This window comes from Gymnoscopelus microlampas (assembly GCF_963454915.1).
Source record: "Gymnoscopelus microlampas genome assembly, chromosome: 16".
NCBI classification, from domain to species: domain Eukaryota; kingdom Metazoa; phylum Chordata; class Actinopteri; order Myctophiformes; family Myctophidae; genus Gymnoscopelus; species Gymnoscopelus microlampas.
Window position 1 is genome coordinate 11,339,324 of NC_139953.1, and position 111,657 is coordinate 11,450,980.

At 41.7% G+C, this 111,657-nt stretch overlaps 4 protein-coding genes across 4 annotated transcripts; 2 read left to right on the forward strand and 2 right to left on the reverse strand.

Moving 5' to 3' along the window:
* Positions 1-2,690: 2,690 nt before the first annotated feature.
* On the reverse strand, positions 2,691-64,886 carry cfap61 (cilia and flagella associated protein 61; the record flags this gene model as incomplete). The annotated part of the gene is made up of 25 exons (XM_084082055.1): positions 2,691-2,864; positions 4,320-4,416; positions 7,361-7,566; positions 7,779-7,867; positions 9,803-10,133; positions 11,224-11,537; positions 17,824-17,998; positions 19,598-19,760; positions 20,574-20,672; positions 27,684-27,811; positions 41,448-41,579; positions 44,562-44,765; positions 45,475-45,552; positions 47,513-47,639; positions 49,050-49,189; positions 51,654-51,693; positions 54,834-54,937; positions 55,715-55,786; positions 58,356-58,553; positions 60,623-60,755; positions 61,754-61,889; positions 62,509-62,576; positions 63,184-63,260; positions 63,601-63,751; positions 64,744-64,886. The coding sequence occupies 25 exons, from the start codon at positions 64,884-64,886 to the stop codon at positions 2,691-2,693; spliced, it is 3,579 nt and encodes a 1,192-aa protein (XP_083938181.1).
* On the forward strand, positions 29,908-30,918 carry LOC311063808 (E3 ubiquitin-protein ligase TRIM35-like; the record flags this gene model as incomplete). Its single annotated transcript, XM_084083416.1, has 1 exon — positions 29,908-30,918. The coding sequence occupies one exon, from the start codon at positions 29,908-29,910 to the stop codon at positions 30,916-30,918; it is 1,011 nt and encodes a 336-aa protein (XP_083939542.1).
* Positions 64,887-66,735: 1,849 nt separating the features above from the next.
* Positions 66,736-78,152, forward strand: crnkl1 (crooked neck pre-mRNA splicing factor 1). Its single transcript, XM_084081926.1, has 14 exons — positions 66,736-66,921; positions 69,071-69,223; positions 69,727-69,818; positions 70,054-70,212; positions 71,554-71,720; positions 72,587-72,765; positions 73,068-73,238; positions 73,762-73,953; positions 74,197-74,256; positions 74,446-74,526; positions 75,194-75,433; positions 75,531-75,632; positions 76,031-76,279; positions 77,002-78,152. The coding sequence occupies exons 1-14, from the start codon at positions 66,874-66,876 to the stop codon at positions 78,004-78,006; spliced, it is 2,898 nt and encodes a 965-aa protein (XP_083938052.1). The 5' UTR covers positions 66,736-66,873; the 3' UTR covers positions 78,007-78,152.
* A 20-nt stretch (positions 78,153-78,172) lies between these two features.
* Positions 78,173-83,202, reverse strand: naa20 (N-alpha-acetyltransferase 20, NatB catalytic subunit). The gene is made up of 6 exons (XM_084081927.1): positions 83,072-83,202; positions 81,844-81,868; positions 81,423-81,513; positions 80,811-80,946; positions 79,804-79,949; positions 78,173-78,539 (listed from the first exon to the last, which is right to left on the reverse strand). The coding sequence occupies exons 1-6, from the start codon at positions 83,122-83,124 to the stop codon at positions 78,454-78,456; spliced, it is 537 nt and encodes a 178-aa protein (XP_083938053.1). The 5' UTR covers positions 83,125-83,202; the 3' UTR covers positions 78,173-78,453.
* Between the last annotated feature and the right edge of the window lie 28,455 nt (positions 83,203-111,657).

The window sequence follows — 111,657 nt, forward strand, 5'->3', positions numbered from 1 at the left end:
AGCCTATATTTACAGCAAACATCCTGAAAAATCCGTTCATATAGTTTGTGTTGGATGTGACAGTTAACTGCGGACATATGAAACAGTCATTTTACGCATACATAATTAATACAAGAGAGCCCCCCCCTTTCCCCTCCCTGTTTAGCATTACAATGGTGGCGCTTGTGCAAGCTGTATACCCGCTTGTGATTGAAAAGGAAATTGCACGGTGAAAATACCCCTCCACCGCACGCGCACACACACACACACACACCCACCCACCCACCCACCCACCCACCCACCCACGCACGCACGCACGCACGCACGCACGCACGCACGCACGCACGCACGCACACACACACACACACACACACACACACACACACACACACACACACACACACACACACACACACACACACACACACACACACACACACACACACACACACACACACACACACACACACACACCTCCAGCAATCTGGCCTGGAGATACCGACGGCGCGTGCTGTGCGTAATCAGTGTGCTCTTTTGAATAGTGTTGCCATGTCCACTTATTATAAGCGACTAGTTTTCTGTAAAGTTGCTTGTAAATTATTGGTTAGTTGCGTTTTTTTGGGCTTGTTTCTAAAGTGTAGTTGCTTATTTAGGCTTTCTTCCAAAAGTGCTCATGTGGTCTAATTAAGTTGCTTATTTTGGGCTTGTTTTCCTAGACCTGGTTGCTTATTTCTCTCACAACATCTGGCAACGCTGGCTTTTTTGGACAAAAGCATCTCCAAAATGGGCCAAACTACGATTATCTTTCAGTTCAAAACAGTCGGACCAATAACAATAATACTAATAATTCCTGCGGGTCACCGTCAAAGGGATAAGAGTGTGTGTGCGTGTGTGTGTGTGTGTGCCTTTTTGTGCCTTCTTTTACCACTAGACACGAGACTGGAGATTCTATAATTCAGTCTAGTTTAGGGTGTCTAGCAATAACTGGCATCTGGGAGGAGCGACTGCGTTCAGTGTGTACAGGCATCGTGTGTGTGTGTGTGTGTGTGTGTGTGTGTGTGTGTGTAAAAAGCCAATATTGTAATTTCAACGCCACATGTTTGAGCCGGTAGTGGACCAATCAGACCACGTTGCTCTTATCCACATTGTTACACGGCCTGTGGAATGTGTCATACACGAGTGTCATTACACCTGCTTTCTGTGTCCAAAACAATAGGCCATATATTGTCTATAATCGATAAGGACTCACTAGAATGAAAAACGACTGTGATTCCAACGGTCGTGTTTATAATTTACAACCCCCCCCCCCCCCCCAAAGGGAGGAAAAGCCCTACGTTTTATTCCATGACCCATTCCAACCCCAACCCCCCCCCCCCCCGCCAGACACACACACACACACGCGCGCGTGCACTCTAGAGAAGTACAAGAATTCCATTCCATTCAACACCAACACATGGGTTGGCGACGCCGTCGTCCGGCGAAGTATAAATCAGGCGTGAGTGCTGCTAAGATTGTTTGTAGGCTACACGCCCAAAACAAGTGACTAGGCCACATGAGCACTTTTAAACCTATTTGAAAATAGCCGATCTACAAGCTTGTAGATCTGCTATTTAAAAAAAATATCTTGAAGATAGAAGAACACAAATCTTGTATGGGGGCCGGGGGTCCCTGGCCTGGCACAAAATATTTTCAGATGGGTGTCTGCACTCTGCAGACAAGACAAATGCATATAAATGTGGTGGTCCTTGACATGAAAATGTCTAAGAACCACTAGCTGGTTTAAACAACATTACAAGCCCAAAATAAGCAACTTCACTTTAGAAACAAGCCCCCAAAAACACTTGGGCTATATGCTATAAGTTTGCCCAAAGTGGCTTATAATAAGCCAACATGGCAACACTGGTGCGTGTGCGGTTATTTGTTGAGCGGAACGGCGTGTGCTGAGGGCAGGGGGGTAGTGGAGCCCTCATTAACATACAGCTGTAGAATAGAGCCTTCCTCCTCCGCCTATGTGGGCTCACAAATCCACTTTCATCTAAAGAGCTATAGGCCTGTCTTATTGGTCACGCTGCCAAGTCACTATTGTCAACGTGAACCCCCCCCCCCGCCCCCCCCCCCCCCCCACACACACACACACACACACATATAATAGTGTGTGTGTGTGTGTGTGTGTGTGTGTGTGTGTGTGTGTGTGTGTGTGTGTGTGTGTGTGTGTACACATACAACAATACAATGAGTTACAGTTGGCTGCATCATGGCAAAATTGAGTTGTGTCACGCGTCTGTGTAAAGCTTAAAATAGCGGGCGAAAACATGTCTGCTATTGTCCACAATTCTGCAATTCATTTTAAAAATAGAAATAAGGCAATTCCAAATGCATGGTGAGAGCATGGACTCTCTTTTTACTTCCTCTCTCTCTCTCAATTCAATGGGGCTTTAATGGCCCTCTCGCACACGCACACGCACACGCACACACACACACACACACACACACACACACACACACACACACACACACACACAGAATGACAATAAAAAAACATTTTTTAATGTTCACGTTGTTTACATCAAAGACACACAATTATGTTAACCGTTTACAGAACCCAGAATATAATATTGCAGCTCAAGGAGACTTCCCCACATATTTCTTTTGGTAGCAACATTCCATTGATGATGTGTGGAATTCAGCAGCAGGGTTAGTGTGTGCATCAGTCACAGCATCCCAGGCAGGGCATACATGGGCAGGTGGTTCCTATTGTACTGCAGATAGTTGAGGGTGCTGCTCCTCAGAGCTGCCAGACCCCCGCTTCTGTCAAAAAGCTGCAGGAACAGCTTGGGATTCCCCTCCACGCCCTGCGTTGTCATGGACCCTGCACCGCCACGGCCCTGAAGACACACATGTAGGGCTGCCACGATTACGACATTTTACAAGACGATTGTCACACAAATAATTGCGATTAACGATTTAATTGAGTTTTTTTGCACACTGGAATATATGAATAAAAATTACATTTCTGTTTGGCTTTGAAGTTGCACAGGGCAGATATGACAAATAACCTATTATATGCAAAGAAATGACTGACATTTAATAACTTCATACCTTCAAAAAGACATTAATAGTGGAAATAGCCAATCTACAAGCTATTTCCACTATTTTTGAAAATGTTTGAAAATATATGAAAATTAATTAAATTCAATTAAAAATAATTGAGATTATCCAAAAATAATTGCAATTATCTAAAGAAAAAACTATGATTATGTACTGACAGGCCTACACACATGAGGATTGAAGTGAACCAGATGTGTCATTTCATTAAAGCTAGAGGGTGGCAAAAAAAAGTGACCACTTATGCCTGATTTCAAAAACAGCAAAAAATAGCCGATATACAAGCTTAAAGATCGGCTATTTTTGCTCTCTTGTTTTTGCCTGTAATGACATGCCCAAAGTAGGGAGGCCAGTTTTAAAGGGATTAATGAATGTATGGTTGTAGAAAGAAAACAAGCTTCTATAAATGTTGATTCAAAATCAGATTCATCTGCAAAAAACATTGGAGGAAATATGAATAAAATACCTGAATTTTGAGGTTAAATGTGAAAGCTATAGGTTGTGGCAATTGCCATCCCCTGGAAGCCCAAATGACGGGTCCATTCAGGTTACTTAGCATGTAAACTATTAATAAATATAAATGTAGGTGTACGTATTGTACAATCTATCAGTAATATGAGTAATAAGACATGCATGCATTTACGCATGGCACAGTAACTGGCAAATCCAACTGAACGCCCTAAACCATATAATGTCCAGCACATCCATGTGTCATTGGACAAACATTTCCTCTATCAGGTTGTCATTGTCGGGTAGAAACCTCATATGTCCAAAACTGTTTTTACAGGATTCAAATTCAAAAGTATCAAAAGTAACAGATCTACAAGCTCGAAACGCGTCACTTGACGCTGTGTTTCGAGCTTGCAGATCTGGTAGGCTTCTTTTGATGCTTTTGTGTGACGCTGTAGTATGATCAAGTAGGACGTTCATTTATGAAAAAAACACAAAAAGTTAGAATATGGAGAGAAGAGGTTTCTGGCCAACAGCAACAATGCATGCTATCTCTATGAACTTATGATTGCCCAGCTGTGACACAAGGTTATCAACATGACATATAAATAAGTGTGGGACAATCCCAAATGAACCACTTTACCGACACTTATTTTGGGAAACATTTTCTAACATTTTCCCTCAGAGACCACTGTTTCTGAGGGACAAAGAAGGGACGTGACTCTTAAAAGACGTGACTCTGAAAAGAAACCACTGTTTCTGAGGGACAAAGATGAAAACCAAACCTGTGCTTTAGCAGATTCTATGATCTGCTTTATTTCCTGCTCAAAGTCAGTGAAGCGGTCGTGGTACAGAGCCATGCACCATGTCTCCCTGAAGAAGCTGCGGGGAAAATAAAACAAACAATCACACTAAAACGGATGGCTTGTCCAACAACATATGAGTTGTGTCATGCATGTATAATGTTAAAGATAGCCAACATGTATAAAGTTAAAGATAGCCAACATGTATAAAGTTAAAGATAGCCAACAAGTATAAAGTTAAAGATAGCCAACATGTATAATGTTAAAGATAGCCAACATGTATAATGTTAAAGATAGCCAACATGTATGTATACTGTTAAAGATAGCCAACATGTATGTATACTGTTAAAGATAGCCAACATGTATAATGTTAAAGATAGCCAACATGTATAAAGTTAAAGATAGCCAACATGTATAATGTTAAAGATAGCCAACATGTATAATGTTAAAGATAGCAAACATGTATAAAGTTAAAGATAGCCAACAGAAATGGCTGCTATTGTCCACAATTCTACAATTCGTTTAAAAATAGAATGAGGCAATTCAAAACACGTGGTGTGAACATGCTCTCTCTCTCTCTCTCTCTCTCTCTCTCTCTCTCTCTCTCTCTCTCAATGTTAAAATAGCCTGAAAATGTCTGCTATCGTCCACAATTCTACAATACATTTTAAACATAGAATTACGCAGAATTAGGCATTATTCCAACACATGGTGTGAGCAATGCCTGTAATAATAATAGTAATAATAATACATGCAAAGTTTCGATTTCGACCCCAGAATAATAACATTCATTAAAAAAAAATGTTTTTGAAACTTTGCATCTCCACCTGTGCCCCAACCCCCCCACCCCCACCCGAGCATGATGTAAAAGCAAAAACGGCTGTGCGAATGTGGCCACTGGCCGGTGACTTTTAAGAGTCACGTCCCTTCAGTGCCCTGACATGAGCCTTTAGAGAGGCATCGGACTTCAATAACTGTTAAGACAAGCACCCTTTTTTCCCGTACCACCGACCTCTGCAGGGTGGCTGCGGGAGGCCATTGTCGTTGTCCCCCCACCCCCCCCCCTTCCTGGCAGAAAAGACAGATTGGGGGGGGTGCTGCATAAACAGATTAGGGGCCCGGGAACAATGCGGGCCAGCTCCTGATGTCTGAGGGTCACTTGTGTCATCAGCGTTTTGGAAAGCCCAGAAGGAGGTCAACTCTGTCATTTCACAAAACACCTCCCCGAGAGAAGTCACACTAATACACAGACATCACGCAGACAGGGGGTTAAATCCACCCTTTCTCCTGGGTTTTAGTGCTCTCGTCTGTGCCGTTTGATACGTGAGGTTATCTGTCTGTCATCTCCTAGGACACTGCCACCAGCAGAACGTTGGTTGGCCTAAATGTTTTTTTTGGTTGTAGGTTTGTTGTGTTTTCTACTCAGCCGCTTTGAGAGATTATTTTTTATTATTCCAGCCATCACATTAAAGGAGTAGTTCACCCAAAAAAAAAACATGTTTTCTATCAATTACACACCCCATGAAGCCTTGGATTCATGGAGATTGTTTTGTTTTTGTTGCATTTCTAAGCCAATGATTTGATGACCGACGGAGTCTCCTGCTGAGTCTCCTTCTGACCGATGACCCGGCTTAATTGGCTCAGGAATGCAACACAAAAATCTCCATGTATTCAAGGCTTCATTGGGTGTGTAATTGATAAAAAATAAGTAATCTTTTGGGTGAACTACTCCTTTAAGTAGCAAAAATGCGATGGCTGTGGACGCTAATGGGTAAATTTGGTTCCATTTACACACACCCAAATAGCCAATCTACAAGCTCAGTGCGCTTGTAGTTTGGCTATTTTCACTATTTTGAATATAGGGCATAAGTGGTTAATTAATATTATATTAATTTTAGGACTGTCAAACGATTAAACTTTTAAATCAGATTAATCACAGAATAATAATTGATTAATCACAATTAGTCACCATTCATAACTATGCCCAAAATAAGTACATTTTCTCTGTATATGTTTGTGGGAACGGAATGCTGAAGGACTCTGGTCTCTCTTCCTCTCACCCGTTGTGTTACAGTATTGTGACTCGAGCCTCTGCCTACATAAACTGCGCAGCTTTTTCTGGCAAAGAAATAAAGTATGTTTTTTCCCCCCTATCCAGGTAGGGCCATACAGTATATGCACAGGTTCTCTGTCCATCTCGTTTGGATCATTGTTTGGATTTATCAGCCATCAGATAATAATAGAGCAATGACTAGTGTAGGGAGACACCAAATGTCTCAATTGGGTCTCGAGCTAAAAACTTTGAGAGCTCCATGTGCCTATGGAGCTCGAGGACGCCCTTCAAAGTAATAGGTGCGACAGAAAAGAACCGGGCGGGAGCAGCCACGTCCATTGAGTTCAACGGAGAAGTGGCGGCCATGTTACATTCAGTTCCACTTATTCCTGATTTGAATGAAAGCCTCCCCCTCCCTTCCGCGAACAGCGTGTTATCATCGCTTCGCAGTAGCCTCGCCCAGGCTTCTTTCGCTCTACATTAGAAGAGTTGGGAACGGTGGTCGTTGTCAGATTCTAATACAGCCCAAATACTGAATCTCAGCACCAGCCTCAGTGGCTTGCCTTGTTAATCACTGGACTCCCAACCCGCACCTCCCGGGATCGATTCCCGCTAAAGACATTTCCTTGTCCAACAACCGCGGACTACTTTTTTTCACTGATAAAGTATAGTTTTGGACCGCGACAGAGGGGCACAGTCTCAAGCGAACTTGAGCTCGAGAAGCACCACCGAGTGCGCTGAAGTGCGCGAGTTGCCGTGCTGAACGTTGCGAAGTTCGCTTGAGCCTACTCAGCCCCGTCCAAGTTATGTACCGATAGGTACAGAATTTGTAAATTATCCCCCCCCCCAGGCAATACCAGCGCTGAGCATTATTTTCCACCACGGAGTACTGTCCTCCTGGCCGCGCCCCCCCCCCCCCCGCTACTGCGAAGCGATAGGAAAACGCTGGTCGCCTCCCTCCCTGCCTTACCTGTACAGGTCGTGAACGAGGCCCTCGTCGTAGCGTGAGGACAGCTGGTTGAGCAGCCTCTGGTGTTTGCCGTACAGACACAGGTAATTGGAGACGGGGAGGGGCTTCAAGGACAGGCAGGTGAGGCCCTCCACGGTGTCGTAGCGGCTCAGACGCAGGTGGAAGTAGTTCCCCGTCTCCACGCGGCCCGTCACAATGTCTGTGCTCTGTGTGTGTGTGTGTATGTGTGTGTGTGGAGGGGGGGACAGGTCAAAGCAATGCTACTGCTGGAAAACTGAAAGCATGTTTGGATGAATTTTCACTCTTACATTTTTAGTAAGAGTCTGAGAGTGTTTAATTAACTCTGAGCATGTGTACAAATGTACAGTAAAGTGGTTACATTAAATGATATATACTGTATTTGATGATGGACACTTACCTGCTGAATAAAAGACGGGCCCACAGTTGGATCAGGAATGGAGGGCTTGGTAATGTGTAGGTAGTTGTAACCTCCAGGCAGTCTCCCACCTCGGGGCAGAATGAAACCGGCAACCATGTCAAATTATGCTTAACAATACGACAAAGTGGTAAGAGCATTAGCAAAGGAAATCACAGACTACGCTGCCAAATCCTCACAGGCATTGTTCATTTTGACAGCAAATTCTGATTTATTCTTAGTCTTAGTCTTTTGAATAACACACCATTATTATTTTTTTGTTTTAGTCCTATTTTAGTCATCTGAAATTGTTTAGTCTTAGTCGACTAAATATTCAAAATCTTAGTCTTTTAGTCTTAACACTGCTCACAGGGTCCTTTTTTCACATAGGGCTAAAACAACACTCAGGACTTAGCAGGGAACTGGAGTTAAAGTTAGAATAGACACACTTGGTAGCTATAGCTGATACCATATGACAAATGACAAATAACATGGAAGGAACACCAGAGAAACCGAGAAACCGGGTTATGGTTTAACTGAGAACTCAAGTGAACCGCTTGAATCTCTATTCTAGGGGGAACATTTGCCAAAATAGCAGATCTACAAGCTCAGTTGTGAGCTTTAACTGCGAAGTTAAACCATAACCAACCAACCAGTTAACAAAACGGTTAACTTGGTTTCTCAGTGAGAAAAAGGTTAACTTGGTTTCTCAGTGAGAAAAAGGTTAACTGAGAATCTCGCTCGCTTATTGATCTCGCTCTCAGCAAATTGCCCCTTGCAAAGAATTCACGGGGGCTGTTTGAAATTTCCAAAAAGAAAATGCCAGAAGGAGAATAGTTGCTCTTTTGTTTGGTGCTACTACAAGTGGAGTGGCCTTGGTCACTAGGTGAATACACTGGAACACAACAATCCATTGGTAAAGGCTTCAAATATGGTTTGGAGTATCCAGCCGAATGACCTACGTAGAGGAATGGCATTCCACTAATGCACAAGGTGAACCGTACAGCGCTGGTCATTCACGCAGATAATACGGTAACACTCCAGAATAGCCATGAAATAAAAGCAGAGAGAGGGACAGAACACTCAACATGCTTCGTCAAACCAGAGCATAAGGTTGTGGACAAACACAATAATGAATGTGAAGGCTTCATCTCTAATGCATAATGACAATTATATTCACATGCGTCAGAACAGAAGGCTGCTGAAGATGTGAAACTGCAAATAGTTGTTATATTATACAACTGTCCCATATTGTCACTGTCTGGCCGAAACCTTGCATGTCCCGAAACCGTTACTTTTCAGGACATGGGAAAAAGGAATCTGTGTTCCAATCGATCCAATGTAGTTATTTAGTCACAATCACTTGGTTACTTGTTTAACCCATTAAGACCTGGAGAGGCATCGGTGTCATTTTTAGATTTGAGCTAAAAAGCATTATTTTACACTTTGTCTATTCAAAAATATTTCTCAAAAATAGCAGATCTACAAGCTCATGTGCCGCGCTATGAGCTTGTAGATGAGCTTGTAGCTTGTAGCTGTGTGAGTGGCCCAGAGAAGAAATTTTCAATCGGCGACATTCCATTTTGCAGTCGTCGCAGTTTATATTAAACAGCGTTCAGCGTGGAGAAAAACAACACAGAGATAATGGCGGATTAGCGGAAGCTTTAGAGCGGCGGCGGATGGGAACGAAAATCTTCGATTGACATTCCTTTCCGTTTCCGGTGTGCTACAATGAAATGTGTCACTGCGAGAAAAAAGAAAAGAAAAAAAAAGACCACTTCGCGTAGATCTACGCGACTGGCACGCTGCGCAATTATTTAGGTTCGCGTAGAACTACGCGATTGGCACGCAATGTGTTAAGAAAATAAATAAAACATTAAATATGAAAGTACAAGGTTTCTGCCCAACAATGACTAAAATACAACTGTTTTATAATAAAATTGTGTAAGAAATGGGGAGGGAAAGAAACAGACAAAAAGCTTCCCTGGGTCTAGACTAATATCAGGAGAAAAAAAAAACAGAACCACCTTGTATCCTGGGCTGCGTGTACACAGGTATGAGGCGGTCCGAGTCCGGCGCCGTGTCGAGGACAGCGGGCTCCACGGTGGGGTCAAACAGGGCCAGCAGCGCGGCAGCGAGCTCGCAGCCCACTTCCCTGCTGCTGAAGCAGGAGTGGGTCGTGCCGTCGGCGCGGTAGCGGCGGGAGAACTTGGTGAGCGGCCCGGCGGCGTGCACGCTGGCGTCGTTGGTGTGAAACCCGGCGTCGATCACCAGCCGGCCGTCGAACACCAAGCGGGCGTCGCTGAGGCTCTTAAAGGCATCGAGGTCCACACCCCTGGAGGAGAGGTTGATGAACACCTGAAACGGAGGATGAAAGAATGTTGGATTTTTTTCTTCTGATTTTATTTTGTTTCGTTTTGTTTGTTTGTTCTTTTGGGGGGAAAATGAAAACATAAAATGAAAATAGAAAAAATACATTTTTCTTTTTTTTTATCCCACGATTTTGTAACCCTTTTTCACCCGTGCACTTTTTGGATCCTGGGCGCTACACTCCCCCCACAGCCTAGGGAGCCCAGGGCTGAGCTCATGCCTCCTTCAATGCATGAGAGTGACCTGACAGGGGGGAGTTTCCCCAGTAGGACGTAGCGCGTGGAAGGAACATGTTATTCCAACCAGTTCCTTTCCCCTCCAGGCGGTATAGCGACCAGGATTACTACATTTTTTGTGAGGGTATTAACTACCCTAGGAGACACGGGGAGAACATGCAAACTCCACAAAAATAAAATAAATGTCATTTGATTTAAAGCTGCACTATGTGACTTTCCTCTTCTACCCCGGATTTGAACCTGGTTTCCTGCACAAGTGCTGACATTTTTACCATTGAGCTAATAGAGCCTGCCTGCTTGCTTTAGGGGATAAATTGAATCTTGACCATCAGGTTCATTTAGTTGTAAATGAACTAGTGTGTTTATTTACATGGCTGTCATGTTGGATACAGCATCAAATCAAGCAGCGCAGGTTGATATGAGCAGGTGCTCTGAACCTTTGATTAGACAGCGGTCTGTTATTGAGCTCATCGGTCATTATCAAGAAATAACACACTGCTGAATTGAGCGATAGACCAATCAGAAGAGAAATATTGAATCATGCATCTTAAAAACCTGCCTGGGGTACACCCAAAAGCCAGAGTATAGACGTACATTTTTTTTAAAGTGAAATACCCCTTTAACCCATTAAAACCAGGAAAGCATCTGTGTCATTTTAGATTTTTGCGATGGCTTTTCAAAAATAGCAGATACACAAGCTCACAGCGCGTCACTTCTGCTATTTTAGAACATTTTGGAAAACTCTTGAAAGTGTGAGAACTACTGATTTAGGAGGCATTCGTGGAATCCGCCTCAGGTCTTATTAACACCACAATGCTATAGTTTTTTGACATTACACTTACGCCACATGTCAGATGGAGAGGCTGTCCGTCTGTGGTGAACGACACCGACGCCAGTGGCTCGGGGACTTCCTCTCCGCGGTTCATCAGCGCCAGCAGGCAGTCGCGGTGCACGCGGACGCCGGCCTTCTCCAGCGCTCGCGCCACGGCTCTCTCCACCACGGGGTCGGCGAAACAGCAGGTTGCGCTGTTTTTTCCCACCGCGGGGGAGGGAGGGAGGAGGACCAGGTGGATACGAGAGCCCTGGACCCCCAGGCCGAGCAAGGCCTCCACACAGGTATAGACGTCAATGGCGTTCCCGTAGACTATGGCGTTATCTGTTGGGTCACAACGAGGGGACAGTACAGTACAGTCAGTATCAGTGTGTTGGGTCACAACGAGGGGACAGTACAGTACAGTCAGTATCAGTGTTGGGCTGGCAGAATTTACGAGAGAAACAAGCGGCCCACGTCTATGAAAACAACCCCGAAGCGAAAGAAGCGACTGGGCTAAGTTTTACCACTTCACATCGGCTGTTTGAAAATAGAAGATCTACAAGTTCACAATGTGTTGCATAAGCGGCGCGTTGTGAGCTTGCAGATCGGCTAACGATATTGGTAAAAAAAAGGGGGGTTTTAGATGGGGTTTCACAGAGAAATACATATCAATCTAGGGGTCCTTGACATGAAAACAAAAACACATTAGGAAGCAAGCCCAAATAAGCAACTACACTTTAGAAACCACAACCCGCAAACACCAATATTTACAAGCGACAGAAAAACAAGCCCAAAGTAACTTATAATAAGCAAACATGGCAACGCTGGTCATTATCGTCGCTGTAAGGTGAAAACGTGTATGTCCAAAAGCATTGCTTTTCAGGAAATGGGGGGAAAGGAACCGGTGTTCCAAAGTAGTTATTATTAACTCACAGGTTCTTAGTTAATACTTTGCATTTTTATTCTGTAATTGTTCAGTTTTAACAACATTTTCATTGTGTTCAAATGTCGTTTTTTCTAAATGTGTTTTAATGCTCTGTCTTAATGTGTCGATGCATTATGTCACAGCACTTTGAATTGCCATGTTGCTGAAATGTGCTTTATAAAACAAAAATCTAATCACTTGCAGCCTATAATATATTATCATATTGTCTCTGTCGGGTGAAACAAAAAAAAAGTGACTTTTCACGATTCAAATTCAAAAACATCAAAAGTAGCAGATCTACAAGCTCAATACGTGTCGCTTCGCACCGTGTTTCCAGCTTGTGGAGCTGCTACTTTTGGTGCTTTTGTGTGTATGATCAAGTAGGGCATTAATTTACGAACACAAAAAGTTAAAATATGGAGAGAAGAGGTTTCTTCACAACAGCGACGATACAATGTAATCCATATTAAATCCATAAACAATGCTAAGAGACCCATGACCAAAGCACTCCCAATCTTTACAGTAGGTCTTCCCTGTAACCCTAGACCCCCAAACTCTGTATGGAAATGAGGAGTTAACCATTAAGCTGCTCAAAGTCGATGCATCCTTTAATGCAAAGTGGCCCCTTGAACCTTCAATGGCCCCCTGTCCTTCTAATGAATATACATACATGCATACATATATATACATATACATACATATACATACAGTGGAAGCAGCCTATTCTGAGGCTAATTGCCAGTGGCGTAAAGTAACTAAGTACATTTACACAAGTACTGCACTTAAGTACAATTTTGAGGTATTTCAAATTTTCTGTACTTTTACTTCTACTCCACTAAATCTTAGAGGCAAATATTGTACTTTTACTCCACTATAATTATTTGAAAACTTTTGTTACTAGTTACTTTTAATGTTTTTGATTATTATTACAAAACATACATTAACCACTTCAGCCCTATATACATTTAGAAGCTCACAATGCGTTGCCATGGGACACATTGTGAGCTTGTAGATCTGCTATTTTCAAAAGATTTTTTTTTCTCCTTCTCTTTATAATTTTTATCACACAATTTTGTAACCCTTATTTTTTTCACCCAGTGCCAATGCCTAAGCTTTAATCCTGGGCGCTACTCTCCCTCTGCCAGCCTGGGGAGAGCCCCGAACTGAGCTCATGCTTCCTTCAACGCATGAGGAACTAGCAGACTTCTATCACTTCTTCTTATCACCTGACAGGGGGGAGTTTCCCCGGTTGGACGTAGCACGTGGAAGGAACACGTTATTCCAACCAGTTGCTTTCCCCTCCATCAGGCGCCCCGGCTGACCAGGGGGAGGCAGTATAGAGAACAGGATTACTGCATGTTTTTTGTGAGGGTACCTACCCTAGGGGACACGGGGAGAACATGCAAACCCCACACAGAGAGGCCCTTTCGCCAACCCCAACTAGGGTATGGGCACTGATGACACGGAGGAAAGAAGAACACGCCCCCAGTGCCCACAGCGTCCCCGGCGGGAATCGAACCCAGGCTGTGAGGCGACATCGCTACCGACTGCGCCACCGTGCCCCCATATTTTCAAACGTTTTAATACTTTCACTTTTTGTACTTTAAGTATATTTTGATGCTAATACTCAGAGGTGGACAGGGTACTCGACCCCAGTACTTGAGTAAGAGTACAGATACTCCCTGGTTAAATTTACTCCACTACAAGTAAAAGTATCTCAGTCAAAATGTTACTCAAGTAAGAGTAAAAAAGTACTTGCTTCTAAATATACATAAGTAAGGAGGAACAGTCTTCTGACGGGAAACAGAGTCAGCCTTCCAACTAGGACCAGCTGTTAACAGAAAAAAGAAAATAATAATGCTGGGAAGTCACATTGTGACTGGAAGGGGTTCTGCACAAAAGTCAACATGTGACTTCTAGGCAGTGAGACTGTGTTGTCCAGTCTGATCTCTCATCACGCATGCATAGAGCTAAGTGTACTTTGTATGTTTGTTTCCAGGGGATCTGTTTTGGGCCCACTTCCCAGCATTGTTATTTTCTTTTTTCTGTTAACAGCTGGTCTGAGTTGGAAGGCTGACCCTGTTTCCCGTCGGAAGACTGTTCCTCCCGCTGTTCCTGACCCTAACCCTGAGGTGGCTTCTGCCCCATATGCTGTTGGTGTGTATTTTATAAGCACAAAGCAATATGTTCAGCAAAACTCAATTTGTCTTGTGCCAGAATAATGGGTATCAACACACTAGTTAACGTTGTAGCCTTTTTTTTAAAGGAGCCGGCGAACCTAAAAGTAACTTGTACTTTTTAGCCTTCCTAGAAATTTACTCGAGTAAAGGTAAAATAGTTGTCTTGGAAATTTACTCGAGTAAGAGTAATAAGTATCAAAGAAATCTAATACTCAAGGAAAGTACAGATCCTCAGAATTTGTACTTAAGTACAGTACTCACGTAAAGTTACTGTCCACCTCTGCCAATACTTTTGTACTTTTACTCAAGTAACATTTTGAACACAGGCCTTTTACTTGTAACAGAGTATTTTTTATATTGCGTCATTGCTACTTTTACTTAAGTAAAACATCTGAGTAGTTCTTCCACCACTGTTGAATTGGAAGGGCAAACAAGTAGGCCCTGAGTCAAATCTACATGCTATTGTGATGATCAGAATCAGAATCAGTTTTATTGTCACATCACAGGTTTACAAGGTAAAAAAGTGGGTGAAATTCGTTTTTTTTTTACATCATTACCATCGCAACGTTAATTTCCATAGAAAGAAGAGGGGGGGAGGGAGAAGAAGAAGGGGGGTAAGTGGGAAGGAGATCAGACAAGAGAACAGAAAGGCCAAACAAGTTATCTACATATTTACAAGAGTACCTGAGATAAGAAACAAGCTAAGGTGCCTGAGCATAGCAGCAATGTATGTATACTGTGCATGATATACTTATGGACGTTAAGGTGCTTAGAGAAAAAAAGAGAACAATAAAAGAAAAGACAAAAGTCAGTGCGTTATACATGGGATTATGATGATGATGATGATGATGATGATGATGATTTCAGAAAACTGTTAGGGTTTAGATGACATGTTTAGAATTGAATGGGTTGAAGTTTAACCCATTCAGCTCTGTCATTTTAGATTTCTTTGGCTATTCAGCAGATCTGCTATTTTTGAAAAATCGTGAAAATGTGAGGAAATCTTTGAATATATATTTATTAAAGTGAACATTTGTAACTCAAATCTTTGCTTCTGGGGGTCCCTGGAACAAAATATTGTACAAATGCTCGCTTTAAAAAAATATGTAATCAAAGATTTGCACACATTTTCCCGATTTTTCAAAAACAAGCTCTTAACGCGGCACCTGGTGCACTATGAGCTTGTATATCTGCTATTTTTGAATAGACAAAGTAATCTTAAAATGACAGAGATGCGTTCAGGGATTGAATGCGTTAAGTGATGCCCCATCGTTGTTGAATGAGTGGAGAGAGAGAGAGAGAGAGAGAGAGAGAGAGTGGTTGAGCGTGTCTCTGTCCATGGTGCTGAATGTGTGGACAGCTCCCCCGCTGCCAGGAACCTGAGCAAAGCCTTTTCATTGGTTCTGAACGGCAGCACTGAAGATCCACACAATCACAAACTATTCACTGACACAGTACAAACCCTCAGCATTCAATTAACCCATTAAGACCTGAGGCCGATTCTACAAAATGTCTTCTAAATCCTTCTTTGAAAGATGGGTTATTTGAAAAAACCTGTGTTGCTATATCAGTGGTGCTCCAACCTTTCCATGTCAAGGACCCCTTAAAATGATATGTATTTGGCCGCGGACCCCCATCTCAAAATGTGTTGTTCCAGGGACCCCCCCAGAAGCAAAGATTTGAGTTACAAATGTTCGCTTTAAAAATATATATATATTCAAAGATTTTCAGAAATGTTCACGATGTTTCAAAAATAGACGATCTACAAGCTCACAACGCCTCGGCGATTGTTTGCCTCTTTCTTAGGCAATGTGATCATTTTAACATTATGTATAGCATAGTTTGTTGGTTACTTCACCGGGCATGACACCAAGAGAGTATGGGACACACCTGGTCGCAGATAGAAAAGAACGCTAGTGACCGAGAACTTGGGGTGACACGGCCTTCTCAGCTGCCGCCGGTGCCGCGCTACGAGCTTGTAGATCTGCTATTTTTGAAAAATCGTGAAAATGTGTGCAAATCTTTGAATATATATATTTTTAAAGCGAACATTTTTAACTAAAATCTTTGCTTCTGGGGGGTCCCTGGAACAAAATATTTTGATGGGGGTCTGCGGCCAAATACATATAATTTTGGGGGTCCTTGACATGAAAAAGATTGAGCACCACTGATAATGAAACATACGTTTTTCAGAATACTGTTGAGATTTAGGAGACATGTAGAATTGGCTTCAGGTCTCAATGGGTTAAAACCACACTCAAAACCCACCGTTTCAGGCTGGCATTCCCTACCTAATTCTAATCCCCCCTTTTCTGCCTTTTCTATAGTTTTTAACTAGTTTTTCCCAAATAAAGTTGTTTTTATTTTGTTTCTCTCTTGTAAAGCGACTTTGAGAACTTGTTGAGAACTCGAGAAAAGCGCTATAGAAATTGCATGTCATATAGTCATATTTACATACTATATTATAGTTCCTTTTGTTAGCAGCCAGACTTTGAAATCATGGGTGAACAAAAATACTCGCCGTCTGAATCTACCTTCTCACAATTTGCATTTATTAATGGTTTCTTTCATGATTGCCACTCTCTCATTAGTATGTATAACGGGGCGTTGCTCTACACCGCTGCACCAGTCCTTCGGAGGAATAGATTAATTCTGCTTAATGACAAAGGGTGTTTCTTTATTCCTGTGCTACTCAGAAAACGATATGATCTGGGGGAGGCGGGCACTGATTTGCAGAAAAGAAAGATTTCTCAGCAACTAATTAGGAGCTAATTATACAAAGGCCCTTCAGCAGTGATTAGCTGAATAATAAAATAGTGGATTCATCTTTTGTGTGCGCCACGCGCGTGCATGCTTGTGTCTTAAGTAGGTAGGTGTGCATGCATACATCTTAGTGCACATACGCGCAAGTCTGTTGAGAAACGTGATAACGATAGCCACTTACTGGTTTGTGAAAAGTTAGTCACTTAAACAATGGTGTTCCTGTTTTGAGCATGTCATGCTAGGCGAAAATCTGTGAAAATGTGTCCAGAATTGCCGATCTACACGCTACAGAGAGAGAGGGGATGTGTGTGTGTGTGTGTGTGTGTGTGTGTGTGTGTGTGTGTGTGTGTGTGTGTGTGTGTGTGCGCGCGCCACTGGTTCCCAAACGTTTTAGCTCGAGACCCAGAAAATAGCTGATCTACAAGCTTACAACACGTCGCGATGCCAATTTTCACTAATTCTTAAACATTAGTTGTCTAATTTATGGAATTTCTAAGATTTTTCTTTATTGTATTTATTCATGACATTCTTTTCAAAAATCTTTGAATTAGTTATGAATTCATGAAAAATGTTGCATCGTTTTGGAAATATTTTTGAAATAATAATAATAAAAAACAAAATGTAGGAAAACCCAAAAAATAAAGGGATATATACTCGTGACCCCACACAAATGTGTCCGCCGCGCCCCACAAATGGGTCCCGACCCGGTGTTTGGGAACCAGTGCCCTATATTGTGAGTGTATTAATGATACACGCGTACCCTCCTGCTCCATGAAGTTGTTGCTCAGCCAGAGGTGAAGAGCGGTGCAGTCCTGGCGGTCATTGAGGGTGAACAGGTTGGACGGCACGTGGCCAGTGTCCCCACGCTGTGGTTGAGCCAGGAGCTGGCTGTTTGTGATTGGTCCGTTTAGGTCGACACCAGTGGGACAAGGAACCTAGAGGATGACATATCCTTAGTATATATATATATATATATATATATATATATATATATATATATATATATATATATATATATATATATATCTCGTCTCTGTCGGGTAGAAACCTCATATGTCCAGTGGTGGAAAGTAACTAAGTACATTTACTTAAGTACTATACTTAAGTACAATTTTGAGGTATTTGTACTTTACTTGAGTATTTCCAATTTCCAATTACTTTTACTTCTACTCCATTACATCTCAGAGGCAAATATTGTACTTTTACTCCACTACAATTATTTGACAACTTTAGTTACTAGTTACTTTGCAGATATAAGTTATTACATTATGGAACATACATTAACCACTTTAGCCCTGTTTTATTCACCTGTTTCTTGGCCGTGTGTTTTCCACTTCCTGTCGGATTTCATTGGATATTATTAGTCATCTGACCGGTTTAATTGGATTTCATTGGATCAAAAGTAGGGGTGTGCCGATACACTAATTTCACGAAACGATACGATACGATATTTGGCTCACAACTTCGATACGATTTCGATACGATACGCACTTTTTTTATTATGAAAATATATGGAGGAGAAAAAAAGAAAATGCAAACAAATAATTCTGTTTTTGCATTATTATATATTCAGACATGCAAACTTGTAGCTTTTCAGCTACAATAGCCGTTTTGAATCCAAATAGTATGACACCTGACCCGAAAAAAAAACATGTTGTCACTCTTTTCACTTCGGGGCCGTTTGCATGCCTGATTATTATGATTGTAAAAAAAAAAAACATTTATTTATTTCTTTTTCAAAAACGATATTTTTTTTTTCCAAAACGATACATATCGTCGCGAAAACGTATCGCGATATATCGCGGGACGATATATCGGCACACCCCTAATCAAAAGACAGGAAGTGGAACACAGTGAAAAGCCTAGGAAACAGGTGGATACCAAGGCTATATGAAAATAGACGATCTACAAGCTCACAACGCGTCGCACCGAATTTGTAGATCTGCTATTTTCAAACATATTAGTACTTTAACTTTTGGAACTTTAAGTACATTTTGATACCAATACTTTTGTACTTTTACTCAAGTAAATTTTGAATTCCGGACTTTTACTTGTAACAGAGTACTTCTACAATGCAGTATTGATACTTTTACTTAAGTAAACCATTTGAGTAATTTTTCCACCACTGCATATGTCCAGAACTGTTACTTTTTAGGATTCCATTTCAAAAGCATCAAAAGTAGCAGATCTACAAGCTCGAAACGCGACGCTTGTAGATCTGCTACTTTTGAACCTTTTGTGTGACTTTTGCATGAAGGATGGTCAAAAAAACACGAAAAGTTGTGGGCACGGTGGCGCATTCGGTAGCCCTGTCGCCCAACAGCTAGAAGGTGGGTCGGGACCCACTGTTTGGGTTGCGGACCAATTTTTATGGGTCGTGAGTAAAAAAAAAAAAATTGTTTCCTACATTACATTTTCTTTAATATATTGTTTCAAAAGTTTAAACAAAAAATTCCTTTTATTTTTCCTTTGATTTTCTCTATAATTTAGAGCAGCCAATTATTAATATATTTCGTTCTTCTTTTTTTCCGAACCTGATACTGCAGTCCCGTGCACAGGATGAGATGGTCATAGGGGAGCGTCCTGTCCCCGGACACGCGGACGTGTTTGTCCTCTCTGTCGATGGCCACCATGGTGCCGGTCACCACTCTGACCACACAGCACAGATGGACGCAGTCTCTGCTACTGTAGCCATGGCTGCATGCAACGCAATGAAGGAGAGAGAGAGAGCTGTTCAGCCAGGCACACTTCAACCAAGTTCCAAGAAAGTATACGCCGTAGAATAGAACAGTGGAACTTTTTTTGTGTCAAGGACCCCCCAAATTGATAGTTCTTTTTTTTTTAAATGTTCCAAACATTTTCGATATTAAAGACGGGTGCCGTGATTTTCATTGACCCCCCCCCTAAAACATAATCATCAGGTATTATGGTTATACTAGGAGGAAGATTTTTTTCAAAAAAGTGTACAGAAATTGTTAAAATTATGTTTTTATGTGGACACGCCTCCAGCTCATTATGTATACCTGGTTCTCACCTTAGCACCACCCACCTGTCCTAGTCCCTCCTCCTCCTCATGCCCACACCTGTTGTGTTATGATAATGAGGGGGAGGGTATATTTCTACCGTGTCATTAAAGTGCTGTTTTTCTATTGGCACGTTTGACCGTCAAGGTTTCAGCCTCCAGGAAGAAACTCAGAATAGTCAGAGAAGACATAAAACACCATAAAAACACCACCAGGGGGGCTTAATGAAGTTCTATCAACCTCAGAGACACATGAAAAACAGAAAAAGTGCAAAACCATGGCACCACCTCTTTAAAAAAAAAAAAAAGAAGAAATCTAAAAAAGCAGATGTACAAGCTTGCAGTGCGGCACTGTAGGGCGGAAACCTCATACGTACAAAATATGGAGATGAGAGGTTTCTGCCCGACAACAGCGATTTACAAAACAAGATAGAAGGTACAAGGAGATACGGGGGCGGGGTGGGGGGGGGTGTTACTGAATACAGCACCTTGTGGACAGAAAGCTGATGTCATCATTGTTGTGGTGCCGGTTGCCCGGGTAACCGTGGGTTGAGATGAGGGTGACATTGTTGAACCAGAGGTGAGGGCTATGTGGAGAAACACAACGGAATCAGTTATAGTTGCATGTCGGGGCAAGAAAGCTCGCATCTCCCTATTTAAAATGTCATTATTCAACTTTTCATGTAAAATGAATGCCCTACTTCGTCGCGCTACAGTGTGTCCCACACAAAAGTAGCTAATGGCCGATCTACAAGCAATGCAACGCGTTGTGAGTTTGTAGATCTGCAAAAAAAAAGAAAAGATGATATTGCTGTCAAATTAGTCTATGATGCTATCTATGAAATCTATGGAAAAGTTTACATTTACATTTCCTGAAAAGTAATGGTTTTTGGACATACGAGGTCTCCGTCCCGACAGAGATGTGATGCAACGCGAGTGGCTGTCCTCAGCATGCACTCTGATTGGCTCGGCCAGGGATGCACTCAAGCACTCTGTAAACCAGTGGGTCTCAAGCAGTGGTGGAAAAAGTACTCAAATTCTTTACTTAAGTAAAAGTGCCAATACTGCAATATAAAAATACTCTGTTACAAGTAAAAGTCCAGAATTAAAGATTTACTTGAGTAAAAGTACGAAAGTATTGGCATCAAAATGTACTTAAAGTACCAAAAGTAAAAGTACTAAATATTTGAAAATAGCCGATCTACAAGCTCACAACGCGTCGCGATGCGACGCGTTGTGAGCTTGTAGATCTGCTATTTTCAAATAGCCTAGGTTTAAAATAGGTTTAAAGTGGTTAATGTATGTTTCGTAATATCATAATTTATATCTGAAAAGTAACTAGTAACTAAAGTTTTCAAGTAATTGTAGTGGAGTAAAAGTACAATATTTGCCTCTGAGATGTAGTGGAGTAGATGTCAAAGTATTGGAAATTGGATATACTCAAGTAAAGTACAAATACCTCAAAATTGTACTTAAGTACAGTACTTAAGTAAATGTACTTAGTTACTTTCCACCACTGGTCTCAAGGACCCCCAAAATTGATAATGTATTAGGCCGCAGACCACCATCTGAAAGTGCTTTGTGCCAGGGACCCCCAGAAGCAAAGACCTTGTGGAAAACAATGTTCGCTTTAAAAAACATATATATTAAAAGATTTGCACACATTTTCAAGATTAAAAAAAAAAATCTACAAGCTCATAGCGCGGCATGAAGTGATGCGCTGTGAGCTTGTATATCTGCTATTTTGGAATAGCCAAAGTATAAAATAAAGTGGTTCAAATTATTGTGACGCTATTTTGCTGGGGACCCCCTGGTACCCCCTGGTACCACCACCCCCCACCCAAGAACCGCACTTTGAAAACCAAAGGTGTAAATGATTCTGGTCTGCCTCATTGCAATGCTACCGAGGAATGTGAACAGAACTGATGACGAATGAATGAAAAAAACAAAACAGGCCGTTTCTCATCTACACTCATGTCTTTTTATATTATATGGCACTCGCACATCATCTCTGTCGGGTGGAAAGCTCATATGTCCAAAACCGTTACCTTTCAAGATTCAAATTCAAAAGCATCAAAAGTAGCAGATCTACAAGCTCGAAAACGTGTAGACCTGCTACTTTAGACACTTGTGTGACGATTTAGTGTGATCAAGCAGGGCGTTCATTTACGAAAAAACACAGAAAGTTTAGATCTGGAAATAAGAGATTTCTGCCCGACCGCATCGATATATATGATAATCATTCTACTTCAGTGGCCATTGTGTATTTGGCAGCCTCGCCGTGTTTTTTTTGAAGGACGCATTCTGTATCATCTATTGTTTGGATGCTGTGGGCTTTGATCCTGGCTCTCTCCTTTACTATTATTAGTATTTTTTGTTGAGTGGCTACTGGATAAAAAGCAGACCAATGGTAGCGGGGAGAAAAAAGGCATATAAAGCAGTCCTGGTTTATGCCATGCTCTCTTTCCACATGTAAAATAAGTTCTGCTTCTCAATATCATTTAAATATATCTGTAAATAATTAGCTGTTTGTGTAGTAATAATAATAATTATTATTATTAATTACAATAATTTGTAATTAATAATAATTTCATTATAATAATTTGATTTGAATAAAGGCACAGTATAAACAATCTGACCTCAACTTAGTCAAACTTTCCTTTTTAATCCGTAGAACAAAAGGGGATTTGTAAACCACAGCATTGAGGCATTAAGGCCAATTCCTGGTCTGGACACTGGTAACCACCAGTCCCCCCCCCCCCCCCCCTCTGTTTGTGTTGCTATCAGGGAAGGACAGATGGACACAGTGACCCTGTAGTCTGACCACAAACACACACAACCGTGTGGTGTTTTATCTGTCTGCCCCGAACCCCCCACCCACCAACACTCACTAAAGTGCAGAGTATACACACACACACACACACACACACACACGCATGCACACAAACATATCGTTGCTGTTGGGCAGAAACCTCTTCATCTCCATATTTTAACTTTTTGTGTTTTTTCCGTAAATTAACGGCCTACTTCAGAGGTATTTAACTAGATTAATAGGCAGGTAGTAAAATGACTTGAAGTCGGGAGCCACAAGACCGTGACAACAGAAATGAACACAATGTTCAGGGTTAACCGTTTCACCGTTTGTTGTGTGATATAGGACACAACAACGCGACATATTATGTCCAATATGGTAACTTAGTAGGGCCTGCTTCATACTGCCAGTCCTTTATAGTGCACAGGCTTACATTTTGATATTACGGAAATAGGAAGTAGATACAGTATGCAGTGGTGGAAAGTAACTAAGTACATTTACTTAAGTACAATTTTGAGGTGTTTATACTCTACTTGAGTATTTCCAATTTCCAATACTTTTACTTCTACTCCACTACATCTCAGAGTTACTTTAATTACTAGTTAATCTCCAGATATAAATGATTACATTATAAAACATACATTAACCACTTTAGCCCTATTTTATACCTAGGCTATTTGACAATAGCAGATCTACAAGCTCACAACGTAGATCGGCTATTTTCAAACATTTTAGTACTTTTACTTTTGGTACTTTCAGTACATTTTGATACCAATACTTTTGTACTTTTACTCAAGTTTGAATTCCAGACTTTTACTTGTAACGGAGTACTTCTGCATTGCAGTATTGATACTCTTACTTAAGTAAAACATTTGAGTACCTTTTCCACCACTGACAGTATGTCAGAGTGTTCTGTTCACAGGTCATTGGCATGGAGGTGTCTTCGCGGTAAGAGCATTGGAGGCAGGCTGGCAAAATGAAGTGTTTAAGGTTTTCGTTTTGAGCACATCACACTCAAAAAGAAGCACCATCGATAATGAACAAAATACACAAGAATAATTTGGACATATGGTTTCCACCGGACAGAGACGAAATACACAGTACTGTATATCTGGCCTGTCTGGCCTACTTTCCTGCCTTAAATCTGCTTAAATAGCTTGCATTATGTGTGTGTGTGTGTGTGTGCGTGCGTGCGTGTGTCCGTCCAGTGGGTGGTAAGGTAGCCAGCAGTTTTGTGCAGGACAGATAAGGCGGCCCCTCCCCCTCCCCCTCCTACAAGAAGCTGACCCATCACTCACCCTTCTCAATGCGTTGCCACCATTAGCTTAGTTAGCGGCATGCTAACTGCCTCATTAGCCAACTCATTAGTGACAGCAAACACAAGATATCACCCATGCAGCAGGTCCCCCTGCAACGGTGCGTGTGCGTGTGTGTGTGTGTGTGTGTGAGAGAGTGCATGTGCTCTTGGAAGTGCACGTGACAGTGGAGTGGCTAATTAAAGCACTTGCTGCTGCTGAATGCCCCAGACCCCAGGCAGCTGTGTGTGCCTGCTGACGCGCGCACACACGTGCACATACACACCACCCTATCATCCTGTGTCCGCATGCCAACCCACCACACACACACACACACACACACACACACACACACACAGAGTGAGACGTGGTTGCCTAGCAGTTATCACTTCTCAGGCGAATCAGCTTGTCGCTCTGTCCTGCTTGTTGTTTGGTTGGAGCACTTTAATCTCAGAGACAGAGGCTGAACGCAAACAAACACACATCCAGCCTCCTGCCAGAGTCAAGTGATGACTAACCCTGGATTCCTGGAATAACAATTCATCGTAAAGAACGGATTCTATATCGTCGCTCTTGGGGCAGAAACCTCTCATCCTCATATTCTAACCTTTTGTGTTTTTATTCCCCCCAAAATTAACGCCCCACTCGATCAAACCACAGCGTCACACAAAAGCATCAAAAGCAGCAGATCTACAAGCTCGGAGCTTGGAGCTCGTCGTCGATCAGCTACGTTTGCTATTTTAGAATTTGAATCCTGAGAAGTAACAGTTTTGGACAGGTATCCCCACCCGACAGAGACGATATACTGTAGTAGGGGTCTTGAACATTTTTTCAGGCCAAGGACCCCTTTACCTGAGAGAAAGATGAAGCAGAAAAGCAGGGAACCCTATACTATATGTATTGTATCAAATTGTGTTGCAGATTAAACGTTTCCATAGATTTCGTAGTTAGCTTCATAGACTAATTTGACAGCACTATCATCAGTGTTGCGTAAATGAATGTTTCTTTTTTATTTTATTTTAAATCTAAATTTAGAGTAGGCAATTAATTCCTCCCCACACACATTTCTGTGTTGTCACCGCTGTATCCTACTGACTCACCTGCATTGAGGAGCCCCCACCAGGAGGACGTAGGGCCTCCGTCCTACTCCTCCCACCCAACACTCCCTGTTGTCAGGTAGGAATACATGCAGTGACACATATCACCGCCCCCGCCCGGCTTCCCTCCCCTGAACACGGGCGTTCGCGTAGACGCCCGACAAAGCCGGATGCACCACGGTGGATTTGAAACCTCCTTTTGTTTGCTTGTTTACACATAATAAACAAGTCATAAACAAGTCATGTTAATGTGTATTTGAAGACATTTAACCACTTAAACCCTCAATACTTGGCAAACTTGACCTTTGGCTGTGTCCATAGTCTGGACTTTTCCCCCCTCTACACCAAACATTTGCGTCGCAGCACGACACGTTGTGAGCTTGTAGATCGGCTATTCTTGGTGTAGCCCCCCAAAATACGGATGCTAGGGTTCAAGTGGTTAATACAAAAAAAACAATAATAATTCTACCACACAAAGATTTGGTGCCCCCCCCCCTGTATTAACTCTGAGGACCCCCTAGGTGCCCCAGATCCCCTGTTGAAGACCCATGTAATATAGAATGTCTGACCATTTAGACCTCATCACCAACCAGAGAGTCCCAGTTGTACCAGTCTGTTATCAAGGCAAACCGAACAAATATTGGAAACTTTTATGGACACAATTGTCCTATATCAAACAAATATTTTCATCGTGCAAGCCCACAGTCTTCCACCTAGACCATATTCCCCTGCACTGTGCGGTTATTGAAAGTATCATTTTAATATGTGTTTCCCCTATATGCATCAAGCAGTGGCGGGCCGCCACGCCTTAAATATGGCCGCCACAGTATGATTTTTTCAACAAAAAAAAATATGTTTTAATCATGGACATATCCGTGATTGGCAGGTAATGTGTTAAGTAAGAAGTGTGCGTACTTCCTCCACCACTGTCTTTTTTGTTATGTATGACAGTTTGTCTCTAATAAAAGTATATTTTCCTAAATCTGGAGACAATTCATATGTAAACTATACAGATATTTTCCTGCTCATTACTGTGCACATGTACTATGTCTTCGTGTTTTAGCACAAATATGTATTTTGAGAACCCAAATTTTTTCGCCGTGCGTGCTTCGTGCGCACGCCACGCATCCTCCCCCACGCCTTCAGCTTCTGGCTAGGGGAAACACTCGGTTCTCTTCATTTCTATTAGAAATCCTGGAATGCATACCCAATACCCATACTATATGCTACTTCTGATGTTTTTGTGTGACGCTGTAGTATGATCAAGTAGGGCGTTAAAAAAACAGATCTATTTTTATAATTTATAGTGTATTAGATTTTGATTGGTATCATTTTGGCTAATCGCATAAAGCATGATGTATTTTGCTCAGAAGGGACAGTTCTGTAACTGGCGATATAAGTCCTTGCTCCCTGGCCAACTCTTTCTCTGCCATGAAAGTTGTGACTACAGTATCATCCACGATGCCTCAGCACAGACAACCTTGGCAGACAACGAGGAGCCTTCGCCCCTATTCATGTTGATATGATGATATAATATTATTTTTGAGGGGTGGGGTTAATGAAAGCGATAAACGGTCTGTTATATTGGGGAACATTTTGTATTACCAGTAGAGAATACGTTTTTACCATGTACTGTCAACCTCGTCTGGTTCTCTGAATAGAGTGATTCATCCTTATACAGTACAACCATGGCTGTGTCGGTTTTATTTTGTCGTGAGTTTACTCATTACACAGGAAATTATTATATATCATTATTATAAAATGGATAGTGCCTCAAATACCTATCGTATCAGTTAGAATATCTTCACCTTGCTAAACTAATGGCCTAAGTCATTTTTTCAGAAAAAAAAAAAAAAAACTGATCCAAAACAAAACTGTATGATATTTCTTAATCATTTCACCCAAAACGTTTATAACAAATTATGACTATTAATATAAAAATAACACTGTCTGTCAGTTATGTAACATAAGAGATTTAAATAGGTTTAAATCGGATTAAACCTGACTTAGGCCAAATGATTTTGTCCTAAGTCAAAATCATTTGGCAATTCTTTTGGCCTAAGTCACAAAACCATGTGACTTAGGCCAACAAAATTGCCTATTTTGCCCCAAGTCACACTAGGGAGATAGGCCATTATACTAAAAGGGGAGGGAAAAGCATGATCCTTTTCAATTAGGAGATAGGCGATTTTACCAGAGGTGGCCAGTGTCATGTGGAGCTGACTTAGGCAGAAATATCATTTTCCTCAAAAGATGACTTAGGCCATTAGTCTAGCAAGGTGACGATATGGAGGTAAGAGGTTTCTGCCCCGACAATGACGAAATAGGACGAGAGCTGCGAGTGGGAGCTGCAGAAAGGAGTTGAGGAACGAACGGACGTTGAGATGCTCTCACCAGAACACGAGGGTCTCCAGGAAGCTCAGAGCCGTGTCGGACGCTCCCACCACCACCATCCTGGCGTTGATGGTCACCTTGGGCTCCATGCTGAGCTTTCTGCTCAGCAGGTTCAGAGCATATGGTGCCTGGCGAGGAGAGGAGAGGGTGGCATTATAAGTCAGATTCAATAGGCTCTATGCACAGCAGCCATATTGGAAAGAAATTGGGCCTCTTCTTACTTCCTTCACAGGTGTTACTAATGATACTAATGAAGGCTCTGTTCCGGGTGCTGATATTGTGCATTTTGGCTCACTAGCAACACTCCATTTTGGTTCCCAAATGGCCCCTTATGGTGGGTGTGTAACTCTGAGAGCGTACAAACGGAACCAAATGGACCCGTAAGGGTCCATTTGGTTCCGTTTGTACGCTCTCAGAGTTATGGGGGTCCTTGAAAATAAGACAAGCACTATGCCACACTAAATGGAACAGAGCCTTAATTAGTATGATTGGTAACACCTGTGAAGGAAGTAAGTGGCATTGTAAGTCAGATTCACCGCCATACCATTTACGTACATGAACGCACTCCTTGACCACACTACAGCGTCACACGAAAGCGTCAGAAATTAGCAGACCTACAAGGTCGAAACGCGTCGCTCCAGCTTGTGGATCTGCTACTTTTTGATGCTTTTGAATTCTAATCCTGAATAGTAACAGTTTTGGACATTTCCACTCGAACAGAGACAATATCGTCGCTGTCGGGTGGAATCCTTACACAATTACTATTACTATTCAGGCAAAAGTGGGAAAAAAATGAAAAAATAACCTGTATTCCAATGGATCCAATGTAGTCATTATCTAGTCACAAGCTATTATTAATACTTTTCATCCGTTAAATATTTTAAAAAATTGTCTCAGGCGGGGAGCATGATATTTAACATTGCACGTAATCCTACGGGCTGGGGCGGCACCTGTTGGGCGGGAGGAGTAGGACGGAGGCCCTACGTCCTCCTGGTGGGGGCTCCTCACTGGCAGGTGAGTCAGTAGGATACAACAGCAGTGATAACACAGAAATGTGTGTGTCACACACACACACACACACACACACACACACACACACACACACACACACACACACACAAAGCTCATAAACTGCTAGTGTAACAGAGTAGCTCAGTCTAAAGCTTGTATACTGCTACCATGAGCAGCAGTAACCAATGATGAACTTTGCTTTAATGTTCTGAATTAACCAGATCACATTGTTCTATTCTTGCTCTGAATAACTTATGTCTATGAATTAAATCTTTGATAAAATATGAATCCAAGATTTAAAAGTAGGGATGTCCGATATTATCGGCCTCCCGATATTATCGGCCGATATTAGCATAAAAATTGATATCGGGAAAATATCGGTATCGTTTTTTGAAGAAAAACATTTTTTTTTTTTTTTTTTTGCTTTATAAATAAGTTACAGGAGTTCTTACTGTATATGGTGTGTTTGATATGAAATTTGAGCTTACCCTAATCACAATAATCCGCGCATATATCGGTATCGGTTGATATCGGTATCGGTAATTAAGTGTTGGACAATATCGGTATATCGGTTATCGGTAAAAAAGCCAATATCGGACAACCCTATTTAAAAGCATTGAACCGTGAACCTGTCCAGAGCAATAATTTTTATCCCGCGATTTTTGTAACCCATTTTTTTTTCACCCGGTGCCAATTTCCTAAGTGATCCTGGGCGCTACACCAGCCCTACACCAGCGCTACACCAGTCCCCCACAGCCTGGGGAGGCCAGGGCCGAGCTCATGCTTCCTTCAGTGCATGAGAGCCAACTGGCCTTCTTGTCACCTGACAGGGGGGAGTTTCCCTGGTTGGACGTAGCGTGTGGAAGGAACACGTTATTCCAACCAGTTTCCTTCCCCTCCATCAAGCGCCCCGGCTGTCATGGGGGAGGCGGTATAGTGACCAGGATTACTACATGTTTTTGTGAGGGTATTAACTACCCTGGGAGACACGGGTAGAACATGCAAACTCCACACAGAGTAGGCCCTTTCGCAAACCCCACCAAGGGTATGGGCGCTGATGACGCGGAGGAGAAGACACACCCCCAGCACCCACAGCGTCCCCGGCGGGAATCGAACCCAGGACCTTCTTGCTGTGAGGCGACAGCGCTACCGACTGCGCCACCGTGCCCCCGGTGAGTCTTGCTATTTAAAGATACTTTGCAATCCAACGGAGATGGCAGAGAAACTTGCTCTGGTTGACAATTACCTGACTTGCAAGATCTGTTCGGACACTTTTACAGATCCTGTGACTCTAACCTGCAATCACAGCTTCTGTTGTGAATGTTTGAAAACCATCTGGGATCAAGCTAAAAACAAGAACTGTCCCACTTGCAAGAGAAAATATTCAAAGGATGACATTATTAACTTTACACTGAAGGAATTAGCTGACTCTTATGCTGGGAGACTGAAAACGGAGACCTCTGAGGCAGTGTTGAGTTGTGAACATCCAGAGGAGCATCAACTGTTCTGTGAGGAAGAACAGAGAGCTGTGTGTCGTATCTGTGACTCCTCTCACCACCCTAGTCACAAGCTGGTTCCTATAGAACAAGCAGTCAACAACCTGAAGGGCCAACTGAAGTCTGACCTCAGGACTTTAAAGGACAAGAAGAACAAATGCAAACGCATAAACACTAGATACAATGATGAAGTGGTTCTACACAACAAGAAGCAGCTGGAGGTCAGAGAGGAGCAGATCAGAGTAGAATTTAAAAAGCTCCACAAGATCCTGACAGAGGAAGAGGAGGCCAGACTGGCAGGTCTGAGGGAGGAAGAGGAGCAGAAGGAGAAGACTGTCAGCAGAGAGATGAAGAACATTCAGGAGCAGATCTCCTCTCTCTCAGACAGCATCTCTGCTGTAGAACAAGAGCTGCAAAAACACAGTGTGTCATTTCTCAGCAGTTATAAACACACTCAGACTAGCGCCAGAGTCCAGTGTACACTGTCAGATCCACAGCTGGACTCGGGAGCACTGATAGACGGGACTAAACACCTGCAAAACCTGAGCTTCACAGTCTGTGAGAAGATGAAGGAGATGGTCAAGTTCACTCGTGTCATTCTGGACCCAAACACAGCACACCCCAGGCTCTGTCTGTCTGAAGTAGAGTTATCAAATTCTACCCGAACCCGACCCAGCCGGACCCGACCCGACGTTTTCGGGCTGAGCCGGGCCTCAAAAGTATGCTAATTGGTCGGGCCGAGCCGAGCCTCAGGCTCCATGAAAAAAAAGGGGAAAAAAAGTTTTTATTTTTTAATTGTATTTATTTTTATAATATATTTTTGAATTCTGTTCTGTCTGAATGTGTATTTATCTATTATGAGGATGGCGCTGACAGCTCTGACTTACTGGCGTTAGCTTGCACTGTGCTGCTCACGCTCACTGAGCCAGCAGCAGAGTGAGAGAGAGTTAAAAAAAAGCGATTCTGTTCTGTTTACCACCGGAACGCTCGCCCCAAAACACACTCACCCCCATTCATTTCGCGGACAGAGGCCGCCGGATTAGACCCGGGCGAGTGTATTTGGGGACGAGCGTTCTTGTAATCCATTGCCGCATATGTAGCCATGGTTCACATTCATGTTTCAGGGGGGCTACTGCCTACCGCATGATGCATCCATATCAAGGGCCCTTTTAATACAAAAACCCACGGCAATTTCGGTCTACAGTACACCAGCCTTCAACAATAGTGTACATTCAGTGGTCAGGTTCGTTCAGAAATCAACTGAAGAACGCAGGAGCGAGTTTTCCATATATAGCAAGCCACGCGCGAGAATGTGCATACACGCAGTACACTACACATGTGACGTTGTCTGTCTCAATGTGTTTTTGTGAGTTAAGATAACTGACCCGTGTGCTCTATGCCGCGTGATAGTGATACGCAACTGTCTTCTACCAAGACCCGCCCCTCGCCACCCTTAGACACGCCCTACGCGCGTTTGATTGACGCGTCTTTGTTATGCTCTTTCGAAGCAGGGGGCGCGAAATCGCTCGGCAGTTGCTCCCTCTTGCTCACTTTTTTCTTCAAAAAAAAAGTAAGTAGGATTGCTTTTTATTGATAGATCTACTATTAGTGTGTGTGTGTGTGTGTGTGTGTGTGTGTGTGTGTGTGTGTGTGTGTGTGTGTGTGTGTGTGTGTGTGTGTGCCGTCGTGCTGTGTTAAGTTACACAAGTGGCAGAAACGGTGCTTTCTGATTTTCACAATACAATGTAATGCACCCGCGTTTAGTTCAGTATTACAATATTTTTCACCCAATGCGTGTAAACTTAAGCGATTAACAACAGTCTCGAGTCGGTCGCAGACAGTCAGGGGGGGGGGGGCAAAGACTCGGTCGAAAGAGGCAGATATATGCAGACGATGCATCGCATTGCACAGAGGTGCGTGAGCAAGACAAGGATTTAACTTCATTTAAATCAGCACAGTGTAAGCACAGTGTAAGTTAATGTCCGCTGCCGTCAGCGCCATCTTCATAATAGATAAATATACATTCAGAACAGAATAATAATATTAAAAAATATATATTTTTTAAATGTTTTTTTTATTTTTATTGAACGGTATTGTTTATTGTCGGTTAATCGTTTATGTCAAATTAAATGTAAAAGAGTCCTGTAAGTCCATATGGGCTGGGCTTCCTTGGAAGCATGACACTTAAAAAAAACAAATCATGTACAGCAATTGTTGATGCTTTAATCACTAATCAGATCTACTAACTCATTGCGTCGTGTTTTGAGCTTGTAGATCAGTTATTTTTGCTGTTCATCGTATGATGAAGTATATCGGGTTTAAGCTGTTAATGTGTAGTTAATGATAAAGGAGGGTCTTATTTTAATTACTATATATACTGTGACCCCTCTCAATCAGCAAAGTTATTAAGAGTAAAACATTGTTTTAAATCCTTTTATAGATGTAAATGTCATATATATCATCATTCTAGTGTAGATCATTGATGATATTTGTGTTGTAAATGACATATATTGCTACTTCTTACCTTTAATGATCTTATATTGACACTGAAACATGTCATTCATTTATCATTGTCATCATTAGTTCTCATTGGAACACTGGCTTTAGTGTGGAGACTTTTATTTGAAATAACGTTTTAATCATGTAAATATTGTATTCTATTCTTCTGTGCTGTGAATATATATACACTTGTGAGGTTACATTTTACACTCGTTACTTCATCATACTAGAGTGCTGCACAAAATAAGTGAAAATAGCAGATCTACAAGCTCTGCTATTTGTACTATTTCTGAAAAATGTCATTACATTTCCCTGAAAAGTAACGGTTTTGGTTTCCACCCCCAACAACGATGTGAATGTATTAAAATAATAAGTAAAATAATTGTTAAAGAATGATATTTTTTGGTTAAAACAAGAAATGATGACTGACATATTATACCAGCTGCATGCTTTCGTTCAGAGTATGGGGAAGTATCCCATTGGCTTAAAGGACAGCCAGTGATTGAAAACATGTCGCGAATATGTCGAGGATGACGAGAAGGTCAGTCTCTTCTTATACCAGCGTGCTTTGCAAGCAGCTGGTAAAAATGTTAAAAGGTTAAAGCCATAGAGTTCAAAATAGAGAGGGCACCCGAAATCCCCTCCCATCCACTTGCATTGAGTTGCTCACCCAGCTCATGAAGCGAATTCACCCCTTCTTCCGGGTTGGAAAGTGTGATGGGCGTAGGGGTGTGCCGATATATCGTCCCACGATATATCGCGATACGTTTTCGTGACGATATGTATCGTTTTGGGGAAAAAAAAATATCGTTTTGATTTTTATTTTATTTTTTACAATCATTATAATCAGGCATGCAAACAGCCCCGAGGTGAAAAGGGTGACAACATGTTTTTTTTTTTTTCGGGTCAGGTGTCACACTATTGCCCTATTTGGATTGAAAACGGCTATTGTAGCTGAAAAGCTACAAGTTTGCATGTGTGAATAATGCAAAAACAGAATCATTTGTTTGCATTTACTTTTTTCCTCCCCCATATATTTTCATAATAAAAAAAGTGCGTATCGTATCGATATCGTATCGATATCGTATCGATATCGTATCGTAGTTGTGAGCCAAATATCGTATCGTATCCTTTGGTGAAATTAGTGTATCGGCACACCACTAGGCGTAGCCTATTTGGGGCCACTGTGACACGTTCTGCGCCACAGAAGTGACGCGTTTTACGTCACAGAGGTGCGCGGCCCCGTGCGCAAGCTTGTGCGCAAGCTCGTGAGTCGAGCCCATTGGTCGAAACCGTTTTCGCTCGTGCATTGTGCGGTGGCCCCGTCCGTTTAAGCTGCAGTACCTACGAATGGCCAGCATGTCCATTTCGCTTCAATGCAACCACTGGGTTCTGGGGGCTTGGTTAAAGCTCTATATTCTGATAGTATTGCTATAGAGTATTTGTTTAACAGGAGTCTCTCTGTCTCTCCAGCTCTTTAATAAACACAAAACACAGAGAGTACCTCATTTATCAGCTTCATTTTTTTTTTTACTGTGATCCAGTTCCAATTTGTTCTGCTCATTTATATGTGTCATCACTTCCAATTGCACTTGTTTAATCTGTATCCTGTCTGAGTTCTCTATCCTGATTGGATACAATTGGTATCCTGACCTGAAAATGTATTTTCTGTTTAATAAAGAGGTGGAGACTCCTGTGTGGGGAGGAATTGATTGGCGCAACGGCTAAATTGGGGAGAAAAAGGGGGTACAAAATTATTGGCTACATTAAATACAAAATAATTTGAAAAAAGTAGTGAAAATAGCAGATCTACAAGCTTACTACGCCGAGGCGTTGTGAGCTTGTAGATCGGCTTTTTCACTATTTTAAATCGTTTTTTAGAATAATAATTAAAAAGGAACGGTTTTGGAAATGAAAGGTTTCCACCCGACAGCCACGATATTTATAATCATGTACACATTTGGATGAATTAGAATTTTTAAATTCCAGTTGAGTGACAATTGTCCGAAGAAAGCAACGCTGAACATTCTCGGAGGCACTTAGTCCAACGAAGTGAACGAGAAATCATGGCTTTTAGTCAGAAAAAAAGAAGAAGAAAAACCTTCACAGTAGATGAAATTAGAGCAGCATTTAAGTCCCAAATGTTAGGATGGCTCCAACAATTTGTGCAGAGAAATCTCAAAATGTCACACGACACAGAATGGAAAGGAATGGCAGGGAACACAGTGTTCTGCTATTCAAACGTTCCAGCAGAGCGCCATGGCCCACCGTACTGTAGGTGGAGAGCTGGCTGCGATCTCCGGCTGATAATTGGGCCCTTGATCATTCATAATTAGGTAGATTGGTCCCACAATTCTGACTGATGGAAAGCTGGGAGGGAGGGGGGGTATTCATAAAAGGTTTCCAAAGCAAGCCACGGTGCCTTGCAATTCCCAGAAACACTCACTCACTGAGTGTACAAATGGGAGAAAGAAACGTTCATTACAGCCACAGAACAGTTCATACTTTAGTTTTCATAAAAGATTGAATGTACAATGTTTTTGTATTACATTTTTGGGGCGTTTAGCTGATGTCTCGTGTCCCGTGGCTCACAGTGAGGGCAACGGCAGAATAAAGCCTGATTTATACTTAGTTGTGCTGAAAATAGCGACAATAACAAACTGGTAGAAGTGTTATTTTTTGGGCTGGGACGCTAGCGTGCAACTTAAGATCTTTCACCCCTCAGGCGGTGCGAAGAATAAACAATATGAAAAATTGCCAATGACTATTTCTCATCAAAACTACTCATGTGATGCGATGCCTCATTCATGCAGGTTGATGCGGTGAAAAAATCTAACTCGTTCTGAATAAAAAAGCAATCAGTGTGTTGCCATGTTCAGGTTTCTTGCCCAGCATTGGCCAAGTTTTACTCTCTTTCGCTCTTTCTATCCTGCCCTCTTTCCCTTCCCTCTCTCCCCCCTCTCTTTCCCTCATTCTATCCTTTTCCTATCCCTCTCTCGCTTAATATTTGCATTCTGTGTGGATGCACAAAGAAAAGGCTCCTGTGTGTAAGCACCTTAACCCATTAAGACCTGAGGCCGATTCTACAAATGCCTTCTAAACCAGAAGTTCTCAAACTTTTTCGTGCCAATTGGGACCCCCAAAAGTATTATGTATTTGGCCGAGGAACCCCCATCTGAAAAGGTTCCGTGCATTGCAGGGACCCACAGAAGAGATGATTTGTGTTAAAAAAAAAAAAAAGTATTAAAAAATGTCCAAACATTTTCAAAATGTTCCATAAATAACACATTTACAAGCTCGCAGCTGTGAGCTTGTAGATCTGCTATTTTTGAATAGCCAACATGTACATGGATGAAGTGGTTGAAATGATTCTGATACTGTATTATTAGCACATTTTGCTGGGGACCCCCTGAAACCCCCCTCCCCCCACTTTGAGAACCAATACCTTAAGTATAAATCAGGCTTAAGCTTCAAAGCTACCATTTAGTAGAAAGGCAGTCAGAAAGGTCAGAGGCTTTGTGTACAGACAAGCACTCTAGTGAACCCAGGACGACCATTGTAAAAGACAGAAATACCAGGGAAATGAAACTAGGGCACAATAAGGCATCTTTAACACACTGACTGACAGCACGACTAGGTTAGTTGTCTTGATTTTGGCCACAACGCTGCTTAAAACCGGGAAAGCATGTGTGCCATTTTAGATTTTAGCTGTATAAATATAAAGCAACACATACATTATTCAGAGAACTCTTAGGATTCAGAACAGTGGTTCTCAAAAAATAGCAGATCTACAAGCTTGCAGCGCGGCACGAAGAGACGCGCTGTGAGCGTGTAGATCTGCTATTTTTGAAAATTCCTGAAAGTGTTTGGAAAATGTTGCATTTCGTATACACTATACAATCTAAGCCGAATGATCTTTTTTGTTGGTTCGCCGTCCTGATTAGATAAACACCTGTTACTGAACAAACGCTCTATATAGCAATGATTACTATCATTTAGTTATTTAACGCGTATTTTAACCCCCCCAAAAAAACATCACTTACACCTAACTAAACGAACAAAGCGGAAATGTTGCACGTATATAGCGCGGAGGGCCAGGTGCAGCCGTGTCCTTATCAGCCACCGGGCCGAGATGCTTAACCTTTTTTTTTCTTCTTAAAACGTGACGGGCCGCAGTCCCCCCTGCGTAACGTGATCCCGTATTGACAGAGAGAGAGAGGAACAGGTGCTTTAAATGTGATTAAGCCGTCAGTGCTTGGAGCCGGAGGGAGGGCAGGGCCGACACAATGCTGCAGGCCTCCCTCTTATCTACACACATGTACGCCTGCTAATCACGGTTGCCGTGTTACTTAAACGGGGGGGGTGGGGGGTTACATTGGCTGCGGTGGAGCGGCCGTGCAGGTGGTGGTGCGCACGTTGCTGCCTGCCGGTTTGGACCCCTGGGTCTACACAGCGGTGTGTGTGTGTGTGTGTGTGTGTGTGTGTGTGTGTGTGTGTGAGCGCGCGCGTGACAAATATTTATTCAGAGGGAAACGCACCAGAACATCATGTTAAGATTCATGTCCTAACGACCGTGTACATGTTAAAATAGAATAGGGATTAAGAAACAAAAAAATTTAAAAACACTGAGGAATTTTACAGTCCGAATCCTGAGTCCTATATAGCAGGGGTTCACAAATCTTCTCTTCTTGGGGTCCCTGGCACACAACGTTTTCAAATGGGAGTCTGCGGCCAATTACATATCAATTTGGGGGTCCTTGACATGAAAACGTTTGACAACCACTGCTATATAGGGAGTCGAGACTCGGGTGCAGTGGTGGAAAAAAGTACTCAAATGTTTTACTTAAGTAAAAGTAGCAATACTGCAATGTAGAAGTACTCTTACACGTAAAAGTCCGGAATTCAAAATTCACTTGAGTAAAAGTACAAAACTATTGGCATCAAAATGCACTTAAAGTACCAAAAGTAAAAGTACTAAAATGTTTGAAAATAGTAGATCTACAAGCTCACAACGTGTCGCGATGCGACACGTTGTGAGCTTGTAGATCTGCTATTTTCAAATAGCCTATGTGTAAAATAGGGCTAAAGTGTTTAACGTATGTTTTATAATATAATAATCTATATCTGCAAAGTAACTAGTAACTAAATAATTGTAGTAGAGTAAAAGTACAATATTTGCCTCTGAGATGCAGTGGAGTAGAACATTGGAAATACTCCATTAAAGTAAAAGTACCTCAAAATTTGACTTAAGTAAATGTACTTAGTTACTTTACACCACTGCTCGGTGTACACACACACACACACACACACACACACACACACACCCCAAAAGGTGATCAATCCTCACTCACGGTGGTATAAATCAGGCCGAGAGGAGTGACTTAAGACAGAGTCAGCAGATGGGGCTTTTTAGTTTTTTGAAACCAAAAGACGACTGATTGCCGATGATGACACAATGGCTATGTTTCTGCAAGGGATCAAAGCTGTGACCTTTCAGTTATGGGAGGAGGGTCTCTCTAACCACCCCCCCCCCCCCCCCCCCCCCACACACACACACACACACACACACCAAGGCAACCCTAATTGTCTCCGGCGTCTTTTTCTGTTTTTGTTTTATCCTTAATGTAATTACGGAGAGCAAAGAGAGAAAAAAAAAGCTGCTCTGCATTGTCTCTGGGACGGGGTAATCATTTATCAAGACAGACAGGGGTGTTTGGGGGGGGGGGTGGGGGGGGGGCATTGGCACAAGAAAAGCCAGCTTATTAGCACCGCTGAGCCGGTCCAGGTGACAGTCACTCACCACAGATGCACCACCAGTGCTAGTGTGTGTGTGTGTGTGTGTGTGTGTGTGTGTGTGTGTGTGTGTGTGTGTGTGTGTGTGTGTGTGTGTGACTATACTTGCGAGGACCAAATGTCCCCACATTAAGTAGAATGTGAGAAACAGACGTCGTGGGGACAACCGTTTCCTGGTCCTCACAAGGAGGGTGGTTGGTTAATGGTTGAAAACATATTTCCAGAGATACGTTTGTTATTAGCAAATGACTCAGGTTGTGTTTATACACGCTCAGGATGTGACGTTTAGAGGTTAGTTTTAGGGATTGGAATTAGAGTTAAGCATGGTTTATATACTTTGTTGCGTGCCAGTGTTGTGCGTGTTGTGAGCTTTGTAGATCTGCATTTTTTCGGCTTTAGGCCCAATATATATATATCATTATTATTAATAAAATCATTGTCCTAAAATGCTGATGTCCTCACAAGTATAGTAACCGGTGTCTGTGCGCGCACGCGAGCGTGCGCATGTGCGTGGGTATCAGTAAGGGAGTTTAGCTCTGACGCCCTGTTGGCAGAATACAAAGTGATAACACTATGCATGTTTCATAGAGAGTCTCAAATCTAACAGAATGCATTATGTTGGGGAATGGTGCAAAAACTACGCGTAAAATAATTCTAATTAAACTGAGAGAGGAGGAGGGGGGGGGGGGGGGGGGGGGGGTTCTGTGTGGAGTTCTTTTCAAGGAGACCCCCCCCGCCCCCCTCCCAACATCAAGCAGACACAGTTGGCCCGGTGACAACTCTTACTCCCTATTGTAACAAGTAAAGCTGTGAGCTATCATTGAATCGACATGTAGTACTTGTTATTTGATTTTCCCACAACATGCAGTACAGAGTATCTGTCCATCTCTTCATACCATACATGGCTAAAGCCTGCTAGTTAGAGTACAGCACATACATTAAACCTTTTCATGTCAAGGACCACCACATTGATAGATGATGACAGACCTCCATCTGAAAACATTTTGTGCTAGAGACCCCCAGAAGCAAAGGTTTTGAGTTAAAAAATGTTCTATTGACTTTAAAAAATATATATTCAAAGATATGTTCACACAAATGTTCACAATTATTGAGCTTGTACATCTGCTATTTTTGAATACCCACGTATGGTTAAAGTGGTTAAAATGATTGTAACGCTATATTATTTTTCCTGTGCCCCCCCAAGGACCCCCACTTTGAGAACCGGTGGAATACAGTATGACCTGCTCTATATGTTCAAACCTGAACAAACACCTGCTGCTGCCCAGCTCTACAACAGAGCCACATGAAGCAGTGTACAAACGCAACCAAATGGACCCGGCAAGCGATTTCCAAACTCGTCCCTTCTGTACAGTAGCTCCCTCTAGAGGCAAATCAATCCCCACATACTTGTGTTAAATGAGTTATTGACTTAAATGAACACTCAGTATTGTACTATAGTTATGAACCCCTCTGCCCTGTATTCTTCCATCCTTCATTCAAGAACACCTGCCTCGTCTGAGCTCATCAGCTCAGCCTCCTTCACTCCTTCCCTCCCTAACTCCTTCCTTAATAGGCTCTATGCACAGCAGCCATGTTGGACAGAAATTGGGCCACTTCCTTGCTTCCTTCACAGGTGTTACCAATGACACTAATGAAGGCTCTGTTCCATTTAGTGTAGCACGGTGGTTCTCAAACTTTTTTAATTTCAAGGACCCCCCATAACTCTGAGAGTATACAAATGGAACCAAATGGACCCGGGAGGGTCCATTTGGTTCCATTTGCACACTCTCAGAGTTACACCCTCTCAAGGGACCATGAGGGTCCCTGGACCACACTTTGAGACCCACTAGCGTTTCTAGTGAGCCAACATGCACAATATCAGCACCCTGACTCTGTTTGACCAGAATGGAACAGAGCCTTCATTAGTATCATTGGTAACAACCTGTGAAGGAAGTAAGAAGAGGCACAATTTTTCTCCAAAATGGCTGCTGTGCATAGAGCCTATTGTCACTCCCTCTCGCTCCCTCCCTAACTCCTTCCTTGTCACTCTCCCTTGCCCCGTCCTTGTCACTCCCCTCTCATTCAGGAGGAGAGCTGCTTCAATCTTCACCGCAGGGCCTCCTCCAACCCCAGCTGCTCTGACCCTTCCTCGTCTCACTCACCTCCTCCTCCTAACCCCCCATCCATCCCTTCCTTCCTTCAACCTACCCCTCTCCTTTCTGTTTTGAAGTCAGTCTCTCTCTCTCTCTCTCTCTCTCTGAGAGCTTGTAGATCGTTTTTTTTTTCCGCTGCGCAACATGCTTCCATTGAAGACATGCTGGCTTCTATGGCGTTGGTTCTCAAAGTGGGGTCCGGGGACCCCCAGGGGTACTTGAGGGGGTTCCAGGGGGTACCCAGCTAAATGATGGACAGGAACCAAATGGACCCTTATGGTTCTGTAACTCTGAGAGTGTACAAATGGAACCAAATGGACCCGTTAGGGTCCATTTGGTTCCATTTGTACACTCTCAGAGTTAAAAATATGAATTGGGGTCCCAGAGGTATAAATGCCATTAAATGGGGGTCCGTAGCCTAATGCATGTTAAACTGGGGGTCCTTGAAATGAAAATGGTTGAGAATCACTGCTAGAGAGCCATAAAAACCTTCTCTTATTCGGGTCCCTGGCTTATCTTTTCAAATGGGGGTCCGTGGGGTAATAAGCGTCTATTTGGGGGTCCTTGACATGAAAAAGTTTGAAAACCACTGTTCTATGGAATCCAAATGACTGAAATCAGTTGTGGCGACTGAAAACTTGAATCCATGCCTCTCTCTCTCTCCCTCTCTCCCCCCATCTCTCTCTCTCTCTCTCTCTCCCCCCATCTCTCTCTCTCTGTCTCTTAGCTGCAGGCTTTTGTTCATTAGCATTCTGTGGCACGCGGCTGGTCTCCTGTGGTCCAGCTGCTGCTGCTGTTACTACTAGCCCCACCTGCTCCTCCCGGGTGACCTGGCCGGACGGGGCGTTGACACCCAGCTCTTCCAGCGGGTAGGCGATCTGGCGGCGAGGGCGCGCCGGCACCATGCAGCTCAGGACGCATGGCGCGGGGTTGACGCAGGAATTCTATTAGGGAGGACAGAAACCAGACAGGCAGAGACCGGAAGAAAAAGGAATGTTATGTTATGAAGCATGAGCTCAGTTCGGGGCTCTCCCCAGGCTGGCAGAGGGAGAGTAGCGCCCGGGATTACAAGCTTAGGCATTGGCACTGGGTGAAAAATAGGGTTACAAAAAAATAAACATGTAGTGTTGTCGTTAGTAGGAATGAACACAGAAGCACCCGGGGAGGAAGTGGACAAAGAAAGGGGAGGAAATAAATATTCTTTTCCCCCTTTTTTTTTTAACCGATTGTGTTAAAAGTAACGGTAGTATTTTCTGGCCCCTTGTGGATGGGGGAATTGGTTTCACAGCTTCATCCAGCTGAAGGCTGCTCAGATGGCCATGATGAGCGCACGTAGGGTTAAGTGTCTTGCTCCGGGACACTTTGACATGTATACTGGGGAAAAGCCCCGGGGATCGAACCCCCGAATCTTGAGGAACGGGCACGGCGTTTGGCAGTCCAGTCCACACACACTATAGGCTAGAATGGAACACAAACTCGCAGCGCAGGCACACGCACTTGTGTAGAATGTGTAAAAGTGAGCCGTTAGCGTTACACTCTCACTAGGACTATACAGTGTGTGGAAGTGGAGGGTTTGGAAGGAAAAGACCTTCACAGCCCTGATGTGATAATTAGCTCCGCTGAAGAGACTGAATAATTCCACCGTGCCCATTCATGGACGTGCATTTATTGCCAGAGACTGGAGAATCCCACTAGGTTCACTCTTGGCCAACGCAGCCCGCCAAAAAAAGCTCCATCCTCCATCCCAGTGGTGGAAGAAGTATTTTACTTAAGTAAAAGTATCAATCTTTGCAATGTAGAAATACTGACAAGTCTGGAATTCAAAATGTACTTGAGTGAAAGGACAAAAGCGTTTGTATCAAAATGTACTTAAAGCACCAACAGTGGAAAGTACTCGTTATGCAGAATGTCCCATTTCACAAGTTTCCAAATGTATAAAAAATCTTCTGAAAATAGCCGATCTACAAGCTCACAATGCGTCGCATCGCGACGCATTGTGAGCTTGTAGATCGGCTATTTTCAAATGGCCGAAATGCATATAGGGCTGAAGTGTGTGTTTTGTAATACTAATCAAAATCGACAGTTTTCAAATAATTGTAGTGAAGTAAAAGTACAATATTAGCCTCTGAGATGTAGCAAAGTAAGTAAAAGTACAGAAAACAGGAAATATTCCAGTAAAGAAAAAAAAAAGAAAAGAAAAAATTGTACTCAAGTACAGTACTTGAGTAAATGTACTTAGTCACGTTACACCACTGCTTCCATCCTCCTCCGTCTTGGTCTTTTCCTTTGGCTCTAGCCCCCCGCCCCCCCCCCCCCTGACATTATCCTATTTGCACCTCGTCGTCCCAGCCAATCTGGTGTTTGTTTGCGAGAGGTAATTAGCAGAGGAAGTGGAGGGCCTCTCTCACACACACTGGGGGGAAATGTCTTTTATCCCTTTGAGACCGGGAACGCATCTGTGTCATTTTTTAAAATACTTTATTATTTACTTTATTATTATTATTATAAAAAAAAAAATTATATATATATATTTTTTTTTTATTATTATTTTTTTAATATATATTTTTTAAATTATTATTATTTATACTTCATTATTTACTATATTTAATGTTATACATTGGCTATTAAAAAATAGCAGATCTACAAGCTCATACCGCGCTATGAGCGCGCTGCTATTTATTTATTTGTAATCGTAAAAAAATCTTTGAATGTATATGTTTTAAAGCAAACAATTGTAACTCCAATCTTTGCTTCTGGGGGATTCTACAAATGTCTTCTAAATCCTACAGTTTAAAAAAAAGAAAAACGTATGTTTATATATCAGTGGTTCTCAAACTTGTTCATGTCAAGGACCCCCCAAATACATTATATGTATTTGGCCCGCGGACCCCCGATATTTTGTAATAGGGAATCCCAGAAGCAAAGATTTGAGTCAATATATATACATATATATATATATATATATTCAAATATTTGCACATTTAAAAAAATAAAAAAATAGCAGATCTACAAGCTCATAGCCCAAAGAAATCTAAAAATGACACACAGGTGCGTTCCCGGTCTTAATGGGTTATTAGGGGATGGAGAGGTGGAGCTGGCAGTGATGGCGCCACCTGCTGCCCCTGACCACCAGGGAGAGCAGAGAGGAGAGAGAGCAGAGCAACGCTGTAAATAAAAGATGGCAGCCTTATTGACCACTTTCACCCCCTGATGATGATGATGTGCCTCTTTTGGACCCTTGTGTCGTTATGGGCGGAAATCTTCTGAAATCGTCCGAATTATCTTTTTCGGAAATTGTGTGTTTTCGATTCCAGCAAAAAGGCTTGAATCGTATCGTTGCTGTCGGGCAGAAACCTCCCATCTCCATATTCATACTTGTTGTGCTTTTTCGTAAATGAACGCCCTACTTGATCATAGGCCTACTATACAGTGTCACACAAAAGTAGCAAAAGCAGCAGGTCTCGAAACGCGTCTCGAAGCGGCTATTTTTCTTTTTGAATCGGGAAAGTAGCAGTTTTGGTGCTCGGTTTCCACCCGACAGAGACGATATCAAAGTGCCCTCGGGCAAGACAATGAACACCTGCCTGCATTCGTACAAGGGCTGGACAAATTAACTGAAAATACGTAAAAACTGACATTTAGAACCTCTAACCCACTTAATCTCGCTCATGTAGGTCAACACATTTAGGGCGAGAACCCCTATTTGTGACTATACCTTTCAAGACGGGGACCCTCTTTTTTTCTTTTTTTTTAAAAACATTTTTGAATAAATATTTGAAGTTTTTCAGAAAACTTAGGTCAGGATTTAGAAGGCGTTTTTAGAATCGGCCTCAGGTCTAAATGGGTTAATCGAATGACCGAAGAAACGGGGTATTTCTTCATGCACATTCAAGTCATTCTAAAACGGGCAGGGGTTTGTGGCCCACCTGTCTGTGGCGAGGCGGGTAGACGCGGTAGTAGAGGCAGGTTTTGCGCGCCAGCCTCAGGGCCTCTTTCAGGAAGTGCTTGGCGTGGCGCTGGAAGACGGGAAGGAGGACGAAGTGCCACATGCGCGCGTGGTCCTCGTGGCGGTGCTGGCTGAAGTAGATGAAGTTCTCCACGTTGTAGTGGGAGCGAATGTACTCCACGTCCTGAGGGAGGAGGATACGATAACACAGGTGTTACCAATGATACTAATGACTAATACTAATATCTAATACTAATATCGTGCATGTTGGCTCACTAGAAACACTCCATTTTGGTGCCCAAATGCCCCCTTATGGTGGGTGTGTAACACTGAGAGTGTACAAATGGAACCAAATGGACCCTTACGGGCCCATTTGGTTCCATTTGTACACTCTCAGAGGCATGGGGGTCCTTGAAAATAAGACAACCACTATGCCACACTAAATGGAACAGAGCCTTAATTAGTATCATTGGTAACACCGGTGGGATGGAACGTTTGTCCCGTTAACGCCCATTCAAACCGGCGGGAACTCGTGTCATTTTAAGATTTCTTTGGCTATTCCAAAAATAGCAGATCTACAAGCTCATGGCGCGGCACCGAGTGCCGTGCCATGAGCTTGTAGATCTGATATTTTAGAAAAATCGTGAAATAATGCCTGCAAATCTTTGAATATATAAAAATTTTTTAAGCGAACATTTGTAAAACATTTTGTTCCAGAGAGCCCCAGAAGCAAAGATTTGAGTTACACATGTTCACTTTCAAAATATATATATATTCAATGTTCAAATGTTCAAGACTTTAAAAAAAAATAGTAGATCTACAAGCTCTATTTTTGTATAGCCAAAATAATAATGAATAATAATGAATTAATAAATATTTGGTCCGCACTTTACCTCTTCATTTCGGATGATTAAAACCCCCAAAATCTGGCTCTGCACTTCAGCAATAAAAGCTTGCACCGGAGTCCCATCCTGTGAAACAAGGAAACCAAAAAAGGAGAGAAGATTAAGATTATAATAGATGTGGTGGACAAAGTACACTACAGTTCTTGCGTTATGTATATGTAAGTATAGCACCCAAGTAAATGTACTCCAATAAGGTTACTGTCCACCACTGATTAGATGTGCCTAATTGATGGCATGGTGGTTAGGACTCTTCCACCATGTCCACTTAAACCCCAGCATCCGTATTGTGGGGAAAGCTTTCCCCACAATAACAGAAAAGACACTATTAGAAAGCCCTGAGGGACTCCGCTCAACCATATGCTAAGTGGTTATTTACCCCTTCTGACTCAGGCCTGAGTCCTCGCATGCCTTTCATTCAACCTTTCTTTTTCAATCTCACTCTCATTCAAATAAAAATGATGGCGGTTTATTTTATCATTATCAATTTTACACAAGCATTATAGATGACTGGGACATGATGACAGCCTCAAACACGGCGTTCAGGTCCAAAGCCGTGGATGGATACACAAGGAAACGGTTCCATTCTCGTTGGGGAGACGTAATTATGTGTCTTGGAACGGGCCGCATGGCGACAGCTGGGACGTCTGTCAGAATGAGAAAATCTGTTGAATCTGAATTTGCGCCGATCTGTTTGGTTTGGCAACGCGACACCCTGTGATGATGTCCCCCTCCACCCCCCCCCCCCCCCCCTTCTCCCTCTCCCCCCCCCGCTAATCCAAAACAATCATGGAAATAATAGCTTAAATTAATTCATTGATAATAACACAAACCGCCGTGTGATGTTAAGAATTAAAGAGGTGTCGAGTTGTTTTGTCTTTGTGAAAATAAGCAACCGATTCTCTGTCTGGTTACAATGAAAAGCAGCCTTTTAGTGATTGGTTTCAGTGAGAATAAAAAGAATAAAACATATGAAAAAAGATAATATATGATATTTATGTTCACATTTCTTTCAGCAGGGTGGGAAAAAGGTCAAGCTAGGGTGATCAACCACTTTGGGAGGAGGGGGGGGGAGGGGTTACATGAGGCATTGGGGCGGGGCTAACCGTGTAACCAAAAGGACCTGTAAAGGTCCATTTGGTTACATTTGTACACGTTCAGAGTTAAATGGAAGGATTTTTAACAGTGTAGAACCGTGGTTCTCAAAGTGGGGTCCGGGGACCCCTATAGGGGTCCTTGGGGCGGTTCCAGGGGGTCCCCAGCGAAGGTAGTTTATAGCAGCACGATTATTTTAACCACTTGATCCCTTTTGTATGTTGGTTATTCACAAATAGCAGATCTACAAGCTCACACATCTGCTATTTTTTAATTAAAAATAATCTTGAAAGTATTGGAACATTTTTGAATAATTCTAACACAAATCTTCTCTTCTGGGGGTCCCTGGCACAAAACCTTTTCAGATGGGGGTCCGCGCAGCCAACTACTGGAGTAGAAGAGACAGTGTGTGTGTGTGCGTGTGTGTGTGTGTGTGTGTGTGTGTGTGTGTGTGTGTGTGTGTGTGTGTGTGTGTTTGTATTACTATACTTGCGAGGAAGTATAGTAGAATTTGAAGAAATATACATTGTGAGGACCGTTTTCCTGGTCCTCACAAGACAAATGGTTGTTTTATAGTTAAAAAAAACATTTTTAGAGATACGTTTACAATTAGAAAAACATTCAGGTTAGGATTAAACATTTAGAGGTTAGCTTTAGGGATTGGATTTAGAGTTAAACATGATTTTATACTTAGTTGTGCGCCAGTGTCATGCACCGAAAAACAGCCGATCTATAAGCCCACAACGCGTCGCAGCGCGACGCGTTGTGGGCTTGTAGATCTGCTGTTTTTCGGCTTTAGCCTTACAGTTAAAAATATATATATATCTTTTAAATGGCATTCATAAAATTGCTGTCCTAAAGTGTTGATGTCCTCACAAGTATAGTAATACAAACGTGTGTTTGTGTGTGTGTGTGCGTGTCATGGTGGACTGACCGGGTCTCTCCTGGCGTGACAGAACACATCCAGGTCCTCCAGCAGAGACTCATGCACACTGAGCCGCTCCACCATGGCACAGACAGCAGGCCTGTCTGCGCTCAACGCTGGCCTCACCTCCACACACCTGCAGACAGGGGGCGCAGCAACAACAACAACATAAACACAGCAGCGCTACAGGGTTTGTGTCTTTTTAAACGTAAGTGGGAAGCAGTGGTGGGAAAAGTACTCAATTGTTTTATTTAAGTAAAAGTATCAATACTGCAATTCAGAAGTACTCCGTTACAAGTAAAAGTCCGGAATTCAAAATGTACTTGAGTAAAAGTACAAAAGTATTGGTATCAAAATGTACTTAAAGTACCAAAAGTAAAAGTACTAAAATATTTGAAAATAGCAGATCTACAAGCTCAAGCTCTGTAGATCGGCTACTTTCAAATAGCCTAGGTATACAACAGGGCTGAAGTGGTTAATGTATGTTTCATAATATAATAATTTATATCTGAAAAGTAACAAGTAACTAAAGTTTTCAAATAATTGTAGTGGAGTAAAAGTACAATATTTGTCTCTGAAATGTAGTGGAGTAGAAGTAAAAGTATTGGAAATTGGATATACTCAAGTAAAGTACAAATACCTCAAAATGTTACTTAAGTACAGTACTTAAGTAAATGTACTTAGTTACTTTCCACCACTGGTGGGAAGATACCCTGAGCGTACTTAAAGCGGCACTATGTAACTTCATTTTTAATGAATAAAATGTGATTTTGTCCAATCTGTATGGTAGAGTATGTTAATACGATATATAACTTAATTGGGGTGGTTGTATTTAGTCTCCCTGCTCTTCTATTGAGACATTTAGATCGTGTCAAAGGTCACGTCTCACCCAGACACAGGACCTGACGAAAAGAAAGACTCAATTTATCCCCTGAGCAAGCAGGCAGGCTCCATTAGCTCAATGGTAAACATTTCAGCACTTGTCCGGGGTAGAAGAGGAATGCTACGTAGTGCGGCTTTAAGTTAAAGTAAGAGTCCTGAGTTCCCGCTGGGATTGTGTGTGTGTGTGTGTGTGTGTGTGTGTGTGTGTGTGTGTGTGTGTGTGTGTGTGTGTGTGTGTGTGTGTGTGTGTGTATAATGGTACTGTATGTCCTTATGAGACAACACTAGGTCCAAAAATAATAATAATAATAATAATAATAATAAAACAAAAACGGAATCAAATTATACCCATTTAGTGCATTTTTTTCTTTTCTTTCTCTAAACAAAATGTCACAGAACGGACTCATCTACTTTCTGTGTGTGTGTGTGTGTGTGTGGGGGGGGGGGGGGGGGGGGGGGCTACATGCAATCTATCTTGCCATAATGATGAAGTACAGTATACGATAATTAATTCCTAACAAACAGCTTGACTTTGAACTTGAGTTCAGATCAATTGTCAAATTAAAGAGAGCTTAGGATACTGAGGATGATTGTTTTTCATTGTAGATATGCATTGTGGTGTGTGTGTGGTGGAGGAGGAGGTGGAGGAGGAGGGCGCTCTCACTTCAGCAGCGCAGCGCGGTGGAAGACGTAGAGCTCCTGGGACAGGGTGCTGGCGGGGCGCGGCGCCACCCGCACAAAGTTCTGTATGAGGGGGAACTCGTGGGCCAGCGTCGTTAGCGTGAGCACGCAGTAGTCCCTGTCCTGAGAAGACAAGCAAGTCATTAAAGGGTCTACACCATGAATTTTAACTTTTTCTTCATTTTTGTGTGTTTTTGGTCTCCCCCACCTCTGTTCCGTTCCAAAAAATACCCGACTTCGAGCATGCAGGCTTTCATAGGCTATCTGTGTTTTTTATGTAAATTGGTCTGAAAACAGTCCGTCAGATTTGTTTCCCCTGCCTACGTCACGTCAGGGAACAATTCCTCCCATTTTTCAGTTCCAACCAAAAACAAAAAAAAAATCTTTAAATTTTTATTTTTTTTTCTTAATTTTTTTCATTTTTTTTTTTTTACTTTTTCCACACAGAACCAGGAGATAACATGCATACAAACTGGCTCAATAGCGCCCCGTGCCAAACAGGACAAAGTGGTATTGCAGGTGAAAGTGCTTTATAAGCCAGAGAGAAGTTAGTTGGAATGAGTATATCTGAGGCTTGATTTAGGCTCAAACCTTTTGAAAAACGTTTGAGGGACATAAACAATATGATATTAAATATTATCATTATTTAATATAATTTAATTTAATTCATGGTGTAGACCCTTTAATATCAACCCATTCAATCCAGGAACACATCTACAAATGTCTTCTAAATCCTAACAGTTTTCTGAAAACCCTTTGTTGCTATAATAATACCAGTGGTTCCTCAAACTTTTTCATGTCAAGGACCCCCAAAATGATATGTATTTGGTCACGGAGCCCAATCTGGAAACATGTTGTTCCAGGGACCCCCTCCCCCCAGAAGCAAAGATTTGAGTTACAAATGTTCGCTTGAAAAACAGTATATATTCAAAGATTTGCAGACATTTTCACGATTTTTCAAAAATAGCCAAAGCATGAAATAATGGCTATAGCTTAAATCTAAAATGACAGATATGGCATAATGCAAGGAAACCTTGGCAGCAGTAATAATAAAGAAATAAAGTGTAGTCTGACAGTCAGTTTATTCAAATTATTTTGAAGCGCTGTCCTACTGTAAATCAAATTAGTTGAAGCATACCGTCGCATATCGTCGCGCAGAAACCTCGACTATCTCCATATTTCAACATTTTGTGTTTTTATCCTAAGACCTGAGGCAATTCTTATTTTTTATGTTTTTTTGGGGGGGTTTATGACCTCAATTACACCCAAAAAAACTGAACTTTGAACATTCAGTGGATTTTTTCAGGCAAAGATTTATTTTTTCATTGCAGTTGAAAAGGCTTTAGAAATGTGAGAGAAAAACACCTGCAATGGCTCACTAGAGTGGAATTTTCAACTTTTTATACACGTTTGAAGGACCATGACAAAGACTTTTAATGTGTCGTAATACTGAATGTCATGAAACCTTTAAAGATATTTTAAAATGTATTTTCGTGAACAGAAATGACGACCAGATGACAGCTTCCATCCAGGGCTTTCGGGGAGCGTAGTTACAGACTCTATATACAGTAGCAATCAAAGATTTTGGAATAGGTTGGTCTGGCCGGAGAGAGACTTAAGGGAAGAGTGAATCCAGTGTGCGAAGTCTGTACTGTGTGGGTAAAAAAAAATATCTATTTTATTAATGTGTGTGAAAAACTAAATAAAATAAGATACAGATTCAACAAACACAGACAATTCGCTTGGAATTGCATTATCTTCGGAATTGCTTTTAACAAACCACCAGTCTGAGAGTGAAGCATGATATAACTCACAATGTAAATGTATGTATATGTCATTTAATGTGGCATACTGTACATGCAGAGGGGAGGATCGGTCTGGAGAACAAAGGAGGGGCCGGTCAGGGGACAGGAATGTGTTCATATGTACGTGTAATAGGCTCTATGCACAGCAGCCATATTATCCCTTCCTTCACAGGTGTTACTAATGATATTAATGAAGGCTCTGTTCCATTTAGTCTAGCACAGTGGTTTCCACGACCCCCATAACTCTGAGAGTGTACAAATGGAACCAAATGGACCCGTAACCCGTAAGGGGCCATTTGGAAGCCCATGAGGGTCCCTGGACCCCAACTTTAGACACACTGGTCTAGCAGAGTGTTTCCAGTGAGTCAACATGCACAATATCAGCACCCTGACTCTGTTTGACCAGAATGGAACAGAGCCTTCATTAGTATCATTGGCAACACCTGTGAATGTCTTCACAATATGGCTGCTGTGAATAGAGCCTATTATTAACCCCACAAGTCTGCACTTGTCTCAGGGAACCATTTAACTATCTTGAATTTGCCCCCCCACCCCCAGCACTCATGCTGCCGTGAGGCTTTTGTTTTGCCCATGACCCCTCGAATGGACCCATAGGGGCCCAAATGGACCCTAGGGCCTAGACCATTGGTTCTCAAAGTGGGGTCCGGGGACACCTAGGGGGTCCTTGGAGGGGTACCAGCGGGTCCCCAGCAAAATGTGTCATGAGTCAAATGAGCACACATGATTTCTTACAGTGACTGTGTACACAATGCGATACTTACGGGGAAAAGTGTGAATATGTGCGGGAGGAAGTCCACCGATCTGGAAGAGACAAATGGGGGAAAACGGAGGAGGATAATGAGGATCATTTACCTTCGGAGTCGTGCACCAAAAAAAAACAAAAAACAGCCGATCTACAAGCTAACAAACCTTCCCGTCGGCCTCTCGTCGTTTAGCTTTTAGATCGGCTTTTTTTTCTCCGCCGCGCCACACCGCCGTGCGATGGCGCGTAAAAAAAAAACCCCAAAGGCTTAACCCATTAAGACCGGGAACGCATCTGCATCATTTTTAGATTTTTTTTTATTTTTTATCTTTGAATATATATGTTTTAAACTAAGCGAACGTTTTTAACAAAAATATTTTGAGATGGGGGTCCGCAGCCAAATACATATAATTTTGGGGGTCCTTGACATGAAAAAAGTTTGAGAACCACTGATTATAGCAACACAATGTTTTTCAAAAAACTGAAGACATTTTGTAGAATCCCCAGAAGCAAAGATTTGAGTTAAACATTTTCGCTTGTGCACACCTTTTCACAAGTTTTTCAAAAAAATAGCCAAAGAAATCTAAAAATGACACAGATGCATACCCGGTCGTTATGGGTTAAGTGAAAACATGCGTGCGTGCCAGTGTGGGCAGAGAGAGAGGCAGGAGTCCAACATGGGAGAGATCAGAGCCAACCTGCCCTCCTCTCTCGGCAAAACGCTGTCCAACTCCTCGGGCTTCGACTCGCTGTCACTTTAAGCACCGCGCTCATTAATTATATGCTCATTCTCGGCGGGGAGCGTCTGAATTCCATATTCTCTAACAGCTGGGGAGTAGGGGGGACTGTGAGAGGAGCCCGGAGGGGGGCGGGGGGCCAAATAACAGTCACTATTCTTTCTCCTTTTTTTTTTCGGGGGGGGGGGGGGGGTGACATACGACAGGAGGAAACACTGGATGGCTGCCACCACCACCGCTGGCACTGACTGTACAAGGATGTCCCCGAAATTAGGGAAAAAAGTGAAAAGCAACTGTGTTATTATAGCGGCGTTGTAACACAGACTGTAACGCACTTTTTGGTAATTTGACTTCACTTGACTGTGCAATTAACAACTCCGGAAAATGGCTGCCAACAGCGCTCTACGTAGACGTGTCCAAAAATGCACAAAAGAAAGTCAGTCGCCCACTTTCAACCTGGTGTCCCCTATTCTGGGCATGTCTTTGGCCTAACTCATTAAAAGGGAACATTTTCTGATCTACAAGCTCACAATACCTTGCATCACTATGTGTTGCGTGAGCTTGTAGATCAGCCATTTTCAAACAGTTCCTAACAGTTTTCTGAAAACCCTATGTTGCTGTGATAATATCAGTGGTTCTCGAACTTTTTCATGTCCCCCATCTCAAAATATTTTGTTCCAGGGACCCCCCCAGAAGCAAAGATTTGAGTTACAAATATGTGCACACATTTTCATGGTTTTTCAAAAATAGCAGATCTACAAGCTCATAGCGTGGCACTCGGTGCCGCCTGACATTACCTGACATTTCAAATCTATGAAATGGAAGGGATTCAGCATAACCTACTTTCCTTTTAAAACAGAGGCAGAATTTGTTTTTGCATGTTGGTGCCATCTGTCGTTCTAGAATAGCAGGTAATGGTATATGGCCTTTTTTCAAATGGTGAATCTCTCATTTTGGAACACACATCTCTTCAAAGACACTACACATGCAAATCAGCTATAAGTGATGCAAATTCGCCACAAAGGAATTAATTATACACCGCAAATTTAAATAGCGAGCCACTTTACTATGAATGGATGCTTCCAAGTGTGAAAATGCACTGGTTTATCTGTTTTGTCCCCCCAACCTTTCTTTTTACTAACTCCAACTCATTTTGTGATATAACCTTAACCACTATCCCTCTATACTTAGTATAACAGGCCAGGGGTTGCACTGTACTTGGTGCGCTCTTTCTCCCTCCATCTAAAACAGGGGTGGGCAAACAATGATATTGTAGAGGGCCACTATATATCCACACTCACTCCAGAGGGCCGCATTGCATATACTGTCGGACACACAGACTCTCGTATTTTAACTATTTTTTTTGTAAATTAATGCCATACTTCCCCATTCTATGTCACACAAAAGTAGCGAAAATAGCCGATCTACAAGCTCAAAACGCGTTGCGGTGCGACACGTTTTGAGCTTGTAGATCTGCTATTTTTAAATTGGAATCCTGATATTTTTTTGCCATTTATTTAATTGGAATCCTGAAAAGTAAAAATTGTATTTAATTTCAAATGCATTTAGTTATACTTATGTTAACTTTATGAACTTAAATACAAATACATTGGACATAAAAAAGACGATATAATTGTAATACTAGTCATTAAGCTACTAATATAGACTGAAGTAATTAAAGTGGGTCATGTTTGCATGTTTGGAATTGTAACAGCTGAAATCAATAATATATCAGTAATCCGATATCAACCTGCGGGCCGCATTAAGTGAAGGTGGGGGCCGCATGTGGCCCCGGGCCACCAGTTGCCCATGTATGATCTAAAATGTATATTAAAGTTGTAAACCACTTTTGCAAGATTAAAAAAAAAATGCTATTGTCAAGACATTTTAGAGAAATGACATGCCCGGCTATAGGGAGGCCAGCCAGGGTTAACAGGGTTAATCATGTACAACTAACTTCCCCCAAAGACTAGATGTACCTTTTAACCACTTAAAAGCCCATATGGTTGAACCGAAATCCCTCAGGGCTCTATGCTAGTGTATTTTCTGTTTTCTGTTATTGTGGGGAAGGCTTCTGCTGAAAATAGCCGATCAACAAGCTCACAGCGCGTCGCTGTTGTGAGCTTGTCGATCTGCTATTTTCTGCTCGAGTTTAACTGGTTAAAGGGATAGTTCACGCCGATAATCACTTTTTTCTATCGATTCTTTCGATCATGGAGACTTGAATTCTTGGATATTTTTTTGTTATTGTCACATTCCTAAGCCAACAATTTGATGACCAGCGGACCGGTATAGGCATCGGTTCCGGTAGGAGATACAAAGGAGCCTCTTTGTGTCTCCCACCGGAACCACTGCCTACCGGTCATCAAATTATTGGCCTAGGAATGCAACAGAATCAAAAAGAACTATCCCTTTAATCTCATTTCTTTCATGCATGTTATGTGACCTCGTGGTGACCTTACCGCATTTCGTAGTTCTTGTCGATGACAAACAGGCGAACGCAGAAGGCGTCGGGTTGGTTTTTTGGGCTGCCGCTCCATCCACTGGCACCATGCGTGTTCTCTCGCTGAAACGAGGGCAGTGTTATTAATTACTGCACTGAAGCCAACTGAAAGATGAAGCTCGGTGCTTCCCTGCAAAGACCAGACCGCCAACTGCTTTTTTTCTGTGTGTCTGAAATGTCAAGGTCATCTGAGATGAACTCCCCAAATCATTTCTCTCTATAAACTAACTCAACCGCTCGTGCACGTCTTGCTGCTGATCTTTAGGGCTTTGTACGACACAGCGGGAGATGTGGAGAGAGCATTGGTTCTCAAAGTGGGGGCCCCGGCGGGGGTCCTTGGGGGGTAGGGGGAGGGGGGTGTTCCTGGGGGTCCCCCAGAAGAAGTAGTTAACCCATTAAGACCGGAGGCGATTCTTAAAAAAGTTTTTTGAAAAAGAAAAAAAAAAACGGAAAAAAATGTTTTCAAGATTTTTCAAAAAGTAGCAGATCTACAAGCTCATAGCGCGGAGCTTGTATATCTGCTATTTTTGAATAGCCAAAGAAATCTAAAGTGACACAGATGCGTTCCGGGTCTTAATGGGTTTTAATGTGGATTCACATTGATTTTATCCACTTTATCCATTTATATGTTGGCTATGTTTGAATGTTTGAAAAATACCGAAAATGTTTGGGAACTTTTCAATAATGACGAAACGAAACATAAATCTTGTCTTCTGGGGTCCCTGGCACAAAACATTTTCAGATGGGGGTCCGCGGACACATTCATATCAATTCAGTGGTCCTTGACGTGAAAAAGTTTGAGAATCACTGATTCTGTAGAGAAAACCGAGGATGTTTTACCTCAGCTGTCTCACTTGGTGGTGAGACATGGACCTCGTCTTGCTCTGAGGAGTTTTCAACTTGTTCTGCCTCCTGATGCAATAAAAAGAAAAAACATAGCAGTTGAAGACTTAGTTGACCCATTCAATCCGGGAAACGCATCTCTCATTCTAGATTTATTTGGCTATTCAAAACAAAAATGTAAATCATGAAAATGTGTGCAAATATTTGATTTTTTTTTTTTTTTAAGTAGACATCTGTAACTCAAATCTTTGCATGGGCGTCCCTGGAACTAAATATTTTACAAATGTTCGCTTTAAAATATATATATATTCCAAGATTGCAAAGAAAATGCTTTTTTTTTGCAGATCTACAAGCTCATAGCACGGCACTCGGTGCCACGCTATGAGCTTGTATATCTGCTATTTTTGAATAGCCAAAGAAATCTTAAAATGACACAAATTATGCTTTCCCGGTCTTAAAGGGTTAAAAAGAAAAGGAAAAAAAATCACCTTGTAAGTTTATTCTGTCTTGTCTTTTCATAAGGAACAAATGCCTGATTTTAACAAATATGACTGGCAATTGCATATCACAAAATAAATGTCACGTCGCACTATGCAGGTTGTCTGTGATTTCCTGCTTCTGATTGGTCACTTTGAGGAGCCTGCTCAGATGCATCCCCTCGCATCAAGGATTCTTCAGTTAGTTCTTCCTCTTTATCTGATAGCTTATAACAAAATAAAATCAATAGTTAATTGAGGACTTGATTTCCAAAACTATTTTAGAAAAATTATTACTTGAAAATCATAGGTCAATAATGTAATATTATTATTAATAATAATAATAATAATAATAATAATAATAATAATAATAATAATAATATTGTTGCTGTAGGACAGAAACCTTTTATCTCCATATTCTAACTTTCTGTGTTTAAAAAAAAATACACCCTATACTGGCCTACTTGATCATACTACAGTGTCATACAAAAGCATCAGAAATAGCATATCCGCAAGCTCGAAGCACGTTTTTAGCTTGTAGATCTGCTACTTTTGCTATTTTTGCATTTGAATCCTGAAAAGTAACAGTTCTGGACATACAGTGTGAGGTTTCCACCAACAGAGAAGCCCGTCTCCTTCTTGTCCTGCACTGATGAGTTTTCTTACTTTGTGTATGCTGGCGACCCCAGGTGGCAGTAAGAGGTAACTGTGTGTGCTGATCACACCACTGGTAGAACCAGACGCCCAGAAGCTCATTGAGGTGAATGGACAGCATTCAGTGGCTGATCGTTTATGTTCATGTCTTTACATGATTTAGATTGATAAAAACACATATTTACATACAAATCTAGCATTTGGAGACTAGGTATCACTTTTGACAAATAATGAACAGTGCATGCAAAAGGACTTCAATTGGCTCTTTTCACAGCAGCCATATTATCACTTCCTACACAGGTGTTACCAATGATACTAATGAAGACTCTGTTCCATTTGTAGCACAGTGGTTTCTACGACCCCCATAACTCTGAGAGTGTACAAATGGAACCAAATGGACCCTTACGGGTCCATTTGGTTCCATTTGTACACTCTCAGAGTTACACACCTGTAAGGGGCCATTTGGAAGCCCATGAGGATCCCTGGACCCCAACTGTAGACCCACTGGTGTAACAGAGTGTTTCCAGTGACCCTGACTGTTTGACCAGAATGGAACAGAGCCTTCATTAGTATCATTGGTAACACCTGTGAATGTCTTCATAATATGGCTGCTGTGAACAGAGCCTATTGTAGTCCTTCGTAAATCACATTTACGTTTCACAGTCATATTAGGTGACAGTTATGTCTAAGATATGCTTATATTACTGCAGTGGTAGAAAGCAACTAAGTACATTCACTTAAGTACTGTACTTAAGTCCAATTTTGAGGTAATTGTACTTTACTTGAGTATTTCCAATTTCCAATACTTTTACTTCTACTCCACTACTGTACATCTCAAGAGGCAAATATTGTTTGCCTCTGAGATGTTTTTTTTTTCACTCCACTCCTCTTCTCCCCCCCCCCCCTCTTCTTCTTTCTATGGAAATTAACGTTGCAATGGTAATGATGTACAAAAACAAATTTCACCCACTTTTTTACCTTGTAAACCTGTGATGTGACAATAACCCTGATTCTGATTTTATACATAGGGCATACTTTTGTACTTTTACTCAAGTCAATTCTGAATTCTGGACTTTCACTTAACAGAGTATTTCTATATTGCAGTATTGGTACTTTTACTTAAAAGGTAGGGTAAGTGATTTACTTTGGCTTCATATTCTGATTCTGATACTCATTGCTATAGAGTGTTTGTTCAGTAAAAGGAGTCTCCATGTCTCTCCAGCTCTTTATTAAACAGAAAATGCATTTTCAGTGCTCTCTCCTGATTGGCTTAAAGTTTGTCACCTGAAAATGTACTATATTCTGTTTACTAAAGAGCTGGAGAGACCCCTGTGACCGAACAAACGCTCTGTAGCAATGATTACTATCAGAATATAGTACTTTAACCTTTTCAACAAAAGAAAAAAAGAAAAAAAACCAAAAAATATCACTTACCCTACCTTTTAAGTAAAGAATTTGAGTACTTTTTCCACCACTGTCGTTAGTTGTGGTAAATGTTCTTTTTAGACCTTCTCTGCTGGGTCCCGTGGAGGAGCAGAGACGTGGGTATCTGTGCAGATGCCACCATCAGACCGCTCGGCCTGAGGAGCGTGTTGTGGCTGCTGCTTGTACAGGCCGTCAAACATGCCGAGTTCAAAGCTCTCGTTCAGCAGCTCCAGGTCAACGTCACCGCTGACACTGATGAAGCCAACAGCAATCCCACCGCTCTGTGAAGACAGCGTTTATTTACACAAACATACAGTGGTGTAAAGTAACTAAGTACATTTACTCAAGTACTGTACTTAAGTACACTTTTGAGGTACTTTTACTTTACTGGAGTATTTCCAATTGTCTATACTTTTACTTCTACTCCACTACATCTCAGAGGCAAATATTGTACTTTTACTCCACTACAATTATTTGAAAAGCGAGTGCCGCGCTGTGAACTTGTACAAATTCTCACGATTAAAAAAAATAAAATAGCAGATCTACAAGTCTGAACATTTTTTAACTCAAATCTTTGCTTCTGGGGGGGTCCCTGGAACAACATATATTGAGATGGGGGTCCGCGGCCAAATACATATCATTTTGGGGGTCCTTGACATGGAAAAAGATTGAGAACCACTGATATAGAAACATATTTCTTTTCAGATAACGTTTTTTTGTTGTTTAGAGGACATTTTTAGAATGGGCTACAGGTCTTAATGGGTTAAAAAGTATGTTTCTTTGGCTAATAGGTCAAATAATCAAGCTCAGATCAAACTTTACTCAGGAAACACAAGACAAATCTAACGCACCCGGCCTACACTAGGTAAAACATATATATATACAAATTATTACTGGTATTATTCTTCAGAGAAAGTGGACTAAACCAATAACAAGGCCCTCTGGGGGTAAATGTTGTCGCGCCGTTTGTTTTCCTGAGCGGTGGACATCATTTCAGTACAAAAAGGCTTCAAAACGCCACAGATGTCTGGACACAATATGTTCAGTGAGAGCATGTCTTGGCCCACGCAGCAGCTCCCATCTACCATATGCTGCACATGAACACATGTCGGCTTCACTTGCAGTAAGGGGGGGGGGTTGTCTGTCATCTCTCAGGTCCTGAGGGAATGTGCCACAGCGGGAGCATTTCTGACAGCCAGGCGAAAGCATCTGCAAGTGCCACTATTAACGTTTTTTTGGGGGGGGATTTTTTTTTCACATTGCACCTAGAAATGACCATGACTGGAAAAAATGAGGGAATTTTATCACTAAGAACGGAATCGAATTAATTGATATAACAGTGCTTGCCATGGTGGACCGACCGCCCTAACACAATGGCCCCATGAAAATATCATTTGTAAATGATACAAAATGTCTAGAAATAATCATGTATACTTGGATTCTGTAAAGGAGGAATTAACCACATTAACCACTTGTAACCAGTTTTTATCTTGTCTATATTTTTCGGTTTTTATCTATTCAATTTGTATTTCATGACATCCAGTATTATTATTTTCATTATTATTATCTGTTGTTATATTGTTGTATTTATAGCACATGCAGTCTTTGTCCCACCTGTCTGTCCCACCTAATATTTTGCCGTTTGTACCCGTGTCTCGAGTAAGTGACAAATAAACCACTCTTCATTCTCTTGACTCTAACCCTGGCAGCCCTATTTTGGGGATATCTTCTCTAATTCTCACCCCAGTTTCACAATGCATTAGGCCAGAGGTCTTCAACAGGGGGTCCGGGACCCCTAGGGGGTCCTCAGATTTACTACAGGGGGTCCGCCAAATCTTTGTGTGATTTTTACATTAACCACTTCAACCAAGCATCCCCATTCTGAGGAGAACTTTAGCCAAAAATAGCAGATCTACAAGCACACAACGCCTCGCGCTGCAAGGCGTTGTGCGCTTGTAGATCTGCTATTTTCGGCAAAGTGGTTCGGTATGGGGGTTAAAAGAGTGAAAGTACAGAAAGTACAGAGTGAAAGGTCAGGTTTACTAAGAGCATGGTTAAATGTCTGGAAATACACATTAACATGAATCCAACATGATAGTGCTGTGAAACAAGTCTATGAAGCTGCCTATGAAATCTACGAAAATACAAAATATGTTATACAATATATAATGGGGGTCCCTGCTTTCTCTCTCTCTCTCAGCCAAGGGGTCCTTGGCCTGAAAACGTTGAAGACTAGTCTCTGGGACTAGTCTCTGGGATCAATCTGCATTGTGTTAATTTAAACACTGACAAATGTAACAAAACACACCTGCAAGGGTCCACGTTTAATAACCAGTGCTTTGAAACCGACCTCACAAACGGCCGCTTGGTTGACGTGGTCCTGGCTCTCGATGAGCTCAGCCAGGTAGAAGGGACCCCAGGACGCTGAGAGCTCCTTGCTCTGCTCTGTGAATATGTGTGTGAGGTCGTCGTGGTCTTCCACCCTGCAAAATGAAACGATACGCCATGAACGCCGTGTGAAGTTGAAGCAGATCCCACAATTGCGCTTTTCGCAAGACGCACAGTTGTTTGTCCATCAATGAGAGTGTACAAATGCAACCAAATGGACCCGTAAAAGGTACATTTTTACTCTCTCAGAGTTGTATTGTTTTTTTTTTATATTTTCGGGGCCTTCTACATTTATTTAGAAAGTACAGTGGAGACTGACAGGAAACAAGGAGAGAGCCGGGGAGTGACACACAGCAAAGGTCTGCCTGGCTCGGGAAACAAACCGGGGACTCGCTGTCCGACAGTGTTGATTTCGTCGACTAAAACTTTGACGAAAAATGCTCGTCGACTACCTTTTTTCACTGACGAAAACTAAATAGGAACTAAATGAAAACTAGGCTACGATGACTAAAACTAAGACTAAATATTTTGTCAATTTCGTCAACAAATAAAAACTAGACAAAACAGTTAGTGAGGGAACTAGTGGAGAAGAGATCCAGCAGAACTAAAAGACAAGTCATTTTATGTTTGGTTGCGCTCGGGCGTTGTGCTCTGAAAACAGCCGATCTACAAGCTCACAACGCGTCGCAGCGCGACGCGTGGTGAGCTTGTAGATCTGCCATTTCCAGCATGCAACCAAGTGTAAAATCAGCCATTACGACGCCATCAAGACACCGCCAACATACATTTTAGTCGACTAAATCAACTGTATATTTAGTCGACTAAATCTAGACAAAAACTAAAACCTTCCAGATGACTAAAATATGACTAAAACTAAATGGAATTGTATTCAAAAGACTATGACTAAAACTAAATCAAAATTTGCTGTCAAAATCAACCCTGCTGTCCGATGTCCGAGTGGTAAAACATTGGCACTTGCACAAAAACTGATCTCACCCACTGTTTTACACCTGTAAACCTGTGCTGTGACAATAAAAGTGATGCTGATTCTAAAACATTGGTGCGGACATAAAAGAGGTACGTGTGTGAGGACCTGGCTCTGCGGACATGGAGCGCGGGACAGTGAGAGTGTCTGTGGCAGACGAAGGCAAGGCACTGAGGGCCGGGGGCGGGGGCGGGGTCACAGAGACGACGCTTCATCGGCTCAAACACCTCATCCAGCGCAGGCTCTGCAAAACAACAGGCGTCAGCGCAGAGACTCACATAACTCAACAGCAACTCGATAAATGGAGTGTTTGACGGTAAGCTGTAAGAATGCTGAGTGTTCATTTAACTCTGAGAGTGTACAAATGGCATGCAACTCTGAGAGTGTACAAATGGTATCCTGGCCAGCTCAGGACACCAATTTTATCCAATCAGGAGAGAGAACCCATTTATCACCTTCAACTTTTATACTTCCAGTTTCACGTGTTAACCCATTAAGACCTGGAACGCATCTGTGTCACTTTAGATTTCTTTGGCTATTCAAAAATAGCAGATCTACAAGCTCATAGCGCGGCACTCGGTGCCGCGCTATGAGCTTGTAGATCTGCTATTTTTGAAAAGTCTTGAAAAAAAAAGTTTTTTTTTCAAGAACTGTTAGGATTTAGAAATGTTTAAAGAATCGCCTCAGGTCTTAATTTAATACAGTATCCTGCATGAGTTGCCTCTCCTTATTGGATGAAATCGGTGCAATCCCGACCTGAAAATCTTGAGTTTAGTAAAATGTCAGAGAGACAGGGAGACCCCTGTCTCTCTGACAAACACTCTGGATTTTACAGTGTACACGGAAATATTATTATTTCTCACCTAAGCGGCTGATGTTTGGGCTGACCAGACAGATGTATTGCAGCTCTGTGATGACATTGAAAACAGCCCTGTGAAGACATGAATGAAGCACGCTTATTCATATATATCGACAAGGATCAGTATTCTATGATTATCAATTCCAGCATTGCATCATATGATGACAATGAATAGCGAATCCCAGCTCAGTATGTTTTATAGAAACCAGTGGTGGAAAGTAACAACTAACAAGTACTTAATACAATTTTGAGGCATTTTTACATTACTGGAGTATTCGAATTTTCAATACTTTTACTTTTGGTCGGGAACGGGACTCGAACCCGCAATGCAATGTCATTGCTACATTAGAGCCAGCGGTTCGGGCCCAAATACTTTTACTTTTTACTCCCCTACAATTATTTGTAAAGTCTAGTTACTAGTTACTTTGTAGATTTTTATTATCATTACAAAACATACATTAACCACGTCACCCCTATATATATACTTTTTTCAAAAGATTTGTATACATTTTGAAAACTGAAGAAATGCCAATACTTTTGCACTTCTACTCAAGTAAACTTTTACTTGAAACAGAGTGTTTCTACATTGCAGAATTGATACTTTTACTTTAGTCAAAAAAAAGTAGTACTTTTTCCACCACTGATTGAAACCATGATATTCTCTATAATCTCTCCCTACCTTACGATCTCCTTTACACTTGCTGTGGCGAAGCTTGACTGAGCCACAAAAAGGTGGAGGAACAGCGTGTTCAATGTCTGTGCGGTGGAGAGAAAAGAAAAGCCGTCAGTTCAACTTCAACTCAACTGGGTGAAATTGATTGTCGTACAATCATAGTATGTTATATCAAGAGTGTCAAAAAATACAAAATTATTCAATATGTTTCAATTCAAACACAAGATTTTTCAAAAAAATGTTCAAAAATAGCAGACGTACAAGCACAAAGGGCCGCACTGTGAGCTTGTATATCTGCAATTTTTGAACAGCCAACGCTAAAATCTAAAACGACAAAGTACTGAAACGTGTAGAAAATTCCTACTACTTTTTTTTATTTTTTAGTAAAAAAAAGTTATTGAATTAAACATCAGTGATACAGACGGTGCATTTTTCAGTGCTGAAGTTCCGGTGTAGAAAAGGCTCCCACAGAGCTTGGTCCACGACGCCTCCAACTGGACAGTCAAAGAAGGCAGCGTGGGCCAGAACCTCGTTCTCTGCATTGGCCAAGGTCACTGCCAGGTTAGCTCGCTCTCTGTTTGATTTAGAGAGAGAGAGAGAGTGAGTGAGAGAGTGAGTGAGTGAGAGAGTGGGTGAGTGAGTGAGTGAGAGGGGGAGAGAGGGGGGGAGAGAGAGAGAGAGAGTATATTGTTTATTGTTTAGAGCAGTGGTTTTCAACCCTTTTCATATCAAGGTCCATTTTTTATTGGGCATTTGAGCCACGGACCACCATTTGATGAGCTTTTAGACTCTCAGACCCAAGACTTTGAATATTTCGTTATCGTTGGATACGATTTTGTCCACAATTCCATGCTGTGTTGATGTGGTGCCATAGAGGAGAGATAACAGGCCACCATTGGATCAAAATAACAATTCTTCTACATTCTCTAATTGTGTAGACTTCTTGTAAATTAAGTAAAGCAGATGTTTAACAATAATTTAACTCTTGGGAGCGTAAAATGAAACCAAATGGACCCGTAAGGGTCCATTTGGTTTCATTTTACGCTCTCAAGAGTTAAAGATCTATAAGGGTCCATTTGGTTACCAACTCTCCAAGATTTAGCTGGGGACCACCTGGAAAGTGTAAAACCCTACTCACTTTCAAAACTGCCCTAAAGATACACCTTCAGGAGGCTGCAATTCGTCTTAACCTACCCCCTCCCCTCCCCTTTTCTTTCTTCGTTTGTACATATTTTTCACTCTTCATACCAGTAACCTGTAAGCTGATTGTATGACGTTCTGTATAGTAGTGTGTATATCTGTCTGTCTCTTATATGTCATCATGATTTGTGTGCATGGGGATCTCATCTTAAACAAGCTCAGTGCTTTTATGAGTCTTCCAGTTTAGTAGACCTTGTATTGTGAATGTGTACTTCCATGTACTGTTGTTCTCATGTCTTACTAAATAAAGTACATCAATCAATCAATCACACACACACACACACACACACACACACACACACACACACACACACACACACACACACACACACACACACACACGAGTTGTGATGGTAGGCTACTCACAGAAGATGGATGACATTGACCCTCCCAAACACTGCCACAGTTGAAGGGTTGATGAGGTCATGGATCTGTTGAGCGTCACACGATTCTGTGCGTCTCACAGTCACGGTTTCAACCGTTCCACAGGCTGAAGTTATGGTGGTCATCTTCCTGTTAAGAGTTACACACACACACACAACTATATCACACACTCATTCCCCATGCAGTATAGGGTTATGTAGTGAGGGCTAAACATATTATATATTACAAATAGGCCTACAAATAGGCCTATGCAAAAATAAACAAACAATTCTAAACCAACACATTTGATTTGATGTAATATTGTTCAGCCAAGATGGACAGCCAATTTGAGTTGCAACTTGCATCATTAGTGTGCTGATGCAGTAATGCTGCAGTTTTACATCACTACGTCATTTAGCAACTTTAGCAACAAGCAACAACACATCGACCTGCCCATACCTAACCTCGCATCACCAGTCTTTCCACCTCGGAGGAAAAGCCCATACCAACTTCCACTGATAATCTGTTGACAACCAGTGTTGCCATGTTGGCTTACTATAAGCGACTTTGGGCTTCTTTTTCTGTAAAGTTATTTTAAAAATTGGTAGTTGTGGGTTGCGTTTTTTTTGGGCTTGGAAGTGTACTTGCTTATTAGGCTTGCTTTTTTTTTTTAAACCAGTGGTTTTATCTTGTGGCTTAATAGTTGCTTCTTTTGGGTTTGTTTTCCTAGACCTGGTTGCTTATTTCTCTCACAACATATGGCAACACTGCCGAAAGAATTGTTCCAAAAAAAAAATGCTTGTAGATCACAGAAAGAGTTGCGTGCGTCACTCCCATTGTAAGAATGGAATGCAGAAGTTCTCTTTCTATGAGGAAGTTCCAATGTTTGGAACTACAGGAAATAAGGAGGCAACCCGCTTTGCGGCGAGACCAGAGCGTGACGAAACTCTCTCTATATATAATGCTGGTAGATCAGCTCTTTCTTGACGACAAACGACAATGTTATTGTAGTAGCCCGCCTATTAAATTAATTAAATTAACTTACCCTCCTGCTCCAACTTTGTCACAAAACCATGTTTTTTCCTTATTTCAGTGTCGTCTCTATATAAGTGTAGTGACGTCCAGTATGCAAATCAATATCTCCTTAAGTGATTTCTCCTATCAACCCTCTTTTAGTTACCTGTAGTACTGAGTGTGATCAACATCCATGACGGGGATGTGATGCTGTAACCATGGTAACCACGACGACAACGCGCGTCAGGGGTCAAGGGTAGCGTTGCCAGATTGTGCGAGAGAAGTAAGCAACATCGTTTGTGAAAACAAGCCCAAAATAAGTGACCTATTAGGCCAAGAGCACTATTTGAAAATAGCAGATCTACAAGCTCACCACGCGTCACAATGCAACACGTTGTGAGCTTGTAGATCTGCTATTTCAAATAAAAAAGTTTCACAAATGTTATTATAGCCTTAAGGAGTCTCTGGCACAACATATTTTCAGATAAGGAGCCGCGAACAAATACATGTGAATTTGGGGGTCCTTGAAATGAAAGCAACATTAGACAGCAAGCCCAAATCAGCAACTACACTTTACATCGGCTATTTGAAAACAGTTGATCTACAAGCTTACAATTCGTTGCATCGCAACGCTTTGTGAGCATGTAAGATTGTCTATTTTCAAATCAATATTGGGAAAAAGAAGTGGAATATTTTGAATATTTTTTCAAACATTTAAAAAAAGAACATGAATCTTTTATGTATGGGTGTCCCTCCCTGGCACAAAATAGGGGTCTACGGACAAATACAAATTAATCTGGGGGTCCTTGACATGAAAAAAAAAAAACATTAGGAAACAAGCCCGCAACTCGAAACTAACCAATCTTTACAAGCAACTTTATAGAAAAACAAGCCCAGAAGTCCCTTATAATAAGCGGACATGGCAACACAGGTCAAGGGGCGGTACCCAACAGTTCGCAAAGCTTCCTGGGAAACTGTCATGGCGGCGTCCGGTCTGTTGTGAACGAGACACAACTTTCGCCGAGGAGTTTATTATTATTCCGTCGTTTATTATATCTTTGCCTTTTTAAGGTCAAACTCTTTCTGTAGGTTTTTGACAGTATATAATAAAAAAACAAAATGGCGTCCACGGCGGCGGGCAAACAGAGGATACCGAAGGTGGCGAAGGTAAGAGAATCAATAAAAACCCCACTCACACTGATGCTAGCCCAGGTTAGCATGTGAAGCTAACAGAACGTTGCTGAGGTGTTTGAGCGACACGAGTCTTCTTTACGTTTAGCTTGTTTGAGGCTTTAACGTGACGTGTGTCTGAAAACACGTTTTGAATGACACTAAAAAACACCGATACCTTGTCATTAGTTTGCTAACATGAAATTTGCAACCGCAATTTAACCATTTCAAAATGGGCCACACTTTAGCGCCAGAAGACATTTTGAATCAGTGATTCTCAAACTTTTTCATGTCTTGTCAAGGACCCCCAAATTGACACTTATTAGCCCGCGGACCCCCTTTTGAAAATATAAGCCAGGGACCCCCACAAGAGAAGATTTTTACGGCTCTAGCAGTGATTCTCAACCATTTTAATTTCAAGGACCCACAGTTTGACATGCATTAGGGCTACGGACCCCCATTTAATGGCATTTCTATCTCTGGGACCCCAATTCATATTGTAAAATCTATGTTAATGTAACTCTGAGAGTGTACAAATGGAACCAAATGGACCCTAACGGGTCCATTTGGTTCCATTTGTACACTCTCAGAGTTACAGACCCATAAGGGTCCATTTGGTTTCTATCCATCATTTAGTTGGGGAACCCCCTCAAGTACCCCTGGGGGGTCCCCGGACCCCCACTTTGAGAACCAATGTTTAGAAGATACAGGTCAGGAAGAGTTGCGACCTGAAGTCATGTAAACCAGTGGTGGGAAAAGTACTCAATTTTTTTACCTAAATAATAGTATTGCAATGTGGAAACAAGTTTTACAAGTAAATGTCTGGTAATCCAAATTTACTTGAGTAAAAGTACGAAAGTATTTGCATCAAAATATACTTAAAGTATCAAAAATAAAAGTACTCATTATGCAGTGAAGTTATCATAATTATGTCTAAAATACATTAAAAAAAATATATTTTGATAATGGCAGATGTGATGCATTGTGAGCTTGCAGATCGGCTTTTTTCAAATAGCTAAAGCTTAAATGGGGCTGAAGTGGTTAATTTATGTTTTGTAATCACAATGTGCAAAGTAACTAGTAACTAAAGTTTTCAAATTATTGTTGTGGAGGAAAAGTACAATTAAAATGTTTACTTAGATACAGTACATGTAGTTAGTTACTTTACACCACTGATACATTATTTGAACATGCACGGTACATCATTATCAGACATAAATGTACCCTTCAACTTCATGTTTATGTATGCCCATACTGACTGGCTATCCTCAGGTTTTGTAGCAATTATAAAAATGTTATGCATTAAATGTTCAAGCAGGTTCATATCATGTAGTTAACATTACTTCAGACCATTTCTTTATTTGTTTGACCTTTTGGAATAATAAATAGCCAATTTAACATTGAGGCGCCCACAATTTTTAGGTGCCCAGTCTACCCACTCTTCCAGTTAGCTTTCACTATGGCAGTAAATTCCATTTCATACCCGCCAGAGTTTTTGAACCCAGGTCTCCTTCCCTCCCGGCGTGGAAGATCAAACTTAACTTCTACTGCGCTTACAAGATGGGAATATTGCATGTATGAGCTTCAGGCAGTACTGCTAACTAGGATGACACTGCAGATGTACTAGTTATATACTATGAAGATACTCTACCATTAAAATATTTTATCTTTCATTAACCCATTAAGACCTGAGGCCGATTCTACAAATGCCTTCTAGATCAGTAGTTCTCACACAAAAATGTAAAAAAAAATAGCCGATGTACAAGCTCACAGTGACGCGCTGTGAGCTTGTATATCTGTTATTTTTTTAACCCATTAAGACCTTGAACGCATCTGTGTCACTTTAGATTTCTTTGGCTATTAAAAAATAGCAGATATACAAGCTTGTAGATCTGCTATTTTTGAAAAATCTTGAATTTCTTTTTTTTTTCTTTTTTTCAAAAAACTGTTAGGATTTAGATTTTTTTTTAAAGAATCGCCTCAGGTCTTAATGGGTTAATAGCAAACGCCAAAATGTAAAATGACAGATGCTTTCCCGGATTGAATGGGTTAAAATAAGTTCCAGGTTTCAGCTTTAGCATGAACAGTAGTAACATCACTGTTGGAGTAATAATAATGTTGTTGTGTGTTTGCACTTTTCTCTCAGGTGAAGAACAAGGCGCCTGCCGAGGTTCAGATCACGGCTGAGCAGCTGCTCAGGGAGGCCAAAGAGAGAGAACTAGAACTTCTGCCTCCTCCGCCGAAGCAGAAGATCACCGACGAGGAAGAGCTGAATGATTACAAGCTGAAGAAGAGGAAGGTCAGTGACCGTACGGCCGATAACGTCCATCGGGAGTGGCTATAGCATGCACTGTGTCAATGGATAAAGAGATATCCCAATAGGCTCTATGCACAGCAGCCATATTGGAAAGACATTGGGCCTCTTCTTACTTCCTTCACAGGTGTTACCAATGATATTAATGAAGGCTCTGTTCCATTCTGGTCAGGGTGCTGATATTGTGCATGTTGGCTCACTAGAAACACTCCATTTTGGTTCCCAAATGGCCCCTTATGGTGGGTGTGTACTGAGAGTGTACAAATGGAACCAAATGGACCCGTAAGGGTCCATTTTGTTCCATTTGTACACTCTCAGAGTTATGGGGGTCCTTGAAAATAAGAACCACTATGCCACACTAAATGGAACAGAGCCTTAATTAGTATCATTGGTAACACCTGTGAAGGAAGTAAGGAAGGGGCCCAATTCATTCCCAATATGGCTGCTGTGCATAAAGCCTATTGATCAAACTGCTGATTGTTTTTCAGGGATTTGAGGACAATATAAGAAAGAATCGTACTGTCATCAGCAACTGGATCAAGTACGCACAATGGGAGGAAAGTCTGAAAGAGATCCAGAGGTATTGTTGGTTACTTTATCACAATTACACTTGTAAGAGGTTTAAGCCACACTAACCCTGGCATATGCCAGTGTCATGCGGCAGAGAAAAAAAAAGCAGTTCGTCACAGTTTGTCACGTCTCGGCACGTTGTGAACTTGTAGATTTCCCCTTTTTATCGGCAGGCTTAATGAATGAAGTGCACATGGATCTGCTGGAAGGTTTTGCTTTAATGAATCAAATGTGTTTCGTTCCAGAGCGCGCTCTATTTACGAGCGTGCGCTGGACGTGGACCACCGCAACATCACACTGTGGCTGAAGTACGCCGAGATGGAGATGAAGAGCCGGCAGGTGAACCACGCCCGCAACATCTGGGACAGAGCCATCACCATCCTGCCACGTGTCAACTCCTTCTGGTACTCATTACTCACTTTACTACTGACTGAATAGTAGGGACACTGGGGATGGGTCAGACTAATCGAATAATCGTTTTTTTGGAGGATAAAAATCGATTATCAAAAAATTGGATCCATTAATCGGATATTCGTTCTTAATAGCAGTAGAATAATCGACTTTGATTTTGGTCAGTCATGCACATCCCTACTGACAAACTGGTGCTGTGGCGACTGGCAAGCTCAAAGTAAGGCTATGTTTGCTCTTCATAGACGCCTTAACAGACGACGTCACACTGATACGAAACAGTATGCGTGCGCAGGTCGGCAGCAAAAGAACCCCACCGCTCATAAGATGCAATGTAAAAGTGGTCACAGTCTCACGTGTAAAAATGCACCCCATCAAACTTTCAGAAGCTGATTTTCTCCCAGTGTGGAGGAAGAATGCTTAGGATTTTTACTATGATCTCTCGCTCTTGAAATATATAATCCTTGGTTTCTGTTGTGTGTAAACAATAATTACAATTCAAAGCAGTTGTCCTCAAAACTCCACCTCCAGTGGCTGTCATAAGAACGGAGGGAGCGCTCTATGATCATGGCACCAGAACCTGCTTGGCTCGCGCAGCTGCAGCCCGTCAAGACTAATTTACGCTCCGTCCCGCGAAGGTGTCGTGCGCAGAGAACGGCAGAGAATAGCAGATCTCCAAGCTCACAGCGGTCGCATCCGTGACGCGGTTGTGAGCTTGTATGTCAGCCGTTCTCGGTGCGCAATACCGTTGCGCGATGAAGTATATATTTGTCGCCAGGGCGCACCCCACTAGCCTACACACAGAGGAGGTTGAATGAACTGAAACAAGCTCACCCCAAAACAGCAGGTTTGGGGATCTGTTGGGAATTGATTACATGAAACAGTCACCTGTGCGTCCAGTCTCAATGTTTGTAAACAAATAATTGGTCTATAAGCCTAAAGTCGTTTGTATATACAGCATACTTTGGACTCTTATCTAGGGATCTACAAAGTTGACCAAAATCTAATTTGAATTTTCAACTGCTCTGGCAAAGACTATTCGAATATTCCCCCAGCTCAGTGAGAAGTCTAAAATGGTTAGAACTGTAACACGCACTGCATGCCGATGAACCTTGTCTAAAGGAGTGCTAGGAGATGATATAGAGCAGTTCTCAAAATGTGGTCCAGGGACCCCCAGGGTTCCTTTAGGGGTTTCCAAATGGACCCTTACAGGTTTGTAACCCTGAGAGTTACTGTAAAAAAAACTAAAACGTTTGAGAACCACTGACATAGAGGGTAGAAGATATTTTTTGCTAGAGACCACTTGTGTTAACCTTGACCCTCGCCTCCCCCCACAGGTACAAGTACAGTTACATGGAGGAGATGTTGGGGAACATCGCAGGCTGCAGGCAGGTGTTTGAGCGCTGGATGGAATGGGAGCCGGAGGAGCAGGCCTGGCACTCCTACATTAACTTTGAGCTCCGATACAAGGAAGTGGACAAGGCCCGCACCATCTATGAGAGATATATCCTTTTATAAAGTGCTTTGCTTTCACTGTGTTGGTCTTTTTGCAGGGTCACAATCTTTGTTTAACCCATTAAGGGCCTGAGGTTCCGATTCTACAAAATCAGTTGTTCTCAGTAGTTTCATGTCAAGGACCCCCAAAATGATATGTATTTGGCCACAGACCCCAGATCTGAAAATATTTTGTTCCCCCAGAAGCAAAGATTTGAGTTTTAATGTTTGCTTTAAAACATATATTCAAAGATTTGCCAAAATGTTCATGATTTAAAAAAAAATAGCAGATCTACAAGCTCATAGCGCGGCACTCGGTGCCACGCTGTGAGCTTGTATATCTGCTATTCTTGAATAGCCAAAGTATAAAATAATGGTTTATGTGATTACACAGATGCGTTAAATTGAGTTGGGAGTAAATTAAATTGAGTCGTAAGCCACATGTCTTTGCTGTCGGGCAGAAACATCTCCATATTCTAACTTTTTTTTATGTTTTCTTTCTCGTAAATTAACGCCCTACTTGATCATACTGCAGCGTCGCACAAAAACATCAAAAGTAGCAGATCCACATGAGCTTGTAGATCTGCTACTTTTGAATTTGAATCCTGAAAAGTTTTGGACATATGAGGTTTCCACCCGACAAACGATATTCAATTACAAATGTACACCCCGCCACTGAACATGTTGCATTATTTTTCCACATCCTTTAGCTTCATTACATGGTACAGTGAATATTGACAATAAAGAACAGGGTAGGAAAAGGGGACGACTTAGAACGCAGACCATGTGCCGTTTTGGAAGGACTGGAATTACCAAGTAACAAGCAAGCATGCATGACATCTTAATCCACATAAAAGTTCCTTGACTCCAGTGCACTTGTGATTGTCCATCCTCAAGTGAAGAACTGGATCAAATATGCTCGTTTTGAGGATAAACATGGCTACATCGCTCATGGCAGGAAGGTGTTTGAGAGAGCTGTGGAGTTCTTTGGCGAGGAATACGTGGATGAGAACCTCTTTGTGGCTTTTGCCAGGTTTGAAGAGACGCAGAAAGAGGTTTGAAAAGTTTAAATGTTAAAGGCAACATTTACCTTGATTTAGCACGTATTTCCACAATAATTGAAATATGACGTGAACAAGATACTTTAGTTTGATGGGGATGTAAGCGTGGCAGAATTATTTGTTGACTAGCCCATTATTTGTAGTTACTTCAGTCAGAATGGTCTAAAGATAATGGAGTAAAAGTAGAAATGGTCTCTTGGGATGAAGTTGAAATTAAATATGTGTTCTCTCTGATAAGGAAACCAGAACTCTTCGGTTTTGTTTTACACAATGTTGAATGTGTTTTTTTGTCTTAGTTTGAGCGCGTGCGGGTCATCTACAAATACGCTCTGGACAGGATCCCCAAACAGCAGGCCCAGGAGCTGTTCAAGAACTACACCGTGTTTGAGAAGAAGTTTGGAGACAGGAGGGGCATAGAAGATGTCATCGTCAGCAAGAGAAGGTTTCAGTACGAGGAAGAAGTCAAGGTACAATACATTTACTGAATCTTAACCCATTTAGACCTGAGGCCGATACTACAAATACCTTCTAAAGCGGTAGTTTACAGTTTAGGCATTTAGCAGACGCTCTTAATCCAGAGCGATTTACAGTAAGCAAGGACACAAGATAATACATCATAATATCGTGAAAATTCGTGACAAAATCTCGGATTATATATTTTTTTAAGCGAACATTTGTAAAATATTTTGTTGCAGGAACCCCCAGAAGCAAAGATTTGAGTTACAAATGTCCGTGCTATGAGCTTGTATATTTGCTATTTTTGAAAAATCATGAAAAGTTGTGCAAATATTCAATTTTTTTTGCCCAACGAAGCCCAACAAAATCTAAAAATGACACACAGATGCGTTCCCGGTCTTAAAGAGTTAAACCTCCCCTATGCTCTCTACCTCTCAGCATCATATTCTTGTTTAAAAAGCTTAGCATTTTTTCTAACCATGACTGTGGTGAACCTGTCTGACCTCATTATAAACCCCTCAACTCTCCAATCAGGCAAGCCCACACAATTACGATGCGTGGTTCGACTATCTGCGTCTGGTGGAGAGCGATACCGATGAGGACACAGTGAGGGAGGTGTATGAGAGGGCCATCGCCAACATGCCTCCCATACAGGAGAAGAGACACTGGCGGAGATACATTTACCTGTGGATCAACTACGCACTGTACGAGGAACTGGAAGTCAAGGTGGGTCAGCGTTTAGTTTTAGATTAGAATACGCTGAATAATGGCTCGGAAGGATCGCTGTGTTCAGTCAATGAAAAGGAATTTATGTTACATAGGTGGTGTGCCTAATTGGTGCGACTTGGTGCATACATGGGATCTGATGACCCTGTGTATTTAGAATTGTATCACCATTGTGTTGAAGCCATTTATCGTAGATATTTACATGCGTATTTACGTAGGCTGTGTTGAACTTCCCTGTTACAGGATCCTGACAGAACGAGGCAGGTGTACCAAGCATGCTTGGATCTCATCCCTCACAAAAAGGTACTGTGATAATAATGTTTCTTTTCTGGTTCCTTGATGGCTGTCGTATGAACGTCATGTTTCTTTGAAATTGCAAAAGCCAATTTTGAAGATGATATACTTGATTAATATTGCACATTATCCTGCATATCATTTGCCATTTTCATTCATGTGTGCAAACTTATTTGGCTTTGTTGTTTTTTTTTTCAGTTCACATTTGCCAAGATGTGGTTGCTGTACGCCCAGTTTGAAATCCGCCAGAAGAACCTCCCGTTCGCCAGGAGAGGCCTGGTATGTAGAACATTTATAATCGACCTGGAAAAAGTGGGGGGAGTGGAGGGGCGGTGTTTGACAACTGTTTTTTTTTCATCTCTGAAGTTGCCTAGAATCCCTTTAAGTAATAAGTTAACCAAGAAGTGATTGGAGCAGCAAATCTTCACATGACGATATCTTGGGTTCTGAAAGTTTTTCCCCAAAAACACGTCAAACACGTCATTGGCACGTTGCGCCATTGCGGAAAAACCCGTCAAACACGTCACTAAATGAGTTGAATACCAAACTATTCATGTTTCATATTCATATGATGAGTCATAATTGAATATTTATCAGTCTATTACATGTATTAATAGAACAGAAGAAAAGCTCTTGTGGCTCAGAAAAAGCTCTCTGTGGACCCAACCCCTAGTAGTGCTAGCTACTCTTCCCCGTTAATTCGGAGTAGATAAAACAGTCCAGTAATTAAACAGGGCCCCACTAGAGCTTGGATAAGTCTGCCGAAACAACTCAATCCATTTAATTATTTAAAACATTCCCGGTGGAAGAGTCAGAGAAGTCTGTGGTTCTTACACCCCTCTGTGTAGCCTCTATATAAATGGTATAAGGAGGATTAATTAAGCACAGGTGGTGTGTAGCTATAATATGCTTCTCTTAACCTTTATGTAACGTGTGGTTTCCCCAGGGCTCAGCCATCGGTAAATGTCCCAAGAACAAGCTGTTCAAGGGCTACATCGAGCTTGAGCTGCAGCTACGAGAGTTTGACCGCTGTAGGAAGCTGTATGAGAAATACCTGGAGTTTGGACCTGAGAACTGCACCACCTGGATCAAGTTTGCTGAGCTGGAGACCATCCTGGGAGATGTGGACAGAGCCCGCAGCATCTTTGAACTCGCCATCGGACAGCCACGATTGGACATGCCAGAGGTACAGCTTTTTTTCCTTCTGAATATTGTTAATAATTATAATGATGCAACCTCTTTCCTATTGGGATAAGTGTCCGTTAATTGTGTTACTGTTTCAGGTTCTGTGGAAGTCATACATTGACTTTGAGATTGAACAAGAAGAGTACGAGAACACCAGAGAGCTTTATAAAAGGCTCCTGCAGCGCACCCAGCATGTCAAGGTAAGAACTGCAGGCTGAGTGGTTTATTTTATGGTGGCTGCATGCAAAATCTGTCAAAACACATCCAGTAAAATGAATGATAAAAGCCTCCTAGGGAAAAAAGCATTTTCAAGAAGTGATTTGGCATCGATTTGTACATGCATAGACTCAAAAAACATCTCACTTAGGTCTGCCAACTATTGATTATTTACTTGGTGATTATTCGATTCATTTCTTATTAAACAAATGCAAAAATAGTGAATAGATTATTTTATTACATTATTGATATTTTGTCATAATTGATTAAATTGATTGAACTATTGCACCCCTACTCCCATTTAACAGTCCTATGCAAAAACAAAATCTAACAGCTCATGACCCCCCCTGACATCACTTACTGTCTCCTCCCCCTCTCCCAGGTATGGATCAGCTATGGCAAGTTTGAGCTGTCCATAGAGAGTGCTGACAGACTGCAGCGCAGCAGACTGATCTACGAGGAGGCCAACAAAAACCTGAGGAACTGCGAGGAGAAAGAGGAGCGCCTCATGCTGCTGGAGTCCTGGAGGGACTTTGAGAGGGAGTTTGGCTCAGACAGCACCGTGGACAGAGTCCGGAAGCTGCTGCCCGAGAAGGTCAAGAAGAGGAGAAAGCTCACAGCCGAGGACGGGGTGAGTACTACCTGCCACAAGGTTTTTGGGTGATGTGGAGTACTACATAGAAATGTTTACATTTCTGCCCATAGAAATGATGATGTGTGCATCTTCTAGTCTCAAATAGCACATGTTGCAGTGGCAGTATGTTGAAATAGGACTTAAATGATGGTTTCAAGGTTTATATACACTGGAATCTCTCTCATATGGCACCGGTGCAGAAAAATTATAGTCATTTTCTATTTTAACCCATTAAGACCTGGAACGCATCTGTGTCACTTTAGATTTCTTTGGCTATTCAAAAATAGCAGATATACAAGCTCTGAGTGCCGCGCTATGACCTTGTAGATCTGCTATTTTTGAAAAAGTGTGAAAAAACATTTTCCAGATTTTTTTTCAAAAAACTGTTAGGATTTAGAAAACATTTTTAAGAATCGCCTCAGGTCTTAATGCGTTAAAGCAAAATGCTAGACGCCAGAGTGGTTAATCTGTTCAGTGTGTTTTAAAATCAGTTGGGTAGATAGAATATCATATCTTTCACATTTATTTCTGGGCTTGAGGGAATGTATTTGGTCAACATTTCTCATTCAATATTATTTCATAACAAATTCACTTCACTGTAATGAACCTCCCTCATATGTAAAAACGCACCTGGCAAAATTAATTCTGAATTCTAATTGTGGGTAAGCTCCAATACATAACTCCCAGCTCACAAGTGTTGTTTCCCCCCAACCCAACAGTCGGACGCCGGCTGGGAGGAGTATTACGACTACATCTTCCCAGAGGACGCAGCTAACCAGCCCAACCTTAAACTGCTGGCCATGGCCAAGATGTGGAAGAGACAGCAGCAGGTCGACGATGACGAGGACGAACCAGAGGAGCGTCCAGATGGACCACCGGCGCCTGAGGACGACGCATCGCCCGAGAACCCCCCGGGCCTTGTGGCCAAGAATGGTGCAGCAGAGTCTTCTTCATCACCGGAGTCTTCTCCCAAGAACCCCCCAGGCCCTGTGCCTAAAGATGATGGAGCAGAGTCTTCTTCATCACCGGAGTCTTCTCCCAAGAAACCCACGGGCCCTGTGCCTAAAGATGATGCAGCGGAGTCCTCTCCCGACAAAACCCCGGGCCCTGTGGCAAAGGATGATGCAGCAGAGTCTTCTTCATCACCAGAGTCCTCTCCCGACAAAACCCCGGGCCCTGTGGCCAAAGATGATGCAGCAGAGTCTTCATCATCACCAGAATCCTCTCCCGAAAAAACCCCGGGCCCTGTGGCCAAAGATGATGCAGCAGAGTCTTCATCATCACCAGAATCCTCTCCCGAAAAAACCCCGGGCCCTGTGGCAAAGGATGATGCAGCAGAGTCTTCTTCATCACCAGAGTCCTCTCCTGAGAAACCCACGGGCCCTGTGGCCAAGGAGTCTTCATCACCACCGATGGCCAAGGGCGAAGAAGCAGTGCCCTCTTCATCACCGGTCTCCTCTCCTGAGACGCCCCCGCCGGGCCCCGTGTCAGCTTCCCCTCCCGATAAACCATCGGAAACCCTGACGGGTCATCATGGCCCCAGATTAAGTAAACGGGGGCCACAGGGGGGTGCACATGACGACAGAGATGACAGTGGTAGCAGCAGCAGTGGATCCAGCAGTGGATCAGGCAGTGGTAGTGGTAGCGGCAGCAGTGATAGTGAGAGTGAGGAAGATGATGCTGGTAAGAAACAGGCCAAGAGGAGGCGTGATGATGAAAATTAGATTGAGTTTTCAACTTGCCATCGAGTCAGAGACAACTGGGGGAAAAGGGGGTTTCATGTCTTTCAATTACTTTGTTTTACAAAAACGGGGATCATTGTCTTTTGTATGTCCTTGTTGTTTTTGCAAATATGCCAATGTAAATACACGATTTAACAGTGAAACAACCCAGTTTGAATTTGTGCTATTTATTAAGTGCTATTTATTAAGCAAAGTCGATATACAGGAAATATGAAATCAATAAGCATTTACATTTTTTCTTCTTACATTTGAATCAGTGGCTCTCTGACTAATTATTGAATGTCTTTGGGGAGGTACATTGCTTCGGTGTACACATCCCGTTCATCAGCTCCAGCCATAATTATGTACAATAGAACTATTCCTGACCAAATTGGTCTTCAGGTAATTACATAATTGAGCACTGAGAAGCGTCAGAGAGCCACAGTATTGTTATTCAATGTCTTCCGGTCGGACAGGATGAGGCAGTGGAACGATGGACTTCTTTTCTGTGTCTCTGGACAAGGCCTTTCTCATGTCTGTAGAAGAGAGAAGAAAGGGGGTCAGCCGCATCAAACGATTACACTTAACTACAATTGTTAGTTTATAGCAGGGGTCTTCAACGTTTTCAGGCCAAGGACCCCCTAGCTGAGAGAGAGATGAAGCAAGGACCCCCTACTCTATATTGTATAAAATTGTGTTTCATGTTAAAGTTTTTTTTTACTTAGTCTGCTCTTTTTTCCCTCTACACCTATAGCCTCTGCCAAAAATAGCCGATCTGCTATTTTCGGCTAATGTTCCCCTCAGAAAAGGAATTCTAGGGTTCAAGTGGTTAATGTAAAAAAAAAACTAAATCCTATCTCACAAAGATTTGGCGGACCCCCTATTGAAGACCCCTGGTTTATAGGATAAAAAAGCGGCTCAGCTTAAAACGACTACAGAGAAAAATAAATCCTCAACCTTTCGGTGTGAGGCCCTGAGTTGGAAAGAACTGAAGCCAAAATAAGTTCCAAAATACCTGTACTTCCCAACATTTCCACCCTTTGTGTGGGGCAGTTCACTGTTCTTAGCATTTTGCCTTTTATTCTGACTGATTCAATACTGTGTAGGATGCTAGTTCTCAAAGGGGGGGTCCCCAGCTAAATGAGGAACGGTAAGTTTAAACACTTTGCCCTTATTTGATTCTTCGGCTAATTGAAAAGAACCGATCTACAAGCTCGCAATGCGACCTGCTGTGAGCTTGTAGATTGATTTTTGAAAATAAAATAATAGACAAATCTTCTCTTATGGGCGTCCCTGGCACAATCTTTTCAAATGGGGGGGTCAAATGCATATCAATTTGAGGGTCCTTGATATGAAAATGTTTATGAACCACTGGTGAAGGAGACATGCACAGAGGGCGGATCATAGACTGGTTGTCATGACCGGTGTTTCTCAAAGTGGGTTCTAAATGGACCCTTACAGGTCTGTAACTCGTGAGAGTAAATGGAATCAACTGGACCCTTACGAGTCCATTTGTATGGGGGGGGGGGGGGGGGGCAGTCCTTGAAATTAAACCATTCAATCCGGGAACGCATCTGTGTCATTTTAGATTTCTTTGGCTATTTTAGTTAAAAACATATTCAAAGACTTGCACAAATCTTCAAGATTTTTCCCAAAAAAATAGATCTACAAGCTCGTACAGCTAAAAATCTAAAATGACACATGTATGCGTTGCCGGATCGAATGGGTTATAGAGTTTGAAAACCCACTGGTCTCTAGACACAGGGATTTATGCAGTTTGAATACCCAGGCTCATCTTACCGTATGCGTCCTCGTCTGGCTCTCCGTTGCTTGCCGAGTAGTACTCTATGACCGTTCTGTAGACGCTGTAGCCTAGCTGCTTGTACATGTTCACTGCCACCTGGTTGGACACTCGCACAAACAGGTCCACAAAGAAGCCGCCCTTCCTAAACAGCAGCAAGACATAACGAAACGGTTTATTGTTGCTGGTCGGGCAGAAACATCCTAACTTTGTGGGGGTTTGTGTGTGGAAATTAACGTCCTACTAGATCATACTACAGCGTCACACAAAAGCATCAAAAAGTATCAGATCCACAAGCTCGAAACACGGCGCAAAGCGACGCGTTTTGAGCTTGTCGATCTATCGATCCCTTTATCTGATCCCTTTATCTGTCACCCAGGGCTGGGTGGTAACAAAATCAAATATCACTATCTGTTTTTATAGAATACCTCTTCTGGTATTAAACACATTCCCTGCCAATCACGTTGATCTACGTGAATGCAAATCCAACCGTTCACTGCCAATCACGTAGATCTACGAAGAAAAAAATATGTTTTAGTCTGATGTTTGGCCTACAAGTCACACTAACATCAGTGTTCATCTAACTTTGTGAGTGTACAAAATTATTGTAACCAACCCCTTACAGGTCTGTAACTCTTCGAGCGTATGTCTATGTAAGGTCCATTTGGCTACATTCGTACATCGTCTCAGATAACTCTGTAATTATTTACAGTGTACCAGGGCTCAGGGGTAGAGTGGCCGGGTAGTGAACTGGAAAACCACGAGGTTCCCAGTTCGATCCCGGGCTGGGGCGCTCCCCTAGAGTAGTGTCAAAGTGTCCTTGAGCAAGACGCTGAACCCCTAATTGCTCCCGATGAGCAGGTTGGTGCCTTGCATGGTTTCCTCCGCCATCGGTGTATGAATGTGTGTGTGAATGGGTTAATGGCACAATCAATGTAAAGCGCTTCGGATAGAAGCGCTATATAAATGCACCATTTACCAGCATTACATCATCATTTCTACGTACCTTTCTGAGATTTCCTCCAACATTTCCATGAGTTTGGCAGCCAGGCCCAGTCTCCTGAACTCCGGGGCCACAGAGAGGGCCGTGACGTGCCCGTGCCACTCCTCCCTCGCCACCGAGCCCTCCGCCTTCCCCATGACTGCACAGGAAACCAACAAGTCAGTATGCCTGTAGCCACTTTCAACCTGGCTGCCCTATTTTGGGTCATTATAGGCAACAAAAAAAATCTACAAGCTAAGAATGCGTCACAATGAGACATGTTGTGAGCTTGCAGATAAGCTATTTGTTTTAGTATATATAGGGCTTAACCATCACATGCACCCTATTCGTGTCTACATTTTCCGAAAATAGATCTTATGGATTAAAGTTCTCATGTAAGAAAGTATAGAACAAGTATAGAACCAAATAAATAACAAGTATATAGGGTTTGAAGTGGTTAAAGCTGCAATCCATAACTTATTTTTTTGTGAATGAAACATTTTTTTGACCAACGTGTATGGTAGAGTATGTTAAATACAATATAACGAATACTACTGGTTGACAAGTGCTACTGCTGCCTGCAGCACTGCAGCACTCACATCATGGGGGACTCAGGTTCAGATATACTGTACTTACTGTAACCCATCAGTTCACCACCTGGAGCCTCGGCCACTATGAAATACTCGGGCCAGTGAGCCAGGTACTGGAGGTAGAATGGGATCCCATACTGTGTGGCAGGAGTTAAGTAAACAGAAATGTGTAATACAATTACAATACCGGTGGTTCTCAAACGTTTTAATTTCAAGGACCGCCGTACAAATGGGACCAAATGGACACTTACGGGTCCATGTGGTTCCATTTGTACACTCTCAGAGTTACAGACCTGTGAGGGTCCATTTGGAACAGCCTGCCCTATAGGAAGGAATAGTTAAGGAACCCGAATCATTTACATCCCAAAACTATGACACTGGTGACAGGTTGGCGGCCGTGGATGAAGCATAAGGTTGGAATGCTATTTAAATAATGATGCTGTCATGTACACAGTGATAAAGGATACGGTCTCCGTCAAAGGATCCAAGTTGCTGTTGAATGAGGGAGATGAAGGTTATTACATTGTTACATCTGATTATTAGTGAAGAAAAGCAGCGTGCTAGGCCTGTCACAGTTATTACATAATCATCTGATGCAATTATTAGAGATAATCACAAATTATTTTTGCATAATAGTCATAATCATTTCCATGACACGAATGTGGAAAAAAAATAATGTTTACAAAAGAGAGAGAGAGAGCAGATAGTTTGTAGATAGGCTATTAAGGCTATTTTTAAAAAAAATCTTATAGTAAGATTATTAAATATGCCAGCAAGTCATGTTGTTTGTCATATCTGCCCTGTCTGTGAAATTATTGTTTAAGAAGCCAAACTGTAATTGTAATGTAAAATGTAATTTTGATTTATATGTTCCAAGGAAGCAATAATTAGAAAGGAAATTAGATTAGGTTATTATTTTTGGTATTTTCGGAGAGACAAACCTGTTCTTATTTGACTCTTAATGTAAATTGTGTTCTCTAGGTTTGTGTTTTTTTTGTTCACTAACATTGATTATGTTGTACTGCATTTTATGATTTGAATTGTGATGTTTTATGCCTGGACCCCAGGAAGAATAGTCTCCACTAAGGTGTAGAGACTAATGCAGTGGCTCTCAAACTTTTTCATGTCAAAGACCCCCAAAATTATATGTACTTGGCCCCGGACCCCCATCTCAAAATATTTTGTTCCAGGGACCCCCAGAAGCAAAGATTAGTGTTACAAATGTTCACTTTAAAAATATACATATTCAAAAAGGTTTGCACAAATGTTCCCGATTTTTCAAAAATAGCAGATCTGGTGCCGCGCTATGAGCTTGTAGATCTGCTATTTTTGAATAGCCAAAGTATAAAAGGTTAAAGTGGTTGAAATTATTGTGATGCTATGTTAACACACTTTGCTGGGGACCCCCTGGAACCCCCCCTCCCAAGGACCCCTGGGGGTCCCCAGACCCCACTTTGAGAACCATTGGACTAATGTCCAATTCCAAAAACACAATTAAATCGCAATTATTATTTGCGTTCGTATTAATCGTCAGGTAAAAAGCCCTACTGCAGCACAGCTTACTGAGGATGGAGCTGTAGTTAGCATGCTAGCACACACACAGACAACCCGACCAGAACCAAAGCAGAATGAGCCACAAACAAAGCAACAACAACAGTGATCTTTTACAGTGAAATGGATGGAATTTCAACTCACATGTTGTTAAATTTAAACAGGTCATCGCACGTGAACGGTCGCAATGTTGTCATCTTTCGCTTCTTTCAGTGCTACTGCTGAGTGAGTGTGTGTGTGTGTGTGTGTGTGTGTGTTCCCTGCTTTCAGCCCCCAGCCAGCCAAAGAGTTGAGAAGCTGACTGCTTGGGTTTACATTTTACGAATGAAACGGGCGCCCTCTATCGACGTGGAGGGCGAACTTACTTTTATTAAAAAATATATATTTTTCCTTATTTATAATAATCATGACATACAATACAATACAAACACAAACAAGTAAGTCATAAATCAGTACAACAGGATAAAGGCACTTGCCAAAAGTACATTTTGATACCAACACTTTTATACGTTTACTCGAGTAAAGAGAGAGAGCGAGATAGAGGGGGGAGGGAAAGAGAGAGAGGGGGAGGGAGGGAGAGAAAGGGAGAGAGAGGGAGGGAGGAAGGAAGGGAGAGAAAGACTGCAGCTTGCAGATCGGGGCGAAGCTGATGGTCGGCGGAGTTAAACCATCAATCTAGCCTGGTTCCAGACCATAGACCCCGCCCACTCTCTGTGTGAGCTCAGCTTCAGGCTGATAATCAGGCTACCATCAACCCCCTCTTTTGGGCAGGGTCGAACTAACTAACCTCGCGTCACCAGTCTTTCCACCTCGGAGGAAATAGGGTCGAACTAGCTACTGTTTATGGTTTTAAGTCCCCCCTGCAACTGTTTCCCAAAACAAACTTCTTGGCCTCAATCACAAAACCCATCTAACCCCTGCTCATTTTGCTAGGCTTGGATGGCTTAGGGTTGAGGACAGAGTACAGCAACTTGCTATGGGCATTGGGCCTGGTCTTCAAGATACACCACACCATTGGGATCCCCCTGTATTTGTCAAAATACTTCCAAAATGTTAATCAAGTCCATGATCATAACACCAGAGGCGTTATGATATTCAAAGATCTGCACACATTTTCACAATAAAAAAAAAAGCAGATCTACAAGCTCGTAGCGTGCTACGAGCTTGTAGATGGTTTATGCAAGAAGGGGTTGATTGCTTGATTAAATACTTTATTAGAGAAAATGTAAACAGCACAGAAGTACAGTAACACACAAAGGATAATCAAAATGAAATACATTTGATTTGATCAGTAATTCTCATCAGCTGATCAGTAGGTTATAGAAAGATTGCTTTAGATAAAACATTTTATCAGGTAATTATAACAATATAAGTATAGAGCAAACATTAAAACACACTGGGTCTCATTCACCAAGATTAATATATATGATTTGTTTTGCTTTTTGAATCTCGTCCCTGACCATCAATACATGCATTCACGTATAAACTAGCAACACCAGGATGAACCTTTTTAACCACATGAACCCTTTAGCCGCGTCCCTGTGCTGGGGAGAACATTCGTCGCCAAACAGCTGATTACAAGCTGACAACAACGCCACGCATCATGAGCTTGTAGATCTGCTATTTTCGGCGAAGAGATTTGGTGTAGAGGGGGAAAAGGAGCAGAGCCCTGATAACCCCAGTCAGCTATAGTATAGAGGGGTTTCAGTGGTGGAAAAAGTACTCAAATTCTTTACTTAGGTAAAAGTATCAATACTGCAATATAGAAATACTGAAAGTCCAGAATTCTAAATTTACTTGTGTAAAAGTACAAAAGTATTGGCATCAAAACGTACTTAAAGTACCAAAAGTAAAAGTAATACAATATTTGGAAATAGCAGATCTACAAGCTCACAACGTGTTGCGAGCTTGTAGATCTGCTATTTTCAAATAGCCAAGGTATAAAATAGGGCTAAAGTGGTTATGGTATGTTTCATAATATCATAATCTATATCTGAAAAGTTACTTGTAACTAAAGTTTTCAAATAATTGTAGTGGAGTAAAAGTACAATATTTGCCTCTGAGATGTAGTGGAGTAGGCTAGAAGCAAAAGCATTGGAAATTGGAAATACTCAAGTAAAGTATATATACCTCAAAATTGTAGGCTACTGTATTGTATTGTATAAGTACAGTACCTAAGTAAATGTACTTAGTTACTTTCCACCACTGGAGGGTTTAAGAGTTTAGGAATACTGCATGTGAACCAACGGCTCACACACCATGTAGAGGCTTGGAGGGGCGAACTCTGCTGTAGCGTTACAAACAGATATCCCTGCATAGAGAGGTCCTGAGAAGGAGGTTCTTACTTTACGAAGGAGCGTCATCTCTCCCGCTGGGGTAACATCATAGAAACACAGAATACCTTCTCGCTGATTTACAAACACCCCAACCTTGTCGGGGCGTCTCCCTCTGGAGGACCCTCCGTGTCCCAGTTCTGTATGACAGCCGTTTTTACCGAACAAGTAGCCTCCTCCACCATCTGAAAGTAACGCCCAGGACATGGCAGTGTTTCCAAAGGCTGATAGCACTGGCTCCTTTCTGTTGATGTCTTTATAACTGACTGCTATATAAACATTCTCTCCATACCATTCAACTTGAAAGTAACTAAGATCAGACAGACTCTCTCTACTCAACACATTACAGTAAATGTTAAATCTCTCTCGATGATCAGCATAATGTTGGCGTCGTGGTGTATGAGTCACCATCGTGTTGCTCTTTGACAGGATGAGGTTCTCATGCACTGTGTTTGGGTCCAATGACAGATCCTCCCAATCTGTGAAAAAAAATATCACATGATAAAATATCACAACTAATTAACCCATTCAGACCGGGAACGCGTCTGTGTCATATTTAAGATGTCTTTGGCTATTCAAAAATAGCAGATCTACAAGCTCGTAGGCGGCACCGAGTGCCGCGCTACGAGCTTGTAGATCTGTTAGGTTAGCTTGTAGAACTGTTAGGATTTAGAAGACATTTGTAGAATCCCACAGAAGCAAAGATTTGAGTTAAAAATGATACAATAAAAAATATATGTTCAAAGGTTTGCACAAATGTTCACGATTTTTCTAAAATAGCCAAATAAATCTTAAATATGACACAGATGCATGACATATTCTGTTCATGACACATTAAAACAAATAAATAATTTAAAACATCTGACACAACTTGTCATGTGTGTTTTCAGTGGTTTACTTTTACGATAGAGGGCGCTGTTCAGCAGCGGTGGCAGCGGTGGCCTAGTGGTTAGAGGGGCGGCCTTGATACCGGAAGGTCCCTAGTTCGATTCCCCAACTCATCACATTAATCATGAATCACCGCTGAATAGCCCTTGAGCAAGGCTTCCATGCAGGGTCTGGCTGTAAATAAGTTCCGCACTTAGTCCAACACCCTGGGTAAACAACAAACTTTGCTTTGCTTTGCTTTGCAGTCAGAGGTCACGCAAGGATTTTAAACTGCTGGTCGCCGTGTCCGGAATGATTTCAATTTATCTTACATCTGATAAAAAATAGTGGACATAATGTTGTGCAGGTGCATAAACAGGGGGGGGGGGTGCTTTTTTACTAGGACTCTGAGCTAGCATCCCTATTCAGGCGGAACATTTGCTGAAAATAGCCGATCTACAAGCTCACAACGCATCGTGTTTTAACTGAAGTAAAAGTATCAATACCACAGTGTAGAAATACTCTACACTACATACTACTTGTTGCAAGTACAAGTTAAATGTTCAACATTTTCCTTGAGTAAAAGTAGCATTGGCATCAACATAAAGTACTAAAAGTAAAAGTACTCTTCCCAACCAACACACGCACGCACGCGAGCATGCACACACACACACAGACACACACACACACACACACACACACACACACACACACACTAAACCCCCATGTCCTCACGTTTGAAAAAGTCATCTATGTTTGTGCTTCCAGGTACTGGTGGACTTGAAGACACTGGAGACACTGCTGAAGCATCGCCTGGAGACAAATTATACACAAGAAAACATTAACATGACTGGAGAATGACCTTAACTGAGGTTACATTTTAATCTACAAGTAAGACGCACGCTGGAAGCGAACGCAGCGCTATTTTTTTTTTTTTGTCTTTTTGAAATTGTTATGTTGTGTATTTACGGACTTGTAATCCGTGTTATTTCACCGTTATGGGGAGAGCGTAGAGAGAAAGTGACGTGACTGCCTCCGCCTCGAATTGAAGTTAATGGGGGGGGGGGGGGGACTTCGAGGCGTGGCGAACTTCTATTCATAAACTCTCTACACATTATAAAGTCAAGTATTATACTTAACACATTCTATGCATCCCACGTTAGTTCTCATGGTTGTAAAACATTAATTTCATAATGCTTTATAATCATTTTTATAATAAATATAGATTCCAAATGTGTGGAACATGGTGCTATTGTGAAAGAAAATATGATTTGTCTGATCCCAGTTTAAAACATCACTTGTTGATTTAATTTTTTCTGTAATATTTTGCAGGGTTTTGTAACTATTAAAATCTATTATCTGGCACTGATGATGATGATGATGATCGCATGACCAAAACGATTGCTGCACTAGACACTAGACTTGGAGACTTTTTTCTTTGTTTTAGACATTACCACACCTGAAATCAACCCCAAGGACATAGACTAAACGTGACTAAAATGTATTATAGACATGGGATGCATAGTAAGTGTTACCTCATTAACTTATTAACATTATCCATCCGTTCTTCACCTACATACCTGTTGCTGTGTTTTCAAATCTCTTCGCCAGATCTTTCCTAGCGACGCCCTTCAGGATTTTAACCATCAGCTGAGCTTCGTTACCGGGGTAATTTTCTACAATCTTGTCGACAACCTCCTCGATCCCAGCATCCTGCAGAGTTCTCTTTCTCAGCCGCTCGTGACCTTCAACATTGCCAGGCTGTCGCAGAAGCCACTTGAACTTCTTGAACTCCTTGTCATCCAGATCCTCCAGAGCCTCCAGCATACGTGTCTCCATGGTGGATTCCTATGAACACATGATGTCAACATGTAAGCTTCATTCTCTTAATGCTTTGGATGTGAAGAGACTGAACACAAGCTGTAGGCCTACATCACATAGACACATACTAGATACTATACCAGTGAAAACGAAGTAATGTAGAATGTAGTATCAGAATAATAATGTTAAAAGCTCACAACGCCATGCGACGCGCTGTGAGCTTGTAGCTCTTGTATCTGCTATTTTCAATAGATCTTGAAACATTTTTGAAACATTCAAATGGTAAAAAAAAAAAAAAAAAAAATGTAAGCAAGCCCAAATAAGCAACTACACTTTAGAAACAAGCCCAAAAAAACGCAATCCGCAACTAAGAATATTTACAAGCGACTTTACATAAAAAGAAGCCCGACGTCGCTTAACAAATGGACATAGCAACACTGGCTCAAAGCCTGTAGGCTAAGCAGTGATGCCAGGTTTTGTGAGAGAAACAAGCAACCATGTCTATGAAAACAAGCCCAAAAGGAGAGACTATTATTATTGGCCAAATGAGCACTTTAAACCTATATTTAATAGGTAACCATGTTTTTGTATATCTATCTGTTTTCCTGGGAGCTCTTACCTGTCAAACGTCCTGAAGATCCTGCTCACGACCACTGCTCGTCTGTAGAAAGTCACACAGTGTAATTAGGATGATAAAGCTCAGCTTATATAGTGAGTGAGGTGGAGAGAGATAGATCTGGTCCCACTGGATTCCTCTGCAGCCATCACCCATACATACCCCCCCTCTACCTGGCTCTACCAGCCCTCCCCCTCCCACCCCACAAAACAATTCCAGTGCAACCAGCACATTGAACACACACGCACACACCACACACACACACGGTAGGTGTCGGTAGGTGTCAAAATCTCAGCCAATTAGAAGAAAGTACCCATTTTTAAGCTTCATTTTTTATAGTGTTCCAGTTCCAATTTTGCCTGCTTATTTCTTAGTGTCATCACTTCTAATTTCACTTGTTTAATCTATATCCTGATTGAGTTCTCTATCCTGATTGGATAAAATCTGAAATGAAACGAAAATGCATTTTCTGTTTTATAAAGAGCTGGAGTGGAGAGCCAAGGAGACTCCTTTCACTGAACAAACACTCTATAGCAATGAGTACTATCAGAATATAGAGCTATTTAACACTTATTTTAACCAAAGAAAATCACTTACCCTACCTTTAAATGGTCAATTATTCTTTTTCTATGTAATTGTTGGTGTAAATGTACTTTTCCCCCCAACCTAATATGATGCCTGGAGGCAGATTCACAGCCAGTCAGTAAGACTGCAATTACTTCATGATTGCTGCCCAATTCTGTCTTAAGTTAAACACAGGGAAATAAAGTACCTTGTGCACACTTCAGCAAGTTGACATGGACATGGAAATGTTCATTTCAAAACGTCTTTTCACAGAAAAACACCATGTTTTGCAATAAAACTATTAATATTGCATTAATCAAAAATCTTGCTCTGAGGCAATTATAATACACATGATAACATGTAGCATGACAGATCTACAGTATAGTAGGAAATATGTGTATTTGGAGGATAGTCTACATGAATTACTCATCAAGGATTACATTTACCTGCATTTAAATAATATGTTTGAAATAATTCATTACACCAAGCCAGTGTGTGTAAAAGTAGGTCACACATTATGGCAGTACAAATATATTGTGCTTAGGGCAGGCCTGCATAGAGTATGTGGTCAGTCAACTTACCAGGTATGTTGTTAATGACTTAATGGCTGTGTTGACCTGAGCAGTATGTGGTTAGTGAACTGAGCAGGGAGACAGACACAACATTTGTCAAACAGGATTCCTACATAAACTATGTCACAAATACCAGAAGAATGTGTGAAAAAACAAGACAGCAAGCCGACAATCCTGACCCCCCCCCCCCCCCCCCCAAGAAGAGTCCTTCATTCATGACACAGATGACACATCACTTTTAAATCTCTTCCTGTCCTTATTTAAAATCAGTGCCAAAGGCTGTGATTTATGCAACCTCGAGTGTAATATTGCGATTATACAACATCAACATAAATGGTGCATTTATGTAGCGCTTTCATCCAAAGCTCTTTGCACATAGATTGTGCATTACATTCACACATTCACACACACACACACACATTCATACACCGATGGCGGAGGAAACCATGCAAGGCACCAACCTGCTCATCGGGAGCAATTAGGGGTTCAGCGTCTTGCTCAAGGAGCCCACAGGGATTGAACTGGGAACCTCTTGGTTCCCATCCGGCCGCTCTATCCCTGAGCCACTGCCGCCCTCAACATCAAAATAAAACATATCAAAATGCATTCCTATAGGGGTCGGGCATAGCGACGTAACAGGGTCGAGATGCCGTTAACTCCGCCCACTTTCGCCGCCATGATCGGTGACCAGATTGACCCGCTGCCATATCATTCTGTAGTCTTATGTTGTCCAGCAAGCAGCAAGTGTAGACTGTGTACATTATCTTCCATCTATCTGTCGCTCTAATTTAGCTTTATTTATGGTAAACCAGCCTGAAATGAATGATTGTGACTCTGACTGGGCACCGTCATTACATCTGGGGTAATGACATGTTTTCCAGGTAGCGTGCCTTTGCATCCGCGTTCAGCTTCTCTCTGTATGGTATCTCTCTGTCATCTTCTGTCCTTTACCAATACATTTGTTGTAGTTCAGGACACATTGTGAGTAACTGTCAATGTTGTTGATACGAGCTGTTGTTATGGAGCCCACCCAAGATGGCCTGCTTATCTCTCTCTCAGCTAAGGGGTCCCTGCTTCATCTCTCTCTCAGCTAAGGGCTCCTTGCTTCATCTCTCTCACCTAAGGGGTCCCTGCTTCATCTCTCTCTCAGCTAAGGGGCCCCTGCTTCATCTCTCTCACCTAAGGGGTCCCTGCTTCATCTCTCTCTCAGCTAAGGGGTCCCTGCTTCATCTCTCTCAGCTAAGGGGGTCCATGCTTCATCGCTCTTTCAGTTAAGGGGTCCCTGCTTCATCTCTCTCTCACCTAAGGGGTCCCTGCTTCATCTCTCTCTCAGCTAAGGGGTCCCTGCTTCATCTCTCTCACCTAAGGGGTCCCTGCTTCATCTCTCTCTCAGCTAAGGGGTCCCTGCTTCATCTCTCTCAGCTAAGGGGGTCCTTGCTTCATCTCTCTTTCAGTTAAGGGGTCCCTGCTTCATCTCTCTCTCACCTAAGGGGTCCCTGCTTCATCTCTCTCACCTAAGGGGTCCCTGCTTCATCTCTCAGCTAAGTGGTCCCTGCTTCATCTCTCTCAGCTAAGGGGGTCCCTGCTTCATCTCTCTTTCAGTTAAGGGGTCCCTGCTTCATCTCTCTCTCAGCTAAGGGGTCCCTGCTTCATCTCTCTCTCAGCTAAGGGGTCCCTGCTTCATCTTTCTCTCAGCTAAGGGGTCCCTGCTTCATCTCTCTCTCGTTTAGGGCACTTGCCTAGCCACACACACACACACACACACACACACACACACACACACACACACACACACACACACACACACACACACACACACACACACACACACACACACACACACACACACACACACACACAGATGGACAAGTGAATTAACAACAAACTCAGGCTATAGGACATTGTAATACTATTGGTCAAGCTGTCATCTTGACTAGCGCGGCACCGAGTGCTGAGCTATGAGCTTGTAGATCTGCTATTTTTGAATAGCTAAAATATAAAATAATGGTTTAAGTGGTTACGGACGGACGGACGGACGGACAGCAGACCGACCGACCTACCGACCGACCGACCGACCGACAGGGCTCTCCTCCAGTCTGGACTGGTGTTTTTGTATAGGCCTATTCCACTATTCTGTGTGTTTGTGCATGCGTGCGTGCGCGTGTGTGTGTGTGTGTGTGTGTGTGTGTGTGTGTGTGTGTGCGCGCGTGCAGTGGTGTCAAATCAATTCAGCAACAGCTAATGTATGGCAAGGTCAGGTGACAGCATAAACCTATACTGTATAGTTTATATAACCAGTAAATACTAACAGTTAAATGGTCAATTATTCTTTTTTTATGTAATTGTTGGTGTAAATGTACTTTTCCCCCCAACCTAATCTGATGCCTGGAGGCAGATTCACAGCCAGTCAGTAAGACTGCAATTACTTCATGATTGCTGCCCAATTCTGTCTTAAGTTAAACACAGGGAAATAAAGTACCTTGTGCACACTTCAGCAAGTTGACATGGACATGGAAATGTTCATTTCAAAACGTCTTTTCACAGAAAAACACCATGGTTTGCAATAAAACTATTAATATTGTTGCATTAATCAAAAATCTTGCACTTTGATAACTGAGGCAATTGTAGTAACTATGGGTCGATATAAAAGCACAATTACTGTTTATACAGTTTCCACACTTACAATATTGGATGAACAAATGGACACATTTGCAAGTACTTCTCTCTGTCACATACTGATGGCTCAATCTACATGTCATAGGAACCTTGGCTGCACAAAACTGACCTATTGACCCTCAGGAATGTTCCACAGAACCTGGACCATGGATACAGATGACAGTTACATCTCATTTCACTAATGCAAGGTTTGACTTTAAGTGTGATGGAGAACTCGCTTTGCAAGGTTTGCGAAACTTGCTACATTCTATTTTCAGATCACTCACTGGAACACTACGACTCAGAATCCCAGAATGGATCGGGATTCTTGGATTATAATACTGTTTCCCTTTATCCCACAGATAACACTCTGACTTATTGACAAGTAACTATTCATGTCACCACTCATGTCATAATGTTTGAATGTTTCATTCATGTAATCACTCCAATTCATTAATCATGATTTTGATTGTAATTATGACATATATTATTTGCACCATATTCATCGTAGTTCACGGCACTGGATTCAATGGTTTGTAATAATTGTGTAAATAAAATAAACACGACATTTGCAGAATATGTGTAATTTAAGCCATGAGCAATGCACGAGTGCATGACTTCATCTTCCCAAGATGGACATCTCTCTGGACCACTTTGCCTCAAAACAACAACACGTGTGTTGCAACAGCCTCATGTTACTGTCAACACGCAACGTATATAAACGCTGTGTGTAACCCCCCAAAAAAACTTTTTAACTTTTTGACTGCTCGGGAGACCTAACCCCTCTTTGCGAGGAAGCAAGGGACTGCGAAGAAGAAGATGCCCTCCATGGCTGATGGATAGGAAGCTCTTCATACCGCACCTCCGTGGCTGGAAGGCCTGATTCTCCCACAAGCCGGACGGATCTACAACTACAAATTCACGTTTTCACCCTAAAACCAACGTGAATTCCACCACGTCGTCACAAACAGACAACGTTCATCACTGGACATCGGACACATCACATGACAACTGTGATGTGCGGTAAACACAGGAACAACTCTTGAATAAGATCAATTCAGCTGCTCATGGCATATCATTCTGATTTCATTTAATTGTTGTTTTCTTACAGGATTTGAAGTTAGGTTTAGCCTCCATCTGAATCCAGTTAAAACCTTGATTATATATAATGTTGAGATTTTCCATTTCTATTAAATGGTGCATGCCTAGCTTAGGTTTTATTGAATAAATTCATATATTTTTATATCAAATCTAGTTTGGTCATTGCTCAAGTTGGATTATTATTCCTCATAGAACCTTGACATATGTTGACACACATCTTAAAAAGGCTCTGCCGAGACAAGAACATTTTTCCCTTCAGATCTTGTAGATTTATTGAAATAAAATAATAATTGATTATTTTATAATCTTTCATTATTTTATTGGTGGTTTAAAGTTAAGGTTAAATACAAATTAAGCTTGTGTTTAGTCATAAGTTGATTTTCATGGTGCCTCGTTACATTTTTGACTCTTAATTTTAGATACTCATAATTCCAAATGTATGGTTATTAATTTGATTATCCTTAAGATATTTATTGAGTCCTCACACTACATTTTTGGTTATTAATAATACCACCGATATTGAAATTTGAAACTCATGCCTACTACACAATTATAATACACATAACATGTAGCATGACAGATCTACAGTATAGTAGGAAATACACATGTATTTGGAGGATAGTCTCCATGACTTACTCATCAAGGATTACATTTACCTGCATTTAAATAATATGTTTAAAATAATTCATTACACCAAGTCAGTGTGTGTAAAAGTAGGTCACACATTATGGCAGTACAAAGATATTGTGCTTAGGGCAGTCCTGCATAGAGTATGTGGTCAGTCAACTTACCAGGTATGTTGTTAATTACTTAATGATGTGTTGACCTGAGCAGTATGTGGTTAATGACCTGAGCAGGGAGACACAGACACAGCATTTGTCAAACAGGATTCCTACATAAACTATGTCACAAATACCAGAAGAATGTGTGAAAAAATAAGACAGCAAGCCGACAATCCTGACCCCCCCCCCCCCCCCCCCCCCCAAGAAGAGTCCTTCATTCATGACACAGATGACACATCACTTTTAAATCTCTTCCTGTCCTTATTTAAAATCAGTGCCAAAGGCTGTGATTTAAGCAACCTCGAGTGTAATATTGCGATTATACAACATCAACATAAGTGGTGCATTTATATAGTGCATTCATCCAAAGCTCTTTACATAGATTGTGCATTACATTCTCACACACACACACACACACACACACACACACACACACACACACACACACACACACACACACACACATTCATACACCGATGGCGGAGGAAACCATGCAAGGCACCAACCTGCCCATCGGGAGCAATTAGGGGTTCAGCGTCTTGCTCAAGGACACTTCGACACTAGCTCTGGGGGAGCCCACAGGCATGCACGTGCACACATAGACATCAAAGGGGGCTTGAGCCCCTGCCCTTTTGTCTGTCGGTAAAAAGTGCCCTTGTCTCCTCTGACTGTAAACTGTAGAAACTCCTGCGCGCGCCCGTTGGCCTCGCACCTGCAGTAAAGCTTACTTAATTGAGCCCCGTGCCGTGCAGTGCTCGCGCAGAATTGTAGTTGATGTACAAGTTCACAACGCGTCGCAACGCCAGGCATTGTGAGCTTGTAGATCGGCTATTTTTTTGGTGCGCGATACCGCCCGGCAAACGAAGTATATTATACACAATCGAAACCAGCTGAGGGCACAACTGAACGCAGTGAATGCACGCAGAACACGGAGCAATTGTTTGAGACATATTAGGTATGTATGGACAAAATATATATATATAACTGTTAATTTGAAATGACTTGTCAAGCAGGAGCCTATATATCTCTCTCTCTTCCTCTCTCTTTCTCTTTGTCAGCAGCAGTGGTGGGAAAAGTACTCAATTTCTTTACTTAAGTAAAAAGTACTCATTAAACAGTATGTCCCATTTCAAGTTTTCAAATGTATAAAATGATTTTTAAAATAGCAGATCTACAAGCTCACAATGCCTCCCATGCAACATTTGTGAGCTTGTAGATCTGCTATTTTCAAATCTATAGGGCTGAAGTGGTTTATGTATGTTTTGTAATAATTATCTAAAACCTACAAACTAAGTAACTAGTAACTAAAGTGTTCAAATAATTGTAGTGGAGTAAAAGTACAATATTTGCCTCTCATATGTAGTTGAGTTAGTAGAAGTAAAAGTACTTCAAATTGGAAGTAGTACTCCTGTAAGATAAAAGTGCCTAAAATTGTACTTATGTACAGTACTTGAGTAAATGTACTCAAATTACTTTACACCACTGGTCAGCAGTCAGTCAGTGTACACAATTTGCTGTTTGGATTTTTATCGATCACAACATTTCTGACTGACACTGTCTTCTAGGTAATCAAGCAAATGCTTAATACTTCATAACAGCAACTGCTAAATGTGCTAATTTAACTTTGTTATCAGTAATTCTAGGCTACTGGATTGTTAGGGCAGGCTGGTGTCAATAATGGTAATCACAGTAATCACAATATATGACAGCTGGGGGGGTTGTTGTGCAACTTGTGGCTCTAGATTGTTTTTGTCAATGTACCTCATGATCAGGGCAACAAAGTTGTGTCCCACTGTTGTAGACTAATACATGCTGAATTGAATTGCTTATATAGATCATCAGTGTGACAGCAGCCAGCCAAGCTGCAGACCCCCACCCCTGGCCCCAGACAGCCTGACAGGCAGCTTGCCTGGCAGGAAGGAAAAGCAGGTAGTTGCATACAGTACATAGTTATCAGAAATTAACTGTGTACCTCTCTAAGTCCTTGTCACAACATTGCATGTTCTATAGTTTATTTAACTACACAGTATTTTGTGTGTGTGTGTGTGTGTGTGTGTGTGTGTGTGTGTGTGTGTGTGTGTGTGTGTGTGTGTGTGTGTGTGTGTGGGTGTGTGTGTGTGTGTGTGTGTGTGTGTGTGTGTGTGTGTGTGTGTATATACAATGCATATTTAAAGCTAGCATAAGATGATGAATGACAATATGCTAGCAAAACAGCACATTTTTTGACAATAACATAGTAAGTCAATTCAACTTCTATCAACATGCATGTTGATAGATGTTGAAGGATATATGAAACATTACAATTAACACTTGATACATTTTAATCATGCCTACTGCAGCACAATGCCAAGGAAGGAAAGACTTCAGAAAAAAAAGGACAAGAAGCTCCAGGATGCAGCCAAGAGTAGCAAATCTCTTAATGCATGGTTAAAGCAACCAAGTACCAGTAGCAGCGTACCTGAGAGAACAGATGATTCAGAAAGTGTTACACAAGAGAGAGAGGAGGACGCCGTACAAGTAACACCACCAGAGAGAGATGAGGTTGTACAACTAACACCACCAGTCACAGAGAGAGATGAGATTGTACAACTAACACCACCAGAGAGAGATGAGGTTGTACAACTAACACCACCAGAGAGAGATGAGGTTGTACAGCTAACACCACCAGAGAGAGAGGAGGGAGCACTAGATATACCGACAGAGAGAGAGGAGGCTCTACAACTAACACCAGAGAGAGAGGAGGGAGCACTAGATATACCGACAGAGAGAGAGGAGGCTCTACAACTAACACCAGAGAGAGAGGAGGGAGCACTAGATATACCGACAGAGAGAGAGGAGGCTCTACAACTAACACCAGAGAGAGAGGAGGGAGCACTAGATATACCGACAGAGAGAGAGGAGGCTCTACAACTAACACCAGAGAGAGAGGAGGGAGCACTAGATATACCGACAGAGAGAGAGGAGGCTCTACAACTAACACCAGAGAGAGAGGAGGATGACGAGGAGGAGGCTGAGGTTGAGGAAACACCTGTTGAAGAGGCCCTATCAAAACTTGCATCATTCAAGATTCCTACAGATCCTGCCCACAACCAAGCCTTTGAGCTGAAGTGTAATGCCAGCTACGTCAAAATGTGTGTTGATAGAGGGCCCTGTCGACCTGTTCTGAGATGTCCAAAAAACCAACATGGCCGATCATTTCAAAGGCAGTGGTATGACAATAAGCCATGGTTGGAGTATTCCCCAGAAAGTGATGCCATGTACTGCTTCAGCTGCCGGCTTTTTCTTAATGAAAGAAAGCACAACACTAATGCTTGGAGAGTAGCTGGTGTAAATAATTGGAAAAAAGGGCTTGACAAAATACAAGACCATGCCAACTCAGAGTCCCACTTAACCAGCATGGTGAGATGGAACACATATAAAAAGAAAGCTCTACAAGCAGCTTTTGATGTCTCAGATAAACAAGGCATGGCGAAAAGAGAGCAAGAGAAACAAAGAAACAGAGAAATTTTGACCCGATTAATTGACATCAGTTTGTATCTGGCACGGCAGGGGAAGGCTTTCAGGGGCGACGATGAGTCTGACACAAGCTCAAACCAGGGCAACTTCCTGGAGCTTGTAAAAATGTTTAGCCAGTACGAAAGTGTACTAAAACTACATTTAGATGAAGTCACAGATAAGAAAAGAAATAAGAAGAGGTGTCAGGTTTCACTCTTATAGAACACAAAACGATATCTTAAAAGCCCTGGCCATCTACACGAAAAGAGAGATAAGGAAAGAAATAGAGGAGGCCAAAATATATTCCATACTCGTAGATGAAACCACTGATGTATCTCATACTGAGCAGGTCTCCTTTGCTGTGCGTTATGTGTTGGGAATGGATATCAAGGAGCGCTTCCTCCAGGTCTGTAATGTGTCAAGAACAACAGGTGAGGAGATGGAGAAGACAATTCTTGAATTGCTACAGAGCAATGACCTACAGCTCGAAAACATGCGTGGTCAAGGCTATGATGGCGCTGCGAACATGAGTGGCCAGTACAGAGGACTGCAAGCAAGAATTCTGAAACACAATGCCAAGGCTCTGTATGTGCATTGCCATGCCCACTGCTTAAATTTGGTCTTAGTTGAAAGTGCAAAATCAAGCCTCCACTTTATTACCTTTTTCAACCTGGTAGAGAAGCTCTACGTGTTTTTCACTGCCTCTACAAAAAGACACACTGCATTTGTGAAATGCCAAGAGGCCCTGCACCCTGGAGAACGTGTAATTCAACTGCAGAAGCTCTCTGACACACGCTGGGCATGCAGAGAGAAAGCCCTGAAGAACCTCCTCAAAGTAATGACTAGTGTGGTCACTGTGCTCACTGATATGACAGAGGAAGAGCCTCCCGATACTTCTGCTGGGGATGCAAGGATGTACCTTAAAGCCATAGACTTTGAGTTTATGCTTTGCCTTGAGATAGCCACTCCAGTTTTTGAGGTCACCGCACTTGCCTCTGATGCTCTACAAGGACAGGCTATTGACCTGTCCACTGCATACACTGTTGTCAGTGGAGTGATGCACACATTGTCTGACCTGAGGACAGACAAACAGTTTGGTACACTGTTTAAGAATGCCACTGAAAAGGCAAAAGCCTCTGGGATCAGCATCCCCACAGTCCCCCCGGGACAGAAAAGGCAGAAGAAGGTGCCTGCAAAGTATCAACAGAGTGCAACTGCAACCAGAGAGAGCCACTCTTTCCAATCAGTAGAAGACTACTACAGAGTGAAGATGTACTACCCCTTCATTGATGTTCTGTCTCAGGAACTGCACAGGAGATTTAGGGGAGATGGGGAGACACAGTCTGGCAAGGTACTCAATGCACTCCACAGTTTGACCAAAGCCAAAAACTGGATCGGCAAAGATGCCATGGGTGCTGACTCCGTTGAGGCCATTCACACGCTGTGTGATTTCTATGGAGGAGTGGAAGATAAGTTGAAAACAGAAATCAAGGTATTTCATGCTTCTTTCCCTGGCACATCCACAGTGAAAGGGATGTTAACCACACTCGGAGACAATGCGGGACCGGACATCTTTCCAACACTGATGGAAATGATAAAAACATATGCAACAATTCCAGTGTCAACAGCAACGGTGGAGAGGTCCTTCTCTAAGCTCAATCTGGTGAAAACCTCACTCAGAAGCCTATGCAAGGAAGAGAGGCTTTCTGATCTCCTCCTCCTCGCCATTGAGAAAGACATCCCTATAAAACACAATGAGGTGATCAACATCTACAAGGACATGGCCCCCAGGAGGTTGCTGCTGTAACATTGGAAGGAGGGAGAAAAATGAAGCTATATCAAGCTAGTAACAAAAGGCCAAAGTAGTATTTTCTTTATTATTTCAAGTTAAAGCACTTTATTCCTCATTGTTTTTTTTATGTTTTACTATTGAGAATGTTTTATGTTTGACTTTTGAGAATGTTTTATTTTTGAGAATGTTTTATGTTTGACTTTTGAGAATGTTTTATTATTGAGAATGTTTTATGTTTGACTATTGAGAATGTTTTATTATTGAGAATGTTTTATGTTTTACTATTTCTATGTTATACTATTGAGAAAGAGAAAGACATTCCTGTACACAGACCACAATGAGGTCATAGACAATACAGGTTGTACTGGAAAATAATAACTCCTAATCTAAAGGATAAAGGCTGTAAACAAAGTAACAAGCTACTAACACAGGAAGGGAATAATATAACAGGTTATATTGACAAATGCACATTTCATTTTCATTCTAGCACTTTTTTCCCTTGCATTTTTAAGTTATGTTAAAATGTGCTGCAGTGTCAGGGGGACTGACAGTGACACTGTGAACACTGTTGTGATCGTGATAACAACAGGGTGGGCTTTGCCACGTCCAATTAAGCTCAAGTCAGCCTAAAGACACTAGCCTGTTTAATTGTACCAAGTGGATTGATGTTATGAGGTTTGAGATTTGTTGCTGCAAAAAAGTTAACAGCTAAAAAATAAACATTTTCTCATACACCTTATCGAAAGCTTCTGTGTTGCTTTATATAATGATATTATCAGTATTACGTGAATGTGAATTATATTGAACTAATTTGTTGGCACTCGCACATAGTAATGGTATCTGCGTAGAATTAATTATTTACTATTGTGTAGTAATAAAATACAATGTCTCAAAACATTGAATAGCCTAACAAAAGGCAACTGTAATGTCTGCAGTTGCATTATTACACACAGCCAAAATGCATTAATATTAGGCCATTCTTTCCTTATGCAGAAGTCACTTTAAGTTTAATTTCAGACAGACTAATCTCTCAAGAACAGATTCTGCACAGGAGGAACGAACAGCAGAGGTCGCTGTTTTTCCTTTTAAGTGTGACTGGGTTCCGAGATTGCAGGCAGGCAGACAGACAGACAGTGACACACACACACACACACACACACGCACGCGCGCACACACACACACACACACACACACACACACACAAGGAGAAGCGTTTACAGCTGGTGTTATTGTTTTGCTCTGCAGGCCGAGGCTCTTAACTAACGCTGGTTATTCTATTAATGTTACACCCTCTGACATGGATTCTAGTTTTCAAGGTGACAACAGCAACGTTTGGTACAAAGTTTGCAGGGTAGGCTAATTCTTTCCTTACTACTTCAGTTGAGAGACTAACATGGTGTTGTCACTGAGGGGGAGAGGGGAGTGGAGAGGGAGGGGGGGTGTACGGGGAGGAATGCGGCTCAGAGAGAAGCCGCAGCTCCGCAGCAGATGTATACTTCTCCATACATCGGTGTTTTACCGGATTTGTGATTTTGTGGTTTTCTAACCCTAAAACCGAATTAAAGTAAAAAAATACGGGTAAAAAAGTACCCGAATCCGCCGAATATCCGCGCGCGCGGGGGAAACATGTCCCGTGCATGTGCCCTTTTGAAATTCCAGCCCCTGCCTCTCCAAATCTCTCTGCACGTCTCTGCCCACAGGGATCGAACTTGGAACCTCTTGGTTCCCATCCGGCCGCTCTATCCCTGAGCCACTGCCGCCCTCAACATCAAAATAAACGCATTGCCCGGTCCATCTTCTGTCGTTTACCAATACATTTGTTGTAGTTCAGGACACATTGTGAGTAACTGTCAATGTTGTCGATACAAACTGTTGTTATGGAGCCCACCCAAGATGGCCTGCTTATCTCTCTCTCAGCTAAGGGGTCCCTGCTTCATCTCTCTCTCAGCTAAGGGGTCCCTGCTTCATCTCTCTCTCACCTAAGGGGTCCCTGCTTCATCTGTCTCACCTAAGGGGTCCCTGCTTCATCTCTCTCTCAGCTAAGGGGTCCCTGCTTCATCTCTCCCTCAGCTAAGGGGTCCTTGCTTCATCTCTCTCTCTCTCTCAGCTAAGGGGTCTCTGCTTCATCTCTCTCTCAGATTCTGTTCACTTTTATTATAAATCTATTTAAAAAAAACCTAACTGGCGTGAGGCCCCCCAAGTGTGAGGCCCTGTGCGACCGCACCGTTCGCACTACCCTAGCACTAGCCTGGGCAGCGTTCCTTTTCGGGTATATGATCCGGTCGGAAGCGACCGGATCGCGACAAACCGGAAAAACGTCTCACCCCAAAATAGGTCCGTCCTAATAAAATCCTAATACAACCTAATACATTTTTTTTAAAATATAAATGTGAGTGTACTTTCCGGAGACTATTTAGCGTCTGTATTATCCATATTATCCCACGGGGAAATTCTATTCAATTTATATAGGGATTGGGGAACCAAAACAAAGCGGCACCGCAAAACCGGATCGCGACAATCCGGAAAGAGGATTCTTTTTTTTTTTTTTTTTCCTAGACCGGATCATATGGGCCTTTAGTAACGCAGACCAGGCTTTCCTCCGAGGTGGAAAGACTGGTGATGCGAGGTTACCCTAGCACAGGTCAACAATGACCTGGCATCTGTCTACATAACATGAAATCTAAGTTACATTTTAGCCTTTGCATAATCCTGCAAGGTCGTCAAGGCTAGGCAAGTGCCCTAAACTTACAGGAGCGATGAGTCTACACGTTTCATGTGGTTAACCCCCCCCCCCCCCCCAAATGAATATAATGAACTGTTTAAGCAGGATAAACAATTCACTATATTCTATGATCAACTAGAAAAAGTGCTCCTCGGAGCACAAGTCTCCGCCAGGAGGCCAATGTGAAAAGGGTGGCATTTCTTCTTAGGCCTTTCATGGCAATCAACGTTATAACTGTTAAAAGCTTTAGGCTGCTCTTTAGATCAGTGGTTCTCAAACTTTTTCATGTCAAGTACCCCAAATTAATATGTATTAAGAGAAATGGACCCCACTTTGATGCTCTAGATAATAACAGTGTATATGTCTCAAAAGGCTTCTAAGGGTGAAATAATAAAGTAATAGTCACACATATTGTCATGAGCACAACCTATTTTTCTACACAGCAAAAATCTCCAGTCTTAATGTATCTATCTGTTAACTCTGGAAGTGTACTCGTTACCAAATGGACCCTTCTGTTTGGTCTCATTTGTACATTCTCAGTCAATTTAACACAGGGGATTTTACTGTAAAACATTTAATATTGTTCTTACAAGGTCCAAGTCGTGTTTTATCTGCAGGAAAACAACCCTGCCTCTATGAAATTCAACGTATATGGCTTAGATACAAATAACTATGCATTCTGCATTAACACACTGGCTGTAACAAATGTTCTCCACACAGGGGCGCTACAGTAGTGTAATCTCTCTCCATGGGTCTGGCAGAACACAGCTCTCTGTAGCTGAACTCCCTGAAGAAATATGCTTCAACTATTAGAGTAAAATTACACGTTTCTTTCATAGAAGCAGACAGAACAGTGTTTGAAGGACATGTCCAGGTTGTCAAAGTGTCTCAGCAGCGGAAACAGGCTAAAAGAGATCAACATGGACGCTGAAGCCTAGTACAGGTGACAATGTAAAAGTCAAGCAGCAACATCAACCAGGCTTTACAACCACAAGACAATGACATTATGATGAACACTGTTCCTGTAAACCAGGGTAGGTCTTCATTCACTGTTACAATCTTTAACCTTCAGCAGCTAGTAGTGAAGCATAGTGCTAACCAACTTTGTTAGTTGATTGATTAGACCTAGCCCTGAAACATGATGACTGTCATACCATGAGTCATGACAGTCATGGAACCGATTGTTCCTGGTTTTCGATTTGTTTGACATTTACAACTCTCACATTTACAACTCTCACATGTACATAAACATTCAGATTTCAAATATAAAGTAATTACCCCCGAGCCACGGATGTTACAAGTTGAGCCGGCCCGCGATAAGTACCCGTATCTCCCGTATTGTTCAATAAAAAGCATTTTAATCCGATCGGCGGTCATTTTCTATTTTTTTGTAATGTATCAGAGTGCAATACACCTCCCAACCAGTAGTATGGCATAGTTCAAAGCATCGGAGAACATTTGGAGAAAATGGCCGGCGATCGGATTTAAAAGCTTTTTATTGAACACTACGGAATATACCGTACTTAGACATTTGCCGGCTCAACTTGTAACATCTGTGGCATGGGAGTAAGCACTTTATATTTGAAATCTGAACGTTTATGTACATGTGAGAGTTGCACATGTAAAAAAAAAAAAAAAAACGAAAACCAGGAACAAACGGTTCCATGACTAGATTAGACCTAGAATGGCTGTGATATTTTGTATCTCCAGCTCACAGCTTTAGCCTAATGGGCTCAGATTGGGGTTGCTATGGTAACTGAGCAGTGAGGCGAGTGCATTGCATTGGATGCAGGTGCCGTCAAGCTTGGCTGGGGAGGAACTGCGGGTATACAAACATTTATGAATACTACGATTTCGTACCGTTTATTGATTGAGTTGTGCATTTTAACTTGCATGGCACTGCTTACAGAATTAATGTAATGGGATGTATTTGTTTATGTAGGGTTTGGGGTCCGGGTAGCTGTGAGTTGCTGCTGGTGTTCAAGTATTATGATATATTATTTAACTTAACAGATCTCAGAGGTGTTGCGTCTGCCACTGCCTTTACTGTTAATTGTCCCTTAGTTTATGGTTTTGTACTTTTGTGTTTTTAATTTATTATATTTTGTCTGCCTGGCTGTTTCCCTTATGAGTGTTGAGTTTATGATCACTGAAAGGGTATTCATTGAGCCACCTGGGTTTTATGTATAGGAGCATAACAGGTTCACTGTATTGCAGGGTCCCTGTGATCAGTATCTTGTGCCCTGCTATATTTTATTATTAATCCATTTATTAAATCCATCTATTGCTCTTCTAAACAGTTTTGTAATAAAGATCAGTACAATTGTACTATGGTTTTATACTGTCATTCATTTGACAGCCTGATTGGGAAACCTTAGTGTTTATTGGGTTCCATTTAACTCAACCAACTAAAGGCTGCCTAAGTCTAGGCCTTAGTCTAACATGCACTGTGTTACACAATAATTAATGGCTAAATGAATTGACAGGTGTGATTAATTAGCCTGCACCAACCTAACCCGCCTCTCCATTACTCCATTTGTGTGTCTCATACCAGCTCCACAGGTTTTTGTGGCCATCTTTCATACCCTGGACCTCTGGAAACTGTGGAAAGACCTAAATATCAGCAGTGTACCAGCCCAGTCCTCCACAAGCTTTGCCACAACATGGCACAAGGTGGTAAAAACAACAGACAGAGAGAAACATACAGACCCATCTTCTGTGACTACAGCAATGACAGGTGAGCTTTACATTTGGGCTTTAGAAATAAGGATATAAGTATTCCTGGCAGCGCATTTCCATAAACCTGTCCCCTGATTTAATATGATAGACAGCCGTCATGTTATATAGTACACAACCATTAAAACAAAAAAAAGAAATGACCACCTGCCATTATTCTAACACCAAAATGCTTGCTTCTCACAAAATAAATCATGTTATAGTCAAGCTTTAGCAAAAATAAAGTGGGTTTGACATTTTAGATTACGTTAAATGAGCTGTAAATGAAATAAGTCTTAAAATAGCTGTATATAGCAAGAGTGTTAGTTTCCTCTCTCCAGCTCTTTAGTAAACGGAAAATACATTTTCAGTTCAGGATGATTTCTTGTTCAGGGGCGAGCCCTCTTACAGATTACAGGGTTATGTGAAATTGTGATGATAAAGAAAAAAGAGCAGCCATATTGGAATTAGAACAATTTAAAACTGATAACTGGGTGATATTCCCAGTTTGATAAAATTGGTGACGCACCTGAAAATGTATTTTCTGTTTATGAAAGAGTTGGAGAGATGGGGAGAGGAGACACTGTTCCTGAACAAACACTATAGCAGTGATTAATAACAGAATATAGAGATTTAACCTTTTGTTTTGATAAAAAATATCACTTACAGCACCTTTTTTAATTCTGTCATTACTATTTCAGCAGTTTGGCAATGGGAAGCCCAATACCCAAATCGTGCTTCTGCTGTTCCCGGTGATAGAGAGAATGTGGTCAGATCTAAACCACCTCCAAATAAAAAGGTAACTACCGGTATATATTATGAATAAACGTAAAACCTGTATGTATTACTATGTTGTTTTTGATTTTTGTTCTTTTGAAGAAATGGATTTAATGGTGATGTGTGAGTAACAAGCTCAAGCCAAAAAATATACTAACCACATGAACCCTAGCAACCCTATTCTGGGCATGCCGTAAACTTGTAATAGGTGAACATTCAGTAAATCTTCCCGATTTCTAAGCTCACAGCACGTCGCAACTCTATTCAACTGTATTTATGTGATGTCTAACAAGAAGTTGAATTGATAACCCCACATATCACTTCTACAATCTCAGGTGTGATCTACAAGGTGTCTTCAGGTGTGATCTACAAGGCGTCACAGCAACAGAGGAGACCAACTACAGTCACTGAGATGGTGTGTATCCTGTTTAATGTGACAGGGATCTCTCTGAGAGATAGAGAGAGAGAACATTGAAAAACAACCGTAGTTTGATGCACAAATTAAAAAGAACAAACGGAGCAATACATGCAAGCAAGCATAACAAAGACATTGGTACAAAGCGACCGAGATAAATGTGAAAGCAGAGCATATAGGCAAGTATTCTTAGAGCATGTACCTCAGTGTGCATGGGAAGCACACTGTCCTACGTATAGACGAATCCACAGAGCGCTCCCCTGGCGCAATCATAACCGCGGTGTCAGAATGCACACCGCGGCAGGAGTCTGACACCGCAGCGCTCTGTGGATTTGTCAATAGACTCAAAAACAGACATGGCTGAGATAAAATTGAGGTCTTAAGAAGAGAGTTACATGCAATCAATGTTGAATCAAAGTGGTGTGTAATAGTGGAACACACACAAACACACACACACACACACACTGTTGTTTAAGTTCTTTAAATTGTGTTTATTCCCAGTGTTAAAACACTAGTAAATAATTTCATGTTTTGTTTCAGAGTGCTGATGACCAGTCCCAGATGACAGAAACACAGGAGGAAGTAGACATGTTGAAGACTGTTCCAGCTCAGGAAGAAACCCATCTCAGCATCTTCATGTTGGTTTGTTACTCTAGCACACACCTTTTCATCTTTTATCTTATAATCTCTTCTCTAAACTGGGGGGGGGGGGGTGTGGTAGGAAGGGGTAGGAACTTTTAAAAATGTTTTACATTAACCACTTGAACCCTAGCATTCCTATTCTGGAGAGAAAATTTAAGAGCTACACGCTTACAATGCTGTGAGCTTGTAGATCGGCTATTTTCAGCTAAGAGGTTTGTTGTAAAAATAGCAGGGGGGTAGACCAAGTACAGTGCCAATGATCAAGATTACAAAGTATTAAGGGCTTAAGTGGTTTTACGCATCCAACATATTAATGGAAAAGAGAATGTGCTGACAAACAAACCATAGATTTACACAACACTGGTGTTAGCTGTTCAACACGTTTATGAAGCTATGAAAAAGTTTAATATTCAACACAGTTTTATGTAGTGGGTCCCTGCTTCATCTCCCTCAGCTAAAGGGTCCTTGGTCTGAAAAACATTGAACACCCCAGCCTAAAAAGCATAGGGGTCCTCAGTGTTATCACCGGAGGGCCACCACATTTTTGTATGATAGGAAGGGGTCCTTGAAAAACGTACGATGTGGGTTTGCATGTGAATGCAGGGGAGGGAAATGGAAGGTGCAAAATGAAAGATGGTGAAAATAACACTTATAATGGAGTTTTCTTTTTTGTGGCGGGTGGGGGGGGTTTATTTTTTACGCAATGCAATAATCATCACTTTTGTTGAGAATACTAAATGTGTGAATGGAGAAATTTGTGAATGGTCGCAGCTAAATGTTGTGAATGGTGTTCTCCTTCTCCCAGTACTCAATTACATTACCTAGAAACTAGACAGTTTTTTAACGCAGAACCCATGATTAATTTCAAGTGAACTTGTCTACTGTAGTGAACTACTGTAGTTCTACTAGTACTGTATAGATACTGAGCACCATACTGTTTCCTGTCATTACATGTTTTTTTTAAATCTATGCTACATTATCAGCATACATGAACACTCAAAACGGCACATTTATGTAATACGGGAAACTTACAACTTATAGGCTTCTAATGAAAACTTCTTATCTGGAGAGCCTCAGTGCGGCTGCAGAGTTCAATGAACAATAATCTAATTTAATAATTGTATCAGACCTCTGACAACGTCAAACTCCTTTAAACACTATTTTTCAGATGTATAGCGAATTTTATTGATTCACTGACCCTGCAGACTTTAAATCAGACTGTTGACAATGTCAGACGGGGAGAGGGTCCTCTCAGTAAACGGTATAGTTTGGGCCATTCATCAATCAAATAAACATGTGTAGGCCAGGCCTAGATGCGATGCACATTTCCTAGAACGCAGGGTGAACAAGGGAGTCTTAACAAGATTGCGCCCTCTGCTGTTTGCATCGTGATATTTTTTCTTCACAGATTTAAATCGATTTCAATCGTACACCTACTAATTATAGGTGTGGACCTGCATTCTTTCCTCTGCCCCCCCCCCCCCCCCCCCCCTCTGGGCCCCCTGGGGCCATCATAAAAATATAATTCTAAACGGGACAAGAACACAATCATGTTCTACCCCATACTCAAAATGGTGTGTAAACAAAGGGAAACAATGGAACATATGTACATCATAAAAAAATCAAAATGATCTTTTAATTAATTAATATGGCACCTAATGTATTGTAAGTTGCTCTGGACAAGAGCTTCTGCTAAAAGCATGAATTAGTCAATTGTAAGTTGTAGTCAGTCAGCGAAGTCCGAAGTTTCCAGTGAAAAATCGGTCCAATTATTGTCAATTGTTTTGTGACAAATGCAACTTTTAGGAATGATAAGTTCAACGCAATTTAACAAACACATAACTTTACAAAATGTCAGCAAGCGGTGTGTCATACCTGCTTGTTGCTGGTGGTAGAGACAGATCTGGAGAGACAGTTGCTGGTGGTAGAGACAGATCTGGAGAGACAGAGGAAGTATAAAGACAGGTTATGAAGTTTCATCAACTAGGATCAGCTCACTGACACGTCTCTGGTGTCTCCATCTTATATATCTTAATATTTGGTTGTCTCCAAAACTACTACTACACCATAACATTAAGAGTGTAAATTAGACTCTTGTGGTCCAATTTTACACACTCAATGTTATTTATACTTGCGTGTATAGTGAAACAGCGCGCACACACACACCTGCATGATGCCAGACTAGGCCTACTATCTAAAAATAGCAGCTCTACAAGCTCACACCGTATCATGAGCTTGTAGATCAGCTACTTTTGGCAAACAGAAAAAAGTGGTCCAAGTACAGAAACTTATTAAGTCTAGAGGGTGTAAGTGGTTAACCGCCTGTTATGTATGTATATGCGCTATTTGAACAGAAAAAGAACTTACAGCAGGTGTAAATCAAGCTGACTATAAATTAAAGCTAATCTGATTGGCCTATCCTAACTGGCAATTTGGTCATTTTAAACTGGGATAGGCTGAGTAGCCCATTGTCCAATCAGCTGCTCATAAATAGTTTCAGCTGACCTTTTTCACAATTGGATTGTGCTTCAGGTCCCTTGTACTGTGTGAATTACAAATAATGCAAAGTAATGCAAATTGAGCTAAAAAAAATCTATTTTTTATTTTGTTTAGTCTCATAACATGAGCGTCTTTGCAACTGCCGTGTTCTTAGTATTCTTTTTCAGTATACTGCTGATCAAATCCCAAATCCTCATCAAATGCTATGGTGTCTCGAAGTGAATACACTCATTTCATACAACACATACACCACTCATTACCTCACAAATACACAACAGAAAGATGCAGTTACATGTGAACACATTGACATGAGGTAGTTTCAAGAGTTCTTGAGATTTACATGGGTTTTGTTAGAGGACAGGATCTGTTGTACTAGGACTATTTTCTTTTTTAGAATAGAATTTAAAATCTAATAGACAGTACATGGGAGAGGGCTTGAAAAGGCCTGGAGCTTGATGCTTAACCTTTTTGGATGTGTGTTTGTGAATTTTGTCTGTTTTGGATTCACCCTAAAACATTTAAAAATAAGCATTTAATATAGGTAACTAAAGCCTGATTCATTTAGTGTCAAAAATAGCAGACCTACAAGCTCACAACGCGGTGTGGAAGCGACGCGTGTGAGCTTGTAGGTCTGCTATTATTCAGAATAGGAAGTATTCTATTTACTCTACAGTCATGGGGGGGTGGTGGGTGTGTGTGTTTTCTAAAAGGAACAGAAAACAATAGATATTGATGGGAACAACTCAGACATACTAACATAAATGATCACCTTAATTGTAAAAGAAATAAATAACTTACTGTCACAGATGCACACTCTTGCAGAAGGGAAATTGAATGATGCGCACCTGGTCTCAACCTTAAATAATATCCTGCTAAGCCCCACCCACACAATAAATGGGGAAAAAAGTATTGGTTAAACATTAGTTAGCTTAAGCTAAATCAGATGTGTAAATTATCAACTCAATTGAACTCAGCTGTAAAGGAAAAAACTTAGCTGGAGCTCAATGCTTCACCTCTACAAGCACCTTGTGAAGTGTTGTAAGCTTATAGATCTTCTATTTTTCGCTATTCTTGAAAATCGGAAAACTTTTGAAAATGTAAAATAAATAAAATTGTGCTGCCAAGTTGAAATTGTTAAATAGATGACTCACCTGTCAAGATTCTCAGAGCTCGATGAGTCATATGCTTCTCCTTTACCTTTTTGCCTGGTCCCCTGGTTGGTTTTCTTAATCCCTTCTAAGAAATAAGTGGTTAAATTATTATTTTATTGCTTTTTCTTCTTTCTTTTTTTTACAAAAGAGAGCAAGAAGCCCAACAAGCTTCATTCATGCCTTGAATCAATTGTTGTTGTTTTATTTGTTTTTTTTAAAAGATAGTGATCAAGAAGTTGGTTAATAAATGTCCATCCCCATTATGAAATGTGTACATTTTATGCCACTATTATAGTATAAGACTCTGTATGTATGCAATAATATCATATATACATAGATGCTGTAAAGCAATATTTTTGATCACTGTCGTGTTTGTCAGGGATCTGTTGTCTAGGGCAGCGGGTCCCCAAATTATTTTGGGGGGTCCCCAGGTGATTAGCTACATTTCCAACATTGTTTTCTCACTCAACAGTAAACAAACCAACATACAGTATAAATGTATACAGGGTATCTGCACATTTCTAAAGTTACAATTTAATGACGTAAGACCTTTTTAATACCAAATTGGCCAAATTGTCAAATATTGCATAAGAAAGAGGCAAACATTGTGAAAATAGCCAATCTACAAGCTCACAACGCCTCGCACTGCAAGGCGTTTTTTCACAAGATTTAGCTGTTGAACCGAGTCAAATGTAATGCTTCAACTCCAATTCCAAGTGCTTGTCAGGGTGGGGGGTCCCCAGTTCAAATGTGATTATTTTGGGGGGTCGCGGCCTGAAGTTTTGCGAACTTGGTCAGGGTTTGGTTTGAGTTGTTAAGATTATATATGTTGTGTTAAAGAGTTTTAAAGCTGCCTTTATTCCCCAAATGTTTTAACCTATTGTGTCCTACTGCATTTGCTGTCATTTGTTTTGCTCTGTCATGTGCATCTTTTTTTTATCTTATGTGTTTTAATTCTCTGTGAAGCACTGTGTATGCAATAATATATACACATTTACATTCTGTAAAGTGATATTTTTTGGTCACTGCCGTGTTTGTCAAGTACTGTTGTCTAGGGATAGGTTTGAGTTGTGTTGAGATTATGTATTTATGTTGTGTTAAAGAGTGTTTTATATGTTGTGTTAAAGAGTGTTATATATGTTGTGTTAAAGAGTGTTATATATCTATGTCATATATTAATTGTTTAATATCAGTAAAGGCTACTTCTAGTT

Bases quoted from the DNA above. Each gene is read 5' to 3' on its own strand.
- crnkl1 (XM_084081926.1), top strand. From the start codon at position 66,874: ATGGCGTCCACGGCGGCGGGCAAACAGAGGATACCGAAGGTGGCGAAG. The intron at 66,922-69,070 runs GTAAGAGAATCA...CTTTTCTCTCAG, and splicing joins GGATACCGAAGGTGGCGAAG to GTGAAGAACAAGGCGCCTGC. The intron at 72,766-73,067 runs GTTTGAAAAGTT...TTTTTGTCTTAG, and splicing joins TTGAAGAGACGCAGAAAGAG to TTTGAGCGCGTGCGGGTCAT.
- naa20 (XM_084081927.1), bottom strand. From the start codon at position 83,124: ATGACAACATTGCGACCGTTCACGTGCGATGACCTGTTTAAATTTAAC. The intron at 81,869-83,071 runs GTGAGTTGAAAT...CTCATTCAACAG, and splicing joins CTGTTTAAATTTAACAACAT to CAACTTGGATCCTTTGACGG. The intron at 81,514-81,843 runs GTATCCTTTATC...CCTGCCACACAG, and splicing joins TGGATCCTTTGACGGAGACC to TATGGGATCCCATTCTACCT.